Here is a 144,179-nt window from a genome sequence, read left to right on the forward strand (position 1 = left end):
CACACGGTGGGCACTTAATAAAACCATTTATTTCATTAAATAAATGAAATAAACCAGCCCCAGACTTACTTTTCAAAAAATTTTAAGTTATTTTTGAGAAAGAAAGGGCGCGCACAAGCTGTGGAGGGGCAGAGAGAGAGTGAGAGAGAGAGAGAGAGAGAGAAAGAGAGAGAGAGAGAATCCCAAGCAGGCTCCGCCATGTCAGCACAGAGCCTTATTTGGGGCTCAGTCTCACAAACAAGGAGATAATGACCCGAGTGGAAATCAAGAGACACTTTAACGGACTCAGCCACCCAGGTGCCCCCCAGCCCCAGTTTTAGAAGGAAAGGGAGAATCAACTCTAATGTTATTCTTGTAATAGGCACCCATTCTGAAAGTCACAATTTAATTGGAAACAAAAAGAAAGCTCATGATTATAGAGCACTTTTAATCCTTAAAACAAAGCCATTGTTTGTGCATGAGGAAGGCAGGGTGTAGGGGTGAAGAAATTTATTCAATGTTTTTACAACCAAAAGGCAATGGGGTTGAGATTTGAACTGGGCAGCCAGGCTCCAGTACATCTCACAAACCACAACTCACTGTCTAGTGTCATCATACATGGTGGCCTTTGGTCATTATTACTGCTGGTGCGTTGGGGCTAAGACTGTTTCTTTGCCACCTGGAAAGGGTCTTGCCTGTGCCTAGATTAGGTGTGGAAGAACCAGGGGGAAGGTGGGCTTCCTATCAACTGCTCCCTGCCTCAACACTTCTCAGCCAGCTCTGCAAGAAAATTCAACTTTTCCACAGAAGACCAGCTTTAAGACAAGGCAAGTGGTTCAAGAACCATCCTATTTCACTTTTTCTTCCTCAAATTACATGTGAGTTCTGTTACTAGAAACAAAAATGTGCTCTCCTAAATTTTCCACACAGGCCTCCAAGGAGTTGAAAAACAAAAATCATTTTCCAGTTTCTCTGGCTTCAAGCCTGATTCCAGGACGTGATCCAACACTAATCACCATCCAAATGCCTGTCAGCAAGACAGTCGCTATGTACTCTGGCATATAGTACTGAGGCAGTCTTGTGCAATGTTGTTAAAGCATTATGTTATAATTATACTCCGGCCTTGTTTCCTGCACATCTCGCAGATGCTTATCCACCAACGGGGTGTTAGCTGACAACCACTCTAAACAAGCCTGGACAAAAGAAATAATAGCGGTAACCCTGAGGAACTTCTGAAAGAATATGTAAGTAATGTTCCAGGATGTTCGGCCAGCTCAATAGTCTCTTACAGGCAAGTCACATGTCACACAGCATTTCTACCTTTGCCTATTCTGCCTTTGACTTCTCTGTGCCCTCTCCTGTCTCGGCCAGAACAATGTCACTTATCTCTTCCTCATCTTAAAACATGTCAACTTAAAACATGGAACACTGGGGGAAATTCTTACAACCCTTCAGCCTCAGAACCCAACATTGCTTAACCTCCCAGAGAAGCTAAAATGCTTTCAGGAGTGGCATACGCATGCTGTCTGTTAGAACTGCTAAAGGGGAGGGGGGGGGTACCGAGCAGCTGTTTTATTGCTCCTCCCCTGGGACGGGAGGAAAAGGGTTATGCCAGCGCCATAACACTCGTGGTCACCAACACTGCGGTGTTGCTCCAGACCCGAAGGAACTCTGGGGAAGTGTGCCCACTGATATCGAGGGAAGTGGTGAAGAGAAAGATCCTGAGGGAAGAATCTAGGTGGTGGTGGTGTGTGGCTTACATTCTTGTTCCTGTTTTAAGAGGTTTCCAAGCAGGTTTTAATTAACCTTCAGCTGAAACTTGCTAAACAGGTTTTGCAACCCAGGTTATTGTGCTAGTATTTTTCCGGGTGTATTGTCCTAGGTTCGAATTTCATGAAGTTTACTACTCTGACTACAACTGAATGGGAAAAAACACAGCGTACATTTTCAAACCTGGATATTTCCTGGTAAGGACTTGTAGGAAGTGATATCTTCATGGGATCTGGACCAAAAAAGGAAGTGAAAATTTTAAAGTCGACATTCACAAGTGATAAGAAAAAAAACAAAAAATGTGTAAGAATATGCCTTTCTTCAAATGAAATATACGCAATCTTTTGGTTCAAATGATAATTATTTGAGATTTAGCTTTTAAAACAAACCCGTAGATTTCATATACTCCACATGAGGCCGGAGGGATGGGAGGCTAGGGAGACAAGACAAGTTGACCAAAGTAGGGCCATTTTGGTTTTAGGCTGATGCTTAACCTAAAAGTCAGCAGGTCATGAAAAGACTCACAAGATCCGACTCATGGAAGACCACAAGACCCCACTCCTTGTGGCAGTAAAAGCACACAGGCTGGGCATGCTGCTGCTTCTTCTTCTTCTTCTTCTTCTTCTTCTTCTTCTTCTTTTTTTAAAGTAGGCTCCATGCCCAACATGGGGCTTGAATTCACAACCCCAACATCAAGAGTCACATGCTCTACAGACTGAGCCAGCCAGGTGCCCTAGGCTGGACATTCTTAAAATTACTCCCTATGCATAATTCCACAACCTTAAGACAATGGAGAAACTAACCACCCAATTGTAAGTGATAAACCCGAAGTTAAAGAGTAAGCCCGTCTCTCCATGGTTAGCTAACTTAAAAAAAATTAATAAAACCCCTTGGTAGAGGCAAAGGGGAGTCCTTTTCTCATCTGAGAGGAGAGACTGCTACTTTGTCTGTGAGGCAACCCCTTTCTTACTTCTATACTTTATAATTTGTCCCTTGCTCTAAATGGCTTGCTCTTGAATTCTTTCCAGGCAAAGCCAAGAACCCTCTTGGCGATGGGCCTGAAGTCCTCGGCATCACAACCCCTAAGAGACAAACTCAGAATAGTTTCTGTTTCTTTCTGGTCTGCATTTCAGAGACTAAAGTACCACATGATCTTTCTGCAACAATAACCACTGAATAATAATCACTCTGTCCTCAAAGAGCCACTGAGAAGAGTGGGCTTTGAGGAACCTTAGAAATCGTCAAAAGACATAGGATGCTGCCCCAGGGGCCTCCTTCCCAGAGCCCTTAGAGTAATCTCTTGACATTATCTCTGATAAATCACTCCCTATAGTCTTTTACACAAGCCTCTGCCTCAAGCACTGAGGAGTCATCTAGTTCAGGGCCTTCAAACAGAAACATTTGCTACTTGAGGTTTTTGAGAATTTTTCAGGAGACTGAGTTTTAGGAACTTGGTTTCCAAACCTCAAATTCCATATACTCTTTCTGGAAATAATCTCCTGACAATGCACCTGAGGTGAAGAGATCAGTTTTGGCTCCCCTTGCCTATCTCCAGTTCCATAATTGCCCTTCTCCCACTTGACAAAAAAAAAAAAAAAAAAAAAAAGGTGTATCCCTCATCTACCTTGTATCCTAGCACAGTGTGCTACCTTAAAGTCTAAAAACCGGGGCACCTGGGTGGCTCAGTCAGTTAAGCGGCCGACTTCGGCTCAGGTCATGATCTCGCGGTCAGTGAGTTCAAGCCCCGCGTCAGGCTCTGTGCTGACAGCTCAGAGCCCGGAGCCTGTTTCAGATTCTGTGTCTCCCTCTCTCTGACCCTCCCCCGTTCATGCTCTGTCTCTCTCTCTGTCTCAAAAATAAATGTTAAAAAAAGAAATTAAAAAAAAAATTAAGTCTAAAAACCTCTGGGCACCAAAGCAAAGAATAATTCAGCAATGTATAGCTCCAAAGGGAAGAGTTCCTTAAGAGTAATGCCAGTGTGGGGGAGGAAAAGTAATTTTCATTCTATCCTTCTAGGTTCTTGGCTGAGACTCCCTGGAATAAAAGATTAACAGGAGAAAAACAAACATTTTTAATAACATGTTTACCTCCTGTGTACATGGGAAAGCCCAAGATAAATGAGTAACTCCCCGAAATGACCACCTTAAACACCATCTCCAGCTAAAGACAAAAGAAAATGCTGGGGGAGGGCAGTTGTGGGAGACTATCAGGCCAAGCCTGGAAACAAAGGCATAGTTGTTAGGCAGGTTTCTCCCTGCCTTTCCCATTGATTAGAGTTCCTAGAGATTTATAGTCATCCTTCTCTTCATGGGAGAGAGAGAGAGAGAGACGCTCTTACAAATGGAGATTTCTGTTATACATGTAAATGTCTCTTGCAAAAGGTTAATTTCTAGTCGGTTTTCAGAGCTTCTCCTGTGTCTGATGTTTCTTAAAAAATAACCAGCTCAAGATAATCTTTGTCAAAGAGACATATTTTGGAGTGACGTAGTCTGCTCCCCTTCACCAGATTCTCAGATTGCTTAGGGGCACAAAACAAGTTTTCTTTCAAACTCCACAAAGAAAGAGTCCCCTAAGCAAGCCAATTCAAAGATTCTCTCTTGGTAGAGATGTCACTGTACAATACAGAAACTACTGGTTAAAGAGCATCAGAAGTCACTCAGCTAGTGGGTAACCACACATTCCATGAAGAGATTGCCCAAGGATTTTATCAGGATTGTTAATTACCACCCAGAAGAGACTGCAGATTACATCAGACATAAAAGACATAAAAGTTCTATCCCAGACCGGATTTAGGACAATTTTCTCAAGATCTAAAAAAAAATTTATAGGAATTGCAACTTATTTTATCCAGGTGACAAAATGCTTTATCTAATCATTAGAAGTGAGATAATATTTCATGTTTATTTCTCTTTTTAAATGTTTTTTTAATGTTCATTTATTGTTGAGAGACAGAGAGACACAGAGCATGAGCATGGGAGGGGAAGTGAGAGGGGGAGACACAGAATCTGAAGCAGACTCCAGGCTCTGAGCTGTCAGCACAGAGTCCGACCCGGGGCTCAAACCCACAAACCGCGAGATCATGACCTGAGCCGAAGTCAGAACTCAAGCGACTGAGCCACACAGGTGCCCCATTTCATGTTTATTTCAAGTGAAAAAATGAAGTGAGATTTTCTTTGAAGATTTGCATTCCCCTTCACCTAATTAACTCCTATTCCTCCTCAACTCTAGGCTTAAAATGTCACTGCCTCAGGGAAGCCCTCCCAGACCACACACCCACCTCTTATTATACATTCCTCTAACAACTCCTTACTTGCACTCTTCCCAGTTGTGTTTGTGCAACCCTTTAAGATCTGTCTCCTCTATTAGAGCACAAGCTGCACAAAGGCAAGAATCCTGTCAGTTACAGGGCCATCATTCCTTGGTGAGCAGGGAGAGGGCTAACATTTTGCACAATTCTTTAAAAGTTAGTTTCCCTAATAAGTTTGACAGTGAGGATTGGCTTTGCCATTAGGTTAACAGAGCGTCACTTTCCATTACTTGAATGAGCTAAATAAGCTGTGCCAAGATTGTGAAACAATAAAAATAGATTTAAAGTATGTGTGTAATGTATACTATATCAGAAATCATATTGTTTGCAATTGTTTAATCTATGTGCTTACAAACATAAGATGTCAATTTGAAATCTGCAAGGGAAAGTTTAAAAATTAAATTTTTAGAAGACCAAATATGCGAGGCGATACATAGTTGTTCAAAAATTATTTAAGGCATGCAAGGGCAGAAATGCTTGAACAAAACTGAAACAGTAGCATCACTGCATTAACGCAGGACTCCCATTTCTACCGTTCCTCGGTGGCTATCAGTCAGCATCTACTTGAATATATGTGATAATAGGGAAATGACCTACACGGTAGCTCAAAGGATTGCTGGAAAGCTCCATTTGTGAAAAACTTCAGCTAGCCTGGGGTCCAAAGCTGTCTCTTTGTTATTGTACTTGCCCAATGGTAGCCTTAATCCTGCCCACTGGAGCAGGCTTTTGATGATTCCAAGACAGATGCATCAGATATTCAGGCCTTCAATCATTCTTTATTAAATATAATTTCTAGGCAGGGGACCATCCGTCTTTGAAGATCTGGGTTTTCCTTTGCCTAATGAACTTTTCCTCTTCCTCGGCAGTCAGCTCAAATGTCATTTCCAGAACCTCCAAGCAATGTGTCCACTTTATACACAGGGAAAAGGAGAAGGCAGAGGGTAAAATACCCAGCCTGTCCTCCTATAGCTTGGCCTTCTTCTTCTTCTTCTTCTTCTTCTTCTTCTTCTTCTTCTTCTTCTTCTTCTTCTTCTTCTTCTTCTTCTTTTTAATTCTGAAGAAAACCATCGCTGAGCACTTCCACCTACTCTTCGTTTGCCAGGATGTGTCACATGGTAAACTTCAGCCGCCCAGGAGGCTGGAAATTCTAGCATTTTGCTCTCCAGTTACTCTTGTAGAAGAGTCATGGTTGTAAGATGAGCAGAGTGACAAAGCATATATTGCAAGAATTACAAGCTATAATTTTTAAAGTAATTTGAAAGACTGTAAGGTAAACTAAAAAATCAGCTAATAGGGGCACCTGGGTGGCTCAGTCGGTTAAGCATCTGACTTTGGCTCAGGTCATGATCTCACAGCTTGTGGGTTCAAGCCCTGGATAGGGCTGTGTGCTGGCAGCTCAGAGCCTGGAGCCGGCTTCTGATTCTGTGTCTCCCTCTCTCTCTGTCCCTCCGCTGCTCACATGCTCTCTCTCTCAAAAATAAACATTAAAAAAATTAATTTAAAAAATCAGCTAATAAAATAGTTATTTAAACAAAACAAACCTTTGTCCCCAGGTAAAGCTGTGCAACTTTCCTTCCTTTTTTTTTTTTTTTAAAGTTCATTCATTTTGAGAGAGAGAGAGAGAGACAGCACAAGTCGGGTAGGGGCAGAGAGAGAGAGGGGGAGAGAGAGAATCCCAAGCAGACTCCTCACTGTCAGTGCAGAGCCAGATGTGGGGCTCGAAGTCACGAACCATGAGATCATGACCTGAGCTGAAATCAAATTAGAGGCTTAATCGACTGAGCCACAAGGTGCCCCCTGTGCAACTTTCTAACTGGGTGAAAGCAAAAATATAAACAGGTCACCAAAAAATGCAAACTCTGAAAATAAAAAACAGTATGTATGGCCTGACACTGCTCTGTTCTTAAGATTTTCCAATGACTTCTCTCTCCACTTCCAACACCATTCACCTTATCCCCAAATGTTAAATGGTTGTGACTTTTGTGTTTTCTAATCAGCATGTAAGTCAGAAGTTCTTAAAATACATTTTAAGCTGTGGATCACACCAATACATGATTTTGTTTATAAAGCAATGTGATTTCTTTTAAAAGGCAACTTAATTTTAGAAACACACACAAATGTTCAGTTGATTACGCTTAAGACTATTTTCTTCTGATGCGTCAGCATGGTTTCTTCATCAAATTAGGTACTTTGTCTGCTTTGTAAAACACTGGCAGTTTCATTTCCTGTTAAGGAAACAGTATCTTCAGAACTCAGATAAATCTTTGCCTTTACAATTTGAGTACTGAAAATAAACAAAGAAAAATATAAAACACATTTATGTATATTTGGGTATGATAGGATAGCAAGAGTGTTCTCAGATTTACTTAAAGGCTTAGAAGGACATTATTGTGATTTTAAAAAATTACCTTTCAATATGAGTATTTATATATGGAAGATCTACTTCTGAAGCTATTCTGGCTGACGCTGTTGAGTTTGTGCCTAACTTCTTTCTTTTTAAAAAATTTAGAATCACATCATCATCATCTATACACTCCCACCTGGACTCTCAGAGTGAAGTCTGGGGTGGCTCCTGGGCCAGTATATGTTGCATACAACATCCTAAAAGCTTTTAAGAAAGTTCTTCATTATTAGTGTTTTGTTTTAGTAAGAGTCCAAAAGAGGACACGGTGAAAATCTACAGGATAAGTAAGACAAGGAGGAAGAGAAAACATTTCAAAATAGCATCACATGGGGCGCCTGGGTGGCTCAGTTGGTGAAGTGTCAGACTGTTGATTTCGGCTCAGGACATGATCTGACGTTTTGTGAGTTCGAGCCCCATGTCCCGCTTTGTGCTTACAGCTGGAGCCTGCTTGGGATTCTATCTCTCTACCCCTCCCCTTCTCTATCTCCCTCTCAAAATAAATAAACATTAAAAAAAAAGCATCACATGAGTTTGCAAGCTGGGAAAGAGCAAGGAAAAAGGGACTTGTGAGAAACCGTAGAGAAAATGTGCCGAGTGCCAGGGAGGAGAGACAAGCAACACAGTGAACATTTCCTATAGGGCTCAGTATGAGAGTGACCTTAATGTGGCACCTTGTAGACAGCGGAGGGGGACTACCTACAGAGTTGTTTGGTTTCTGGTGTTTTTATGGAACAATTCAGATTTTTGGTTTTCTGTCTAGAAAGCAAAATATCAGAATTCCAAACACCGTGGTCTGTGATGGCCACAGTCTTTGCCCAGTGCACTCGCCATTTCCCTTTTCTGGTTCCTTTGCAGAACTCCCCACCCCATCTTCTTGGCCCTGGTGTCCAGGTTAAGGTTTTCGGTCATGGAACCTGGCCGGGTAACCTCCTGCCAGGAACTGACTTGGGGCTGGGTACACTCAGGCTTCAAAGCTCCCACTGTTTCCAAGGAGTTCCCAACCTGGAGGCTGGAGCCTAGGGCTGTTAGCTGCCATCTTCCTTGCCTGGAGGGAGCACCTGCTGTATGCAGACAAGGCCCATGGGAATCACAGCCAATTGCTGAGCTAATAGGTTTGAGCTGTTCCTCCTTCCTGGAATTCCTCCTCCGTCTCTGTCCTTGAACTCCTGGCTCAAGCTCCACCCTAGCCCAGGAGAATGAACCACAGCCCATGCTTACAGACTGCCTCACATTATTTTTTTATTTTTTTTATGTTTATTTCTTTTGAGAGAGAGAAAGCACGAGCGGGGGAGGGGCCGAGAGAAGGGCAGAGAGAGAGACTCCCAAGCGAGCTCCATGCTGTGGGCCCAGAGCCCCAAATCTCACGAACCGTGAGATCACGACTTGAGCCACAGTCAAGAGTTGGACGCTCAACCGACTGAGCCACCCAGGCGACCCTGCTTCATATTGTCGAATGTATCATGTGGGGGTGGCTCTTCTCACCACCTAGGTAGATCCTAAAAGGCTCTGTAGGCGTCAGGTTATTGTTTTCTTCTGCCTCCTGTGTGCAGCAACAGGAGCCTGGCATGTAGTAGAGTGACAGGTAAGACTCCTTAAATTCAATTCTTTTCTTGTGACAGAAAATATACTAAAACCAGAATGGTTTTCTATCAAGTGATCGCATCAAGTGGCTGCGTAAGAAACATTTACTATGCATAACTAATATCATTTAATCTGCACAAGCAACTTGTGGGGTAGATGTTCATGACCTTGCAATTTTTAAAAAAAAATTTTTTTTTTCTGGGGCACCCTGGGTGGCGCAGTCGGTTAAGCGTCCGACTTCAGCCAGGTCACGATCTCGCCACCCAGGTGCCCCCATGACCTTGCAATTTTGAAGCTCTGAGTTATAAACTGCAATGAACACAAGTACCTCGGACTCCAAATTCTAAAAAAGGTACTGCCTTTGGGGCACCTGGGTGGCTCAGTTGGTTAAGTGTCTGACTATTGATCTCCGCTCAGGTCTTGATCTCAGGGTCATGAGTTCAAGCTCCGCGTTCTCCACGCTGGGTGTGGAGCCTACTTTAAAAAAAAACAAAAAAAAAAAAAAAGAAAGAAAGAAAATGTGCTGCCCATAATGCCTCCTCTTCACCCCCTCCCACCAACCAATAGGCGAACTTGCACCACATTATTATTCCCAGCATCTCCGGGGGGTACGGGACGTTCAAGGACAAGGCCTTACAAGCTGAGTAAACTGGGACAAATCATCTATTTTAAGTTTTGTCAGATACATTTCCCAAGCAACAAAATATGTGATTCAGCATAGAAAAAACTAACCATTCACTCAGATAACACATGTTTTTCAGAGAGCCTTTGGCCAACCTTAATAACTCTGCCCCCGCAGGAGAGGCCTCCGTTTGGCGAATGGAGGGAGGGAGGACTAGCTAGTTGTTGGCCTGGGACCTTCGAGAACCACAGCTGTGACCCTTAACAAGATAGCTGACCTGGGCCTTTCATCTGCTTTGATTTCATTTGTGTGTTTAATTCCAAAGTTGCAAATAACAGGAAACGAACCACAGTTTATCCAGTTAACATCAAAGGTAAGAGACCAGGAGGCCGACTGTGAAAAAGAATTAAAAGGGTAAAAAATCCAGTGAGTCACACCCATTCAGTACTCACTAGAATCACAAGCAGCACCATGTGTGGGACCCTCCAAGTGGACCCCCCAAACACAACAGAGCTGGAGCTCCTTGAAAAGTGCGAAGTTCCACACAAATGGGAGAAATAACACATACTCCATAGTTCGGGCAAATACTCATAAGATGGAAAAATGGTTTTGTAATGGAAATTAGTTTGGGGACGTACTGATTGGGCACGTATACGTTTCATCCATTTGTTATTTCTTGTACAGAGAACAGTCCTTGAGGGACCCAGCTGTTATATTTGAGACCATAAATGTCTCCGATTACGTGGCACTTCAACTTTGAAATAAGTTTGTGTGCTGTTCGTTAACAAAAATGGCAAATTTACAAATCATGCTGCTGGGGAGAAAGCAGTAGCAATCTGTTCTTTCTCTTTGGCACAACGGTTCTCAGCCTTGGGGAGCTTTCAAAACATACTGTTGCTTGGGTCCCACCCCCCACTCCACACCCGCCCCCAGCCCAGGATCTAAAATCACTGGTGTGAATACCCAAAAATTTTAAATTGCCCCAGGTGATTCAGATGTGTGGTTAAGGGCAAGAAGAACCACTGTCTCAGGGCTTCTTAAGAAGCAAGGCAGCTGCCCAGAGAAGGAAGGAAATTTCTGGAGGTAGGCAGAATCCACAGTCTTGATTCCATACCCTTTAGCTTAGCACCCTCCACTCCAGGAAGTGTCCTCAGAGTGTTTCTACTACAAGAAATCTGGGCTTCAAACAGCACCTCTTAACCTTCCTATTATTTCAGATGTTTGGGGGGAAAAACAGGTATAAAGGAAGACTTGCATGCTTACCAGCTGTCGCACTGGGTTTGCTCAACTCCACCACTCAGGCTGAGTTTGGACCAACAAAAATGTTCAAACTGAGACTTTTTGATATGATATGAGACCCTCTTAGAGTACATTTTAGTTGAAGTACAGTTGACATACACTATTATATTAGTTGCAGGTGTACAACATAGTGATTCCACAATCCTATACATTATGAAATGCGCACCATAAGTGTAATTGCCATCCGTCACCAAAGTTATTACAATATTATTGACTATATTCCTTTGCTGTACTTTTCATCCTCATGACTTTTTTGTAACTAGAAGTTTATCCTCTTTATCTCCTTCGCCTGTGTGTGTCCGTGTTTCAACAACAATCAGAGTAAATTGGTGGCCGTGTGTAGCACAGCAGCGCTGAACATCAAATTTATGGCTAGCACCTCTGACCAAATGTGCACATAACCTTAGACATAAAAATATTTATGTAGTGGTGCACATGCAAGGGCTTGGCTTTCTGTCCAGTTTTATTTTACCTAACACTGCAAGAGAACTAGGGGAAAAAACTGATCGCTAACTCTGCTGAGAATTCATCCGAGTAATGGAGAATGAGGTTTAATGAGACAAGGCTGAAAAAAGTATAAAGAAGTGAAAATCAGCTTGAAAATGAAGGCACTCCAGAGTCTGATTTCAAAATGAAAGGCTCACTGCTGTGACTTTGCTGTAACTTCATTTTGATAATTTCGATTTGATATAAATTTGGCTCCACTCTTTTTTTCTCAAGTGGCTGACAATAACATTGCTGTTTCCCTGATGTACATTTCTGAACCTGCGAAGAGATTAACATATCCATACCTCCGGGTTAAAACCGAAAGAGGAAAACAGTATGGAGGTTTCTCGAAAAAAAAAAAAAAGTAGAACTACCACATGATCCAGCAATCCCACTTCTGAGTATTTATCCAAAAGAACTCAAAGCAGGATCTTGAAGAGATGTGTGCACGCCTATGTTCACTGAAGCGTTATTCATAGTAACCAACACAGGGAAGCAACCCAAGTGTCGAGTGATGGATGAATGCACAACAAAATGTAGTAGATAATATACAATGGAATATTATTCAGCCTTAACAAATGAAGGACATCCTGGGCAGCTGGCTGTCTCAGTTGGTACAGCATGCGACTCTTGATCTCAGGGTTGTGAGTTCAAGCCCCACGTAGGGGGTGGAGCCTACTTAAAAAAAAAAAGACATCCTGTCATATACCAAAACATGAATAAACCGCATTATGCTAAGTGAAATAAGCCAGTTGCAAAAAGAAAAAAATACCGTATGATTTCATTTATGTGACGTATCTAAAATAGATCCATAGAAACAGAAAGTAGAAGGGTGGTTAGCAGGGGCTGGGGAGAGGAGAGAATGGGGAGTTGTCATTTACTGGGTTTCAGTTTCGGTTTTACAAGACGAAAAAGTTCTGGAGATCTTTTTCACAACGTGAATATATTTAATCCTACTGAAATGTACACTTAAAAATGGTAAAGATGGTAAATTTACATTTCGTGGGTTTTTTTTTTACCACACATTTTAAAAAAAATCTTGGTTTCAAGTATCAAAAATAGAATCCTGGCAACTTAAAGGAAGAACATTTTGGAAGACTGATCGCTCGTGGAACCTCTGGGAAGCCTGAAGATCCATAGTTAGCCTGTAAGAATGAGAAAGGCTGGGAATCCAGAAATTCAGTGTTCCCTTTAAGTTGGAGAGTTTTCTGCGTTCCCTTGACCAGGAAGCATCGATAATAAATCTCAGGTTTGTAAATATCATGAGAAAAAACATAAAAACAAAAAACTACAAAAGGAAGGCTGAGCTTAAGGAAGTTCAGGGTTTAAGCAGCAGGTGCGCTCTGTTCTAAATTAGGACAGGAACACTCACTCAGCTGCAGCCTCTGAAACAATGAAAGGCAGAGGACTCAACGGTACTGCTAAAAGACATTCCATTGTGATGTAAGTATTTTGATCTAAGTCTGAGTCTATTCTCCCTGCCTTAAAAAAAAAAAAATCTCTCTTTGGTGGGAACTAACAACACAATCTGATTCATATTGAAGTTTTTCCCAAAAGTCACACAAAGGGAAGTAATAGCACTGACTGTGAGAACTGAGGTGGAAATCAGATCTCAGCCCAACCAGAACGACCAATGGAGACAATAGACAATAAATGGGACTCTAACGAAATTCATTTCTCAGCTTAAGGCACTGGGCCCATGTTTCTCTTGCTCTATTCTTAGTGCTAAATCTAACTGTTTCCCTTCAAGGGAAACAGCTCTCTTCAGTTTGAAACAATAGATGTTCACACTGCATTCCCTATTTTCTGGGATCTCAGTGTTGCCTAAAATGTCATGACCAGCTTGCTTCCCCCGCGAGGTATGACCGAGACCTCCCCATCTGCAGGGAGTGGAGTCACGGCTGTTTTCAGAACATGGGTGTGCAGAGCCAGGCAAAACAGCCCAAATCTAAATGATTTTTTTTTTAACATTTATTTATTTTTGAGACAGAGAGAGAGACAGAGCATGAACGGGGGAGGGTCAGAGAGAGGGAGACACAGAATCCGAAACAGGCTCCAGGCTCTGAGCTGTCAGCACAGAGCCCGACACGGGGCTCGAACTCACGGACCGCGAGATCATGACCTGAGCCGAAGTCGGCCGCTCAACCGACTGAGCCACCCAGGTGCCCCAAAACAGCCCAAATGTCTACAGCAGGAGCAGTAGTGATAAAGGGAGGACGGGCTCAAAAGCTGTGCCTTACTCATCTTTTCATCTCCAGGGCTATGCTTGCCATTTACTGGCAAATGTTGTTGAATGAATAGCACACCTTTAGTATCTTTATATACAACACATCAAAAGGAGCTTAAAGTTTTTTTTTTAAATTTACATCCAAATTAGCATATGGTGCAACAATGATTTCAGGAGTAGATTCCTTAATGCCCCTTACCCATTGAGCCCATCCCCCCTCCCACACCCCCTCCAGCAACCCTCAGTTTGTTCTCCATATTTATGAGTCTCTTCTGTTTTGTCCCCCTCCCTGTTTTTATATTATTTTTGTTTCCCTTCCCTTATGTTCATCTGTTTTGTCTCTTAAAGTCTTCATGTGAGTGAAGTCATGTGATATTTGTCTTTCTCTGACTGGCTAATTTCACTTAGCAAAATACCCTCTAGTTCCATCCACGTAGTTGCAAATGAAAAGGAGCCTCAAGTTTTAAGGTTAAAGTGGTTCTTACATTACAACCCCTTAATAAATGCTAAAGGAACATGTGGTTCAGTGAACTGGATTTCCTAATGACCATGATAGGTCTAACTGCCTACCAAATGTCTATTCTCCAGTTCTCTCTCAAATTAAAAGAATCGCAGTTTCTCAGCTGGTATATTGTTTCCAAGCTAAAAAAACTACATTTGTCAGACTCCACTGTAGCAAGGTTAAGTAACAGTCCACGAGTAAGCTTAAGTAATGGGTGGAAGTTCTGGGAAGTCTTGAAAGGGCGGTGGCATGTGTGCTCTTTCTTCTTTTCTTCCATTCTGCGGCTTGGGAGTATGATGTGATGGCTGGAGTTCCAGCAGCCATATTAGATTATAAGGATGATGACCATATGCTAGGGATGGCGAAGTGGAGAGCACGGAGGGAGCGTGGGTCCCTTATGATCATGGAGCGTTCAAACCAGCCCTGGACTACAACCTTCTAAACTTCTTTTATTTGAGAAATAAACTTGTGTATTTTTAGCCCTTAGTTTTAAGGTCTCTATTACTCGCAGCTGAACCCAATCCTAACCGACACAGCTGTCAGAAAATACAGAATTAGGGGAAAGGTCTCAGAAATACACATCCCCTCTCCCCTTCTTCTCCTCAAGACATCACACTCGGTCTAGGGAGGGTACCAGTCTTCTACCTCATAAAGGCATCCCAGCTTAGGTTGTTTTTATGATATATCCCTATAAAACTGCAAAGGTGGTTTAACTTGCCTGGCAATCTCCCGACTTCTCTCCCCTGCCCCTAAAAGCCAGCACACTGCTGTGGCACTCACCAAAGACTCCCCTTGGCCTATCTACCTCCCTCACTCCTGACCCTTTCTACGCCTGCCTTCTTCACACAGCAAAATTATCCAGTGCCCCCTCACAATCTGATTAAACTGACAGTAAGAGAGTGACTGACTAATGGTCTTAATCAGAGAAGAGTAGGCGAGCACACATTGCATGAGGATGTAATTCAGGAAGTATTTGTGACAGGTGGGGGGCAGTAAGAGTGGAACAGGGTGGTAAAACAACTTGTCCAGGCCACACAGGCAGTGAGGCGCAGACCTGGGACATGAATGATCCAGGCCTTCTAGCTTCTGGCTCAGCGCTCTCTCCCTCAGGCCAAGGGGCCGTATACCTGGGGGGCTCTATTTGAGAACTGGTGTTGCCGAGTCCACGGGCACCATAAGGAGCGTGTGGCCGAGATGTGCGCCTTAGGAGCTCTGCCACGTTGGAGTCTGATGACAGAGCCGAAGCCACAGGACTGGGAAGCATGTGGGGAGGATCACGGGCTGAACTTTCAATGCAAAGGCTCTCAATGGCACATGATAGGAAAGGGAAGTGGCTCACAATGCATGCACTTGACCTCTTTTCCTATGTAGCTCTCGCACAGAAGTTTTCTGAGGAAGAGATGAAATTGTCTAGAAAGCATCTCTATCGCTTCTCCCAGGGCTGAGTTTGTGTAATGGGTCCCATGTAGTCTTGGTGATATTCAAAAATAACAGGTTATACAGAAATCTTTTTTTCCCAACGTGGTAAAGTTTACAGACCATAAAATTTACCATTTTAACCATACGGTTCACGGTCATTAAATACATTCACACTGTTGTGCAACCATCACCATCAACTACCCACAGCTCTTTTCATCTTCCCAAACTGAAACTCAATCCTCATTAAACACTAACCCCTCCTCTCCTCCCTGCTGGCCCCTGGCAACCACCTCTCTACTTTCTGCTTTCTATGAATCTGACCATTTGACTACTCTGCCTCATATAAGTAGACTCCTATAGTATTTGTCCTTTTGTGTCTGGCTTATTTTTCACATGGCATAATATCTTCAGGGTTCATCCGTGTTGTAGCATGCGTCAGAACTTGATTCCTTTATAAGGCTGAATAATGTTCCATTGTATGGATATATATAGGAATTGGGTTTTTTGTAAACGTTTATTTATTTTGAGAGAGAGTGGGCGGGGGGGGGTGCAGAGAGAAGGAGACAGAGAATCCCAAGCAGGCTCCAAGCTGTCAGCGCAGAGTCCAACACGGGGCTTGATCTCATGAACCGTGAGATCATGACCTGACCCGAAATCAAGAGTTGGACACTCAACAGACTGAGCCACCCAAGAGCCTCTAAGAATTGTTTTTTGTTAAATACACACACACACACACACACACATACATAAACACAACTACTAAATACATCTGATATTGTACAACGGGTCTGAATTTTGAGTCTCTGGTTCGTGCAGGGATCACATAAGGAACTGTTAGCCTTGCCACACATCAGGTGCCACTGAAGACAGAGAACACATGGGCCTGTTCTCCAAGACAGCTCAGAGCTGACCCAGGATGCAGACACGAGTGGCTTTCACATAACATGCTGAATCTTACGTCAAATAGGTGATGCAGATGAATTCTCTCCAGGAGGTGTCAGAATGACACAAAGGTTGACCATTTTTAAAAAGCGATTATATTTATTTTTCAGAGACAGAGTGTGCACAAGCAGGGGAGGGGCAGGGAACGAGGGGGACAGAGGATCTGAAGCAGGCTCCACGCTGACAGCAGCGAGCCCGATGGGGGCTCAAACCCACAAACAGTGAGATCATGACCCGAGCCGAAGTCAGACGCTCAACTGACTGAGCCACCAGGTGCCCCCACAAAGGTTGACCTTTGACAAAGCCTTTAAAAGCAATGAAGACAGGGGTATCTGGGCTGGTGACCTCAACGGCAGGGCGAAAACTCTCACAGGTGCGGGTATTCCAGTTGTGACGGCTCCACAATGAACGATCCCCAAAGTCGGTGGCATAAAAAAAAAAAAGCATTTATTACGCTTGTGGATTCAGTGAATCGTCACTTCCGGCATGGCACAACAGGGACAGGTCATCGTGTGACTCGGGAGACCCGAAGGCTGGCTCGGTCACGTCTGACATTTGATGCTGGCCGCTTGCCCAGGCCGCAGCTGCAACTGTCAGAGGAACACCTACTTGTGGCCTCTCCGGACAACCTGGGCTTCCTCGCAGCAGGGTGACTGGGTCCTGAGGGCCAGAGCGCAGCAGGGCCACCAGGTGGAAGGAAGCCACATCACCTTTTACGACCTGACCTCACAAGTCAAGCAGCCTTGCCTCTACTGCATCCACTTCGACAGGAGGAAGTCACTGAGGGCAGCCCACATTCAAAGGGAGGAGAATTAGACCCCACCTTTTGGCGGAGGGATGGAGGTTCCACAAGAACACGTGGGACCAGAAATACTGCCGTGGCCCTATTTGATCGAAGCAGGTTTGGCAGTACATGCCTGACGCCGGAGCCGCCTTGGCGCGTGGGGACTCCCTCTGGGACGATGGCTGGGTCCAGGAGTATAAACAGCTGCTGTAGGAGTGTAAAGAGTGGTAACCTTGGTAACCACTCCAGCGCTTGCAATGACGAATCTCTGTAGTGATCAGGTGATAAGAACCACACAGCTATCTTTCACTCAGAACTGATCAATTCAGACCTAAAGCCTTGGGGTTCAAACACTTGGGGTTCTTGAAAACAAGGATGAGGAGGGGAAGAAAGAGAGAGAGGGACAGGAGCACACAGTACTGGATTGCCTACTAATTTGGATATGTAAGTGTTTGAGCAATTAACTTGATTACAGGGAAGTGACAAAGAGGCCATACCTAATACAACTTCCGTATGCTAATTTGTGGGCCTGTCTGCCCCTCCACCAGATTGGAAGCCCTCTCGAGGGCAGAACTCTTTTTTTTTTAAATATATTTTTTTAATGTTTATTTATTTTTGAGAGACAGACAGACAGAGACAGCATGAGAGGGGAGGACAGAGAGGAAGACAGAGAATCCAAAGCAGGCTCCAGGCTCTGAGCTGTCAGCACAGAGCCCGACGTGGGGCTCGAACCCACAAACCGCGAGATCATGACCTGAGCCGAAGTCGGACACTCAACCGACCGAGCCACCCAGGTGCCCAAGGACAGGACTCTTCTTATCTGGTCTCACCAAAAGACTCAACAAGAAGCTTGGCCTTTGGAATCGCACCTTTGATTTAAATCTCAACTCGGCCACTTCCTAGTTGTGTGGCCTAAAATGTTATTTGATTGTGCGGGACTTGAGTGTCCTCATCTCAGAATTATTAAAAGGATTAAATAAGATTACTTTGCCCTGCACGTAGAAGGCATTCAATACACTTCCTTTCTTTTCCACTAAAAATGGTGAATGGCCAGGTACACTGGGACACCCCCCACCCCCGCCCCGCCCCGCCCCGCCTGCCCTTCCCCATTCAGCTTTTTAAGTTTCCAGAAGTCCTTCCTCTCTACCCACTCCTCCGATGCCAAAGGTTCCAGGGACTTTCCCTGAGCCCTGCAGGTCTGCTTTTCCCAGGGGCCAGCCCCAGGAGTTTCACTCCTTGCCTGTTCCCACCACAGTAGGAGGAGTTGGGGAGGCAGGAAGGGGTCAGAGACTTCAGGACAAAGAAAGAGGAGTTGGCATGCCCTGGGGGGCAGGGAGGAGGCCCAGTTACTAGAGCAAATTAAATCCTTTTCAGTCTTTGATGAAATAAATACTGGCTGCATCTCACTAGGACCCACAATTTATGTGAGACGCTGGGGCCAGAGCAGTGAGGAGGAAGGAGGTCTCTAATCTTTGCAGACTTCTGGAATTTGTATTAGTCATTAGTATATTGCACCTGGTGGGCGGGGGGGCGGGGGGGGGGGAGATGGTGCAGACAAAAGACAGACAAACAAAACATAATATAGTGAGAATGTAACAAACAAAAGAAAACTACGCTGGCAGATCAAAACCCACCCGAGCAAAGATGGAGACCCGGGTGACAAGGAGCTAGCCTTGCAAAGGCCCAAGGTTGCTTGCCTCCAGCACTACTGGATCATTCTCTGTGTGTGTGGGGGGGGAGGTTGGGGGGGCTGTTCTGTGCTTTGGAGGAAGTTTAGCAGCATTACTGGCCTCTCCCCAGAAGATGCCTCCAGCACTCATGCTCCCAAGTATAGACAACCAAAAATGCCTCCAGACTTCATCACTAAGTGTTGCCTGGGGGCAGAACCGCCTGATTTGATAACCTCTGGGCTAAGGCCTGGGCCTTCCTGGCAGAAGCAACAAGGCCCCCAGGCTGCCTGCCTTTGCCAGTTTCAGCTGTCCCTCCCCCTGGGGAGTCTGTCAACTGCAACAAGAGGCAGTAGATCTCAGAGGGGAAAGAGATAAACCAAGAAGCGAGGATGCTTTCCGGTCCAACACTTGGGCCGTTGGCTGCTCGCTTCCCCACTCACAGCCTGAACAGGCCAGACAGCCTCAGAATTCAGTTGGGTGGGCACCACTCCACTTCCCTGAAGACCACCCTGCTGTGCACCAAACTTAGAGAAGAGCCGGGCAGCCACATTCCTATCATTCAAGACCTGATTTTCAGTTGCTTTTAGTTGTTGCAGTTAATGAGAAAAAATACATGTGAACAGTTCTACCTCAAATTTTTATCCTCTAAACTCACCATCTCTAAATATCATCAGCTTCCTAGAACTAGGTTAATGAGATTAAAATTAGCCACAAAGAGGGGCACATGGGTGGCTTGGTCAGTTGAGCATCTGACTCTTGACTTTGGCTCAGGTCGTGATCTCACGGGTTCGTGGGTTCGAGCCCCGCATCGGGCTCCACCCTGACAGTGTGAAGCCTGGTTGGGAGTCTCTCTCTGCCCTCATCTCTCTCTCTCTCTCTCTCAAAATAAACTTAAAATAAGCCACAAAGAGAAACAACTGTGCCAATATCACGTGAACTCCCTAAGTATATTTTAAAGGCATTTTGAGAAATTCCCTCATCTTTGCAGAGACCATACAGCCCCGTATGGGACAGAACAGGACGTCAGGGCAGACAGAGTTGAGGTAATGGGTGCTGCTCTGCAACACAGGACACAAAGTCTTCTTTTTCCCCAATTTTTAAATTATGACAAATAATATGTAAAATTTACCCTCTTAACCATTTCCAACTGTACAGTTCAGTAGTGTTAAATATATTTACATTGCTATGCAAGAGATCTCCAGGACTTTTTCATTTTGCAAATCTGAAACTATACCCATGAAACAAGAACTCCCTTCCCTCCAGCTCCTGCCAACCATGCTTTCTATTTCGATGAATTTGACTACTTTACATAACCTGGTATCCATGGAAGCACACAGCACTTGTCTTTTCGTGACTGGCTTATTTCCCTGAGCATAATGTCCTCAAGGGGTTCATCCACGTTGCAGCGTGTGATGGGTTTCCTAACTTTTTTTTTTTTTTAAGTTTTGTTTGTTTTGGGTTTCCTTCCTTTCTCAAGCTGAGTAATCCACTGTATGGAGATCTCACATTTAGTTTATCCTTTCATCTGTCAATGGACGTTTGGGTTGCTTCTACTTCCTGGCTGCTACGAACATGGATGTTCCAGTACACATACAGTATTTATACCCTATTTGTTATACTAACATCCTCACTGAGATATAATTCACAAACCAATTCACCCATTGAAAGCATGTAATTCAATTGTTTTCCCTATATTCACAGAGCTGTGCAACCATCACAACTTTAGAACATTTTCATCAGCCCAAGGAGAAAACCATTAGCAGTCACACTCCCTCCAGGCTCGGCCCCCCGACGGCCGGTGTTATGTATCAACTTGGTTCTGCTGTGAAGATATTTCGTAGATGTGATTCAAGTCCATAATCAGCTGACTTTGATCGAAGTGGGCTCGGTCCAATTCGTTGAAAGGGGTGAGAGCAGAACTGAGGCTTCCCCTAAGAAATTCCACGTGTGGGCTGTGGCTCCAGCTCATGCCCGAGTCCCACCATGCCCTTCTTGATGACTCACCCTATGGATTTGGGACTTGTCTAGCTAACTCCGACAATCCCCTAAGCCAGTTCCTCGCAGGAAACTTTTCAGTATCTATCTCCTACGTGTTCTGCTTCCCTAGGTGAACCCTGATGGATACACTCCACTCCACTCCACTCCTACCCTCCAGAATGCTCAGCAACCACTAATCTACTTGCTCTATGTATTCACCTTTTCTGGACGTTTCAAATGTATGGAATCATACAATTTGTGGTCTTACAGTCTGTGACTGGCTTCTTCCACTTCGCATCATGTTTTCAGATGTAGCATATACTAGTACTTCATACCTTTTTATGGCTGAGTAATATTCCACTGTATGAAAATACATTTTGTTTATCCATTCATCTCTTGATAAGACGTTTAGTTGTTTCTCCTGTTGGGCAGATATAAATAATGATGCTATGAACATTTGTGTACAAGTTTTTATGTGGACCGTATTTTCATTTCTCTTGGGTATATACTGAGGAGTGGAATTTCTGAGTCATAGGAGAACTCTATGTTTAACATTGTGAAGAACCGCGGGACCATTTCCTCCACATCCTCATCAACACTTGTTATTGTCTTTCCTGTTATCGCCATCCCAGTAGACGTGAAGTGGTATCTCATTGTGGTTTTCGTTTGTACTGCTGTAATGCTAATGACATTGAAAATCTTTTCACGTTCTTTTATTGGCCACTTGCACATCTTCTTTGGGAATATGTCTGTTCAAATCCTTTGCCCACTTTTAATTGGGTTGGCTTTGTATTGTTGAGTTGTAAAGGTTCTTTCTATATATGTCTGGGTAGAGTCTCTTATCAGATATATGACTTGCAATTATTTCCTGCACTCAAAGGGTTGTCTCCTAATTTTCTTGATATTACTATTTATATATAGCACAAGAGTTTTTAAATTTTGAGGTAGTCTAATTGATCTGTTCTGCCCCTTTGTGCTTTTGGTGTTGTAACTAACAAACCATTGCCAAACCCAACGTCACGATTTACTCTTTTACCGAGATTTGCTGCTCTGTCGTCTTCTGAGAGTTCCAGTTTTAGTTCTTACATTTAGGTCCGTGATCCGACACAGTTTCCTAAAAGTCTTACCTATTTGGTCGTGCTTTCCCAGGAAAATATTTATGGCACCGTCAAAAGACAATTACACTGTTGTGTTTAAAACCAAATGTGCAATGTGTACTCCTCAGCATTCTAATCTAGGCTGAGAACAATATTTGAGATGAGCCAGTACTCTCTCTGTAGGACAAAGAAATGCTTTCATAAGTACGTCACTTTTCAATGGAGTGCAGTTTATGACCTATTTACTTATGAACCAGCCCAAACTGCCTGCCTCCATAGCGTGAGCGAAGGAAGAAAGACTCTATTGTAAGAATCAGAAAAAATCCAATCACTAATTTGGTCTAAACAAGGGAACTTAGAGCTTTCTGTGGCTTTCAAAAGCTACTTTCTCTTTGCTTGAAAAAGATGAATAAAAACTGTTTTTTAATGTCTTGTGACCTGGAAATATTTAATATAAATATAATAGTCCTTTTATTTATATTTTTCCTCTAAAGCTGAGGGGAAGATAGCATAACAGAGATGAAACAAATACCATCTCAACATGCTGTTTCAGGGGATACCCAAGATTACCTTTGGGGGTAATCACTACATTTGGAGTATGTACAAATTACTACATTTGGAGGTTCACTAAAATGACTCACAGGACTCAGCATATAGTTGTGATTAGGCTTACGTTTATTACAGCAAAGAGTACACAACAAGACCAGCAAGGGAAAAAGACACAGGCAGAGGTGGAGGACATCCATGCACAGGCTTCACGGGCTCTCTCCTTCCCTGCCTGGGAGGGGATACATTGAACACGTTCCTTTTCCCAGCAGAAAAAAATGCAGCCACACCTGTGTAAGTAATGCTTCTACCTAAGGAAGCCCATTAGACTCAGCACCCAACCTTTTTATTGGGGGCTGGTCATACAGACAGTCCTGGCCCAGCAACTACCAAAATTCCCAATTCCTAGAAGGACATCAGGTGTTTGTCATAAATCACATCATTTGCACAAACAATATACGTGTCAGGTCTGGTCCCCAGCTTTTTACCAGCCTTGGGAACTTATGAGAAACTGAGTTTCCTAAGTGCCAAGCATGTAAGCAGGCCTTTTTAAAGATGGCAGTCTTGTGCTTGCTATGTTAACTCTCTTCTTCACAGAGGCCAGGGCACTCATTCAAGCTCTAATTTAAAGTTTACTTAAAGAAACATTCGAATTGGTGTCTACTAATATTCAGGATTTATTATCATTTCAGTGAGTTGAAGTTTATCCTAAACATGAATTTTATTAAAAAAATTTTTTTTAATGTTTATTTATTTTTTGAGAGAGAGAGAGAGGCAGACTGTAAGTGGGGGAGGGGCAGAGAGAGAGGGAGAGAGAGAATCGGAAGCAGGCTCCAGGCTTTAAGCTGTCAGCACAGAGTCCGACACGGGGCTCGAACTCACGAACTGTGAGATTTTGACCTGAGCCGAAGTCAGACGCTCAACTGACTGAGCCACCCAGGTGCTCCCTTTTTTTTCTTAATTTTTTTATCTTATCCATGAATTAAAAAAAAAAAAGTAAGTATATGACTATAGTAAATACTGTATAGCGGCATGTTTAAGCTACTAACAGATTTTTAAAGGTCAGTAGCACACCTTATTATGCAGATAGGTATTAATTTTAAATAAAACATATCTATTCATTAAAGCAGGGCCTGAAGGATCTCATCTGGTACTACTCTAAGGCAGATGTTTAAATTCCTATTTGTACTTTAAAGTAATAGGATATTAAATCTGCAAAAACATTAAGAATGAGCTGGGGGGAGGGTGCCTGGGTGGCTCAGGCCATGATCTCACGGTTCACATACTTCTGCATGGAGCCTGCTTGGGATTCTCTCTCTCTCTCTCCCTCTCTCTCTCTCTCTCTCTCTCTGCTTCCTGCCCTCTGTCAAAATAAATAAACTTAAAAAAAAATAAAAGTAAAACCATCCATCCAAAACTAATGTCCCGTTTTAAGAAGCTTGTTTCCTCTGATTACTCTTCTTCCTTCTCTAAAAATGTTCGTGTACACAAAAAATGTAAAACCACTGCCTAGGTACAGTATGTTCACATTTTAGACAAATATCCTTGGGTGCTTTTTTGCATAAGATCAATATACGGAATTACTATCAGATAGTTAATCTGTACTTTTTTTTTTTAATTTTTTTTTAACATTTATTTTTGAGAGAGAGAGAGAGAGACAGAGCATGAACGGGGGAGGGTCAGAGAGAGGGAGACACAGAATCTGAAACAGGCTCCAGGCTCTGAGCTGTCAGCACAGAGCCCGACGCGGGGCTCGAACCCACGGACCGTGAGATCATGACCTGAGCCGAAGCCGGCCGCCTAACCGACTGAGCCACCCAGGCGCCCCAGTTAATCTGTACTTTAAAATGAGGCTGCCCTGGGGCACCTGGGTGGCTCAGTCGGTTGAGCGTCTGATTTTGGCTCTGGTCATGATCTCGCAGTTTGTGAGGGTTTGTGAGTTCGAGCCCCGCGTCGGGCTCTGTGCTGATAGCTCGGAGCCTGGAGCCTGCTTCGGATTCTGTGTCTCCTTCTCTCTCTGCCCCTCCTCCGCTTGTGCTCTCTGTCTCTCAAAAATGAATAATTGTAAAAAAAAAATTTTTTTAATGAGACTTCCCTATAATTATTCTGATTTGTTTAGTGTGCTTGTTTTGTCTTCATAAACTGTATTACTTCTCCCTGCACACTATAACACAATACCTAGACCATGCACTCAATGGCTGCTTAATTTATCCAAAGGGGAAGAGTCACAGAGACTGAAGCCTTTAGAGAGTACAGAGCTCAACTTCCTCTGTTTTTAGATCCGGAAGTCAGAAACAGAGGGACACACACTCTCGGACAAATCCAGTGCTTATGGGTTCCCTCAAAGGCTTGAATAAAACCAAATCATAATGCAATTTTGAACTTTAAAGAATACACTCAGCACACATTTTGCTATGATATGTCAGTACCTTAGGTCAGCACTGTGGGAACATGAAGAAAAGATACTTGTCTTGACCTCAGGGAGAGCAGTCTACTAGAGATCTAGTAGAACTGGTGTGAACTAACAAGGGCACAACATGCATGAGGACATATGAAATCTAGAAGGAGATCTGGGAGTTCAGAGAGAAAAGGTTTTCATGTCTGGAAATTTAGTTCTTTAGAAATGTAAGAGTGACGGTGAATTCAATAGGAGTAGAAACAACTTCAAAAGGTTTTGTCAATCTCAGAGCCTGCCTAGAAAGGAGTAACAAAAACAGAAGGTGTCCCAAAGGAAACACCGCAATCACACAAAGCCATCTATTACTAGTAGGTTAAGCATCTTTAGGTCAGTGGGGTCCACAGAGAGCCAGGAACACAAAGTGAGGAGCAGACATCACATTTGCCTGATAGGATAGAAAGGGGATGTAGAACGGAGGACACATCTGTCACCACCCTCACCAACATGAGGCAAGCGGGGTACACAAAACAGGGAAGGCCCCGGGGGCACTATGACCACCTCTGGTTCGAAAGAGCAGCAGGAAGTCTCACAGTACACTAAGTAGTCTGCTTTTCTTCACGGAAACAACATGACTTTGAATCCCAGGGAACATGCCCCCAAACATTCTTGAGTAGTGTTGTAATGGAGGGTTGCATGCCTGAAGAAGGATTCAGAAAATAAATCAGAGAGATATGACCCACAAAATGCCATAGATAAAAGTGACACCATAACCTTCTAAAAATTTTGAAAATGGAGAGAAGTGTATCATACTGCGTTCATTACAGGAAGGGCCCCACTGAACACGCAGAACCAAAGTTTACAAAGTAAATATGAGATCCTAATGTTAACTTCCTTGCTTTTCTTGGAATTCTTTTTAAAATATTTTTGTTGGGGTGCCTGGATGGCTCAGTTGGTTAAGCGTCCGACTTCAGCTCAGGTCATGATCTCGCAGTTTGTGAGTTCAAGCCCCACATCGGGCTCTGTGCTGACAGCTCAGAGCCTGGAGCCTGCTTCGGAATCTGCGACTCCCTCTCTCTCTGCCCCTCTCCTGCTCATGCTCATGCTCTGTCTCTCAAAAAACATATAAACGTCAAAAAATTTTTTAAAAAATATTTGTTACTTCTATTTGGGTCAATATTATACGGGCACAGAGTTTCAGGAGTCAAACGGTTCCACTAAGCATGTTGCAAAAACCAGGAGTCCCATTGTCTCTCTCTCCCTATCCTTTCGCTGTGTGCTAATGCCAACTTATAAATCCCTCTGTTCCAGCGAATAAAAATTAAAAATAAAATAAAATCCCTCTCTTACTGTCTTTCTGGGGTCTCAGGAGAAAGTCACATGTGGATTTAGACACTCATTAACTGAGGGCCATTTTCTCCTAATTTAGAAGAGATAGGGAAAATAAACCAGACAGCTGATACTGAAAAGCTGGTATTTTTCCTCTAGCGAACAAGGTGTTTAAAACCCGAGCGTTGCATCATCTAAACATTTGAAGGACTCGCTACGACTTCCCTTTCCAGTGTGGAGAGCCATCTCTGGATCCTATCTGTTTCTCCATCTCTGCCTTTACTCTGTTGTCCACCTGTCCTCTACACTCCCAAGACAAGCCAGCGCTGAAGGGAGAGTCTTCCAACGTGTACCTGAGAAGAGAGAGCTCCCAGCTCCGCAGATGCTGAGTCTGCAGACTATTTCACAGGTTGGGGGCCGCCAGGAGAAGAGTCACTTCCTTAGCTCTTCTTTTGCTTTCCAGAGTCAGAGCTAAAGTGTAACAACAAAGCTCTAGAATTGATTAACAAGACAAAGGCCCTTAAATGTGAACTACAGGTCACTCATTCAGCGCTGACAAAAGAACAAAACGTAAACCAGTGAAACACTTGCTCCACAGAGAAATTTCTTTAAAAAAATTTTTTTTTAACATTTATTTTTGAGAGACAGAGAAGAAGTGGGAGAGGGGCAGAGAGAGAGAGGGAGACACAGAATCCAAGGCAGGTTCCAGGCTCTGGGCTGTCAGCACAGAGACCAACATGAGGCTTGAACTCAGGAACTGTGAGATCAAGACCTGAGCTGAAGTCAGCCACTTAACTGACTGAGCCACCCAGATGCCCCCACCCAGAAATTTCTTTGGCTATCATTTGCTAAACATAAATAAGGCTGAACTTTGGTCATGTCTAGAGTCTGCCCTAACTGTACCTTTAGAACTATGTGCTTAGCCAATTGTGGACTTGAAATTTGAACCTATCAAAAGGGAAACAAAACATCAGACAGGAGGTGTCCAAGGTGAAAACCAAAACTGCAAGCAAGTTACATTCAGCTGGTGGTGAATGAAACCATTATTTCTCTTTTTAAAAATCATTTTATATTTTTTCCATCATGATAGGTGTATTCTTTAATCTCCATCTTCTGTTTCACCCATCCCTCCACACCCCCTCCCCTCTGGTAACTATCAGTTTGTTCTCTAGAGTTAAGAGTCTGTTTCTTGGTTTGTCTCTTTTTTCTGGCTCGATTGTTTTGTTTCTTAAATTCCACATGTGAATGAAATCATATGGTATTTGTCTGTCTTTCTCTGACTGATTTATTTCGCTTACCATAATACTCTTTAGCTCCATCCATGTTGTTGCAAATGGCAAGATTTCATTCTTTTTTGTGGCTGAATAATATTCCACTGAATATATATACCACATATTCTTTATTCATTCATTTACTGATGGACACTTGGGCTGCTTCCATACTGTGGCTATTGTAAATAATGCTGCTATAAACACAGGGGTGCATGTATCCCTCTGAATTAGTGTTTTTGTATTTTTGGGGTATACCCAGCAGTGTGATTACTGGATTGTAGGGTAGTTCTATTTTTATTTTTTTTTGAAGACACTCCATACTGTTTTCCACAGTAGGTGCACCAGTTTGCATTCCCCCCAACAGTGCATGAGGGTTCCCCTTTCTCAACATCCTCACCAAGACTTGTTGTTTCTTGTGTTGTCGTTGGTTTTAGCCATCCTGACAGGTATGAGGTGATATCTCACTGTGGTTTTGATTTGTATTCCCCTGATGATGAACATCTTTTCAGGTGTCTGTTAGCCATCTCTAGGTTTCTTTGGGAAAATGTCTGTTCATTTCTTCTGCCCATTTTTAAATTGGATTATTTCTTTTTGGGGTGTTGAGTTGTATCAGTTCTTTATATATTTTGGATACTGACCCTTTATAGGGTATGTCATTTGCAAATATCTTCTCCCATTCTGTATGTTGCCTTTTAGTTTTGTTGATTGCTTCCTTTGCTGTGCAGAAGCTTTTTATTCTTTTTTTAAAATATTTTTTAATCTTTACTTATTTTTGAGAGAGAAAGACAGAGAGAGAGCGAGCAGGGGAGGAACAGAGAGAGAGGGAGACACAGAATCCGAAGCAGGCTCCAGGCCCCGAGCTGTCAGCACAGAGCTGGACATGGGGCCCGAACTCAGGAATGGCAAGATCATGACCTAGGCCAAAGACAGACGCTTAACCGACTGAGCCACCCAGGCGCCCCTTGTTTTTCTTTTTTAAGACTGCTTTGGCCATTTGGGGTCTTTTGTGGCTCCATACAAATTTTAGGATTCTTTGTTCTAACTCTGTGAAAAATGCTGTTGGTATTTTGGTAGAGACTGCATTAAATGTGTAGATAGCTTTGGGTAGTGTAGACATGTTAACAATGTTTGTTCTTCTAACCCATGAGCATGGAATGTCTTTCCATTTCCTTGTGTCATCTTGAGTTTCTTTCATCGGTGTTTTATAGTTTTCAGAGTATAGGTCTTTGACCTGTTTTAAGTTTATTCCTAGACATTTTATTGTTTTTGGTGCAACTGTAAATGTTTTCTTAATTTCACTTTCTGCTGCTTCATTATTAGTGTACAGGAATGCAACAGATTTCTGTACGCTGATTTTGTACGTTGCGACTTTACCGAATTCATTTATCAGTTCTAGTAGTTTTTGGGTGGAGCCTTAAAGGTTTTCTATATATAGTATCATGTCTTCTGCAAAGAGTGAGAGTTTTACTTCTTCCTTACCAGTTTAGATTCCTCTTATTTCAAATATTTACCTTTAATTAAAATTAAGCTTTGGATGAGAATTTAGTCCCACAAATATATTGCTGGTCCCTCTGACAGAGGTTTTTGCATTAGACTGGATGGGTGCATTGGATTAAAAAGTGAAAACTTTTACACTCACATTAAATCATTCAGCTTATATAATAAGCATGAATACTATTGGAAACAAGGAAAAGCGTTTCTCTACACATCAAACCTTTCCCAGAAAATGAGTGCAAAGTGCATTAATGTAGGACAAGGAGGAAAACATAATCTGTCTCTTTTGGGCTGAAATTAAGGATTCTGAACTTTATCTTTAAACGAATAAAAATCAGTAGTACTCACTACATGGCCTAATTTTAACTGTCGGTTTGCTATTTAACCACAAGCAAGTCACACTATTCCATCTGTATATGTGAACACAAACATTTTACCTACAGTTTGAATTTCCTTTAGGCCATATGAATATAATGTCAATGATCAATTAGGCAAGTACTTCACATTACACAGGCCCCCTCTGGGCTGGGATCTGGCAGTGCACTTAACAATGAAAGCTGTTAACCCAGTGGCCCAGGCACCTGCTACTGCACTGCCAAGGTGGGAGGTCCCTCAGCTGGCCTTGGTTCTTCCATCTACTACTGTTTTGATTTTGTCCAAAGGGGTACCACAGGTGGTAAGACCGATGAAGGCATTCTTTACCACCTCTGCTCCCTTTCCCCCCATTGAAACCATTGCTTTGCAATCTTGATTTATGACAAAGCAATCTCTGTTAGGACTCCAGCTACCACATCCTCACAGAACAGACCACACCACATTTGTCTCTTCAGGGGAACTTAAATCACTCTGTACAGTAGAGAACATTCCCTCTAAAGTCTCTAACGCTATTCAAATAGAATTGTGCCGATTAAGTTGCAGCTAAACTGGATTGAGATTCATAGTGTTTTTTAAAAATTTATTTATTTATTTTGAGAGAGAGACAGACAGACAGACAGCGTGAGTCAGAGAAGGGCAGAGAGAGAGGGAGACGAGAGAATCCCAAGCAGGCTCCACACTGTCAGCTTGGAGCCCTATGTGGGGCTCGACCTCAAGAAAACGTGAGACCATGACCTGAGCCAAGACCGATGTAGCCACCCAGGCGCCCCTTGAGATTCATAGTTTTATCATAAGGGGAACCAGTCATAAGAAACAGAATAAAAAGTGTAAATGCAAGTAGAAAGCATTACCTCAGGACAGAGAAAACCAGAGTATAAACGTACTGAGATCAGGAATAAGCCAAGAAGACACAAACACACACTTTGAAAAGTATAAAGAGCTAGAGAAATGCAAGATCTTACAATACGCAAATTGTTTCTTCCCTACAGTTCAGGGTTCGTGGAAGGCATGAAAATATAAAAGGCAGATAGCACTGGATACAAATCACCCTGGAAGGAAAAGATCATAGCATAAAGGGCAACTGAGTTACCCTGGTTGGAAAGTCATGAGCTTGCTGTCGTAAATGCAGGCTACAAACTACTCGGAGCCGGCGCTGTGACCCCCCACGTCCATCTCCCATCTTGCAAGAGTTAAGAGGTTTCAAAGCAGTGTTTCAATATCAACTAAAGTGTTCAAAATCGGAAGTAATACCTTACAGTTAGGAGGCACTCAAATACCTTTTGATTAATGATCTGTAGAGCATGCTGTGTTGTGAGCCATTTCTTCATCTTCTCTAGATCAAGCAATCCTAAGAATGAGGAAACTTGTGGAGTCTCTGCTTTCTGGGGGTGATATAAGAAGCCAAGCCAATGGGAAAAGCCTGAAATAATAATGGTATATTTATGAGTTATTAAATTTAGGCACAGCTTTAATATATTTGGATGGCTGGCACAGTAACACAAAAGTATTTCGGCAAAAAAAGGAAATAAAGATTTCTGGGTCACTACAGGGATTATTCTAGGGACAAATATGCTTCAGCTCATTAGTCCGGTAACAATGCTGGCAACATTCCTGCCATTTTGGCTCCATCAAATGTATTTAATATTAACATGAGCACGTTTTGTTTCTGTAGTGCTATCTTACCAAATGCTGTCAAATTTGGACGGTCACCAATTAGGAATTAAATTGACACTACAAGAATACAAAGACAACTTTTCATTTCCAATCTGACTGAAATTTGGAAATTGTCAATTCTCTTTCACATGCTCTTCCCCTGCTGTCCCATCAGCACTGAAAATAGAGTTCAGTGAGCTGCGCAGGCAGGGGCTCCAAAAGTGAGTACAAGGCCTATATACACAGAACCCACACACGCAACCACATACCATTCCTCCACCGACAGAGGACAGAGCCCACTTCGTCACGCCTCTTGCGCTGACATTCAAGAAGTGGAAGATCTGGATAAGCTGGGAGGCAAAGGAACACAACAAGGGGTCACGGTTACTGCTTCCTTTGTATGTGTTCTAATTACTGTCATGCCAACTATTACTTACAGGTTTTGTTCTCATACTGGCCATCGGAGCATCGTCTCTCAGCTCTAGAGCCACCCTGCTCGACTCGACAGTTGCGGGGCTTGGACCGTGAAGATTGCCAGCTGGTACTGCTCTGAGAGGAATTAATGGTTTCCTTTTTTTTTTTAATTAAAAAAAATTTTTTTAATGTTTATTTATTTTTGAGAGAGAGAGAGAGAGAGAGAGAGAGAAAGAGAGAGAGAGAGTGAGTGTATGAGTTGGGGAGGGGCTGAGAGACAGGGAGACACAGAATCTGAAGCAGGCTCCAGCCTCTGAACTGTCAGGACAGGGCCCGATGCAGGGCTTGAACTCGGGAACGGTGAGATCATGACCTAGGCCAAAGTCAGACCCTTAACTGACTGAGCCACCCAGGCACCCAAGTTAATGGTTTTCTTAAACACACACACACACAGACCCCCATGTGCACACACACATGTATACTCAGAGAGACACGACACAACATGCATATACACCAATATACACCACGCATACCACACACATGGGCACCAGATAGGCTTGAACTGTCAATCAATAATATAAAAAAAAACGCAGAACAATTTTTTTAACTTGGAATTTTAATTATGTATATAAATAGCAACATGAGAGTGACGAGCTCTAAGGCTGGACATTATCTCTAGGTGAAAAGATTTCCAATTAGTCCACTTGGAGTATGGTATCACCCAAGATAACAAAGAAGTCTCGTTTAGTTTTTCCTGAAGAAGAAAGCCAATTTACTACATTCAGTACTGACTTCTCTGCCATTTTTTCTGTAGAAATACTGGTTTACCGCATGGAGTTTCCAATGTTTACCTATAACTAAAAGAAAAAGAATACCATAAGTAAACTGCTAAAAAAAAGAGAGAAACTCTAAAACTTTGCTTTTTGAAAATTCATTAGGTTTAAATTGAGAAGCCATATCAAATATTTACATTACTCATTACCATCATATGACCGCGAGGATCATAATGAGCCAGAGAAAACTATAATTATTTCCATTTTACAGATGCATAAGCTACAAATCAGAAAGGTTTTGTGTTTCTTCCAAACTACATTCAGATTCTCCACTGGCTGTGTACCTGAGCACAATGAAACAGATGGATGCATAAATGAATAAAGATTAAATGCCTAAGTGGTACAGCACACACATCTCTCCCCTTCTGAAAAACCAAACGATTACATTTCCACCCACGTGATGAAGGAGAGCATGATTCTATCACTGTTGGTCTGACGTATACCTTTCTTTACATCACCCCATTGTTCTCTTCTGGAGTGGAAGATACATCCTCCAAAGACACACCAAAGACCAAGCCAATTCTTCTCCAGATTGCTTCTTTTCCTAATATGTAATGAATCTACTTAGCAATTTTGGGTTTATAAATATTTTAGAGATATAAATATATCTTTTAGATATAAATATATCTTTTAATATAAAACCAAAAATTCTTAAGTTAAACATGTAACCCTCTAGCTTACCTTTTCTATCTCAGTTTATTCATGTGTTTTGGACTTGTCTAAGAATTCAATACATTTACTGCACTGTCAGAACTACAAACTGAGGTGCCTGGATGGCTCAGTCGGTTAAGCATCCGACTTCGACTCAGGTCATGATCTCAGTTTGTGAGTTTGAGAGCCCTGCGTCAGGCTTGGACTCTGGAGTAGGCTTTGGATTCTGTGTCTCCCTCTCTCTCAGGCCCTCCCCTGCTCGTGCTCTGTCTCTCTCTGTCTCTCTCTCAAAATTAGATAAACATTTTAAAAAATTAAAAAAAAAAGAACTACAAACTGGAAACAACCTATATTGATAAGGATTCAATAGGCCATGGTAGTCCATACTAGGAAATTAGTAAGCAGCTAAGAGGAGGAATGAGAAAGAAAGATCTCTAAGTACTAAGAAAAATATGTACATAATATATTAAGCAAAACAAGGCAAGTTATCTCATTTGTTCAACACAGCTAAACACAGCACTGTCTATGAAGTATTCTTACCAAAAGTCAATGTAAATCTGATTAAGCCTTCAGATCTATCGTTTTATGGGAAATGCAGAGAAGAGCAGAACCAACAGATAAACAGAACGACACTAAATGGATGCACTCAGCCACAGCCAGGATGTGGGATTCTCTAAAGGATAAATAGGTCTGTTTCTCAAAAAATTAATGGCAAGGGGAAAATGAAGGAGAAGGAACTATTATAGTTTAAAGGGGACTTCAGGGACCTATCAGTCAAATGTAATGGGGAAATGTTGTTTGGATCCTGATTCAAACCAAACAAATGCAAAAAAGATAATCGGAGAGATCTGCATACTACCTGAATATGAGATGATATTAACAAATTAGTGTTAATTTCTTTAGGTGTGATGATAAAATTGTGATGTGTTCCCTCATGGAGGTTTCAGTGTACTCGCAAAATAGTACAAGGAATATAAGCGCATTGTGTCAAAAAACCAAAAGCAGGTATGGATGTGCACACATCTACACACAGAGAAAAAAGTCTGGAATGGTATGCCAAACTATTAACAGAAATTATCTCTGGGAAAGGAACAGAGGTCAAGACAAAGTTTAAAAATATTTATCTAATTTCTTTACAACAAATATGCACCACTTTTATAATTGAAAACACCATCTCCAATAGAGATGTAAAAAAATAAAGAATGAAATCAAGGTTGTATGTGCAGTAAGCTGAACTATGGCCCAGAATATTTGGGAAAGATGAAATAGATATTTAGGTAGTTTCCCGGTATTTCAAGTCTCATTGTCCCTGCAGAGAAACATAATTGTATTCAATGTAAAGTCTCTGGAGGGCATAGGTGGCTTCCTGGCCATTCACACTCCAGTCTCTCTTCCAACGGCAGGTCCATCCGATGCACCTTCAGGGCCGCTCCCCAGAGAGGCTGACTCTAGGGTGGGGTGGGGCCTAGGCCTCTGCCTTTTAACAAGCTCCTGCAGTCATTTGTTCGTATAACAAAATTTGAGAAGTACGGCTTGGGGTTACTATATGAAGGACTGAGATGCGAAAGAGGATCTGGGTTTGTTCTTTGTGACCCCTAAGGCAGAATCAGGACCATTGCATAAGAGTTACAAAAGGACATATTTTTGCTTAGTATAACAAACAGCTTCCTAAAAATCAGAACTGTCCAAAGATGGCTGCCCTGAGGGATGAGCTGCCTATCAGTGGAGATGAAAAGTTAGAACACGCAGGGCTACAGGGTATTTATGCTTGAGGCTGGCTGGGGGGCCAGATGACTTCTCTCAAATTCTAAGATCTTATGACTCTCTGTGTCTCCAAAACTATGCAGACAGCTTGAGAAACAAAAACCTCAGGCTGAGGGCTTTTGTGGATTGTAAATAGCAGCCATGATTTATAATCAATGTAGCAGTGATTTTTTAAAAAAGATATAAAAGAAAATTCATATTCACTGCAGCCAGTTTTAAAATACAGAAAGTTAGGGGCACCTGGATGGCTCAGTTGGTTAAGTGCCGACTTTGGCTCAGGTCATAATCTCACGGTTTGTGGGTACTAGCCCAGCGTTGGGCTCTGTGCTGACAGCTCAGCAGATTCTGCGTCTCCCTCTCTGCTCCTCCCCAGCTTGTGCTCTGTCTCTCCCTCTCAAAAATAAATAAAAACATTAAAAAATTTTTTAAATATAGCAAGTTATATAGAAGAAAATCTACAGGGGTGCCTGGGTGGCTCAGTCAGTTGAGAGTCCAATTCTTTTTTTTTTTTAACGTTTATTTATTTTTGAGACAGAGAGAGACAGAGCATGAACGGGGGAGGGTCAGAGAGAGGGAGACACAGAATCCGAAACAGGCTCCAGGCTCTGAGCTGTCAGCACAGAGCCCAACACGGGGCTCGAACTCACGGACCGCGAGATCATGACCTGAGCCAAAGTCGGCTGCTTAACCGACTGAGCCACCCAGGTGCCCCAAGAGTCCAATTCTTGATACTGGCTCAGGTTGTGATCACTGATCTAGCAGTTGTGAGATGAGGCCCTGCCTTGGGCACCTTACTGAGCGTGGAGCCTGCTTGGGATTCTCTATTTCCCTCTCTCTCTCTGCCCCTTCCCTGCTCACACACTCTGTCTCAAAATAAATAAACTTAAAAAAAAAAAGAAGAAGAAAAGGTATAAAAAACATCCACAATTCTACTATCCCAAGATATATACTTAATTTTTTTGTTGTATTTCCTGGTCTTTATCCTTTCTAAAAGTGTATTATGCTATTTTTTTTCCATTTAACAAGTTTCCATGCAATTAAATATTACTGAAACATAACAACATTCCTCTTTATGGATATACCAGAATGAAGTCCCTTTTGTTTTTTAAAAAAAATTTTTTAACGTTTATTTATTTTTGAGAGAGAGAGAGACAGAGCGTGAGCAGGGGAGGGGCAGAGAGAGAGACACAGAATCCAAAGCAGGCTCCAGGCTCTGAGCTGTCAGCACAGAGCCCAACACGGGGCTTGAACTCACAAACTGTGAGATCATGACCTGAGCCGAAGTCGGATGCTTAACTGACTGAGCCACCCAGGCATCCCTGAAGTCACTTTTTATAGCTGAGTATTTAGACTATCTGCAAACTCAGTATGATCTTATCAGGAGATTGCAAGTGCTATCATATAATTTTTAATACATAAAAAAGTAATATTAATATAATTAATGTTCTGTACTTAGCTGGTACTCATGAGTAAATGCTGACCAAATGAATGAAAATAAACAGCGAATTGAGTATAAGACCAGAAGAAATCACACTGATTTTTCTGGCTTCATTTGGCATCCTAATTTTCTCCAGCTTCAGGTTACTCAATCTTTAAACAAAAAATAATTATACCTATGATTTCCCAATGGCACTTATAATATCTCTATATAATCTTGAGTTTCTCTACAACCGTCATGCATTCAACAAATGTTTATTTAATGACTATTATATGAATACAAGGGTGCCTACCATAGTAAAGTGTTATTTGAGAAAACATAAAGCTAAGAAATAATGGCACTTTTCAACTGTTTGAAATAGTTTTGTAGCCAAATACCAACTGTCAAGTTCTAGCTTGCCCAAAAACCCAGATACTTCTCAGGAATGAACACATAAGTGAAGGCACCAAAACCCACAATTAAAGACAGAAGAAAACAACACCCTGACCTTTATGTACCTATGTGAAGTTGAAACCGCTATAATTGATTACATTAAATTATGGACAAGTCATTTCAGCTGGTGCTAACAATGCTGAAAAGAACTACAGAGTTCCCTTGTTCTTTACCTGATTAAAATGGGCAGAGCCATGGAGCAGTCTACTTATTCCCAGGTGAATTCTTCACATTTCCTGGCTTATGAAACAAAAAATAAGAATATTAATACAGATTAAAAAGAAACAATGAAACATTTAAAACAAGAGTGGAATGTCTCAAAGTGCTCATCTTCAGTATCTGGCTGAATACAACATGAAATATTATTATAAGGCAACATGACCCATTTCTGAGTTAACTGAAGGAATTGCTAGGGCTCCCTGAGGGCCCTGCTGTAATAAATCACTATTAATCCTCAGCACAGAGAGTCAGCCAAACGGCTGATTCTATAAAATATCAAATCAAGAGTGAAACGAGTTCTTTACTACTTCATGCCACCATCATTGTTAAAGAATAAAATAAAATAAAATAAAATAAAATAAAATAAAATAAAATAAAATAAAATAAAATAAAATAAAGAATAAAGCTATTCTTCTCTGTGTATCATCCACCATAGGGGTCAAATCACACAACATGTTTACTGAGAAAGAGGTTATAATTGGACCACACCCATTCTGCCTGGCCACCATCTGGGAACGTATAATTAGGTCAAGTCAACCACCAGAAGTGATGGAGGAAAGTTTCTAGTAGGAAATGTTCATGTGCTAAATGTTTAAGGCTTTCCTTTCTTTCCTATATGTTTTCAACACTCTGTGAAAACATGTTAATAAGAACTGATGTCCATCAAGGAGCAGAGCTCTCTTGAGATGGCAACCTGAAGACAGCAGGCTACAGGTGAGGAGGCGATGGGGCTGGGGTTCTGTGGTCTAGACTTGGTGCAGATTCTGATGGTAGCCTTCTTGTAGTTAGCCAGGAGAAAGGAGGAACACAGACCTAACCCCGTCATTTCAGAGCATGGATTCTAGGCAACTCCAGGCTTACTGGAGTGGTTGAAAACTGGTCTCTAAGCACGGTGATCATACATCCTGGCTTGCCCAAGTCATACTAGTTTATACCCACTGTCCCAGCATAATTAACGGTACCCCCTTTCACTCTCAAGTGTATGATCCTGACTTGGATGATAAATTACACAGTTACCCTATATACAAATCACATCCACTTGACAATGGAGTTGTGGGAAACAAGGCCCTATGTATTGCTTGGTGGATCATCATACAAAAACCATGTCTACTTGTTGCTCCAAACAGAGCTCTATAGGACTCAGTACTGTGTACCTTACTCTATTCCTCAAGAGGCACGCTAACACACACACACACACACACACACACACACCCAGAGGCCTTCTTGCTGTTGCTCTTCCAATCTGCCAAGCTCTCTCCCAGGATAAGAACTTCATAAATGTATCCCTTGACCTAGACTGGTCTATCCCAATTTCTGCCTGGCTAAATGCTATTCATCCTTCAGATCAAGGCTTTCCCTTGTCACCTACCCTTCCATTTAGATGAGAACCTTTTATTCACATTCATAGCACCCATGTGCTTCCTAATTTGTATAATTCTTTCATTCATGTTTGAATCATTCACTAATATATAAGCTTCGTGGGGTCACAACATCCCTAGGACCTCCTAGCACACAGTATTCAAACATCTGTTGAATAAACAAATGAAATGCAGTAGAACCTAGCGATCTGATGAGGGTAAAAAAAAAAAAAAGTTTGGGTATGTAATTAATGAAGAACAAAAAGAGACTTAAAAAAAAGAGGCTTATGAAGCTAAGTACGATAACCATGTCCAGCAATTGGGTCTGTCATAAAAACCAAAGAGTTCTCTACCTAGTTAAATATATTTTAGGTCTGAATTACCTTAACCTAATGCTCGCCAAGTACTTGTAGTGATAGTTTTATACATTCTACTATCTATATTCACCAACATCTCAATCTCAAAAATCTAAGATGCTAAATACATAAGCTTTTTTATCTTTTGGACATTAAGAAAAGGAGCACATAAAATATTCTTCTAGTTGAGGAAAACAACTCTGTTGCTAGGAAATTTTTCTTGTTTGGTTACGTATCACTTACAGTGTAACAAAACATGACTAAAGAAATATTGAGGCCTTCCACCCTATCACAAATCAGACCTCTCTTGGCAGTAACTGCCATGATCTCAGAAAAAAACAACATGCTGACTTCAAAAGACAGATTGTGATTTAGCACAAGCCAGAAATTAAATTTGTTTTTGCATTTTCAGACAGCTGTATTTGAAATATTTTATAACTCATTCTCCTTATGAGTTAATTTTAATACCTATCAGGTTTCAATATTTTTTAAAGTAATTAATACATTTTATTTAAGACAACATATCTAAAATACTATCATTTCATCATATAATCAACACAAAAATGAGATAGTTTACGATCTTTTTATTTGTACCATGTCTTCTAAATTTGCTGTGAATTTCTATTCACAGCACACGCCTCAATTCAGACCAGCTATATTTCAAGTACTCAATAGCTAGTGGCTGCCATATTGGACAATATAGGGCTAGAGGAATAAACTAAATAGCACTGTGATGGTTAGTTTTATGTGTCAACTTGGCTAGGCTACAGAAGAAAATTTTCTTACCACATCCATGAACATGGATGTTAATTTCTATTAGCAAAATCAAAACATTTATTTTAATCAAAACATGCATTGCTAATTAGTATGCACTGCCATGTGAAAAGAGATTTCCAGATAAACCTCGAGGGTACAGCAGCCCACTGAAATGTCTGAGCCCCTCGTCAGTTGATTATTTTGATCAATTACTTAACTTCCCCAAATGCAGTTTCCTCATTTGTAAAATGGGGATAATAACAGAACCTGCCTCACAGACTCTTTGTGCACAAAGAGTTTAGTACCCAGGGCCAAGCTCACAGCAAGTGCTCAATAATCATTACCTATCCTATGTAAAAGGTCACTTAGAGGAAATAAAAGGTAAGGATAAATGACGTGTTAAAGACTCCAGTGACATTCCAGTTCACTGGATGTGGTACAGGCAAAATCATGCCTCCCCCAAACATGTCTGCATCCTAATCCTAGAAACTATGACTGCTACTTTCCACAGCAAAGGAGAATTAACATGGCATTGGGATTCAGGCTGCTAATCAGCTGACCTTTCAACGGGGAGATTATTTTGGATTATCACATGGGTTCCTATAGTCAAAGAAGGAGGCAGGAGACAGGGTCAGAGAAATGGAACGTGAAAAGGACTCAACTTGCAGTTGGTTGGCTTTGAAAATGGAGGAGGAGGGCTGTGAGCCACAGAAAGCTGCAGCCTCTAGAAGCTAGGAACAGCCCTCAGTTGGCAGCCAGCAAAACAGATCTTGATCCTACAACCCCAAGGAACTGAAGTGAATTCTGTCAACAATCTGAATGAAGGAGGAGATGGATTCTCCCCTGGAGCCGCCAGACTTCTGACCTATGGAGTCTAAGATAATGTAAATTTGTATTACTTTGAGAGCCAATTTGTGGTCATTGGTTGTGGCAGGAATAGGAAACCAAAACACTGGTGGGGGGGGGGTCTCTTGGTTAATGCACATAAGCCCAATGGTTCCATTTTCCATCAAGAGATACTATCTTCTCAAGCAGAAGCAAAAATGTGCAGTGTCACATGACATCTATCATGGCTAGCATGTGCTAGAGTTATTTGATGGGTTTCTGACATGGATAAATTCATTTAGTCCTCAAAATGGCACCATGAAATACTACTCCCATTTCCCAGAGTGCCGCAGCTATTTCCCAAGGTTCCAAGGGAACCTTGTAAGAGGCAGGGCGGGGCGGGGTGGGGCGGAGCCTGGAGCGCCTACTCCAGAGTCCACTCTCTTGGCCATCAGGCTATGCTGCATTCTGCCTTGTCCACCTTTCTGATACCAAAGTGTTACGCCTTTCAATAAAAGGAGATGCTCCCCACCACCCAGTATTTCCATCTTTTTATTTTGCTAAGTAATGAAGCTTAAAAAAAAAAAAAAATCAGTGCCTGGTACTTTTGTTTCTTAGAATTTTTAATAGCAAAAGCTAAAGAAGGCACAAAATCAGAACAAATTTAGCTTTATGGAAAACCCACCATATTGCCCTTATTTTTATTTGTATTTTATTGTGTTGAGGACACTTAACATGAGATTTACTCTCCTGACAAATTTTTAAGTGTCTGATACAGTACTGTTGACTATAAGCACTATGTTGTAGAGCAGATCCCTAGAACATATTCATCGTGGGTGACTGAGACGTTATAGCCGTTGAAGAGTAACCCCCCCATTTCCCTTCCCCCCCGGCCCCTGGCAACCACCATTCTGCTCTCTGGTCCGACGAGTCTATTTTAGATATTTCATATAAGTTGAATCATGCAGTATTTCTCCGTTAGTGATAGAAATATCCAAGAGGATCATTTTGAAACCACGTAACTTACTCAGAGCAAGACTTGAGTGTGCTTAGCAAGCTGAGGAATTTGGAATGGAGGAAGAGAAAGCAGGGCATATTTACTCAGGGTGGTGGCTGCTGCTTCCCTTTCATTTTCCTGCTGAGCCAGCAGGGGACTGAACACAACTATTAAAAGCCCAGCTTCAGAAGTTCTGCTCAGTTTTCACATTAGTAACAGGTTTATATTTCTTCATGTATTTTCCTGCCCTTTAACGAATTATGAAGATTTTACTTTTTAGTTATTGTTGGCCTTTAACAGTCATTCTACAATTCCTTCATAGTAACTTGTTACATCTTTTTAGAAACCTAGTGAAAACTAAACATGCCATTTGCCGAGACACACTGCTGTGTTTGACTAATTAGAGAAGAACTCCAAAAGGGCCATCTGTGGGCCTGGGGCCTTGCACCCACGACTGGCTTCCATCTCGGACACTCAGATGTTGGGCTGATACCAATCTGAAAGGGTTTCATATTAGCAATGGACAATCAGTAAATAGTTGCAGGCTTTTATTAAGCTCCTAGATTCAAAGAGTGAAAACCACAATGGAAAAAAAGTCAATAAAACCAACTATATTAAGAACTTCTGATGCTCAAAAGACACCTGAACTGAAAAGACAAGCCTCAAACTAGGAGAAGACATCTGCAAACATGTGACCAAAAACATTAGCATCTAGGAAAAAAATAAAGAACCCTTATAAATCATTAAGAAAGGAACAAATCAGTCATACAATAAATGGCCAAAAGACATGAGTAGGTGTTTCAAGAAGAAGAAACCAATAAACGTGAAAAGATGCTCAACCTCATTAGTGATCAAGGAAATGTACATTAAAACTACAATCAGAAATTCTGAGGAGTGCCTGGGTGGCTCAGTCAGCTAAGCGTCTGACTCCTGATTTCAGGTCAAGTCATGATCTCACGGTTCGGTTCATGAGTTCTAGCCTTGCGCCAGGCGCTGTGCTGACAGTGCAGCCTGTTTGGGATTCTCGGTCTCACGGTCTCTCTGCCCCTCCTGCACTCACTCTCTCTCAGAAATAAACAAACAATGGGCTAAATGGGAGATGGGTATCAAGAAGGGCACTTGTTGGGATGAGCACTGGGTGTTATATGTAAGTGATGAATCACTAAATTCTATCCCTGAAATCATTATTATGCTATACGTTAACGAACTTGGATTTAAATTTAAAAAAGGAAAAAAGAAATAAAATAAACAAACATTAAAAAAAAAGAAATTCTGAGATGATTTTGACATGCCGGATATCAAGGAAACCATCACAGACTACTTGGGGCTCATGTCAAAAACGCTCAAAGCCAACTTCTACTAGCCAGAGGGACGATTTGAATTTTAATAAGGAATAAGAATTACAAAACATTCAAATCAAAAATGTATAAAGCAATAAATTTATGATGATATTTAAAAAATTAACTGGTCACTGTATGTTAGCCAACTTGACAATAAATTATATTTAAAAAAAACCAACTAACTGGTGACCTTCTGAGGATGAGTGGGAACCAATTCATTATTTTGAAAATTGGAAACATAACAAAAAATGTTATGGAAGACAGGAAGCATTTGTCCTGTCTTTCCTATAACTGGGTAACTAAATGGCAGATGAGGGAAGTGGTTCTTTATTTAAATATTCCAGCTAATAAGTGAAAAATGACATGGCAGAGGTAGAATATAGCCATTTTCTAACCCCTGGTGAATCAAAGGGTCTCGGCATTGCTAACACCAAAATAGCAAAGCAAAAACTAGACTTATGTGCCTACGTAGACCTACAGCCTTGCCAACAGGTTCAAACACGAACCTCATCAAGCAATCATCTGGATCCAGCTGCCAATCTGCAGGAAATGCAGAGAAGACAGGTACATGGTCAACTGCACCTTATGTGTGACATCAGCAAAGCTTAAACCAATGGAAACTCTCTAGGTCCAATATGCCAAGTTCTTTTAAGTTTACTTATTTTAGACAGAGAGAGAGAGAGAGAGAGAGAGAGAGAAAGTGGGGGAGGGACACAGAGAGAGAGGGAGAGAGAATCCCAAGCAGGCTCTCAACTGTTAACATCAGGCAGAGCCTGATGTGGGGCTCAAACCCATGAACCGTGAGATCAGGACCTAAGCCAAAGTCATATGCTTAACCAACAAAGCCACTCAGGCACCCCCTGCCAGGTTCTTTTAATAGATACGTTGTAAGGAAAATAAAAAGGTGGAAGGGGAACTTGTAGATTTAAAGTGATTTAAAAAGAGGGGGGGGAAAAGACTTAAAAGGGTTTATATAAAGTCAGAAACACTAACAGGCAAAACTAAAGTGACAAGGTGATAAAACCACAAAGGAAGATAAGGAAGTTATTACTCTAAAAGGGTACTAGGTAATTTTGGATGGAGGGAGAGGACTGTAACTGGAGTGGGCTACATGGAGGGGGTTCTGGGGTGGTTGGTAAAGTTCTTTTTTTTGTTTGTTTGTTTTTACATGATGGTCACAAGGGTGTTTGCCTTATACTAACTCACTAAGCTGTAAGAAATGAATTGAGCACCTTGAATCTGGCGCCTTAGACCACTTGGCCATCCTGACATCCTATAAGAAATGAACTGAAAAGTTGTTGCAAGAACACACATTATTGGGGCAACCAGGGAAACCTGAATATGGACTGCATAACTAGGTAGTATTTATGTAAATATTTATGTACCTTTCCTCAGTGTGATAATGATATTGTGATTATATTAGTGAATGCTCATGTTATTTGGAAATACATGCTGAATTAGGCATGAGTGGCAAGTGCAATGATACCTACAGCCAACTCTCAAATAGTTCAGAAAAAGAAAATACAGGCATGTGTGAGTGCCTACACACATGCAAAGTAAGAGGCAAAGCAAATGTAGCAAAATGCTAATTGCTAAATCTAAACCAAGGGTAGAGTCATTGTATACTGTTTCTGCAAGTGTTCTGTAGTTTTCAAATTTTTTTAAATAAAATTGGAGAATAAAGCAACACACACACACACACACACACACACACACACACACCCCAGAGTGAAGAACTATTTTAAAGCTACCACAGTGGCAACCGCTTTGTAAGACTACTTGGTATCATCTAGTAAAATGGATGTGCAGACCCTATGAACCAAGAAAGCTCTGAATAAACCGTGACACATGTACAAAAATGTTCAGAGCTGTGTGTGCAACAATATACTGAAAATCACCAAACTAGTCATCAACATAGGTATTTTCCCCCAAAGGAATATTCTACAGCAATGAAAATGAATAAACTATAGCTATATATGGCCCGTATTAAGGGGACAAAACAAGTTACAAAAGAGTACATACAGTTAAGACTCCATCTAGATATACTCTTTATATTTATTTGTATGTATCTTTAATATCTTTATATTTTAAAGGCAAAAAACAGACAAGTTCAACTACAGTGTCTTATGAAAAACAGGGAATGAAAAACAAAATTCTGGAGAGTAGTTCGCTCTGGGGAGGCAGGGCAGGACATGGAGGGCATGGAGAACTTGGAAGACATGGGCAATTTCCTATCTCTTAAAAGGTAGATGGATGGTTGGTATATATGTGGTCATTATACTGTTGGATTTTAAACTCTGTGTGCATGTCTGTAAACAGAGTTTATTTATTTTTCCAAAGATTTTTTTTAAGGTAATCTCTATACCCAATGTGGTGCTTGAACTCACCACCCCGAGATCAAGAGTTGCATGCTCAAATGAGCCAGCCAGGTGTCCCTGTAAAGAGAGTTTAAAATCCAACAGATACTGTCTATCTCAAAAAAAAAAAAAAAAAGCCCAAAAACAAAAAACAACACCCTAGACCACACTAGGATGATAATATTATTTCTGGACACACCCGTCGTTTCTGCACAGTTCTGACAAAGAGTTTATTTTAGCTGAAGCAGATAAATTTCTCTTAACTGACCAAAGACAATGACAAAACTGAAAGACCACCTGATCTAAACTTTACTGGTCGAAGACCCAGTGCAAACACTTAGTATTAATTCCTAAAAGGCAAAAGGGATGTAAGAGAACAGAAAAATACCACAGACTTATTTAGGGTCTTTGAAGGTAAGACAGCTCCATGGCAAATAATATAATGGAGAACTGGGCCATCCATCATTAATACCACTGAAGATTGCAGGGCCCTGTTTGAAACACAATGTCCACAAATTTCTTTGACTAGTTGAGTACCACAAGCACATCAGATTCTGTCTCTATCTCTCTCTGCCCCTCCCCTGCTCTCACTGTGTTTCTCTCTCTCAAAAATAAAATAAAAACATAAAAAAAACCCCAAAAAGAATCACAAGCACGTACATTTGTGAGATCACCACAGGAATAACTAAGCACAACCATGCATAAGACTACATCTAATTGAGACTGCTAATTTCAAGCCTGACTTGAAAACCAATTTCCAAATAAGCTAAGGAATAAACAAACAAAAAACTCAATCATAAAGTGTGCCCCAGGTCCCTTCAAAGAGACAGTCCCTGAGCCCCAAAGGATTCCTCTTCCAGAGTAGCTTAAATCTTTGCTCTCAGCAATAAAACAAAAACGACCAAAAGCCACAAATCCAAGAAGGAGGGTGAAGAGCAATCAATGAAAAACAATGGCATTTCACTATCAAACAGTTCCCGAAATCTAAGTATATCAAATTTTGATTAGAGCCTTCTGTTCTTCATCTATAATTGGTGTTAAATGTTGAGTCAACATCAATTTTATTACCTTCTACTGAGAACAGACAACCATCAGGAAAATTAGGCTTTCAGAGTAAACAAATGCAAGAACATTACATTCTCAAGGACTCTGGAGAGGGCAAGGGCACAGAAGACCAGAGGTAAAAAGGCAGACCAGCCATGAGCTAATTACACATCTTTACTATCTCACTCCCCAAAGACTTGCATATAAATGTGAGTAGTGTTAACATCTAACGTTTTCAAATTACCATAAAATGCTGGCCTGTTTAACTTGCATTCTAGCCACAGTCCCGTTGTTTCTGCCCTGGGCTGGATTCTAGAGCAGAAAAAGCTCTTTCCAAGCTAGCGGCTCTGTGGGGATCCCCTCCTCGGCTTTCATATGCAGTGAGTCTGGGCTGCCAACGGGCACCTCAAGTGAGCACTCGGAGGCTCCCAGGAGACACGCCCCCCCCCCCACCCCGCAAATGGCTTCAGTTCACGTGTATCTGCGCTAACACCACAGTGACCACTTGGAACGGAGGATGAGTTTCATTTTCCACCTTTCTTTCTAGGGCTGTGTATAGCTTACCTGACATTCTATTTCCTTTCCCACATAAAACTCAGTGTGGACTTAAGGAATTCTTTAAACAGGAAAGCAAGCTTCCAAAAAAAATATCAGAGGAATGAAAACAAAACTAAGAGTGTTTATTCTTTAAAGGGAATTGCCAAACGGCACTTGATATTAATACAGAACTTCCTCGCCAAAGCTAGCTTGAACAGGCTCAATAGAGACTAATTCCTTTAGATACCACTAATACAAAAATAAGTCTTAAGATTTCATTGGAAGATGATTTATGTAAACAACGAGGAGGGCTTATAATTTATTCTATAATGTTACATCCAAGTTCCAGTTCAAAATTCTGGATTTCAATTTGGAGATAGTTCTTCATATTTTCAAAGAGTTTTTTTATTTGAGATGAGAGAAGTCAAAAAGAACATTCTTCAATCTATAATGTAGAAGGTATATTAACGTAAGAACCCTAGTTCTTCCTTCTTGCGCAATGCCTCCAAGTGCTTGGAGGAAACACCATGCTTTGTTCTATACCCGTTCTTCATTATCAGAGTAGAGTGTTCCAGCAAACATGGGCAACATTCAGTCAGCTATGTAGCTGCAAGAAGAGACAAAAGACGACACCTTACAATTACACAACCTCCTTCCTCTTCCGCTTATCCACCCATGAGTCAGCACAGAGAATTTGGTCTGTAGCTGGAGGCTGATCCCCACTACGCCACAGCTCATGCCCTGAACTGGGCCAAGAAGGCTAGGGGATGAAGGGATACAGTCCTGCTCAGGGAAAGGAGGGGGCCTAAAACAAGTGAAATAGCAAGAGGAGGAGCCTTGTTTGGTTAGTTGTTTTTGCCTGGGAGCACAGTATGTTCCCTTTGAATGCAGTTTTGATAAAACTTTCAGATAATACGCTACACTTTGAGCACATTATAAATATGATAGAGTGGAAATTATGATCTAAGACTGCAGTGGAATGCATTTTATGGTCACCACTTATTCAGCCCTGCTGATAATAGCCGGATGCACGGAGATTTTTATTGCTCTCTGACAGAGGCCACCAAAAGAGAATCTGAGCTAGAAGCAAAAGGAAAACAAACAGTAGAAGCAAGAGCAGGCACCAAGGTTATCAAGAATTTTACAAAACCCTAGAAAACCATATATTTACACCAAAAGGAAGATAATGAAAAAGATCTTTCTCACCTTTTGAAAGTTCTCCTTCCACAAATCTTCTACGACTATGTATCCTCGTAAACCCCAGTCATATAATTTCTCCCCACTGACCTTGAAACAAAATATAAAAGATCCATTGCTATTCCATACATGACTGGTTAGAACCAGAATCTTCCATTTTCCTTTTTACTCTTTTCAAAACAGCTGTATTTAAGCATATGACGACCCCAGAAATCTTTGGACATACACATTAAAACTGTGCAACATAAGCAAATAAAACGAGTAAGAATTGTAGCATAAGAAGAAAACATAGTTTGGTTGTGCAGTTATTGTTTAAAATAATTTGCCATAAATTACAGGTGTATAAGGACAAAAATGTAGGAGGTCAGCTGCTGGTATATGAAATTCCTAAAAGTGAGACACAGAAAGAAGGCTTCTGCCTATCTCATCTAGTGCATCATGGCCAACCAAGTCACAATGGCCCAGCTGAAAATCACTCATTCATTGTAGGGGCTGAGGTAAAAAATAGGTGAGCCCAAAGAAGATGTTCGTAGTTCTTCCAGGTCGCCTAAAACAAAAGGCTTCAAGTTTCTATAGGGATTTTGCCTCTTGATCCAAGATCCCTTCTACAACATCCTGAGAGGTAGGTCCCAGGGTCAGAAAATACTTTGGGGCCAAGGAACTCACTACTTAATATGATATTGTAATAGCATGGCACCACACTATCAGCGTGGAGTTCGACGTGGGGTTTGAACTCATGAACTGTGAGATCATGACCTGGGCCGAAACCGAGAGTCAGACACTCAAATGACTGAGACACTCAGATGCCCCTAGTATTGAGTTTTCTTTTTTGTTTTTAAATGTTTTTATTTATTTTTGAGAGACAGAGAGAGAGCATGAGCAGGGGAGGGGCAGAGAGAGAGAGAGGGAGACACAGAATCCGAAGCAGGCTCCAGGCTCTGAGCTGTCAGCACAGAGCCCGATGCGGGGCTCAAACCCACAAACCGTGAGATTATGACCTGAGCCTAAGTCAGAGGCTTAACCAACTGAGCCACCCAGGTGCCCCTAGTATTGAGTTTTCTTTAAAAAATGCTTCTAGTGGGGCACCTGGCTGGCTCAGTCAGTAGAAGGTATGACTCTTGACCTCAGGGTTGTGAGTTCGAGCCCTATGTGGGGTGTGGAGCCTACTTAAAAAATATGCTTCTAGGAATTTGCATTCATTGGTCCTATATATGACATATGATGTTGATTACTCTTCCACGTGAAATTTCTTCTTCAAATTTCTGAAAGCAGTTATTATTCTCTTTCTAATTGTTATAATCATTGATCTACGTATAGCATTTTAGTTTACAAGGTACTTTCACGTGAATTATCTCTATTCTAAATAATAACCCTGTGCAGTAAATAGGCAAAGATTTTAAGGAAATATTCAGAGGTCAAGTGACTTGTCTAACTAAGGTCACAGTGTTAGTAAATCCAGTGGTTTTACTAGCTAGTTTCTTATAACTTAGAGTCTTCTAGTTCTTCTAACTGTTCTTAAAATATATGATACTCTCAGACCCATCGAGCATTTACCATGTATATAACACAATTCTTGGTGTTTTAAATTTCTGAGAGGAAAACAAGATTTGCCATTTAAAAAGGGTTTTATTACAGTACTTCTACCCAAATGCTACTGAACAAAAAACGTGAGCAATTAAGTGGCTGGTCCAAGGTCAGGGTATTCATACACAAACTTTAAACTGTGAAAGCGGAATTAAATGACATTAAAACAGTTACAGAAGATCTCTTTCAATCACTGGTGTCTCTTTTTGTTTTATTATAGCCAAATATAAGTACAATTTACCATTTTAACCATTAAAAACCATCACTATTATCCATTTCCAGAACTTTCTCATCACCTCAAACAGATCATTAATGTTTTATATCTAGTGAAAATAAAGTCAATGGTTTTGTTCTGGCTTACTCTAAGCACAAAATAAAAGACAAAACTCCTTCCCACTGACTTTAAAAATAAATTAGAATACAACTCATATTTTCATTCCACTCTCTTGGCTGTGAATACAAAAGATCTTTTGCAACATATGCTGTGGCACCTAAGATAAAAAAGGCCTCTACTCAGGGGGAAGCCACATATGCTTCTCAACCAGCAGCCAAGCCTACTGTCCAGACCCTATCCATTTACTGTAGAAACCACAAGAGACTGAGATGATGTATGATTGTTTTTGTGACACAGGGCAGGCAGACATAATTCACTGTTCCTGAGCTGGAGCTGAAGCAGGCAGAGGGATGTTAACTGTCTGCCTCCAGGACTGCCATAAACAATGTCAAGCCCATGCTGTAACGATCTTACTGGGGGCACTTGGGTGGTGCAGGTCATGATCTCACAGTTCATGAGTTCAAGCCCCACATCGAGCTTGTTGCTGTCAGCACAGAGCCTGCTTTGGATCCTCTGTACCCCTCTCTCTGCCCCTCCCCGACGTGCACTCTCTCAAAAATAAAAACATTAAAAAAAAGAGAGATCTTATTGGCATCTGCTCCTAAAGCCACCAGTTTCTCATAGCCGGAGGCACTGGCCTCCCACCTACAATTGCAGCACAATCCAGGAATCCAGACTCAGTCCTGTCATGAAGCCTACTCCAGGACCTCAACGTCAGATCAGTCTGGCTCAGAGCCCCGAGAGCCCAAATGTAATGACCGTACTGCTGCTCCTCCTGGGACTAAGTCTCCACGTGATAGGGCACCTCTAGCAACTGGGTTCCCGTCTCCATATGCTGTCGAGGAGTTGAAAACCTACAGCCTGTCTTGTTCTTTCCAGTTTTCCAAGAGACTCTATGTCTAGAGTTCCACTAAGTCCAGACACTACCACCCTGAGGAAGTCCAGTCTACATCGGTGGTTCTCAAACATCTCGGACATTCAAATCCCCTGGAGGGCTTGCTAAGACACAGGTGGCTGGCCCTAACACTCAGAGTGTCTGAGTCAGTCTGTCAGGGTTGGGGCCAAGAATGTACATTTTTTTTTTAAGTTTATTTTGGAGAGAGAGAGAGAGCAAGTGTGGAAGGTGCAGAGAGAGAGGGAGACCGAGGATCCGAAGCAGGCACCATGCTGATAGCACAGAGCCCGATGCAGGGCCTGAACTCACAAACCATGAGATCATGACCTGACCCAAAGATGGACGTTTAACCAACTGGGCCACCCAGGTGCCCTGGGAATGTGTATTTCTAACGAGCCAGGTGATCCTGATGCTGATGGTCTAGGAATCACACTTTGCGAGTGGCTAGCCTAGCTGTTATAGACTGAATTGTGTCCCTGAAAATTCATGCTGAAGTCCTAACCCACAATGTGACTGTATGTGGAGACAGGGCCTGTAATTAAGGTTAAATGAGGTAATAAGAGTAGGGCTCTAATCCAATATGAATGGTGTTATTATAAGACACATTATAAGACACACTGTGAAATGGTGGCCATCTGCAAGCCAAGGAGAGAGGATCTAGGAGAAGCCAATCCTACCAACACCTTGATCTTGGACTTCCAGCCTCCAGAACAGTGAGAAAATAAATTTCTGTTGTTCATGCCCCTCAGTCTATGGTATGTTGTTACGGGACCTTGAGAAGACTAAAACGTAGCTTTACCCATCTCGCCTGCCACTCTGTTCTCCTACTTGACAGGATGCCACCAAGCTGAGGCCTGAAGGGAAAGAAAGAAGCAGCCAACTGAGGGCCCCGGGAAGGGCACTCCCAGCAGAAGGGACTGCCTTGCTTGAAGCCTCCAGCAAGGCAAGGGAGGCTGGCACCAGGACCAGGAAGAGGGTGCGGGGGGCCAGAGCACAGGCTTATGCCTGTAGCTCCAAGGAGGATAGGCTGTGACCAGACACATCCAAATGGAGAATGACCCATAACTATCAGCTTTGGAGTCTGAGTCTTTAGACTTCCATGTAACTATGCCAAGAAAAGTTATCCTCATTTTCTTTGACTAATATTCAAATGAGTGTGCATTCTCTGAACACTGACGTGATTGGAAGGAGGGCCAGAACTGAGGCATGTAGTGGAGAAAAACATTTAAATTGGTGGTAGTTCATCTATGTGTGCAAAGAAATTTTAGCCTACTGCTATAAAAGCTGCAAAATAAGAAAATTAAGCAATAAACCCAAACAGACATAAGCAAGAATAAAGCACACCCCAGCTTACTGGGCCTACTTACCTGGACAAACACGATGGCTTGTTGTGGATAATAAAGAGAGGCAGCTAATCCCATGAACCCAGGGGGATACACCAACTTCTTTATTTTTGAACCTATTAAATAAAAAGTTGTAGATACCATCAGACGAGTCATTATCCTTACCATCACAATTTGCCCTGGATATCTAACACTGAATATGACTTCTTTTCTTTGGTCCTACATTAACAGAGAATGTGCCCCAAAATGTCATATGCACTGGAGAGAACCACACATTTTCATAGCTCTACTGAGATAATAATTCACACAACTCACCCATTTAAAGTGTATATTCAATGGCTTCTGATGTATTCACAGAGGTGTGCAGCCCATCACTACAATCAATTCTAGAATATTTTCATCACCCCCAAAATAAACCCCATATCCATTAGCAGTCACTCTCCATATTCCCCCATTATCCCCATCCCTAGGGAAGCACTAATGTACTTTCTGTCTCTACATGTTTGCTTACTCTGGACATTTCACATAAATGCAGCTATAATATGTGGTCCTCTGTGAATGGCTTCCTTCATCTGCACAATGTTTTCAAGAAAACCACCGCTTCTAAGGAAGGAGAAACAAAGACTGATCTGAAAAGCAGCACACAGCACTTTGGTTTCTAAGGTTTATGTTCTTTTACAGTAAACTGGCTTCCTATTAAGTACCGAACACAAGTACTGCCTTCCTCTTCTTTCTAATGCTCCATGAAAGTAACAGTAAAAGAATAAAATACAGATAATAAATCCACAACAAAAAGGAAATGTGTGGAGGGGCCACTGGGAGATAAGAAGTGTCATCTAATTTTCCAGAAATGGTGGGTGAACAGAAGCAAGAGGACACAAGGCTGTGAAGTCCTGAGGAAGCGCTGCAGTGAAGGGAACAGAGTGTCCCCTGCAGCCCAGACATGGCAGGTCCTGTGAAGGATGGAGAAGGCAGCCAAGCATCAAGATGCGGGGGTGGGGGATCGGGAGAGATGGGGCAGGGAGATGGGGGGATTTCGGATGGACACAAAGGCGAGTCCTGTGCACAGCCTAGGTGACTCTCTCCTTCCTCTGTGCCATCTTAGTGCAAAAGTGCCTGTGGCCAGTCTAACCAGGCAGACTTTCACAAAGGTGGAGAAGTATCTCTAAAGGAATGCCATGAGTTTCCTGCTGAGAACAAAGATAGCTCGTGTGCGTGCACATGACAGTTTGTGCCCAAGAGTAGAGCCCTCCTCATGTGGGCCCTGGGTGGAGGCACCCTCCATAGAGAGGCAATTCCCTTCCAGCTCACCCTGAGGTAGAACTTCCTGGCCAGCAAGCCTCATCTATACACTAAAAGTTCTTGTTTTTATTTTTTACATTTTTAAAAATTTATTTTTGGAAGAGAGAGCGAGTGAGCACAAGTTGGGGAGGGGCAGAGAGAGAGGAAGACACAGAATCCAAAGCAGGCTCCAGGCTCCGAGCTGTCAGCACAGAGCCCGATGTGGGGCTTGAACTCACAAACCGCGAGATCATGACCTGAGCTGAAGTTGGACACTTAACCAACTGAGCCACCCAGGTACCCCTACACTAAAAGTTCTTAATAGCATTTCAATCACCTTGCTCTTAAACATGACTGTACAACCAAGGACCACCAGTCATTTGAGGAAAGCCTGCAACATAAAAGAGGAGATCAAGACAAGCAAGAAGGGGGAAAAAATGACCTGGTAGGAAACAAAAGAACTTAAAAACCAAGCTAAACGTGTTATTAAGTATCACTGAATGAATTTGATAAATTCAACAAGCTACTCCATTAAAAGAAAAAAGACTTCTATGAAAAAGGAACATTCAGAGAACAAGAAAGAAGTACTTGGAAATGACAAAAGTAAAAAAAAAATCAAAAGGAGTAAAATAAAACAATAAGATAATAAAAGAGATATTTAGGGTTGTTTAAACAGCTCCACTGCTAATTAATGAGTTCAGGGAGGAAAAAGAATAAGAGTAAAGAGAAACTAATTTTCAGACTTGCAAGGATTTGGAAAGTTTCCCTCCAACAAGGGCTTTTTTGAAAGTGACTTGACCACGTAGTTCAACAACATGGCAAAGAAAACCAAGGAGAAGATGACATGGAACCCAAAAAAAGGGGGTCAAATCAAGAAAGCAGGAAGCCACGTCCCAAGACCACAGCTGTGTTGAGCTTCAGTCCAGACTGCAAGAGGATGTATGAGAGAGGTCTTCAACTACCTCCATTTTGACCTTAGTCTGCACTTGCCTTTTTTTTTAAGATTTTGCTTTAAAGTTATCTCTACACCCAACTTGGGGCTTGAACTACAACCCTGAGATTAAGAGTCACATGCTCTACCAATGGAGCCAGCCAGGTGACCCTCAGCCTGCACTTTCTAATTGATTAAATTCCTCTTTCCAGCTTATCTCTTAATTCAGGCAAAAGACTCTGAGCAAAGCATCCTCTGATGGGAATATGGAAGCTACCCCCTTAAGCAATACGGACCCCCCTGAGCCAGCAAGACCCCATGTGACTGACCGCAAGACACCACCTTGACCCTTACTGACTACCTGCACTTATCCACCGACCTTTGCTCCACATTTCCCTTACATAAACCTGGAAGCATTTTCAGCACTTTGGAGACAGTGTCTGAGACACTAGTCTGCTATCTTTCCGGTGTCAGCCTCACTTAAATAAATTCCTTTGTTTCACCACCGCTCATCTCTCTGCCTATGGATTTTGTCAGTGGAGAGTAACTGAACCTGGTGTGTTTATGACCCCTGAAGACAGGCACTCTTGCACCCTTGCGTCCCAGCTACGCGTAGAGCCCTGGGAAAAGGGGAACGGGCAGAATAGAAGCAGCATGCAGAACCGAGAGAAACCTGAGAATGAGGTTAAGAAAACTAGTGGAGAGTGAAACAGGAGAATTCTCTAGAAATGAACTTGGACCTAGAAAGTCTCTGCTGAGAGGCACAGGGTTTTTGACATGGGCCACGGATAGATGCAAGCACAATGTATGTTACTGACACTTATGCAGTAAGAATAATCTAAGTGTTGCTTATTGGTTTGAAACTTTAATTTTTTTTTACGTTTATTTATTACTGAGAGAGAGACACAGAGCATGAGCAGGGGAGGGACAGAGAGAGGGGGGGAGACACAGAATCCAAAGCAGGCTCCGGGCTCTGAGCTGTCAGCACAGAGCCCCCAACGCGGGGCTCGAACTCACAAACTGCCAGATCATAACCTGAGCTGAAGTTGGTTGCCCAACCAACTAAGCCACCCAGGCGCCCCTATTGGTTTGAAACTTTAAAAAGACATGTCTCGGGGCGCCTGGGTGGCGCAGTCGGTTAAGCGTCCGACTTCAGCCAGGTCACGATCTCGCGGTCCGGGAGTTCGAGCCCCGCGTCGGGCTCTGGGCTGATGGCTCGGAGCCTGGAGCCTGTTTCTGATTCTGTGTCTCCCTCTCTCTCTGCCCCTCCCCCGTTCATGCTCTGTCTCTCTCTGTCCCAAAAATAAATAAACGTTGAAAAAAAAAAAAAATTTAAAAAGACATGTCTCCAAAGATGGAACTAGGGTCACAGGAGACAAATGTTATTAATATAGACTCTTCTTGGATTGAAAGGACATAATAACTCTAGAAGAGAAAATGCTGTTATATCCCTGGTGTCCCACCTGTAAGCTCGAAGCTTTAAGTTCCTGAGCAGCTCACACAAATGGGGACCAGGTGAAGGGCAGCAAACCTGACATCCAGCCATTTTTCGGTCATCTAGGGAAAACTGGCACGTGGCAGCTCTTGAACCTCTAGCTCCTGATGGGAACCCACAATGAGCTGAGGGCCCCAGAAGTTCATGAAGGAAGCACGATCCCCTGCCTCTGCCCTCGTCTCCGTGCCCAGAGCTCCCAGGAGGCCAGTGGTGTGAGCTGTAACTATCAGCACTACCAGGGGAAAAGCAATGGCTGCCAAAGCCGAGGGTGCAGGGAGGAGCCACAGAAGGCAATGACAGTGGGCAATGACTGCCTGCCACCCGTGAGTGACCAGGCCAAGCCCACTTCCTCTGAATGATCAACCACTCACCTCTCTTCCGAGAGAGGTGCCTCTTGTCGCCGCCAGCCACGGCCATCCTCATCAGCTGAGGAGGACTACCTTAGCAGTTATGCTCAAGAAATCCTATGATATGACCCAGCAGTCCCTCTTCTGGGTATACACCTGAAGGAAATGAAATCAGGAGCCCAAAGAGGTATCTGGGCTCCCATGTTCACTGCAGCATTAGTCACAACAGCCAAGATGTGGAAACAATGTGTCAATGGAGGAGTAGGTAAAGAAACTGTGGTAACCATACGAATGGAATATTATTCAGCTTTAAAAAAAGAGACCCTGTCATTTGCAACAACATGGATGAACCTGGATGACATTATACTATGTGAAATAAACCAAAAAGAGAAAGAACAAAAACTGCATGATCTCACTGATATATGGAATCTTAAAATGTCAAATGCAGGGGCACCTGGGTGGCTCAGTTGGTTGAGCGTCCGACATCAGCTCAGGTCATGATCTCACAGTTTGTGAGCTTGAGCCCCACATGGGGCTTGCCGCTGTCAGCAAAAAGCCTGCTTCAGATCCTACGTTCCCCTCTCTGCTTGTCCCTCCCCGGTTCACACCCTCACTCTTAAAAATACATAAAACATTAAAAAAAATTTTTTTAAGTCAAATGCATCGAAGCAGACAGCAGAAGGGCGGCTACTAGGAGCAGAAAGGTGGAGGAAATGGGGAGATGTTGGTCACAGGGTACAAAGTTGCAGTTACGTAGAAAGAATAAGTCTAAAGAGTAATGTACAGCATAATGACTATAGTTAATAATATTGAACCTTGGAAATTAACTAACAGAGATTACAGGTGCTTTCATCTCAAGAAAAGGTAATTATGACAGAAGATATATTAATTAGCCTGAATGGAGTAATCATTTCACCATGTAAATTTATCAAAATGTCATGTTGTACACCTTGAACGTATATAATTTTTATCAAAAAATAAAATTTTTAAAGAGACAAAAAAAGAAAAGAAAAGAAAAGAAAACAAAAGAAAAGAAAAGAAAAGAAAAGAAAAGAAAAGAAAAGAAAAGAAATCCCACCAGGAGGGCTCTTCTGGGCCCACCCTGCTGCTGCCAGAATAGGGGACCATCTACCCGAGGGGCCCCAAACCACCGACCATCCACTAAACATACCTACCATCCCGCTCATCTTACTGAGTGACCACCTGATGCTGCTCACATCAGGCCCTTCTACCCCAGCACCCTGAGGAAAAGGCCCATTGTTGAGTACATGTGTGGGAATGTGTACGTGCACATGTACTTTTCTGAAAAAGAATTAGGGTGTTACATTATGTTAAACCTACTGAGCCCTCCCAGGAGAAGGAAAAGGAGAGAAGAACAAATAAACCAGCAAGCAAAAACAAAGGAATAGAACCCGCAGCAGTGGGTGCCCTTATGCTGCTGTTGTGCCCAGGAGAGTGTAGTCCGCAGTTCTCCTCGGGATGGTCATCCCAGTGGATGTGCAGGGGGATAAACGCTAGGGAGCACAGCAACACGCCCGGCGGAGGAGGCTTTATTTAGGGCCATGCTCTAACCATGCGGGGGGCGGGGGACTAATCTCACTTGATTCCACATTCCTGACTCCCTAACAGTAGCCAAGATTCCAGAACCCTGGCCTTGGGATCTTCATAATTTCCAAACACTGTCTAAATAAGACAGGAATGCTTTTTTGGACAGCTTTACAAAAAGGAGGGGAAAGAAGTTTGGGGGAAAAAAATTGGTTCAACTCTTTTTCAAGTCGATTAGTAAAAATGAACTCTAACTTTAGTTCTTACATATTCTGCACAAGATGGGAGGAAGGCATGGAAACTACAACAGGACTTCATTCCACAGGTTGTCTCTAGATTCTAAAATAACAGTCAAGGCATGTACAGAAAAACTTTTTAAATGGTTCTTTTTTCTTTAAGTGAGCTCCATGTCCAGCGCAGACCCAACATGGGGCTTGAACTCAGGACTGTGAGATCAAGACCTGAGCTGAGATCAAGATTTGGACACTTAACCGACTGAGCCGCCCAGATACCCCCAGAAAAGCTTTTTAAAATAGGAGGAATGGGTACCAAAGCAGGCACTGTAGTTAATCTTTTATGAGGGTCTGATCATAGGGTTCATAAACTCTCTATTTTGGAAATTCTGTAAAGTCTGAATTTTATAGTCAGTGAAACTTCAGTAGTTTATAACACATTCATCTCATTATAGTGAAGTACCTTATCATCCTTTATTTCCTATAAATGTTTTGCAATCCAGCAGTATGGTGTAGCGATATATTTCAGTTGACATTCGTTAGCTTTTATTTTTTTTTTTTAATTTTTTTTTTCAACGTTTTTATTTATTTTTGGGACAGAGAGAGACAGAGCATGAACGGGGGAGGGGCAGACAGAGAGGGAGACACAGAATCGGAAACAGGCTCCAGGCTCCGAGCCATCAGCCCAGAGCCTGACGCGGGGCTCAAACTCACGGACCGCGAGATCGTGACCTGGCTGAAGTCGGACGCTTAACCGACTGCGCCACCCAGGCGCCCCAACATTCGTTAGCTTTTAAATGTTTTTAAAGTTTTAAAACTTTTAATAGCATCACTGATAACCAAAACTATGATACATCAAGAAATTAACAAAATCACTGTTATATTTATACTGTGATTAATACCCATACCCAATAGTGAAATAAACAGAAACAGTTTCTCAGGTGTGACAGACTTCAGTTAACAAAAATTCACTCTTTGTGTAGCAAAGAAAGACAGTAATCTGATCAAGAAAATGTGCCTATAAGGGTGCCTGGGCGGCTCAGTCAGTTGAGCAGCTGACTTTGGCTCAGGTCATAATCTCACAGTTCATGGGTTCCAGCCCCGGGTTGGGCTCTGTGCTGACAGCTCAGAACCTGGATCCTGCTTCCAATTCTGTGTCTCCCTCTCTCTCTGCCCCTCTCCTGCTCACATTCTCTCTCTCTCTCTCTCTCTCTCAAAATTAAACATTAAAAAAATAAAAAGAATAAAAAGAAAATGTGCCTATAAAGGATAATGATATTCTTTTTTTAACCAAGAGTATATAATTTCTTCCATTTCATATTTTTATAATTTCCATATATGCTTAAAATCAAATATACTGGAGAAAATAACCATATCAATTATATATATATATTCAGGAACCAACTGAATTTTAAATTTACATATATATATATATATATATATATATATATATATATATTTCAGGAACCAACTCATTATTCTGACAACTGGCAAATGAAAAGAAAGAACCAAATGCCTCTTATCTATCCCTTATGAGCTGTTTAAAAAACACACACACAAAATTGCACCTACCTCTAGCCAAAAGAAGTCCAAGAATGCCAGCAAAACCAATAACACCAAGTCTTGGAAAAAATCCAGGAGGTGCATTTTGGAGATATTCATAGCTGTCTACAATAGAATCAGACCAGGAAACAGTTCCATAAATTGCCCATTAAAAAACAAAAAAATCTTACATATAACTAGTATATATAGTATCAAATGCTTCTCAAATAATGTGTTCTTTGCTTTATTTTAATATGCTTTTTTTTCAACACATTCTTTTTATGTGATATATAAACGTGATTTACTATTCACATGGCAAGTATTCAATTTTCAAACACTTCTGGTCTGATGACCTACTGACAATAAAGAAATGTCCAATTACCTTCATATCCCTGGATGTAACAGATTTGAATCAACTATTCACAAGGGAAGAAATACTAATACAGGGATTCCTTGTTGTCCAAACACAGAAACAGAATAGACTTGGACAGATCTGTCGCTATCTTGAAGCTTTGCTTCAAGTTCTCTAAAAGTCAGGAACCAAACACATGAGACTCTCAGGGACTAATGTCTCCTTTGCTATGTGAATTCATTATCTGAACTCAAGTATAGAATACATTTGGACAATGAAGGAAACTTGTAGTGCAAGTATACGTGGGAAATAGTCAATGGTGATAGAAGAAACGAACACAAATAAATGCAATATGTGAGCCTGTGTGTCAGGCCTCAACACGCCTTATGGCTTCATTTGAAATGATGCTTCCTCTCCTGTCCACTGAGCCAGTCTCACCAAATAAGAGCCATCTGTATTCCTAACCTCCTCAGAAAAGCCTTTCCTATTATACTTATCAGACCACGCCTCTCTCTCTCCTCTGATATCCCATCATAGTTTTTCTCTGTACCATCATCATTTGGTACGTAATCCTACGGCACCTTGTGTTTAATTATTCAGGGCTGTGTTTTAGGTCTCCTCAAGGAGAACGTATGCTACTGAATGGTGGATCGCTTAGACTTCTATGTTATATTCCCTCAGTCCTAATAGTGGATGTTCATCCCAGAGATATTTACTAAAAGCACTGCTACGTGTTGATGGATACTGAATTAGCAAATGGGTTTCAGAGAGGCTGTAACTTAAAAAGCCTTCATGTCTCTCTCTCAACCCCATCTAGAGCATTCCCTATCTGCTTCCAGTTTCCGGGACATGGAACACTGAGTCACTCCTCCAAGCCTTGATCATGCTGTGCCCTCTGTGCAGAATGCTACCCAAGTTCCACCCGCACATCTTGGTGTGGCTAACTCTATTCCAAGATTCATCTCAGAAATTCTTCCCTGACTCTTCCCATCCCTCCAATCTCTACCAAACTAGTCTCCTTCCTCTGCCCCTTCAACAGTGCTCTGTGACTGTCTCTGTATTTGTGCCAGTGGTGAGTAATTGATGATATGTGCCTCAGTGGCTGTGACCACTGTCTTAATTGGCCGTGATCTTCAATGCCTGCTGTGATGGTGACTTAGTAAATGTACACGGAACTGAACTAACCAGAATACTTGGTAATTTTCTCCCCCGAAAAAGAGCAGATACATGCCAGTTTTCCATTTCCTAGGTTATTTGGGAAATGCAGTGATCATTTTAAATACTACTCTACGGCTTGTGCTATTTGCATGGATTCCTGTCTGGCCTTTTATTTATTTTGCCTTTAACCTAGTTTTCACTTTCCATCTTTTTGTCTGGGTCATCTGAAGCAATGTTCTACTCCCCCTCCCTTTTTTTTTTTTTTTTTTTTTTGCCTACCAGCACGGAGTTTTCAATTTGAGATGTGCACACGGAGCAGTTGATAGAAGGGCACCCAGATGGCCTTGGTGAGCTGAGGTGAAGTGGGTAAATCACAAAGAAATGGAAAAGGAGATAAGCTAAGAGACTGCAGTGAAGCCACAGCCCAGCTTCTGGTAACATGTCTTGGCTGCGACTGCCGGGAAATGGACAGATCGCCTTGGCAGACGACAACACAACTCATAATGGAATGTTTCTTCTGAAGAGCTTTTGTAGTAACCAGTCCAAGAGAAGGAAAACAAGACTTACACTGCCAATAATGCCTACTGCTATGAGTCACTGGGAAGTGACAGGTAACAATGGAAAGATCTCCTCAATCACAGGAGTTCTTTAGTTTCTTCAGATTAAAAATGAAGATAAGAAAAGCACACAACTGTTAGGGTTATGAGGATTATACATTAATATTTTAAAGCACTTAGACTAGTTCCTGGCATGTAATAAAAACTAAATAAGTGTTTATAAAATTAATAAAATTAAGATGTCACTCATACATGATATTATTCATGGATGTTAGTAATCACATATCAGCACATCAACACTCTACAATGATCCTCTCAAGGAAATAAACCATATTCGTGCTTGTTTTATTCAGTCATAGAAACAAACACTTGTAAAAACATGAGTTTTTCTTTGCTGAGATGCCCAGTAAGGAGAATGAAATAAGATCAATGTCTATTAATTCACTGGTTTCTGATGGACACTAGTCAGAATATAGACTATGAACCTAGTTTATAAGTGTATGGCATAAGCTGATGTGAAAAACAATCAAGGACCATAAAAACCCAATGAAAAAATATAAGAACACTACTTATGCAATAAGGCCTTCCCTAGGCACACCAGTCTAGTTCCTTCTTGCCTCTAAAGTTCTGTAACATGTATTAACAGCCATACACATGAGCTAACCTGATTCTGAAAACCTACTGATGAGTCAGTGTGGGTTAGTGTGAGTTAGGGCATTGCACTTGGAAACAGATGTAAAGAAAAAGTAAAATCCAGTGTATCTGAACTTGTTAGCCCAACGATCCTTGAAGAGATCCTGAAGAGACTTCCCAAATGTTTATGGGACACTAGTTCTCCGAAATCTGATGAAAACAATAGATCTTCTTTCCAGAAAAATCCACATAGCTCTAACATTCTGCATACAACTTTAAGGAATTCCAGATCTCTTGGAGCCCATCCATTGGATCCCAGTTAAAAAGTCCAATGTTAATGAAGAAACTGATTATGCCTAATTAAAAATCTACTTACCTAACCCCCACTGAACCAAGCTCTGCATCTTGGGTTTAGTTTGTGAGTACATTTCCTAAAGAGGTGAAAAGAAAATGAGTGAGAAGGATATGCTGATTACAGAGAAGCAACAAATATAATCGTCTTTACTGAATAAATTCTCATGTTAATAACACTTTTTTTTTAAAGAGAAGCTTTCTTTTAAAAAAAAAAAAGGTTATTTACTTATTTTGAGAGAGAAAGAGAGAGAGTGAGCACAAGTAGGGGAGGAACAGAGAAAGAGGGTGAGAAAGAGAATCCCAAGCAGACTCTGCACTGTCAACATAGAGCCTGATGTGGGGCTTGAACCTACAAACTGCAAGATCATGACCTGAGCTGAAATCAAGAGTCAGACACTTATCTGACTGAGCCACCCTGCTGCCCCAATAACACTTTTTGAACAAAGGGATATAGTGTCCATCTGGGTATTTTAATGTTCTTTTTTTCTTTTGTAATTTCCCCTTCACCACAAATTGTTCAGAACAGTTTATTATTACCACAGGAAGGAGATTTCACGTAGAGTGATTTCAACAAACCCAACCTTTTTATTCTTCTATTACATTCTGACAGAACAGGCAAAAATCAATCCCCTTGATAATTAAAGTGGCAATTTTTTCCTGTGAGATTAAATTTGTCTTTCATATTAAGTCCATTTCCTGATATGCTATGATTTTAGAGTCTGTATGTGAAAACTGCCCATCTGGAGCAGGAATGACCAGTTTGAACAGGACAAGGGAGTCTGTATCCATGTTTTGAGAGACACCCCAATCCTGGAGTAAATGAAGTATTAACATTCTCTTAATAACAATGACAACAACAACAACAACAACAACAACAACAACAAGGCTTTGTACATGAACATCATATATCCTAAAGAAAACAAGGGACTAGCTAGAAGGTACCCCACCTTTAAGAAGTCTACAATAAAGACAGGAAAAGAGACACAGGGGTATCAGAAGGTATCAGAACCAGCTGCCACCTAGAAAAGGATTTGCTTTATTTAATTTGGTCCAAGTCAGAACAAGTTAACTTAAATACTATTAAATGCCCTTAAACAGCAAGTGATGAACCACTGAATTCTACTCCTGAAATCAATATTGCACTGTATGTTAACTAGCTGGAATTTAAATAAAAATTTGAAGAAAAATAAATAAAATATACTTACAGATTAGTAGGAAAATTAACAAAAAACAATAAATACTGAATTCAGAGGAGGACATAAAGAACATGAAAAAGTTGAATACTGCTTCATTAAAATCAATTCTTGGTATTTTATGCCCATAAAAAGAAAGAACAGCTATAGATACATATCCAGAGTGATGACCTATTTCTTTTGTTCACATAATCTTTTCACCATTAAGGAAAATTAAATTCGTTCTTAAATAAAGGGACTAGAAATTGTTGGGCTGAAAAAGGAGCCAGGAATTAGAAATATATTTATTGAATAAGGCTTCATTCTGTATAAAAATAAAGCTACTGTAATCACAAAACAGTCTTTTTATATAGAAGTCATGCAAACAAACATGTTGATAACTATTCTATCATCTAGAGAGGTATTTTGCTGCACTGAGCATCATGCACAGGTGAAAAAGTAAAAAACAAAAGGCAATCTTAAGTTGAAAGGTTAAGAGACAAAGTACTTTTATAACCAAAAAAAAAAAAGCATGAAATAAGAGTAGTCGTGTGGGGCGCCTGGGTGGCTCAGTCGGTTGAACGTCCAACCTCGGCTCAGGTCATGATCTCACAGTGTGAGTTCGAGCCCCGCATCGGGCTCTGTGCTGACAGCTCAGAGCCTGGAGCCTGCTTCGGATTCTGTGTCTCCCTCTCTCCCTCTGCCTCTCCCCTGTTCACGTTCTGTCTCTTCCTCTCTCTCTCTCTCTCTGTCAAAAATAAACATTAAAAAAAAAAGCTTAAAAAAAAGAGTAGTCATGTCTACATGATACAAAAATATTTGCACAAATTTGCTGACCTTATCTTAACCAGATGGTTTAAAAATCTTCTAGAACAAGAGAATAAAGTCTAAGCTTTTTACAACATGTTATGTAAAAGTCTTTAGATATTCATAACTCAATAATATGGTTATGATACTTAAGTATACTGGCTTAATTTATATTGGTGATAGAGTCTATGCTTACTATTTTCTTCTAAATTGGTGAAAAGAATTCAGCACTGGCACAGACAGTGGAATTACAAATTTTAAAACACGTTCTAGATGAAACTTCAGTTTGTAAATCTCAAGCAAAGTAAACCTAGACCATGTCACACACAACTAACACACTTTTTACTAATCCATTATCATTTCGAAATCCAGATCACGTATGACAAACACTTTAAGTATCAAAGCCCACAAAAGTGTTCTGTAGAGTGTAAACTTCCATTTCAGATGTTAAAAACTGCAAAAGTGCTTCCACGAACATAATAACAAGGGCCTGATCTAAAACCTGAGCAGTGACGGAAGCCAATCTGCATATGTAGCTCTTCGGTGGCTGGGGCAAACAGTTCAGTACTCAAATATGTAATCCCACACATTTTTGGTTACCTACCCTCTGATTATAGCATTGAAGATGCTGTGTAACCATTCCTGTTAAAATGGCACTCATTTGTAGAATCTCGAGGGGGAGAAAAACTTTCTAATTCTGATATAAATGTTGACACTCTATCCTTTTCCTTCTACTCGAGTTCCAGCCCCAAATCTCCCTCTGGTAGACAATGATGTTTTCATAGCTGCGACCAAGAAGATAGTTACCAGCCCACTCTCTAGCCAAGGTGCTACACCCTGCCCGGTAGGAGGGAAATCCTCTCTGCAGCTATGGCAACAGCTGCCACCAGGAAGCTAGGGCTCTCTGTCCCCCTCAGAGATGGCACTGGTGAACGCTGTCAGTGAGGCATCCTAAGTTAGAGTCCTCTATTGTGCCTTTTTCCGAAAACACGCAGACAATATAGAGATTTCACTACTGACTCTAAACAATAAAGCGTCACTCCACTTTCAGAACAGCTGTACCTGACACCAACTTGTGTATGGCTCGCAATAATGTCGGATATGTGAGATGCTTTCTTCAAGCTGGGTCCTTGGCTCATCCACATATTTAGATGGACTCTCGGGAACGGAGTAGAGTGAAAGCTGCATATATTAAAAAACAAAACAAATAGAAACAAAAAGGTATATACAGCCATGAGAGAATGTAATCAGTTGGCAAATCGGTAACCATCATATTCCTTTTTTTCTTTTTAAAAAAAATTTTTCTTAAGTTTATTTATTTATTTTGAGAGAGAGAGAGAGAGAGAGAGAGAGAATGAGCACAAGCGGAGTAGAAGCAGAGGAGAGACAGAGAATCTCAAGCAGACTCTTCACTGTCAGCACAGAACCCAACGTGGGGCTTGAACCCACAAACCTTGAGATCATGACCTGAGCTGAAATCAGGAGTCAGACACTTAACCAAATGAGCCACCCAGGTGCCCTGGTAAACATCATGTTTCTAATAATTCACAGACTGCAGTGGCTCTAAGGGTTACATGCGCCCTGAAACTTCCTTCAGAGGATCTTCGCACTTATGAGTAAGGACAAGGCCAAGAAGACAGGACTATGAGGTATCCCTACCTTCCTCCCATTCTAGCGGTGGCAGACAAAGCAACCCCCTTCATCCATTTTACATACTGGCATTTGGGATTTCACCTTAGGTTCAGTTTGGAAAAACAATTCTATTACTCTAACGTGGGGGGGGGGGCGCTTAAAAATTGAGTTCAAGTGATCAGTCTGGTGCTAATCTAAGCAGGACAGTAAGTTTCTTCCCCACCCAGAAAAGAAACTGTACACAGTCACTAATGGTTGCCTTCTTCACCCTCAAAAAATGCCAATGTTGCCAATGTCCCAAGGTCTGAGAAGAAGAGTGTAAAGGGCAAAAGATAAACTAATTAGCTTTAGGTAAATACCATTCAAGTAACCTGGCCCATGATTAGAGGTATATCTTTATGTGACTACACACTAAGTCAACAGAAACCAAATACCCAAAATAATCAGTGGGAAGTAAAGACAAAAAAGAATATAAACAATGGAGAGAAGATTTGTTTTATTTATCCAATATTTATTAAGCATTTATTTATGAGCCACTAATCTGGCCAAGAAGAAGAATGAACCCAGGTCTTTAATTTGTTAGAAAGGGAAAAATGCAAATGTTTTCTTGGCTTGCAAAGCAGTCTAGGATGAGGCAGATCACTTAGAGCCGAGTTGTGCTTACAATCTACTGGGACATAGCAGATTCCCCACAAAAAAAAAAAAAAAATAGGCAATATTCTTTAATTATGCCCTTAGCTAAGTACCATGAATTAAAGTTTATTTTTTGAAAAAGCTATACTTTAGTAGCTTCCCATGAAGAAAAGCTGTAAGGAAATATATTTCCTCCTTTTACATGTCCTCTGAACTGTCATATCTCCTGACAGACCATTTGCATACTTCCTATGGTAACTAAAGCAGATGTTCAAAATATATCACAACACGAATGGCATGTTACCTCATTAACCTTCACGGAAGTTTTGTGAGGTGAATCCTTTTTAGGTGATGCATAGACTTTGAAGGTGAGCAGACTCAGGCTGGCTGGCCCCACAGACCTCTGAATTACCTGAAACACAGAAGCAGTCTTAAGCCTTCTATCAATGCAACAAACTGAATGTGCATAACATGAGCATTTTTGTAAACTCAGCAACTTCTGCCCCTGGAAGGCTTATTGAGCTTTATGAGAAATAGACGTATTCCTGAAGTTTGATGGAAGTCAGAAACTAAAAATGTGCACTCATGGACTTCAAATTTTAGCTCACCTTTACCTTAATTTCCAAGACAGTATAGTTCCTAAGTTTTTCTACTTAGCCTGTCAAGTAAAATAAAAGACACACACACACACACACACACACACACACACACACACACACGTGCACTTTAAAAAATAACAGAGAGGGGCGCCTGGGTAGCTTAGCCAATTAAGTGTCCGACTTCAGCTCAGGTCATGGCTCACGGTTTGTGGGTTCAAGCCCCACATCGGGCTCTGTGCTGACAGCTTGGGGCCTGGAGCCTGCTTTGGATTCTGTGTCCCCCTCTCCCTCTGCCCCTCCCCCCCCTCAAAAAAAAAAAGAAACATAAAACATAAAAAAAATAACAGAGAAATGCTGTGGAATGAATTTAAAATTATAAAATAGTCTCTCTCTCTATTTCTCTCACATACACGTACCCTCCACCAACAACAATGAAAGAGGTTTCTAGATTTCTTTATTTGAGAGACAGACAGAGAGAGAGAGACAGAGAGAGAGAGAAAGAGAGTGAGCTGGGGGAGAGGGGCAGAGGGAGAGAGACAGAATCCCAAGCAGGTTCCATGCTCTGCATACAGCCAGACGTGGGGCTCCATCCCATGACCCTAGGGTCATGGCCTGAACTGAAATCAAGAGTTGGACACTCAACTGAGACACCCAGGCGTCCGAACAATGGAAGAGGTTTCCAATGATCTTACCTAGTGATTCATTGAGCACAGCAAAGATTATTTCTGTAATTCTAATAAGTAAACTTTGACAAGCTTTCCCTTTCCATTCCCATTCAGATTCTCCCCTGATCTCAGTTCCCCAACTCAGTATCTTTTTGCACCTTGCTCTCCCTCACTGGGTCACTCACACCCGGGGCTTCAACATGAAGCCAGTGACTCCCAGATTTGCAGTCCCAGCCCAGAGCTCCTTCCTGAGCTCCCAACCAGTTTATCCGATTATTCCTGGACATTTCTACTTTTTCACAAGCAAGTCCAAAATGGACTCGTCAGGATCTTGTCTGTGTCTCCAACTCCACACTTGGCCTGACGGGTGTCTGCTGTGGAATGAAGTCAGAAGAAGGCTTTTTTCCCCCAGTAATAAACCCCTACATTTACACAGCACTTGACTATCTAGCATCTTTATCCCAGACTTGCCCCCTTCTTCTCCTACTTCCTCTCAGGCATGGTGTCACCACCAAACCCGACCACCCGATTGGAAACTATGAGGTCATCTTCACTACCACCAGCCCATCCAATTGGTGATTAAGTCCTGTTCATTCTGACTATTAAACGATCTCAATTCACTCTCTCCACTTTATCCCCTCCGGTACAATCTTCCCTTGGGACCTCATTTTTTTTCTTGGATGGTTTTAGCTGCATTCTAACTACTCACCTAGCCCTCTGACGACTCAAACCACTACAATACACAAGGATGATCTTTGTAAACTACAAACTGATCATCTTCTACTCTTATTTGAGATCCTTTGTTATTTATTATCTAGGACTTCTTTGGGGCCAAACCAGGCCCATTATGATCCGATCCTAACAACCTTCTGTCACTTCATCTCTCTGCCACTCTGCCTTCTCCCGCAGCATACAAACTCCCTAGATTTCTCCCATGCTGTTGCCCAGCTTCCTGGGTTTAAACACACTGGTTGCTCTACCTGGAATGTCTTATATTTGCTTTGTCTTTCTGCACAACTGCCTAACAGCAGGGAGATACATAGCTTTTTTTCTTTCTTTTCCCCTTATTTATCCATTTATTTATGTCTACCAAGTTCTCCCTACTAGATTAGAAGCCCTTTCACTGTGGTGCTGTGTCTTACTCTGTCTCCCTAGTGCCCATGACTGTGCCTAGGACATAAGAAATGCTCAGTAACTGTTTACTGCCTGCATGAAAAGATGGAAGAGAGGTGGGAAAAAAAAGAGTGATTGACTTGTTCTCACTACATAGGCATGATTTAGCCACATGGAAATCATATTACTGAGATTTGCAGTGCCTGCAATGTGAAAGACTAGGCTATTCCATAATATTCACAAAACATGTGATGCTAAAAAAATAACAAAAATGTCTGTTGAAATGTATGCCTGGAGTTATACACAAAAAGGGAAATTCTCATATTTCAAAAGCAAATAAAGAGCTAAGCGCTATTGAAAAGAGTGATTATGGGGCGACTGAGTGGCTCAGTTGGTCGAGCACCCTACTCTTGATTTCGGCTGAGGTCATGATCCCAGGGTGGTGGGATCAAGCCCTGTGTCCGTGCTGTGTGTGGGGCCTGCTTGAGATTCATTCTCTGTCTCTCTCTCTCCCCCTCTGCCCCCTCCCCTGCTCGCACTCTCACTCTCTCCAAAATGAAATTTTAAAAAAATAATAAAAAAAGAACGGTTATGACTTTAACTGGTTTAAAAATAGTTAACATACCCTGAAGTAGTTAAGTATTCACCTTGAAAGGGCTTGATTTCAAGGCAATATTGCCACAAATTTCTTTTGCTTCCAGGGTAAAAGTCAGTGTGGTTGCTCCTGGCACCCCAGGAGAGTGCCTATTAGGCTGCTGATATCTGGAGGTGCCAACTCAGTGCTCTCTGCCCCCTGGGTCTGACAATGCTACTTTGAACTGGGGACTTTCCACTGAGCCAGCCAGCCCCACCCCGGACTTTGATTCCCTTCCTATCGGCAAGAGCTGGTGCCTCACCCTTTCCCACTGCCCATCCAGCACTGGGGCCTCCAAGCATTTGGGGTTCATACTGTCCTCTACCTTCATCTTTGTTTGATGTAATGCCTCACGTTGACCTTTTTAATTCTAAATTCCAGCTTTCAGTCCTTAATCCTAACTACCTCTCACATATTTCATTTTTCACCCCATGGCCTTCTGTTGTTTTAATTCAGGTCTCTACCTTTACGTTCTTAGTGATTATTATCACTCCCTTTCATCTTTTCAATCTCATCGTGTTTACTTTTTAACATTTTATTGGACTCTTGATTACTCTGACTTTATTTTTCTCTCTCATCCACTTTTCTAGTTTTAATATTAAGCAAAGACTGGCTCTTTATTGCTCAAGTTGCTTTCTTCCCCTTCTCCCATCAGTCTTCCGCCCCCTCCATAACCACCTTCACTCCCACCCATCCCACAGCAAGAACTGTGGACACAAGGGTGGAGCAACCAAGCAAGGCCCCTCCAGCAGCTGCTCTTTCAGTTTCCCCGAGGGTCTCAACAAATCAAACAAAGAAAAAACAAACCTCACCCCAGGAGACTTGGGAGATCTACAGATTAACACTCCCTAGGGCCACAATTCTCTTAGCAGAGAGCACATAATTTACTTCAGGGTTTCTCAATCTCAGCATTATTAACACTGGGGGCTAGATCATTCTTTGATGTGAGGGCTGTCCTGTGCACTATGGGCTTCTCAACATTCCTGGCCTTTACCTACCGGATGCCAATAGCACCCCTCCCAGTCATGACTCAAAAATGTCTCCAGACACTGCGAGAGACACCTGGGGGGCATCCCACCTCGCACCCCCCCCCACCACATTGAGAAGCACTGATGTGCTGGAACAAATATTATTTTCTGACATCTCTCACCATCCAGACTTCAAGAAAATCCGTGTGTTAAAAATCCAGGGCCTTGGGGGCACCTGGGTGGCTCAGTCAGTTAAGCGTCTGACTTGGGCTCAGGTCATGATCTCACGGTTTGTGGGTTCAAGCCTCCGTCGGGCTCTGTGCTCTCAGCTCAGAGCCTGGAGCCTGCTTCGGATTTCTGTGTCTCCCTCTCTCTGCCCCTCCCCCACTCACACTCTCTCAAAAATAAACATTAAAAAAACATTTTTTTTAAGCCAAGGCCTCAGATATAATACACAGTGATAGGTATCAGAATAGTCTTGCCTGGGAGGCGAAGCATGGGGAGGGGATGGACTTACTGAGAAGGGGTACAAAGGAACATTCTGGGATGACAGAAATGATCCATACCTTGACTGGGGTTTGGGTCACAAAAGGTATATATACATTTGTTAAAACTCAAATTACTGTAAGATCCGTACAACTTAACATCTGTGCATCTCACTATATGTAAACTGTATCTCAAAAACCCACGTGCACCCAAACCGCACCACGTTTGTGCCAAAATGAGGGGGAACTGTGGGCCAAGAGCGATTCCTAAGGAAATCTGACCATGTTAAGGAACCAGGTGCTAGTGACCTTTGTGACACAAACCCACCTAGGGAGCCTTGATAACAGGTGCACAGGCAGACGAGCCTGATGCTCCTGTTAGTGAGAGACTACCCCATCTTGCCTTGTCCAGACCAGATGTTATCACAAATGGGGATTCTGGAGGGGGGGCTGCCAGGTGGCTATCATAACTTGTTAGAGCTCATATTGAGTATTCAGGCCAACCCATTTGATGTAAGAATTTGAGAAGGGAAAGGCTGTTTCAGTGGGCAGAGATCACTCCAGGAAAGCATAAGAGCGAAAGAGGAGTCAAAGAAGAATCTTCTGTTCCCCAAGGGAGAAAAAGAACACTAATCTGGAAGTTAGGTGTCTTGAAGAAAGGTGTAATTAACTTCCAAGGTCTGGGTCATAATCACTAAAGCTCTGACTTTATCACCTTTTCTCCCACAGACACTACTGTTGGGTTGCCTCGTGTGAGACAGGAACACAAACGTATTCTCTCTCCATGACGGGTCTGGACCCATTATGGTACAACCAGACTGAAAATACCTCCTGAGAAGTGAGATCTTCCGTGGATCTTTTCTGACGAGGAGCTGGAACCTCTAGGCTGTGCCTACACCTGGCCTAAGCACCACTGTCCCAAGTGAGAGTCCTCGAGAATTTTGTTTGCAAGGTTCACTCTCTACTCAGGGCAGATAGCTTAGCTCAGAAAATGGGTACATATGCCCCTTCCAAGAGATCAGACATGCTCTAATTCAGATTAGATGACTTTGGCTTGATAGACTGAAGTCAAGCCCACTCTGTTAAGAGCTGCTTCTTCAATGAGTACTAAGCTAGAGCTACAGACTCACTAGATGCAATAGCTTCACTGCTTTAGATCCAACCTATCCTGTTAGATGGGGGTCTCAAAGTAAGGACTGCAATGTGTTGGCTTGTCTGAGGTTCTGAATACAGCTGTAAGAGACCTTCAGTCTTAGAGAAAACTAAAATTTGACTCAGATAAAGGTGAGCTAGTGACCCCTAGCTTTGCAAACCTCAGGGGGGTTTGGAGTTCCCTGGCTCGTGCGGCTAAACCTTCTTTCTTTCTGATTCTATTCCCCAGCAAGATATCTTTTTTAATTTTATTTATTTATTTATTTATTTATTTATTTATTTATTTATTTATAAAGTTTATTTATTTATTTTGAGAGAGGGAGAGCACATGAGGTAGGGAAAGGGAGAGGGGGTAGGGAGAGAATCCCAAGCAGGCTCCGCACTGTCAGCACAAAGCCCCGATGGAGGACTCAAACCCACAAACTGCCGACTGTCAAGAGTCGGACACTGAGCCACCCAGGTGCCCCTCCCCAGCAAGAGACCTTAAACTCTCCCTCATTAAGGTATATTCTCCAACTTAGACATTTGCGTTGTCTTTCAACATTTGGTTTTCCATAGCCCAGAGAGGGTTACTCATCAATGTAAACTGACCACTAGGATTGGCAGTTGGTTGGATGGGGCCCTAACAAAGAAGTGTTGTAAATGGGGTAGGGCCACCATTGCCTTACAGCCTTTCTGCTTCTTACTCTTTCCACTGAAGGTCATCAAAAACAGAGAGCAAAACAAACCTGGTTGTGGAAGCAGGGGTACATGAGCTCTAACGATTAGAGGAGCTCAACGACGATCTTATTTCAAAAACAAGTATTTATTGCATACCTACTCCATGTAGGCACAGTGCTAAATATGCCACAACACTTAAGCAGTCACGGTCCTTGCCTTACGGAGTTTCCGGGAAGGTAATGAGTTTACTCAAAAAGACTAGGGTCACAATTTTAAAAATAAATTACAAAACAAAACAAAAAAAACCCTCAGGCCTAAGATTGAGTTTATCCTTCAGCTACAGCAGCAAAGGAGATTCTTGGACACAGTCAACCAAAATATGAAACTGGTGAGGTCATAAACACTCAGCTCATAATGGATACCCAGAAAGCTAAACTGTCCTTGTTTTGCAAATAAAAGTGGACTACCCTGGACTCTGTAGCTCCAGGACCACTTTCTGATTGTGTCCCAGTAAAACTACCTTAAATTATTTTTTAACATTTTTAAATTTATTACTTTTGAGAAACAGAGAGAGACAGAGTGTGAGTGGGGAAGGGCAGAGAGAGAGGGAGACACAGAACCTGAAGTAGGCTCCAGGCTCTGAGCTGTCAGCACAGAGCCTGACGCAGGACTTGAACCCACAAACTGTGAGATCATGACCTGAGCCGAAGTCAGACACTTAACCGACCGAGCCACCCAGACGCCCCTAAAACTGCTTTAAAGACAAATAAAAACCTCAAGCTAAATAAGCCACTTTGAGAATTACTCAAGCGTGCTCATGAATGGTAGGGCTCACACCCTGACAACTTACTTTCTTTTTTTTTTTTTTTAAATTTTTTTTTTTCAACGTTTATTTATTTTTGGGACAGAGAGAGACAGAGCATGAACGGGGGAAGGGCAGAGAGAGAGGGAGACACAGAATCGGAAACAGGCTCCAGGCTCCGAGCCATCAGCCCAGAGCCTGACGCGGGGCGCTAACTCACGGACCGCGAGATCGTGACCTGGCTGAAGTCGGACGCTTAACCGACTGCGCCACCCAGGCGCCCCTTTCTTTTTAAACTTTATGGAGAATCCAGTATATAGTCTCTCCCATTTTTGAGAAGTGTGATCCTTTATTCTTCCCAAGTTACAGATCTATTATTTTATTAGGCTCTTCATTTAAAATATATACCAGTTTCCTTTTTTGATAAAATGTAAGCCTCGCTTTGCAGGCCTGTGTACACAAGAGACTTCAGAATCACTTGGGGAGTCTTTTTTAGGAGTATAGATTCCAACACATTCCCTCCCTGCCCTGCCCCCCACCCAGTGTCTGATTCAGTAAACCTCTGGGGGGCTGAAGAATCTATTCCCACAATCAGCCAAGTTTAGGAAATCAGTATTTCACAAGCAGATGCTTGGGGAACAGTTATTAAACTTAAGTTTGTATAAACACTCAAACATACTTACCTTTAAAAACATTTGAAAGAATTAAATGAAAACTGTCCTAAACATAAAAAGAAACAGTGACTGGCCACCTACTGGAGAAGTTATGGAATTTATTTACATTGAAGAAAATGTTTCCCATCTTAAACACCACACAACCAATACCCTCCACCCCTAATTCTCATTCTACCACCCATCCTTCTCTTTCTTCATTGACAAATTTACTTTAAAAACAGTCTATGGTTAGGAGGCAAAATAGTGGATACCACTGGGGTGCCTGGCTGGCCCAGTCAGAAGGGCATGCGACTCGATCTCAGGGTCATGAGTTCGAGCCCCAGTTGGATATAGAGATTACTTAAATAAGTAACTATTTTCAAAAAAAGAACAGTGGATACCCATAGCAAGATGGGGAGTGACCAGAAGGGCCATGAGGGCTTCTAGAGTACTAGGTATGCTAGTATGGTCAATTTGTAGAAATTCACTTGTGATCTGTGCACTTTTCTGTATGTAAGATTTCAATACAAAGTTAGAAAAATAGACTCTTACTTGCTTCCTCTACTCCATTCTCTCCTCCCTTTACTACTCAAGGTACCTGAAATTGTCCTTCCCAAGCCCACCAGTGGCCTCCCAGTTACAAAACTCCAATGGACATCTGGCATCCTGGATGCACCCCGAAACTGGTGACCACTCCATCATCTTCATACTCTGTTCCTTCAGTTGCCAGGATTCTAATGTAGCTCCATTGTACATGCTTTGTAGGACACCCCTTCCCTCTCCTTTTGGACCTTCTCTTCCTCTGCCCATTTCAAGGTTGGTCAGTCAGAGTAAAACCTTAACCCTCTCTCCTTCTCGCTCTAGAACAATTTCATTTAAATCTAAGTATTTAACTTCCACCCTACAGCTACTGAGGCCCAAATCTGTATTCCCAATCCCAGCCCCTCACTAAGCCTCAGGCGTGTGTGGGACTCCCCAAGAACATCTTCAGCAAGTGTTTCATTGCTACCTCATAATGAACTTCCTTTCTCCAAAATCCTGTTTTTTTCCGAGTTTCCCCACCTCATTTAATGGTCCTACAAGCCACACGAAGGATAACATCAAAGCAACTCTTTAATGAAACAATGAAAACAGACTTCAAAGACAGTAAGATGTGGTTGCTGCCTCCACAATCTAAAACAGTGGACAAATAATTATACCACTTGTGATGAGCATACTAACCGACAAAGGACAGGAGGAACACAGAGAAAAGAATAATGTACCACAACTGGAAATTCTGGAAAACCACTGCAGAGAGAAGGCAGCCTAAATAATCAGAAAATTTACACATTTCTTTCCTTCAGCAGCCACCCAACAGACTTAAGACTTACTGTGATTAGGACCAGCCTCTGTAAAAAGTAGTAACAAAAGAAATCAAAAGTTTGGAACCTGCGGATGATTTGACACACCACTATCTTTCCAGCTATACACATGAGTAGATATGATCTCTAAACAGAGCAAATACAGAACCATAAACCATGGCTGCTGCTTTAATAATATAAAAAATGTTCTATATCAAGAAGTTCCCCTTTAATATCAAAGTCAGATGTGGTTTTGATAACGTACTCAAAATAATTTGGCATCAAAAACTGCATAAATAGGGGTGACTGGAGTTCAGTCAGGTAAGCATCTGACTCTTGGTTTCGGCTCAGGTCATGATCTCACGGTTTGGGAGTTGGAGCCCCATGTCGGGCTCTGCGCTGGTGGCACAGAGCCTGCTTGGGATTCTCTCTCCTTCCCTCTCTGCCCCTCCCCTGCTCATGCTCTTTCTCTCTCTCAAAAATAAGTAAACTTTTAAAAACTGCATAAATAAACCCAGTGTTTTAATTATTACATTTTAGCTATTATATAACTCAGGGGTCATATAATGTGCAGCTGCTTTCAAAGTTATTACACAAGACCATTTTTATACCAGTCACTGTGGAAAATAAGTGCACGTGGGGACATTTTTACAGTAAATGTCATTTAAAATTAGATATTCTCCTATTTATAGGAAATGAGGCATAATTATGTATTTTTCCTCCAAATGTTACACCAGCTCTTTGATCTTCGATCAACCTTTTCTGCAAGAATTTCCATCTGAAAACATTTTTCATTAAAAACAAAATGCTTTTAATCTGATTCTTTTCAGTTGTTTCAGAGATAAAAATCTGAAGTGGATTTTTTAAAAAAGGCCTATGAAAACTAACAATACTTTTGAGGAAATTCTTGTTTCAAAAAAAAAAGGACATAAAATGAAAATAAATTATGTGAAAGAATTTAGGGTAAAACAAAATGATGAAAACAATCAACAATTTTGCCCAAATCAGGCTACATTGCTGCCCTTAGTAATGTGTTGTAAACTGAATTACAAATAAAGAGAAATTAAATGAGTCTTTATTCGTGAAATAAAAAAAAAATGCCTTCTTGCCGTAATGAGCATTCTATAGTACCTGCTTTTATATAGCAATCCTTTCTCATCTGAAAGGTCACACACAAACTGATAATAGAGGCTTTCTTTCTCTGAGAAGGGGGTTAGAAGAATACAGACAATGGGATCCTGAAATTTATCTTTACTGTTTTGACTTGAAAAGGAACAGTTGGGGCACCTGGATGGCTCAGTCGAGTGTCCGACTCTCGATTTCAGCTCAGGTCATGATCTCACGGGTTTGTGGTATCGATCCCTGTTTGCGCTCTGTACTGACAGCACGGAGCCTGCTTGGGATTCTCACTATTCCTCTCTTTCTGCCCCTCCTCTGCTCATGCTCTCTCTCTCTCAAAAATAAATAAATAAACTTTAGAAAACTGCATAAATAAACCTGATGTTTTAATTATTACACTTTTAGCTATTATAAGTTAGCGGTCATATAACCTATCCATTAAAATGTGCAACTGCTTCCAAAGTTATTACACAAGACCATTTTTATACCTGTCACCGTGGAAAATAAATGCATGTGGGGACATTTCCCATGCTGTCTCTCAAAATAAATAAACATCTTATTTAAAAAAAATTTTTAAGTTTATTTTGAGAAACAGAGCGCGCACACACAGGGTAGGCACAGAGAGAGAGAGAGATACAGAGAGGGAGAGAGACAGAGAGAGACAGAGACAGAGAGAGACTTCCAAGCAGGCTCCTCACTGACACAGTGCAGAGCCAGATGTGGTGCTCGAACTCACGAACAGTGAGATCATGACCTGAGCCAAAATCAAGCGTCAGATGCTTAAACAACTGAGGCACCCAGGCACTCCTAAATAAACATTTAAAAAAATAAATAAAAGGAACAGTTATTCAGTATTAACTTATACACTATTTTTAAAAAATAGGTATTTTCTCACCCCCTATCCCTTAGGATGGCCACTATCAAAAAACAAGAAAGCAGCAAATGTTGGCAAGGATATAGAGTCAATGGATCCCTTGTGCACTCTGGGCGTGACTGTAAAATGGTACAACCACTCAGGAAAACAGTGTGGAGGTTCCTCACAAAAATTAAAAATAGAGTTACCATATGATCCAGCAATTCCATGTCTGGATATTTAACCCAAAAAAGTGAAAGCAGGGTCTCGAGGGTATATTTGCACACTCGGCGTTCACAGCAGCATTATTCACAATAGCCAAAAAGTAGAAGCAACCCAACTGTCAAGGACATTATGCTAGATAAAATAAACCTGTCACCAAAGACAAATGTTGTATGATTCATTTATACGAGGTATCTAAAGTAGTCAAATTCACAGAAACAAAAAATGATGGTTACCAGGGGCTCGGGGAAGAGGAAATGGGGAATGGTTTAATGGATATATACTTTCAGTTTCCTAAGATAAAAAAGTTCCGGAGATTATTATGTATCCATGTGAATATATTTAGCACTGCTGAACTGTACAGTTAAAAATGGTTAGGATGGTAGGGTTTTTGTTATGTGTGGAGTTTCTTTTTTACCACAATACCAAAAAATGACAATAAAAAAACTGGTTAAGATGATAATAAATAAATAAATAAATAAATAAATAAATAAATAAATAAATCAGGAGCGCCTGGGTGGCTCAGTTTGGTTAAGGGTCCAACTTCGGCTCAGGTCATGACCTCACAGTTTGTAAGTTTGAGCCCTGCGTCAGGCTCTGTGCTGACAGTTCAGAGCCTGGAGCCTGCTTCAGATTCTGTGCCTCCCTCTCTCACTACCCCTCCCCCACTCTCTCTCTCTCTCTCTCTCTCTCTCTCTCTCTCTCAAAAATAAATACACATTAATTTTTTTTTAATTACAGAAAATCAACGCAGCCAGAAAGAAAATAAACAGTATGCCTCCTCAAAAAATGTTTTCTCTTCAAAGGAGTAACTCTGACAGGTCAAATAGTGAGTGAGAATTTAGTGCAACTATTTATATAAGAAATTAATAAAGGGAATTTACTTTTGATATATGATCATACGGCTTACACTTCTAAATGCTTTCAGATCAAATTTTGAGCCTGAAGGAAAAGCAGCCTCTGTATATGTGAAATAAAAGCGAGAGAAGGAGATTAGAAAATGGCACTGTTTAAAGGGGAAGAGGGATTTGTCAGTTTTTTGAAAATGTGAAACTGAGGGAATGTGTAAGTATGCCCAGAAACAGATCTGAAAAGATGTGAACAGTGGTTAGCTGTACAAGTGGTGGGATTAAGGGTGATTCTTCAGTATTTTCTATATTTCCTATAGTTTTCACAACATACATTGATTTATTTGGTATTATGCAAAGAACAAAAGTGGCTGTTCCTCAGTATATTCTAAAGAATTTGCCACAAAGGATGAAGGTAACTCCAAATGAAGAGGGACAAAAATATTTTGATCCATGAAGACATTTTTTTAATAAATCTATCGATCAGTGATGCCACGTTTTGGAAGAAATATATTGACAGGATAAATGAATCTGTCCTTCCAAAACAGCCACGTGGATGGGCATTTATTTGCATGTATAAATTTGGGAGCGTTTACACTTTCCCAACAACAGAAACCGCAATCATTTCAGTCTGTTTCATAGTAAACGGGTTAGGAAGCTAGTATTTTAAGAGTTCAGACTTGAACCTACAAAGAGAAAAACGGTTTTCCAACCATGACAAACACAGAACTATTTTATGAGAAACTCATTTCTGTAATTCTGTAGTAGAGTAACTGGTATCTCCCAGTTCTTCCTCATCCACTATAAACAAACTGTGATCTGAGGAGATAAGGCTGTCGTCTTCAAGATTAACATTATCTTGGCCTAACATAAAACCAACTTCTATTTTATCTCTGGAGGATAGAATTCACCACAAAATTAGGTCAGCAAAGCAACTATGTTTCATTGGCAACTGTTTCATATTCTACTCTTTAAAAATAGTTATCGGTTTTTGTTAAATTCATGCAAAAATAATAAACTTGTCTGATAAATAGGAAGGAAACCTCAAGGCCAATGAGTGAGATCACTGTTCCTTCAGGCAGGTTTTGAGTCATCTGGTTGGGCTGTACTGGTTTCACAGACTTAGAACACACATGACATGTAATCTACCACGTTTCAAATTTATCTTGAACTTCCTCATTCAGACAGAAATTTACCACTGCTTACCTAAACCCCCATAGATATTTTCTCCCTCTCTCTCTCTCTCTCTCTCTCTCTCTCGGAAGGCACCCCAAGATGAATCTTTTCAATCCCAAGTTAAAGGGATACAGGTAAGAAAAAAATCAGAGGGAACAATTTATTTCAAGAATTGTCTTTCAAACGCTTCTATGTTTTAAAGTAACTAAAAAAAAATCTACACTTTCTAAGAGGAAGGGCTATTCTGTCAAAGCAAAGTCTATCTAAACCCAGGTTTCATTTCCTCAGAAACCACTGTGCGCACGGGGGACACCGGAACCCACTGACGACAACTGCCTTCAACCTCATCTCATTTATTCACGGCATTTTCGTCCTTAAGGGAAAAACTGCAAAACTGTTTTATGGGGGAAAAAAAAAGCTGCTGTGTTAGGCTCTATTCAGCTGATGATAATCCGGATTCATAATGAAAATCTCTGCAAAAACACGGAACAAAAACAAGAAAAGTCAATATTTGGACTATACACAGCAACTTCTAACAGTGCTCCCCAACGAGGCAAGTCCACAAACAGACTCAGGGTCAATATTTGCCAAGTGAGGTAAGCCATCAACAGAGGATTCAGGAAGCTTGTTGGAGTCCTCGTATCATTTGGTGCTTACTTACTTGCCAGTTTAACCTGTGTCATAATACGACACATGAATCAGCACCTCTAAGGGGAGAGAAGATTCATCTCAGCAAGCACAAAGAAAAACATTCTGTTATTTCACAAGGACTGACGTCTGTGGGATGGGAGAGAAAAGAAAAAGAAACCTTTACTATTTTCATTTATCCTATTTAAAAAGACCGCTAAATGAATGAACAGACATATCTGAAAAAAGAAACCGATGGATATCCCTTCCCAACCAGAGCTATTAATACACACTTGTGAATCTATCTCTGGCTCCTCATTGTCACCCAACCAAACAAAGACATCCTTAAGTCGGAGCCAGTGTGGGCTTTGAATAAAACACACGGAGTTGCTTCAAAGAGTCAGAAAGAAGTAGGAAGACAAAGGGTGACTATTTAAAGTGCCTGTAAAACAATATTCAAAATACAACTGTATTATAATGCTATTATCATAAAAACTCAGCTTAATATTCAAAGTTAGAGTCTCTTAGCATGTCAAAAACTCTCCAACCCTTGCTCTAAATTCTTGCTTCTACAACTATTTTAGTATACAACGAACACAAGTTTTAAAACCCGCTACGTTAAGAAGTTGGCACTGTTTTCTAATAGAACTGGCATGAAGCCACGCACAAATTAGGAAAAACTCAAAGTAAAAAAACAAGTAACTTCCAAATTCTAAGACTGAACTTCAGACTGAAATGTCTTTCCCCCGAAAATATCTACATAAACCTTCATGTTGCATGCACGAACCATAAAATTCCACTTAAGCATTATTGGGGAAAATCAACTCTTTAATTCTTTCATTTCAAAAATCTTTTGGCACTTTCCTGTCATATTATAAATAAGTCAAGTGCCAAGTTTTGGAAACAGATACGTTTCTTTGCTATAGAGATGTCTTACGCATCTAATTACTTGCAGTAATTTTAAACGTACCATATAAACAAATATCAAAGTTCATTTCTTAGCTTCTAAAAAGTTCCAGTGTAGCCTAGAAAAGACATAGGTCTTGAGCAGGTATACATAGAGATCCTCGAATCATAAATGTCTACAAATATGCATAGGCCTCACGGGGTAATAAATTCATTTACCATAAATGTCTAGTCCATTATCTACTGTTCTCTCTCTGCTCCCCATTCTTTTAAGGTACAATTCATCTACTTCTTCCTTCTCCTCTTCCAGTGTTAGCTGCACACAGGGGGGCATTAGCATTTTAGAAGGAAGAGTGTTATAGTGTCCTGAGCAGAATTCAGTTCTAAATGAGAAGTGAATTTATCCAAGTTTCATCTACTTGTGACAGTCCTAAGTTCAGGATGCTAATCTGAAACTCTAGATCACTTCAGTAGACAGATGTGATACAGGAGGGGCTGAAAACAGCTTACGTTCATACAGTGCTTCATTTACCATTCTTGTCACATGTGATCTTATCTGAACCCCCAACAATCATGTGCAAAATGGAGGGGCATATTACTGTCCCTACAGTACCATGATAAGGGGACTCAGAAACTAAGAAACCTCATTCAAGTTGATTAGCCAGAAACCAGAAACAACGATAAATTAGAACCTGGGCCCGTGCTTTCTGACTGAATCAAGGGCTGGGTAGTTTTTCTTCTTTGTTATCTACCATGCGACATCTTTGAAGGGTAACAAACGGGAAAGAATCCAATTAATCTTGCACATAAATATGTATTTACATGAGTAAATATGTATGCATTATATATATATATATGTACACAGTAAATATATATGTGTGTATGTATAAATATATGTATTCACTATAATTTCTCAAAAAGACCTTTGGAGATGCTTAAATTGTAGGAGGGAATCTTTATTATCTTTCAAAATATGTGCCATTTAAAATAATATTCAACTAAAATAAAGTTGCAGCATTTCTTTTATAATCTACAGGTGATTTTCCTTTTCCATTTGGTAGTAGTATTCTCCCCTCAGTTTTTTTTTAATTTATTTATTTTTGAGAGAGTGGGGAGAGGGGCAGTGAGAGAAAGAGGGAAAGAATCCCAAGCAGACTCCGCACTGTGAGTGCAAAGCCCACTGTGTGGGCTGGGGGCTCGATCTCACAAAACATGAGATCCTGACCTGAGTGGAAATCAAGTCAGACGCTTAACCGAATGAACCACCCAGGTGCCCACTCCCCTCATTTTGTACTACTGATATACTATTCATGATAAGAAAACTAATTTCAGGGGCGCCTGGGTGGCGCAGTCGGTTAAGCGTCCGACTTCAGCCAGGTCACGATCTCGCGGTCCGGGAGTTCGAGCCCCGCGTCGGGCTCTGGGCTGATGGCTCAGAGCCTGGAGCCTGTTTCCGATTCTGTGTCTCCCTCTCTCTCTGCCCCTCCCCCGTTCATGCTCTGTCTCTCTCTGTCTCAAAAATAAATAAAAAAACGTTAAAAAAAATTTAAAAAAAAAAAGAAAACTAATTTCAGAAAATAAGATGGGCAATAGAGGCATTACATCAAGACCAAACAGCCACAAAGAGTATGTGAGGTAATAATAATGCCCTACAACTAAGGACACAGTCACCTCAGGCTGTTCTAAGCAGGGAGCTCTGAGGGCAGGTCACATTTTTGCCCTTCGGGAAGAAACTGCCACAGTTTTCAGGAGGCCAAATTCTCTCCCTCAAGGCGTCTGATGATTCCATCTCCAACCCTCGTCTCTCAACCAATGTCCATACCCTTGGATTCCATGTCAACTGGTCACTGCATAATAATGTCCACAGACACTTCAACGAGTCCAATCTCTTCAAAATCAAATGATCACCTCTCTCCCCCAAATCCACATCAGCCTTCTTCTACGTTCCCATCTCCCTGAATAGTTCTAACAGCCACTCAATTTTCCAAGCTAAAAGCCTGGGCAGCACCCTCAGATTCTCCTTTTCCCTCCTGTGCCACATCTAATCAACAACCAAAATTTGAAATTAAAAAATACTTTTGGAAAGCCCCAAGACTGTGCACCACCATAACACTACTGCAGCAGCCTCCTACAAGAAGCCAACTAAAAGTAACAGCTCACATTTATCAAGCCCTTACTTTATGCCAAGCACTGTGCTTGGGTCTGAGTTAACTTAATCCACACAAAAGTGTGAGGCTGGTGCTAGTCTTAGCCTTGTTTTTTACAGATGAGGAGACAGCTACAGAGAACTTGAGTATCTTTCTTGCCCATAGTTAACACGGGGAAACCTGTCTTAACACAATGCGGAACTTTTACTTCTGTGTCCTTGGTTTTCTGCTCTGCTGGGAAGGCCCTTCCAGTTGCGTCCCTCTGCCCAGCTCCAGAGGTCAGAACAAGCATGTACTCCTCTACAAAGTGTCCTGATGCCCCCTGCTGGTGCTCATTCCTCTAAGTTAGTAGCTGTCAAGGTTGGCTACTCACCCTACAAAGTAGGTGACGACATCCCAGTCCTAGAGATCCTGATGGCATTGGTCTGGCTGCAGCCCAGACAGCAGGACTTGCCCTCTAGATGATTCTAGTGTGTAGCCAAAGTTGTGATCCACTGCTCTATATCTCCCCCAACCCTTTTACATCAGAGCACTTACTACACGACATCAGAATGGGCAGTTTCTGAGCCACTAACCTTAGTTTCACTCACCTGTGGGGTTGGGGTGGGGATGGAGCTTTTTCAATCAGAGGTTCCAGGACCTCACTTAAAAAGTAAATCAGACCCTTGGCGCGCCTGGGTGGCTCAGTCAGTTAAGTGTCCGACTTCGGCTCAGGTCATGATCTCCCAGTTCTTGGGTTCAAGCGCTGCATCAGGGTCTGTGCTGACAGCTCAGAGCCTGGAGCCTGCTTCTGATTCTGTGTCTCCCCTTTTCTCTGCCCCTCTCCCGCTCGCATGCTCTCTCTCAAAAATAAATAAACATTAAAATTTTTTTTTTAAAAAAGGTAAATCAGACCCATGGACGCAGGGCCCTGTAAAATGTCTCTCAAATAATTCTTGTGTGCAGCCAAATCTGCAAATTGTCTCCTAGGTAAGAACTGGGAGTTTTCATTTGTACCCACCAGGGTGTAGCACGGTGCTCACCATAGCTGGACTATGATATACATTTGGGTAATGAATGAAATCTAGTAACACAAATCTGGGGATGGGGTGTATATATTCAATTCCAGCAGCAGCACCCAGAAAAACTGCTTCCTCGAATAGAACTGGGCAGCTTTTCAAACGTGTTTTTTAATCCACCAGTGCCCCCTACTGACCTGAAGATGGATAACTAAATCAAAACAATGGTTACAGTTCAAATATTTTAATTGTATGTGCGCATAACTAGTCTCTCACAAACACGCGCGCACACACACACACACACACACACAGAGTACTTTTTCCACCAACACCTATACTATCAATCCCTATTCCCTTCAGTCCTGGCTGACCCAAGCTGATAACTCTCAAACCCAGATCAATCCTGCCAGTTGCTAGTCTCCACTTCCAGGAAGCAATCATGATAGAGCTCACGAAAGCAGCTCTCAGCAGAGCAATCAAAGCCTCTTACTGATCTTTTTTGTTCCTTGGTCACTGCCTCTTCCAAATCCCACCATATTCATAAAACCACTCACCTTTGGAAAACACAAGAAACCATTCATCTATCAATCTGCCTCACTTTATGCTATTCAAAGTATGATGGGAGAGCAGCAGCATCTATACCATCCAGAAGTGTGTTAAAAAAGGGAGACTCTGAGGCCCCACACCAGATCTACCAAATCAGAGTTGCACGTACAAATTTTGAGAGGCACTGGTTCTCACCTTCCTCAACTACTAAACCTGACATCGCCATTTTATGACAACTATTTTTCTAAGTGACTGCTTTGCTATCTTGAAACAAAATTCATCACCCACTACATGCATAAGTCAAAAAAAAGAGAGGCCAGTATCCTGATTTGATGGTAACATAATGGAGAACAAAAGGAAAAGATTTATAATAGGAATTATATTTCAGTATATATATGCTCAACACAACTAAATTAAACATGTGCAGCACAATCCGAGTTCCCAAAATGTATCCCAATTGGGTGGTACTGTCCAGCTGAGAACCACTGGTCCACCATCACTCCCACCCTTTTCCTTCTACCTCATAGGAGGAAGGCAACATCTTTCCTCCTTTTTGAAGCTGAGGGATTCTGTCTTAGAAAAGCCTCCTCCCTGGGGTGCCTGGGTGGCTCAGTTAAGCGGTTAAGCGTCCAACTTCGGCTCAGGTCATGATCTTGCAGTTCGTGAATTCAAGCCCCCGTGTCAGGCTCTGTGCTGACAGCTCACAGTCTGGAGCCCACTTCAGATTCTGTGTCTCCCTCTCTCTCTGTCCTTCCCCCGCTCATGCTCTCTCTCTCTCTCTCTCAAAAATAAACACTAAAAATTTTTTTTTAGTTTATATATATATATATAAAAGAAAAGGCTCCTCCCTACATTCCTCCCTAAGGCCATAAACACTGTCAAATCTTGAATAGTGGAACAACCACAAAAACAACTCTATAATCTTGACCTAACAGGCCTCTCCAGTTACCTACCATATTCCTCTCTCCTTCCCTTAAAGGAGAAAATCAAACTTATCAACCCCACCACCAATGTGTCCATTTACTCATGTCTCAGTAACCAGCACACGTTAATATAGCTTTCACTTCTATCAGTAAACCCACATGTATAAAGGTCATGGAAGCTTTCCAAATTGCCCAAATTAATGAGCACTTCTCCAAATTCATCTAACTTATCTCTCTGTAACGGACATTGTTGACTGCACATCTGAATTCCATTCCCCACTGTGTTGACAAATTCATTTTTCTCCCCGGTGATTGAGATAAATTGACCCCATCCCCAGTTGATTTTGTTAGTCTCGGCCAATCAGAGCATGGCATTGCCCTGGCAATGGTTATCAGCTGAGGGGCAGACATGTGACCGAAGTTGGTCCAATCAGACTGAAGGAAGAGGGTAATCCAAGCGTGGGAGTTCTGTCCTCTCCCTTGCTCTAGTGAATGAGAAAACGTGTTACTACTGCCTGTTACACTGCAACCATAAGGGAAATCAATCTTACTATGAAAAGCCAAGAAAAGGACCAGGTCCTTGATGACATTGTTGACCCACTGGAGTCCACCCATCCTCTAGACTTTGTGAGAGAATTCTCCTTACTATTTAAGCAAGTGGGTTTTCCCAACTGAAAGCATCCTAACATAGTCTGTCCATGAAACTTTTTTCCCTTGATTTTCTAAACGTCACCCTTTTGTACACCTACTTACCAGATTTCTAGCCTCCCATCTTCCTCTGCCTATTCCTTACACTTAGGTGTCTGCCAAGGTTTGTTGTGACCTTTTCTACTCAAACTACATGTTTGACTAATTTAACCTGAGATATACTAGTACTTCCTACTTGGCTTTCAAACCTAAATGTAAATGTCTCTTCTGTGAAGCCTCCCCTGAAGTCCCCAGGGGTTCTATGCCCTTTTGTTGTGCCATACATCTCCTTGGCAGTCTGGTGAGCCCTATGGACCCCTACTCAAAATAATGCTTCTAACTGTATAAAATGCCAACTATACTTCAATAGTTAGAAAAACATTTTTAAAACTCAAAATCAGATATAGGAATATAGGCTTATTAGCTCATTAAATAAAAAGACTTAGCACTGAGTCTTATAACTACTGTAATATTGAAGTCATGATGATCACAAATGATACCTTGAGATCTGCAATAACTGTGCTATGAAAATGTCTATGATATGTATTGGTCCTGTGACTTCCACTGATGATGAGTATTGCTAATACTAGTGTGCTTTATTGCTGTACTAGCTTATTAAATTAATCGCTCCCAATGAACCACATCTCCTCATAGCCAGACTCTTGAGTAATGTCCCCATATTGACTCTGGGCTTGGCCATGTGACTTGTTTTGACATCAGCACATGTGATGCAAGCAGGTAAGTGTTTGCACAATCAGACTTGCCCTCTTAGGACCTAGTGACCATGTGAGGAAGCCCAAGGTAGGCACAATGGAGCCACCAAGCCCTCACACATGACAATAAGGCCACCTTACAGTCTAGCCACCAGCCGAATTCAGCCAATGGGGGATGCCAGCAGAACTGCCCAGGCAGACCCACTGACCGTGAGACATAACAAATCATTATACTTTTAAGGCACTGGTTTACATTGGCTTGTTACCTAACAAAAGCTAACTGATACAGTTACGTACACTTGTAAATGAAGGAAATGCTACATTTCAGTTGGCAATTGGTGAAAATGAAGTTTTTTCACATCAGGGTTTAAGGACTTCCCTGAATTCTATCTACAGACCCTCGGAGGGGCTGAAGACCACAGGTTAAGAACACCTGGTGCAGAGGGGAACCCCCGAGGCAAAGGAGATCCTGCTCTCCTTTCTACTACCACAGTACATGGTTGATACCCATATAAACGGATCACAGCACATCTTTTGTTGTTGCAACACTAAAACTGAGCTGAACTCCTTGCACACAATAGGTGTTCAACACAAATTTATCAAATGAATGTAAACTGCTTATGGGATCTGTCCCGTAACTAAACTGTGAGCTGCCTGAAAACAAACTAAAAGCAAACACTTAGATGGCACTTCTATAGGCCAAAGGCTCTTCCAAGTGCTTTAAACATACTTATTTACTCCTTATAACAACCCTATGAAGTATATGCTATTCCCCCAACTTTACAGACAGGAAAACAGGCACAGAAAGGTTAAGGGATGTGCCCAAGGTCACCCGGCTGGAAAGTGGCAATGCCAAGACTGGAAGGCTGAATCCATGTTCTGATTTTATAGCGTGTCCTAATGTGCCCTAAGCACATTGCAGGAGCACAATAAAACTTCTAAATGAGTAGTACAATTTTGAGATTTCATTAGCACTATTTTACAGGTGCTGTGCTTCTTGAAGACTCAATGTTGTACACTAACTTCTGGGAGCTTATGATTTGTTTTCACGATAGAAAACACCATTTATTTTTTTTTAAATAGAATGATGGCTTCAAGTTTAAAATGCAGATTTTTGAAACAAAGTCTTCACTCTGAAAGGCGATCTCTTTCAAAGGAAATGAACTCGTAAAATGTAAAAAATGGGGTCGACTTGTCTGTACCAAATAATGTTCACTTGAGAGGGGAACAAAGTTGCAGCTTACCACCCTTCCAGCCATTCCCACATTGCCATACCAGCTTCCCCAAATCCTGCAGCAGCTTCTCCGAAGGTGACCCTCCCCCATTCACACGTCAGGTTCTGAAACCTGATCCTGCCAGGCAACCAAAGCCGAACCCTGCAGTGCCCTGAGCTGGCCTCTCCTTACACACGAACCCGAGGGCACCATCGGGGGTGTGTGTGATTATTTTGGGGGGGACTTTAACTTTTCAAAGTGTTTTATTCACGAGAGCAAGACCCACAGGGCCCACCCACCCATCCCGGGATCTCACGCCTCCGCCCAGCAACCTTTCGCTCCTAGGTGACCGGTGAAAGAACAGCTGGGTCGGGACGCAGCTGGCCCAGAGGCGAGAAAAGCCTCAGGGCGAGCCGGGCCTGGCCCCCGGAGAGGCCCACGAGAGCGCGGGCAGGGCTCCACAAGGCCGGGAGGGGGCGGTGACAGTTGTGACCCGGCTCCACGCTCTCACCTTGAACATGTTGCTGGCAGAGGTGGCTCCCGCGGGGTCACCCCGGCCTCGGCCCCGCCCACTACAGAGAGGTCGCTACGGCGGCCGGGTAGGGCCCTGATTCCTCTGACCGCAAGCGGGCCGCGGTTCGGGTGACTGCCGTACAGCCAATTCGATCCCGCGAAGGCTTAGTTCGGAAGCCTGGTCTGGTAGCGGCGTCGCCGAGCTGCAGCGCGTCGCTCCTCAGACTGCCTGGGAACGCAAGCCCCGCCTCCAGGAGGCTCCGCCCCTGCGCCAGCCGTTGCTAGGCGGCAGGAAAGCGCCAGCTCCGTGTGGGCGACACGCGGGGGCGCGAGGAGGGAGGTGCCGGGCACCGCGCCGCGCTGGGAATTGGCCTTCGCTGCCGCTATTGGGCGCCCAGCTACTTGGGCTGGGAATCCTCTGCTCCGAGGACGCCGGGCGGGGGCGCTCGACGGGTATCGAGCTGCTTCGAAAGTCTCATGGCCGGAAGTCGCCGACCTCTGGGGCCTGGATTTATCTCACAAAAGGTTTTCAGATTTTTTTTTTTTTTACCGTGGGGTGGAAGTTCCTAAGGTTTTAAATTTAATATAATTTGCCATGTCCTTTACTCTCGAAAGGCCCTGACTTTTTTCCCTTTAAAATACTTAAGCGTATACCCGTCCCTGGGAATCACATGTCCCTTCATACTACTAGAAATAGGTAATAATGAGAATACTTATCTTATTAACAAGAATAGCAGAAACTAACGTAGTGTTTGCTATGTGCTCAGCTCTAATCTAAGCTCCTTACACATATTCATCTAATCTTTCCAACAACCCAGGTAGATGAGTATGATTATTAGTCCCAGTTTAGTAGATTAGGAAACCGAGGCACAGAGAAGTAATTTGTACAAGGCCACACCGAAAAAGCGGGAACCCGGGATCCAAACCTAGGTAGTCTGCCTTTAAAACCTGTGATCTCGCCTAAATAATTGTTATAGTGTCTCATAATGAGGGTTTCATATTTCAATCTGTATTATGCTTCCTCACCCCATAGAAAGTGTAAATTCATCCAGGCAGGCATCTGGAAGATTTTTGTGGTTTGTGTGGTGGCATGTCGCTGCCTTCCAGCCCAAGACCAAAGACAAGTGTTCAACCACTTGTAGTTGTACAAATTGAGTATATCTCTGATTGCTTCGAGGAAAACTCACAACTTGGCACAACGGGGCATGTCACTAAGGGGGTGCTAGAAAGATGTATAATAAGATTTGGGCTTTGGTTGGGTCATGTGGGAGCGAATTCAAGGAAGCCCGGCTTTGCTCTGGTTTGGGTGTTGTTAGGAAGCCAGGGTAACACCAAAGCCCAGCTGTGAGTGTCAGGACAACTCCCAGATGTTATGGGCTGATTTTCTCTTGATCCAGACATTTGTATATTCCAAGCCATCCCCATCCATATCCCCAAGGACAAACATTGAAAAGACTCTGAAGGCTCTGTATCAGTAATGGAATGTCACGTGTATATAAAAGTGTGAAGTATAGTGATAAATTAGGGTAAGAGTTCTTAATTCAGGGGGTGTATGAACTTAGATGGGGAAAAAATTACAACTTTATTTTCACTCATCTGTAGCTGAACTTTAGCATTTCTTTCAATTATAGTGTAGGCAGTAAAGCACAGTAGTATCAGCAGTACTGGCGACTTTCTCCCCAGTAGAAAGCACAGATATTTTCATATAATGGTACAGTCGTAGCAGACATCTTGACATAGCATTTCTGCTCATTACCTCTTGACGAGTACAGTAGTTTTGAGAACTCTCATTTAATGCATAAACAGGACAAATTCCTATAGTTTTGATTTTGAAAATGTTTTCACAGTGATTTCAATATAATTGTGGAGTCCTTTGTGGTCGTACGTGTTTTATGTTATGAATTTATAAAACATAATTCTTAGGGGTGCTTGGGTGGCTTAGTCAGTTAAGCAACTGACTCTTGATTTCACCTCAGGTCATAATTTCATGGCTCGTGAGTTCAAGCCCCATGCACGGAGACTGCTAGGGATTCTCTCTCTCTCTCTCTCTCTCTCTCTCTTTCTGCTCCTCCTCCACGTGTGCACACACACACTCTCTCTCTCAAAACAAATAAACTTAAAAAAAATAACATAATTCTTAGAAGGAGTCTGTCCAGGGGCGACTGGTTGGCACAGTCAGTTAAGCATCTGACTCTTGATTTTGACTCAGGTCATGATGTCAGAGTCATGGGATGGAGCCTGCTTGAAATTCTCTCTCTCTCCCTCTGCCCCTCTCCCCAACTCATGCTCTGTCTCTCTCTCTACAAAAAAAAAAAAAAAAAAAAAAAAGTCTGTCCATACGGGTCCATGGCACCAGAGGAAAGGATAAAGAGTCCCTGCTTTAGTAGAAGAGTCTAAGCAGTGACTTTGAATTTCGGAACTGCATTCAAATTGGAGTAATGTGTCAAAGGATGGAAAACCAAAGGTGGAATCATTTAGTATACACCCTCTCACTTTACCATGGAGGGAGCTCAGCTACGGAGAGGTTAAGGAACTTGCCCAAAGTCTCACTGCTATTTCATGATAAAACCAGGACAGAAAGTTCTCAGGCAAGCATGTAAAAACCCTGCACTCTCGGTAGGCACAGAAGATTCCATAGTTAGCAAGATGCCTCCGGCCCTCAACAAGCTTATTGGGGTGACCGCCAAGAAAACAAATTATGATGCAATATGAGAAGTACTGTAAAAGAAAAACGTGTATGGTATTATGGGACCTTGGAGACAGGGTGAGCAGTTGTATGAAAAAGAGAGGGTGGAAAACTTCAGAGAGGAGGCATCAATTAGCTGGCGTCTTGGAGCCTGAGTTGATGTTTGCTGGTGGTGGAGACGTCACAGCAGGGAGAGGAAATGGCATGATCAGTGGTACAGCTGTATAAAACATTGACTAATTTTGGGGACAAGTTCTTGTTCTCACAGTCTAGAGAGGAATGCTGATGAAAGTTGGTATTTTGATGTTTGAGAGATTGGACACTAGATAGAAAAGTCTGGAACACCATTCTAAGGAGTGTGGACTTCAGTGTGGAGGAAATGAAGTGTCCCTGAAAGATTTTAAGTTAGGGAGTGAGAAGGCTAGATTATTGCTCTACAGGATTAACTCAGCTGCAGTGTGGAGGAACCCAGAAGGACACACAGACTGGAGACTGAAGGCCAGTTAGAAGGCTATGGATAGATCCACTTGTCTTTTCCATATACCTCAGAATATTTTTAGTACATAAAGCATGCAAACTGTAAGCAACATTAAGATCCATGTTGCCTTCCTTTGTAAAGGGTTCTGTTATTAGCCCAACAACCATATGGCAGTTCAGTTTTGTCCCAACAGTGCAATAATATAGATTATGACCTCAAATGCCGAATCTGTGTACTTTCAGAGTACTTCGTCAGGAAGATGAAGCACTGGAAGTGCTTCTCAAAGGCATCAGTTACTGATGTTCTGAAACCAGATAAGCCATGCTCAGGAAAAGACCACAAAGTGCATTTGTCAAATACTGTAAAGGGAACGGCAGTACAACAGTAAGTAGCTGTCTTTCGCCCTTTATCATTTTCCACCACGGGTCAGTTTCCATACGGTATTTACCCAGCTAACATCAAACACTTCTTGTTTTATAAATTAGAGGGGTTTTTTTGTCTGTTTTAAAATTACTTTTGAATTGAATAGTAATTATAATAATTATGGTATTTCATAATTTGCAAAGCATGCTAACACACATTTCTTTGATCCTGACAACTGTGAAGCAGTCTTATTATTACATTTTATAAGTGAGGAAGCAGCCACTGGGAGAAGGTAAGTGATTTGCATAAGGTTAACTAGCTAATGAATGGCATCAGCTAGGATTTAAAGCTTTGTTTCCATACTCCAGGCCTTTTCAACTCTGCGTCTTGTAGTCTGCATTCGCCAGCTAATGGTGACTTTATATAAGAGTACTTACTTGGGGCGCCTGGGTGGCTCAGTTGGTTACCCGGCTGACTTCGGCTCGGGTCATGATCTCGCGGTTCGTGAGTTCAAGCCCCACGTCGGGCTCTGTGCTGACAGCTCAGAGCCTGGAGTCTGTTTCAGATTCTGTGTCTCCCTCTCTCTGACCCTCCCCCGTTCATGCTCTGTCTCTCTCTGTCTCAAAAATAAATAAACGTTAAAAAAAAAAAAGAGTACTTACTTCTCTTTACATGAAGCCTTGTGAGGGGTAATGATGGGATGGGGGGGGTGGAGGTTGGGAAAGGGTGGTCCCTACAATTCGCTAGTGCTGACACATGATCAAAAGTAAAATAATTCTTTTACCTGACCTGACGGGGTGAGCCTGGTTCAAGCAAAGATCAAAGAAGGGAGTTTCTCTTTTTGGGGCATGGTTGTCTGTTCCCAGAAGAAAATTGGACCTACCGTAACTTTGAGTATTCTGCATGCTATTTTCATTGACTTGGACTAGTCGGACAGTGTTTTAAAGAACTAAGTGTAATGGAATCATTTTAGGTCACGGATGTTTCAAGAAAGCAGATTTGTCCCTTCATACGTTTTTATTTATAATATATATACTTTTGCTGATACAGTTTTAGCTGGGACTTTTTTTTTATCTCAAGGGAAATATTCTCAAATATTTTATATCCTCATTCTGACTGGATTCTGCAAATGACCAGTTCCAATTACCACATCGAAATGTTCCGCATAGGTCAGTCTTAGGGTGGGGGATGGGATGGTACAGGGGGAAGAAGCAGAAATTGAGAGTTCCCCAAGATTTTAGGAAAATGGAAACTACTTCACTCATCTTAACCTCTTTTTGTTCCCTCTCAGAACTAATAAAGATATTTCAGCCCAAAGGATACAGAGAGCTTGGTTATCTCATATGGACAAAACAATATTTCAACTCCTAAAGCACACGATTCGTGCAGCAGTATGTATTTTGCTTTTTGTTTTCTCTGGAAGATTTAATTACTTACAAGCTAAAAGGTGTGTGAAGTAAAGATAGAACATGTAACCTTTTTTTGATGTCCTATTTGAACCTAATAATAACGCATGCGGTTCTAGGATTGCCCTAAATGAATATTTCTGGATTTATTTGTAAATGACGTGCCTATTATTTCCTTTTCTGAAACCAAAATAAGATCTTTTAAAAATTTCGATTTCTTATTTGAAGATGTGGGCCAGTGATCATCAACAAGAAAAATCTCTGAATTAAAAGTGCCCTTACCTTCCAGCCAGCAATCTCACTTCTAGGAATGCATTCTACAACACATGTACAGTTTCATCGCAGTATTGTTTGTAACAGCAAAGAAAGTAAACCATAGAGTGTTCACCTATGGGATGCTAGTTAAATAAGCCTTGGTGCTTTCATAGTGTTAAACCTCGCAGCCTCGCATGTGATTCTGCAATACAAACAAAGGCAGCTAAGATAGCTCATTAGTGAAAAAAGGCAAGTGCAGGGCAGTGTGAGTAATATGGTCCTATTTAAGTACAAAACAGAAACGAAAGCAAAAACAAAAACACCCCAAAGGTGGGCATGCCCCACCTCCACTCTCCAAAAGAACAACTCTGGCAACGCCAGCGGAGTATTAAGCTTTCCTTCATACAGTACCAAGTATTCTAAGCATATCACCCCTGATTACAGTAGTCTGTAATTAGTGATAGTCACATTAAGGGAGTTTTAGCAGCTCTGAGCAGCTTGTACACTTCTTCACCATCTGAGCCACAGACCCATTTCTGATGCCAGTAAGCAGAATACCTCAGGGAAAACCCACTCAGGTAAGTGGGTGCCGGTTCAGGTCTATTACCCGTTCATTGTCTTCATGTATGGCACTGGCATTTAATTATCATAATACTGGTTTTGGTATAACTTTAGATGCTTAGGGTAACAGAAAAAAGGAAATTAATTAATTCTTTTTTTAAAAAATCTGTTGTCCTGACACTTCAAGATCCTACCTTACATTAATAATGATTTGTCATTATAAAAGGCCTTTGGTGTACTTTTTTATGTGATTGTCATAGGCATAAAGGTTGGCCGGGTCATATGGGGGCAGGGGGTGGGGGCTTTAGAGTCAAAGAGATCTATGTTTGCTTCCTGGCTTGTCCATTTATTACCCGCGTGCCTTTGAATAAATTACAGACGCCCCCAGAGTTTCAGCCTGCTCATTGGAAAGCTGAGAACAATAATGTTTGAATAATATTGCTGAGGTGTAAAGATTAAATGAGGTTATGTATATAAGGCGTTAACAGAGCATGTGGTATATAAAAGGTGCTTAAAAGCTAGTGACATTACAGTTATTTTCCTCATTTTACAGTGATTCATTCAATATCAAATATTTGTTAACCACCTGCTGTATTCCAAGGACTGTATTAAATGCTAAGAACACATGATAGAGTAAAAAGACAGTATCCCATACCTTCACGCCCCTTACAGTCTAGTGGAAGACACAGATTAGTTTATAGTTAATTAGAGTACATTGTGAAAAGTGTTGTCAGAGGGAAAGAACAGTGCCTGGGATCTCAAGGAGGGACACCTACTCAAACTTGGAGGCTAAAAGGATGAAGTAACTGACTCAAGGCTACACAGGTAATAAACGGAGGAGCCAAGACTAGAACCTGGGTCTTTAGAACATCAAGTCTGATGTACTGTTCACTTCACCATGCCACCTCTGTTATTTTCAGTAAATTACGTCTGGGCAGGGTACCATTTTCCATTGATAGCATCATCATCTATTTCAGGAACTTCGTGTGACACATCAAATACTGAAGGAAGTGAGCCCCTTAGAGGCTGAGCTTGTGAAAGATCCTAGCATGAAGTGTAAAGTTAGATTCAGGTAATATTTCTATACTGATTTATTTCAAGAAGCACTTAGTTAAAACGAAGAAAACTTAGAAATTTATTTTCTTTTTTTTTTTCAACGTTTATTTATTTTTGGGACAGAGAGACAGAGCATGAATGGGGGGGGGCAGAGAGAGAGGGAGACACAGAATCGGAAACAGGCTCCAGGCTCTGAGCCATCAGCCCAGAGCCTGACGCGGGGCTCGAACTCACGGACCGCGAGATCGTGACCTGGCTGAAGTTGGACGCTTAACCGACTGCGCCACCCAGGCGCCCCTAGAAATTTATTTTCTTAAGTCCTCATAAGTTCTCAGGGTATAATTACAGAGTAAATGTGTTCTTCTTATTTTCATTTATTATGTGGAGAAACAGAGACATGACTCTTGGGCCACAAGTTGCCTTGAGAGTGGCTCCTTTTCCATGATGTGTCCAATCTGACACACGAATGAGAATAGTTGTGAGCCCACATACCAAAGTGTGACTCTTTCACCTCTGTAATCCATTTTGTTACCTGTTACGGAGGAGAAGTAACTCAGCCCCAAGCCTGATGCCAGATGACTAATTTTGGGTCTTTATTTCAGATTTAGTGGTGAAACATTTCCACCTGTCATCGTATTTAAAATTTTTCTTCATACCGAAGGACATGGTTACAACTATTTCAGTGGAAAAAAATTCTTAAAGCCATCGAGTGAGGTGATGTTTCTTTCACAATGTACATTTTATGTTGCTTTAGCTTCTTAACATCTATGTAGTATCTAAATTGCACTTGAAATATACAGACTAAGTTATTTCACCATTAAACAGCCCAGCAGGCGGGTAATATTTTTTTAAGCATTATGTTTCAAGAGTGTCTCTGTTTATCAGCTAAAAATATTTGGAATGAATTCCTTATATAAGGCTCTAAAAATACTCATCACTTTTCTTTGTATTAAAATTTTGGGGGCGCCTACGTGGCTCAGTCACTTAAGCGTCTGACTTCAGCTCAGGTCATGATCTCACGGTTCATGGGTTCGAGCCCTGCAATGCCCTGAGTTCTGGGTATATATACCAGTATATACACAGTAATTCTATCTACAGCATAGGAATCATCTGAGAATCTTGTTAAAATGTAGTTTCTGAGGTGCCTGGGTGGCTCAGTTGGTTAAGCGTCTGACTTCAGCTCAGGTCATGATTTCGCAGTTTGTGAGTTTGAGCCCCGCATCAGGCTCTCTGCTGTCAGCACAGAGCCTGCTTTGAGTCCCCTGTCCCCCTCGTTCTCCACCTCTCCCCCACTTCTTCTCTCCCCCCCCCCAAATAAATAAATAAACTTAAAAAATGTAATTTCTGATTCATTAGCTCTGGGACAGGATGTGTGATTCTGCATTTCTAACCAGTTCCTAGGTGCTGCCACTACTGCTGGCCCACGGACCCTACTTTTAATAACAAGGATCTGCAGTGTAGGTTTTGCTCCTTTGGCCTTTATACACGGCAATGATTGAGGAAAACATGTGCATTCTTAGCCTTTTATAAACCGTACATCAAAGGTTATTTCCCTGTAGCCTTCTGGAAATAGTTTACATGAAAAGTAAGGTCCATCTGAAATCATCAGTAATGGAATGTGTTCAGGATAGAAGACCATACAGCCTGGGAGTTTTCTTTTTTTTTTTTTTAAATATATTTATGCATTTATTTTGAGGAAGGGGGGGGCAGAGAGGGAGAGAGAGAATCCCAAGCAGGCTCTGCACTGTCAACATAGAGCCGTATGCGGGCCTCAAACCCACAAACTGTGAGATCATGACCTGAGCCGAAATCAAGAGTGAAACGCTCAACCAACTGAGCCACCCAGGTGCCCCTGGGAGTTTTTGATCAGATTCAGGATGTACGGCATTTATTCTCTGAAGAATATTAGAAAATAAAAAGAGACTGCTTTTCTCTGTGTTCTCAGGCAATATCAGAGAAAATTTAATTCAGTTTCAGAATGTATCAAATGGACTGTGTGCTTTCATATGGAATATGGTGTTCTGGAAACAATATTTGTTCATTTATATAGAATAACTTCAAATGCAAAAGTTGATATTTATCCTACATCTTGAGGAATAAAGTCGTGTTACGTTTATATACAGAATGAGCTTGTCGTTGTTCCTATAAAATATCATCAATTCTTGGTTTTTAGAGGTTACATAATGAGACTTTTCCAGGAACTGAAATTCTCTTGGATCTGCCCTTGGTGGCTCCTACTGTCCACAAGCTGGAGCAAATGAAAAACGTAGAGGTCGTGACTGGAAAGCACTGTGTGTATATTAAAACTCATTAAAATGCTGTATAATAAATTCAATTTTATTTAAATTACAAAGTAACTGTTGGGAAAAAAAGGAAATAGCACAGAGTTTTTTAAAAAGAAAACCACCTCATGCCTTTTCTCTCTGTGCTGTGACTTTCACTTTCCTGGGGTGATCACTGTTAATAGTTTACTGTGTCTCCTTCTTTTGTTCCATAAAAAATACTCACACAAATATATTTTAAAAAATTTTTGATCTTATTATAAAAATGTGATAGCACTATTTAGTTTGAGTTTTTCACTAAATATTCTAAGGGGATTTAAATGATCAGAACACAAGAGAACAGTTTAGAATTCCTTTTTCCCTTTAGTTCAACTTTGTAAACAAACTCTGCTAACACTTGGATACATGGTTGATAGAAAACCTGTAGAAGTAGAATTTTTCTCACTATAAGTCTACTCAGGTCCTTTGTAGAAATTGTGTGTTTAGCAAACTGATCCAACTTTTCTAAGTTCACTTTCTCTTGTTTTAAAGATTTTATTTTATTATTATTATTTTTTAAATGTTTATTTATTTTTGAGAGAGAGGGAGAGAGCGGGGGAGGGGCAGAGAGAGAGGGAGACACAGAATCCAAAGCAGGCTCTGGGCTCTGAGCTCTCAGCACAGAGCCTGATGCAGGGCTCGAACTCACTCACCGTGAGATCATGACCTGAGCCCAAGTCAGATACTCAAATGACTGAGCCACCCAGGTGCCCCTTAAGATTTTATTTTGGAGTAATCTCTATACCCAACATGGGGTTCGAACCCATGACCCCAAGATCAAGAGTCACATGCTCTACCAACTCAGCCAGCCAGGTGCCCCCACTTACTTCTTAATATGAAATAAACAAGTCAGTTTTAGTTCAGACGTGTAATCTAAGTTCACTTATGAAGAAGGGGAGTTTCACAGAGTTTTGTTATTGTTCTGTCTTTTCCTTAGTTGTTATTTCCATTTCTAGTTTCATTTCCTTACCATTTCCCGATGGTATTTCTCATGTATTCACACACACACACACACACACACACACACACACACACACGTAAAAACAAGTGAAAGGATGTAGAATAGCCTAAACCACTTTAGAGGACAAAGATTTACATTAGCTGATTTCAAGATTTAAAAAGCTAAAATGATCCTGACAGTGTCGTGATGGCCTAAAGAGACACATAGATCAATGAGATAGGATAGAGAATTCAGAAATACACCCGCTCATAGATGATCAATTGATTTTCATCAAAGGTGCCAAGTCAGTTCAAATGGTGCTAGAACAATCAGATAGCCACGTGTACCAAAAAGAGATCTCATTTCAGTTACCTACTTCGATGATCTATTTTCAGAGCAATGCTTATTTTCAGAGGGTTGTCACTATAGTTCATCCTCCCAACTATATTTAGAATATTCTAAAGCCTTGTTACTCAGAGTGTGATCTACAGACCCGCAGCACTGGCATCCCCTGGAACTTATTAGCAATGCAGAATGTCAGCCCCCACCCCAGACCCACTGAATCAACACCTGGATTTTAACAAGACCCCCCCCCCAGATGACCCTACGTACAATGGAGTTTGACAAGCACTAAAGTTGCCCGCTGCACACACCATGGCCTAGAATGCCTCTGAGTAATTGCCTGTTCTCACACATTAATATCCAGCAACCATTAGTTTCAACTGAAGATCCCTGTTCTTTTTGGGGATTGGGCATTTAGGTAAAAAGGAAAAACATTATTATTAACATTAGCTGCCCTTATTGAGCACTATCAAGTACTATGTTAAACATTTCGTGTGCATTATCATTGCATTCTCATAAACTCTAGAATGTACAGCCTGTTGTCATCCTCAGTTTTAAAAGACTAAGTAACTTGCCAAAGTTCCCACATCTAGAAAGCGAAGGAACCGTTATCAAGACCCAGTAATCCTGACTCCAGAGCCTGCGTTCTTAACCAATCTTGAGTCAGGAGGCCTGCTAAATGTGTTCTCTTCCACGGCCCCCTGATAACTCTGGTGAGGTGCATGTTACTCCCATTCTGACTGCAAGGAAGCTGGAACTTGGAGGGGCTTGTCAGGGGCAGAGCTGAGGCTTGCATGCTCTCAGTCTGTCCGCTGCCCTGTGCGCACTGTGAGGTTGAAACAACACCAGCGGTTGTGGTGGTTTTATTAATTCTGAGCCTGTATATCACTGTACTGCTCCAAACCAGAAACACGGTTCCTGTGCAGGGATGCCAGCTTTTGCTAGTTTCGAGAGTGTCAATTTCCAGGCGGGCGGGGAAGTGACTTCAGATAGCAGAGTAACTTGACAAGCGCAGGTGTGGATCTGGGCCAGCGGCAGGGCTGTGGGGGCTTCTGAGCCACAGTGATGCCAGGTATCAGGGGAGGTGTCACATTTAGAGATGCCCCTCTTGGGCCTTTTGAGTCACCCACTAAGAATGGAACCTGCCTCTTGAATTCTAGTCTGATTGGCTGCTGTCCTGGGCTTCTTGCCCAGTTTCCGCCCTTCCCCTTCACCTGGGTCTGGGCTCTTCTCTCCCATCCCTTCCTACCCAGAAGTACTTTCCCGAATCTGGCCTTACGCGGCAGATGCCTGAGAAAGAACATCCTGGCCGTCGGAGGGCAAACTTTTTTCAAACCCCTGTCGCAAGTGGGCAGCGAGCCTGCCCTGCGCTGCCAGGCATAGGGTGTTTTTGGCTGGATACTGGGCTGGGCCCGCCACAGCTGAGCCACACAGCTGAGGCGCTGTGCAAATAAGGAAACCAGGGCTGGGAGGGATTGTGGGTGGTGGCTGAGTGGAGTAGAGTGGGGAAGAACTGACAAGAAATACCCTTACCAAATAACTTGAGCTAAAGTAAAATATAGTTATATCTAAAGAAATCCTCAGAGTAGAAATTATATGGCTTTCAGACTTGTTCACTGTACAATATTTGCTTTTACCTCTAGTATCGTTGTGAGGATGGTTAATGAGAACCCACAGGAAATTAATTGCAAGAAAGCATAATGGAGATACGTGCCAATACTGCCTTCTCTTTAGAGGCATAGTGTATAAAGAAACTAATGAAATGGAAAACAAAGATGATCTGCCTAAAGGAAGGTTCCATCACATAAGCTGTTTCTGTCCCTTGCAGGTAGCGCATTAGGAATAAAACTACAACCATTTGAATATTCTTTCCTTTTCCATATGTGTCTGTGTTTTAAGCTTTGGAATTAGAAAAACTTAAAAAGCAATATTCTTAATAACAAAAGTGAAAATTGAAATGGGAAATACATTCAGGCTCATTGTTACATTGTATGTTAAGTAAAAAAGAAAAGAGATTCCAAATTTCGATCTCGTCTCAGCCAGCCTCCTATCAGCCTTATAACACGGAGTTCCCATGCTTTCACAAATACACATTCTGAGATACAAGGGAAAAGAGAGACTAATCTGGAATCTAAAGATATTTGGATTTTCATCTACACCAGTCTCCCTTCTCATAAGCATATGCTTTGTGGCCAGAAGCACAGATATGTAATATAAATATGTGTTAGAATAGTCAGCACATACTTATGGGGGGTGGGAACAAGGGTGGGGAGTACTTAAGTCTCTACTCACAGTCTATGTATAGCGCTTAGCAAAGGATGGGTGTATGTGGAAGGGTACGGTGCAAATAGGGCCGGATGGGATCTGGTCCTCCGCACTTACTGTCATTCCTGTACCTCTGCCCTCTCAGGTGCTTTCCTTGAGTATAAAATGCTGACACTTCGGACCGAAAAAAAACTGCTTTGCTACTCTCTGGCCCCTGAGAATGAAGTGTGAAACAGAGGGAAGTCTAAGCAATCTGAAACGTCCCTGTTTCCATTTGGGGGTGAGGGATTAGCTAACACATGAAAGAGAGGCACCCGGTGACACCTTTCAGAGCAGTTCCCAGGGCGACCTATGTAACAACCAAGGACGTTTTCTTTGCCCTGACAGCATGAGTGACGTTAGAGATTTGTTTTGTTTTGTTTTGTTTTTTTTTAAGGGAAAAGAATGGGGTTTTTTTGAGGGGGGAAAACAGATTAAAAAAAAAACATGTTTCTCTGAGAATTGTAAACTCATTACTGCTCCACCTACATTTTAAAACTATGTAGACATGGTTATGGAAACAAATTTTAAGTGGTTTAAAAATTCCTATACAGTCTTTTCTTTGTAAATACAGTATTTTTATTGACCAGCAAGCTGCCAGAAGGAAGGAACAACATTTGATGTGTTTGTCAGAAACAACATGTGAATCGTGCACTGGTAATTACTGCTATTATACTACTGTTTTAAAAGTCTATTTTCTATTCTCTTTATAGGCAGTGGCCGATGCTTGCAAAATAATGGGGAAAAGGAGATTTTGTCATCAAGTTATGGAAGAGGAACGTTTTTTCCAGAAGTTCAAAATAACTGATGAAATTGATATTGTCACCCTGCAAGATTACATGCAAGTAAGGAATTGAGATTTAGATATTAGAAACAACAATTAAAAAAAGCCTCTGGCCTTGTACTCCAAGAAGAAAGGATCATACATGTTTTTCACTGTAACAAGATACACACAATGTAAAATTTACCATTTTATCATTTTATTGTTGATTTATTTTGAAAGAGAGAGCGAGCACGTGTGAGTGAGCGAGGGCAGTTGGGGCAGGGAGAGAGAGAGAATTGCAAGCAGGTTCCACACTGTCATTGCAGAGCCCGACGTGGGGCTTGAACTCACAAACTGTGAGATCATGACCTGAGCCAAAATCAAGAGTGCTTAACCAACTGAGCCACCCAGGCACCCCCAAAATTTACCATTTTAAATGGTACAATTCACTGGCATTAAGTGCATTCATGATGTTGTGCAAACACCACCCCCATCTAGTTCCAGAGCCTTTTTGTCACCCCAAAGGGAAAGTTCGTATCTATTAAGCTGTCACTCCCCATTCTTCCATCATTCCAGCCCTTATCAACCACGGATCTGCTTTCTGTCTCCCTGTCTCTGCTTTACCTATTCTGGGTAGTTTCTGTTAATGGAATCGTATAATATTTGGCTTTTTACATTTGGGGAGTGATAGCTACTGAATGTGGCCTTTCTTTTGGGGGTGATGGAAATGTTTTGTGGTTAGATAGTAGTGATACAATGTTTATTTAGACTGAATTGTATACTTTAAAATGGTTAAAATGGTGAATTTTAGATTACGTGAATTTTATCTCAGTAAAAAAGTCAAAAACTCAAATACATGGTGCTAAAATAGTGCAAGATGGAGATTTGGCCTGGTAATGAAGGGTCCGATTATTGTTTGGATGCTGTGTGCTTCTAGTAACAGAATGTTCCCAGCCACAAGAGGCTTAGACAACAAAGGACGTTTATTGTCCCATGTCCAAAGTGCACAGGTAGGTGGGTCCTGGGCTAGCTAATGCAGCAGCCCCAGGACGTCAGGGCTCTGGGTCAGCTCATTCCAGTGCTCTTCTCTTCCTTCACATGGTAACAAGATGCCTATCACGTTCTCAGCCTCCTTCAAAGGCAGGAACAAGGGGACTCCTAAGCGTAATTCTCCTTTTTCTCTCAAGAAGAAAAATCTTTGCCAGAAGCCCCCAGCAGACTTCCCCTCGGGTTCCTTTGGTCAGAACTGGATCACATGCTCCCCCTAAACTAATCACGGATAAAGGGACGTGGGACCGTTTTCCATGATTGACTTAGAACAATCATGGTTCATATGCTGGGGCCCTCCTTCCTGGAACATATTACTGTTCCATACTTGGAAAAAAAAAAAAACAGGGCTCTGGAGGCAAGGGAGAAGTGGGAAATGCTTGACGGGCAGGCAATCAACAATGTGTCACAGCCTCAGTCTGGGGCTGAGCAGGTGCTGCGCCCCAGGCAGAGACTCTGTGGCAGGAAGAAACGCAGGGCCTGAAAGCAGGTCTGTGGGGCTGGAGAAGAAAGAGCAGAGGGTTTGGCATGTCGGTGGCCCGGAGGGCTGGTAAGAGAGCTTCAGGCAGGCCTTTGGACCATAGTGAGGTGTTTTTCTTTTCTTTCATCCTGTGTCCAACTAGAAGCTGGTACAGTGTGTTAAGAAATGAGGTAATCTAATCGAGTAAGTGAAGAGACCCATGTGGCTGCAGTGTAGAGGATGGATTTGAGGACAGACAGCAAGAGCTTTCTCCTAGTTTGGATGCTTCTGCTGTACTTCAGGAGAGATGGTGGTCTCTTGGCCATGAGGCTAGAGACACAAGAGATAGTTAGAGAATAAAATGAGTGGAGCCTTGGTGACAGGGAGGCAAGCTAAGGGAAGGTGTCCGGCACGGCTCCTCGGTTTCTGGTTTGCATAACAGGTTGGACAGCAGTGCTAAATCAGTGAACGTAAACTAGATACCTAAATAATAATAATAGCAAACGCTACTGTAATACCAACTCCTTTTGTTCTCATAACAATCCTAAGAGGTAGGTACTATTATTACCGCCATTTTACAAGTCCTAAAGAAACAAGGGATCCCAAAATTCTGGCTCATAATAATAACTATTCGCTCACTTGTGTCAGTGTGACACATGAAATTACTGCCGTGCCTTAGAGACTCCCAGTTGTGTTTTCTTTCCTTTAGAGCCTTAACCTGGAAAATGAGAGAATTGAACCGGGAAATAAGTAGCGCTTGGGGATGCCGACTGTCTTTGCTAAGGACATGGGTCACGTACTTGCAGACTGTGGCTAAGCCAAGGATTGGTGTCATAGAAAGAAGTCCCCAGATAGACATATTGGGAGAGAGAGACATGATGATTGCTGACATTTATTGAGCCCTTTATGGACACAGCACTGTTTTTAGCTCTTCATTTGCCTATTATCTCCTTCAATCTTCAAATTTGTGAATTATGTGACCCTTTAACAGATGAGAAACATGGAGTTTAACAAGATTTTTAAAAACCTGCCCAAGGTCACATAGCTAAGTTTAGAGCAGGTCATTGATGGTTCTGAGGTGTCTACCCATTTTACTGCTCCACTCTCAGCAAGTAAAACAGTGCTCACTTCACACGGTAGTGCGGGGCTCTAAAAATGACCATGCACGGGTGCCTGGCTGGTTGGTTGGTGGAGCATGCAACTCTTAATCTCGGGGTTGTATGTTCGAGTCCCACATCGGGTGTAGAAATTTCTTAATAATAAAATCTTTAAAAAAAAAAAAGATCGTGCAAGCTGAAACTGTGCAAAGCAAATTTAATAATCAATGGGAAAAATCATGATTGTGCCATGCCTTTAAAAAAAATCTTGTCAATGGGCCACCCGGGTGACTCAGTTGGTTAAGCGTCTGACTTCGGCTCAGGTCATGATCTCACAGTATGTGGGTTTGAGCCCCTCATCGGGCTCTGTTGACAGCTCGGAGCCTGGAGCCTGCTTCAGATTCTGTGTCTCCCTCTCTCTCTGCCCCTCCCCTGCTGTTGCTGTCTCTCTCTCTCTCTCAAAAATAAACATTAAAAAATTTTTTTTTAATCTTATCAAAACATTAAAAACTCTCTTGCTATCTGTTATATAGGAAAATGGAAAAAAAGCAAAACATTTATCACCCTATAATTTTAAACATTAGGAACATTGAGGATCAAGAGTGTTTCATTTCTTTGTAAAAAACATATAAACTGTAAATATACTAAAAACCATTGCATTATATACTTTAAATAGGTGAATTGTATGGGATGTGAATCCCAATAAAGCTTTAAAAAACAGTTTATCAGGAGTGGTTTCAACTGTACTTGCCTCTTCTTCTCGTGTAACTTACAATACGTAGTGAGCATCTTTTCTATGCCTTGGTGAATTGTCCTACTCCTTCCTAAGTTTAGATTACCTACCAACATTTTATCCTTTGCACTTTATTTTTAAAAATTTTTATGTTTGTTTCTTTATTTTGAGAAAGAGAGAGAGCGGGGTAGGGGTAGAGAGAAAGAATCCCAAGCAGGCTCCACACTGTTAGCGCAGAACCTGGCGTGGGGCTCGATCACGACCTGAGCTGCAATCAAGAGTCAGACGCTCAACCGACTGAGCCACCCAGGTGCCCCTGTCCTTTGCACTTTAAAAAAATTTTTTTTAACATTTATTCATTTTTGAGAGACACAGAGAGACAGAGCGTGAATGGGGGAAGGGCAGAGAGAGAGGGAGACACAGAATCTGAAGCAGGCTCCAGGCTCTGAGCGGTCAGCACAGAGCCCGGCGTGGGGCACGAACCCATGAACCATGAGATCATGACCTGAGCTGAAGTCAAGGACGCCTAACCGACTGAGCCACCCGGGCACCCCTATGCTTTAAATGTTGTGAAATCTCAGAGTTCTTGTAATGTGAAGTATCTTTTTTGTCAGCGTCACTTCCTCTGGGCCAGCTTCATCCTTGTTGTCACAACCACTTTCCTCATTTATGCTGGTAAATTCACCTTCACCAAGTTCCTCTAGCTGCCCAGCCACAAGCTCTTGAATGACGGCAATGTCAGTATCCCCTTGGTCACCTATTTCTTGTAGAACTCCATTTACATTTCCAACATTATCACTTTGTGTTTCTCTGTTGGCCTGTTCTTTTGATTATCTTTTATTTTTGTGTTATTATATATATATTTTTTGGTAAATGTCACATGGGTTTATCACCGGGAGACAAAGAGGTGATACAACTACATACTTTGCTGTCTCTGTGTGAACTGAACAAAACAGATCCTCAGTGACCAATCAGTGACACATTTTGGAAGAAGCGACCTGATTTGTCACTAATCACTACACACATCTGTTATTTATGTAGTGACCTATGGACTGAAGAGCTCTCACCAAAGTTTGCATTTTATACAATTACTAACTTACACTATGGAAACTGAAATTGAAAGTGTTGTTGGAGGACTGGGCTTATTCAATCAAATGGTAGTAATTAAAATTTGTACCTGCCTAAATAATCAAAAGAAAGACTGCTTGTGTGTGTGTGTGTGTGTGTGTGTGTGTGTGTGAGAGAGAGAGAGAGAGAGAGAGAGAGAGCGCGAGAGATACCCTAAATGCCTAGCTGATATTCTATTTCCCAGCATTGTAGATCCTCTGGCCCTATTCCATTTATTTCCTTATTTATTTTTTTGTTTAAAGTTTTTTTTTTAAGTTTTAAATTTATTTTTGAGAAGAGTGTGGGTACACAAGTTGGGGAGGGACAGAGAGAGAGGGGGACAGAGGATCTGAAGCAGGCTCCACTGACAGCAGAGAGTCTGATGCGGGGCTCGAACCCACGAACCGCGAGATCATGACTTGAGCCAAAGTTGGACACCTAACCGACTGAGCCACCTGGGCTCCCCTGGCCCTATCCCTATTTTTCTTTCTTTCTTTCTTTCTTTCTTTCTTTCTTTCTTTCTTTCTTTCTTTCTTTCTTTTCACAGAAAAGTACCCTTTTATTGAGAGGTAAGACTAGTGTATTTACAATATTCCATTGTTAGATCTTATAAAATGACTCTGAGACTTTTTAAAGCAGCAGTATTCCAGAAATTACAATTTATAAGGGGAAAAGAAAAACATTGCAAGAATGTTTGTGTTACAGAAAATACATTTGAACAGTGCCAGGTACACTTAAGGCTAGGTAGTATTAGACCTTTTCCTCCATCTGTATAGCAATAATCAAAGTACATTTTTGTCACAAAGAAGGCTCATTTTGGAAAGGAAGAAACAATACAATGTACAGTGATTTCTGTCAGAAGACTAATATGTTTAAAAATAGAGCCTCATCAGTGGTTCTGAATAAGAAATAGCGCTGCCAAGCAGTCCCAAACTCAAATTTGAGATTAACTGTTGGCTCTTTGAAAACTGAAAACTGCTCCAGCCCCTCAATCTTACTAAGGACTGGGAAATTATCAAATCCTTTACACAACTTCTAATAATGCTTATGAAATAAGATTTTGAAAAAGTTATCTGTTACGGTGCAAAGAACATTTTGGTAGAAATTCATGTCTACAAAGGAGCTAAATAATACAAATGTTCATTACATTAACAGATACTGTTCTTGTTCTAAAAAGGTAGAATTATCTAGCCACTGAAAATAGTATGGATCAGTCAAAAATATGTAGAAGAGTCCTACAGGGCAACTTGTATAAGTCGATCCCCAAAATATGTATATATCTGACACTCTCCAAATGAGGATATTACTTTTTTGAAGAACATTAGACACAACACTAGGTCTTTTATTATTCCATGAACTATTGAGGTAGGAGTCTCATTTTGTCAGTATCATCTAGTTTCACTGATTATGTCATAAGTCAAATGCCAGTACCAAAAGACAGTAATCCACAAGACTGAACTATTAAACTGTGGACCAAGTCTTTCCTTCTTTTGACAAGCAGAAATGGGAGTTCTTTGTGCATTGTGCATACAAAAATAATGCAATCTATGATATATTTTGTAGACATGTTTGTAAATAAAAATCACAGATTTAAATTATAATTTTGCGCATTAAAAAGCTTTGCAACTGTTAAAAAAAAAAAGGTAAATAGTGCAGTCATTAGTGGTAAAACAAATAGTACTATGGCTGTTGAAATGTGTTCTTACATCTACCAGAAAAGTTGCCAGCTTGGAAAACTACCAAGAAACAACTACTGTTTCTTACTGCCAGTCAAGCATCAATAGTAGAAAAAACAACACATTTTTTTAGTGTCATGTTTTTAAGAAACTATAGCCCATTTAATTACTGTAAACTAACTTTAGCATGTGAATTCAGATATTTTCTCCATGAACTCAAGACAAAGCATCTTATGAAGCATTCATCATGTGTATTGATTTTTATGTTATGAAAAGGCTAAAAATAAAGGAAAACTCGGCCTTACATGAAAAGCCCTTAACAAATACCTATAAGTTTAACCTTTTAACATATTACATCTTAAAGTAAACATTACCAATAGTTATTTGATTTATGAAAAGCAAAATAGTAAAACCACTGCTAAAATAAAAGAAAGAAAGAAAGAAAGAAAGAAAGAAAGAAAGAAAGAAAGACACCATGACATGGAAAAATCCATTAGGTTTGCATCATTTAGTATCTTAAATAAAAGACTATTCAATGTAACAGACTACTTCATGGTCAAGAACTCTTTTTGTTAGATGCTTACATATAATGTAAGATACAGATAATCAGGTCAGACTCTCAAGACACATGAGTAGTTCTGAGTGTTCGTTTATGAAGAATAAATGACCTTTGTGTATTCCAACAGTGAATATCTAGTTCAGATTTTCATCTGGCTTTAAAATATTAGGAATCAGAAGAACCACCAATGTTTTATTTTAGCCATACGTTTATATATAAAAAAAAGGTGATTCATCCATCAAAACTAGGTTTTCCTTGGGTTTAATACATTAAAATGACATAATCCAAGCTAACTCATGCATCACTTTCAGAGACACAGTGCAACTAGAAGTATTTTTGCCATTCCAGTGGATATTTCTAAAAAGCAAATGCCTATGCGTGTTCCTGCACCCTCAAAATAAAAAGGAAAGAAACAGGCACTGCAGTTCTCTAAGGACGGCTGTGTTTCACACATTGTGGATAAACAATAAAAATCGCCTTCAAGAGTTTCAATAAGTATTGTAACATAGATTTCATCTCCTTTAGTTTGCTTGCTGACTTCTCAGATCACTTGATTAGAAGCCTTTTCTCAGTTCTTCTTTGTTAACTGCTATTGGTACTTTGTAGACTGTACGTTTTAAACTTCTGTAAAGAACATTACAAGCTATTTCATGTCATTTCATTTTGTGCTGAATATTCCTCAAAGGATTTATAAATAATACAATATTTTAAATGAGTCTTCAGTTCACTTGTTGTTATACCATATTGTTGCTACCAACTTTATCTACAAATGATCTAATTCCAGGTAAATTCAAAAGGGATCCAAGGACTGGCACTCTTCTAATAAAGCCAGTGACCACAGGAAAGAAGCCCATTTCCAATAGCCAGTAGTGCTTTGTCAAAAAAGAGAATCATGGGGCGCCTGGGTGGCTCAGTCGGTTGGGCGTCTGACTTCGGCTCAGGTCATGATCTCGAGGTCTATGAGTTCAAACCCCGCGTCAGGCTCCGTGCTGACAGCTCAGAGCCTGGAGCCTGCTTCTGCTTCTGTGTCTCCCTCTCTCTCTGCGCCTAACCCACTCGCATTCTGTCTCTGTCTCTCTCAAAAATAAATAAACATTAAAAAAATTTAAAAAAAAAAGAGGATCATTCCAAAGAACAGGAAAAACACTCCAAATCTTGTTAATCCCATGCCAACGTTCTGGGTGTCCGTTAGGGAGATCATGGCTGCTGTGGTAAGGGCAGTGGCTAGAGCATCTCCCCTATTTTTATTTCTTAAATGAACATTTTATAAGGTTGAATTGATTATATATATTTGAATTTTAACCTTCCTAATTTGATATTTTAAATTCAAAAAATAAATAGCAGTGGGATTTCTACGAATACTATAAATGAAAATAGTGCAATTTGCCCCTTAGTACCAGAGATGAACTCATTATTTCTGAAAAGGCTTATGCAAATGTCCTCTCAACCTAAGCATGTTAGGAACAAGTACCACCAGGTATGCAGATCATATATTTGCCATTAAAATGTTTATGCATTAAATAAAGATTTAGTGAATGTGGTACTGTGTACATGATACTGCGTGACAAGAACCCTGCGCACTTCCGGTGGGGAGCTAAGTACACAGATAACTAAAACATCAAGTAGTCGGTAAGAAGCCATAGAAGAACGTTGCTGATAAAGTTCAGAGATGGGATCAGGGAATGCTTTTTGATGAAGTGACATTGGACACGTGAACCTTGAGAAATGTGTCTAAAAACATTCTAGAGTACCCACAACCAATCATTCTTACCTGTTGTTTCCATATAGTACTCCAGTCTTCTGGATGAGACTCCTGCATCCTATGGTGGCAGAAATAACTACTGGCGAAAATTAAACCTCAAAAACATCCCCAGGACGATGATAATATATGACATAGTTCATTATGCAGAGTCTGGAATAATCTCACACCGTCTACAAAAAGAAATGAAGTATCTGTTACAGAAGCCACGAACGGAAGAGATGCGTAAGCACCAGCTACGGATTGTTTCTGAAGCTAGGTAAAAGTGACATTTTACCTGGGTTGCGATACTAGGGGCATTTCTGAAAATGTTCACTTTCTGCCAAATAGCTCATGAAAGATAATAATAGGGCATATGGGAAAAACAGGGTTGGGGCAGATTGCTCCAAACTTCTGCATCTTTGTAAACAGAACACTAACAAAAAGGACAATTGGAACCTGGGGAGATAACTTGCACCAGCAGACAGGCAGCTCAGGATGGCTGGAGGCCAGCACAGAAAATATAAAACATGTAGAACGATCGAGTGGAAATTCTGGCATCTCTTTAATGAGAGCAGGTAGTGGGCACGGTGCTAGCGCAGATGGAAGTATGGCCTTGGGCTAGTGTGGTTGCCTTGTAAGCGGACACGAGAGGCCGGGCAACCTGCCAATAACCGAAACCCCCTCAAGGTGGGGAGTATGGTGGAGCGCCGTAAGGGTGGATCGTGGGCTGAGGGGTGCCACTCTGGGGAGAGAGCCCTAGATGCAGGTGCTAATTCTCGTTTTCATAAATACAGCCAAAAGGGCTCCCGTTGCCTGTGGCACACAGGGCTGAGGACCTTCTTTCCTTTTCTGCCGAAGGTTATAATTCTCCTCTTGCTATCCCGGCTCTCCTTGCTGAGGACAAATTGCATATAAATTACAGTGACATTATTCCCTTCTTTAGCAATAACATGTGAGCCAATTCACATTATAGAAACTCATGTTGTAGCAAAATAGACTGTATTATGATCTGAAACAGTATGGACAGAATACGACTGCTCTCATTATATTCCTTTTTTCTTTCCATTACAAGTTTCACCTAGCCCATCTTATTTACAAGTGAAGAGCTTTCTTTCTTGAGAAAAAGAAAGAGGTAATCAGATTGAAGAGGATGTATTGGTAGTCAATTTCCACAGAGTCATACTTGAAAGGAAAAAAATACTCGGTTAGTACATGAAGAAGACACTGGTGACCCAGCATCAGGCAAATGCGCTGGATTTTTTCAGGGCTAGAGATGAGTGGTGCTGCCCCAATAATATAATTTAGCCCATATATTTTATGATCAAGGGTATACATTTGCCAGACAGATGGCCTGGTGTAGGGGGCAGTCTGTCATCATGAAATAGACTTTCTCTAACTCATCCATATAAGCACTGAATATAGAACTTAACCCTATTACCACCAAGGCCAAATAAATGATGTAATTTTCTCTGCCACCATGTATAACCGTCGGCTCCTTGCTATTTGAACCCTTGCCATTGATTGTCTAAGATGAGTCACTGGAAGAGCCAAATTAAGTAGCCAAATTCTAAATCAATTAAAGAGGTAAAAGTATTTTCTTACAGGTTTCTATGAATGCAGTATTAGTTTGGGATCTCCTGGGAAATCAAAGATTTGAGTATGAGTAGTTTATCTGGGAGGTGATCCCCAGAACCATCCATGGAAGGGAAACAGGGAGGGGCAGGCTGCCGAAACAGTGTGTGTCAGCAAACAGGTTATCTCTGCGGGTAAGTGGAGTTTAATCCCTCCCGGGAATGTCCAAGCCATTGTAGAACACGTGACTCAACTTATCCTGCGGGGGCAAGGGAGCTGGGATATGTATACGCCAATGTGCAGCAGTCATTGGCTAAGGACTGCTTAGGAGGTGAGGTAGTAATTCTCGGGCACTTTCTCCACACATGGGCTCCTGTTTTCGCAAGCAAGCCCTCGGGCTGAGTGAGGCCAATGCTGTCAGTTGGAAGCTGGGCCTATGTGCTTTGCAGTGGTAAGGCGTAGGGCGTGGCACCACCTGTATCTGATCCCAGCACTGATAAAAACAGCTTGTTTTCGGCCATTATGAAATTTACCCGTTTTTTGGTGTTAGTATATGGTATGTTAAAAAAGATTCAAGTGGCTACTACATGGTATTTTCCAGGAAAACGGATTTTAGATTGATACCATGTTTTATCATTTTCACCGTCATTGTGGTCCACGTCCTCATATGTACACCTTCATAGGTGACAGATAAGGAACTGTGCTGTGGAATTTAAGCAGAAATGATAACTTTGGCCTAAAAAATTACATGCAGTACTGCTGCAAAAACTGAGGTCTATGATACATTTGCTGGAAGATGCTTTAAAAAAAATAGGGAACTTGCTTTACATTTAAATGTTATTTTGTGCATTTTTTTCTGTCTATAATACAAATCTTTTCTAGATGCCCTTCATCCTTTCCAACTATCCAACCTTTGTATGGGCCCTACCAACAGCAGAGTCAAATTCAACATCTGGGTCGTCGATCTAAGCGAGCTCAAATGAAAGTTGAAAAAATGAAAAAAGCTTACAAGATGGCTAAAGAAAAAAATGCTTCTGTGGGGACTGTAAGTTGAACCTGTACTGAATTCATTGTTTTGTACACTATTCAAACTGTAAGTAATTCTACTTCTATAAGTAGAATTTTCCTTATCTCCAAGGTGAAGGTTGAAATGCCTTTGGTATCTACTTAGATAGTCTAAAGCTATGTTCCTCTTGGTGCCCCATGTTTTAAAAATTCTTCCACAATAGAGCTAACCTGATAAATATTGGCTGTTTGGGCTCCGCATCAGTATGAGGTGGTGAATGACAACAGCAGCAATGAAAAACTGTCGTCTCTGTACGTTGACGCTGTCAATTCAGCACGATGCTAATGGTGATTTTGTCAAAACAAAATCCATTTCTATCTAAACTTACAAAAGCGGTATGTGTAAAGTCGCCCTCAGTATATTCCTACATTGTAGGAATATTGACAACCAGTACGTATTGATGTGTTACTTTGTAATTCTTAAAGAATCTGCTCTAAGTTTTTTACGAGGAGGCTAAGTATAAACAGTCACTATAAAAACAAAGTAGTAAAAACCAGTTTTTTTCCGTCTTTTATTTATAATTCTACCTAGGAACCACAGACAGATACATCACATACAAAGCAAAAAAAGACAGTCATCTTCTCCTCCCCATCTTCTGACATCATGAAAGTTGAACCCATGTCAGATGAGGAATTGAAAAAAGAAGAAAAGGAATTATTTGCCTGGTGTCAAGGCTTGTGTATTAATAGTTCTCCATCATATTAATGCACAGCTAACTGATAGAAACCCAAATCATTTAACAATGTGCTTGTCTTGCTAATATGAGTATTAAAGGACAATGAAATGTCCACAAGCCCTCAGGATGCTCTCTTAACCAAATAAATGTGTGACCGATTCTTAAGCCCTTTTTGTATTACTAGAAGTACAAATATTTTTTACTGACAAAGTTTTAATCTGAATAAATTATTTCTAGTAGATGCCCTCGAACTAGCTGTATACAGTTTGAGTCAAGAAATGATGTGCAAATTAGTCCCTGGAATTTTTATTCAATTTTGATTTTCCTTCATTTTTGAAAAGCATCTGAACAGGTCATGCTTAGCATAAATATCAGAATTCACAGAAGAAAAGTTTGCTCTTGAGTCAGCTTCCAGTTCCTTTTTTTTTTAAACTGGCATGTTGTCTTCACAGAGCACCTTGTGATAGACCTATTCTAAATTATAATAAAAATAATAATGAATTTTTTGCTACAGTAGGCATGACATAGCATACCTAATCATTATCCAGGATCCTAAGGACCTGGGGCAGAATGTTGTGCATGCTTTCAACTTGTATGTGAATATTTTTCAAATATTAAAATTTTTTTGAGGAATATTCATCAATTTCCTTTTGAATTGATAATTTTATTCCTGATATAGTATAAATTATTGATACTTCTTGTGATCTAGGCTATTGGATTATATCAAACCTTACCAGCAGCTATGATAATTAAACAAAGTGTATTCTTTATTGAACTATAAAAATACAATTTTTTATTTGGTTTACAATTTAAAATGTGAAGATCGACTGCTGATTTAACTCAGGCAAAGCAGCCTATAAATGGATCTCATTTGCTTTTAAAACATCCTCTCTTTTTAAAAAAATTTTTAAATGTTTATTCTTGAGACAGAGACAGAGACAGAGCATGAGCGTGGGAGGGACAGAGGGAGAGGGAGACACAGAATCCAAAGCAGGCTCCAGGCTCCGAGCTGTCAGCACAGAGCCCGATGGGGAGCTCGAACTCACAAACTGCGAGATCATGACCTGAGCCGAAGTCAGATGCTTAACGGAATGAACTACCCAGGTGCCCCATAAACATTCTCTCTCTCTTTTTTTAAATGTTCATTTATTTATTTTGAGAGAGAGAGCACGAGATGAGGATCGGCAGAGAGAGAGAATACCAAGCAGGCTCCGTGCTGTCAGCACAAAGCCTGATGTGGGGCTCGAAGTCACAAACCGTAAGATCATGATCTGAGCCAAAATCAAGAGTCGGACGCCTAACGGACTAAGCCATCCAGGTACCCCTGTTAAAACGTTCTCTTCAATGATAAGGAATATTGGAGTAAATGCATATGATTCCCACTAGAATATATTTAATATAAACATGTACTCTTCACTATAATATATTATCATTTGATATCCAAAATTAGGATGGACAATCCCCTTGTTTTCAGACCTTGTACTGGACACTGGTTGAATAGAAAACACGTATTTGTCCTCATGAGTCATATGTACTGTCATTCATTAAATTGGGAGGCAGTCCCTCATTCAATCAAATGTATATCCGGTTCAGTCTATCCATAGTATGTGTAACAACAAAACTAAGGAAGATTGGAGATAACAAGATGAAAGAAGAAGACAAAGGAAGGACAGAGTCTTTACATTTCAGGGCACCCACTTCTCATATTTCATTGGCTCTGACTTTGTCCCACTGCAATGCCTCGCTACAAGGGAGACTGGGAAATGTACACTTGTTTGGGGCAGATATGTACCCAACTAAAATTCTATTGTTATGAAAGAAAAGGAGAATGGATATTAAGGCATAAGTAGCATCAGCTGCCAGACAGAGATCATGTCTTCTATTGATTATCTTAACTCACATTGAACAGTGTAACCACATCACAAAAAATCTTTTTAAAGGTAGAATTACACATGATCTCATCACTATAACAACTGTTTTCATTTGCTTTTATCTTTCTAATCTGAATACACACATATTTGGGGGCACCTGGGTGGCTCAGTAGATTAAGTGTGTGACTCTTGGTTTCAGCTCAGGTCATGATCTCACAGTTTGTGGGTTCGAGCTACACATAGGGCTCTGTGCTGGTGGTGAGGAGCCTGCTTGGGACTCTCTCTCTCACTCTCTCTCTCTTTCTCAAAATAAATGAATAACTTAAAAAATAAATACACACATATGTTCACATGGTGGTAATCATAAGTAACTTACAGATTTAAAAATTTTACTTAATATTATATCTAAACATAGTGCATTTAAAAAATAATTTTTAATGGCCACATGGTAGCCCATTGGGTTGATGTGGCATAATGTACTTAACCATACCCATATCATTGGATATTTCAGTGATTCTAATTTTTCACTGTTGTTGGTGATTAACACTAGAGTGAACATGTTCATACAATCTTTTTACTTTTGGTTATCTTTCTGTTACTTATTTTTAACCTAATTGCCCTGTAATCAGAGAACATGATTTGATACCAATTCTGGGAAACTTACTGACTTTATAGCCAAGTACATGGTCAGTTTTCATTCATGTTTCTTGCACTCTTAAGAAAAAAGTGCAGGGGCTCCTGGGTGGCTCCGTCGGTTGAGCATCTGACTGCGGCTCAGGTCATGATCTCGCGGTCCGGGAGTTCGAGCCCCGCGTCGGGCTCTGTGCTGACAGCTCAGAGCTGGAGCCTGCTTCGGATTCTGTGTCTCCCCGTCTCTCGGCCCCTCCCCTGCTCATGCTCTGTCTCTCTGTGTCTGTCAATAATAAATATATGTTTAAAAAATTTTAAAAGGGGCGCCTGGGTGGCGCAGTCGGTTAAGCGTCCGACTTCGCCAGGTCACGATCTCGCGGTCCGTGAGTTCGAGCCCCGCGTCGGGCTCTGGGCTGATGGCTCAGAGCCTGGAGCCTGTTTCCGCTTCTGTGTCTCCCTCTCTCTCTGCCCCTCCCCCGTTCATGCTCTGTCTCTCTCTGTCCCAAAAATAAATAAACGTTGAAAAAAAAATTTTTTTTTAAAATTTTTTAAAAAGTGCACATTTTCTGTAGTTGGATACAAGTTTCTATTTGTGTCCTTTTGGTTGAGCTTGTTAGTTGTATTATTTACATTTTCTATATACTACTAATTTTTGGTCTGCATGACAACAATTAGTGAGCAAGGTATATATAGTGTTTTCTCCTCATAATTCTGTCAATTTCTGCTTTATGTTACTTAAAGATATCATCGGATACATCTATAATTTCAGAATGAGTGTCTCTTCCTGGCAAGTTGAACATTATCTTTATGTAGTTACTATCTTTATTCCTAATAACACATTTGCTTTGAGGACAATTTTGCCCAATATGGACAGTCACCCCAGCTTTCTTCTGCTTAGTGTCTACCTGGAATATCATTTTCCATCTTTTTGTATTTTCAACCATTTTATGTGTCAGGGCCTGGCTAGACGCTCACCAATTCCATTTCTTCTTCCTGGGAAAACACAGGACCACATTGCCCAGCTCTCTGCAGTTATGTTGGGACCACTGAGGCATGTGAGCAGAAGAGATCTATGCCACTTCTAGGCTTGGCCCCTAAAATGTCATGCATAGACTTATATGTGCTCCCTCATATAAGGCAAGGCAAAGGCAAAGAACTCCAAGATGGCAGAACTAGGATCAACAGATCCCAGATTCCTATGTCACTGATTGAAGGAATGACAGCCAGAGCAGCAGCCTGGCCTAATGAACTATGATGTGAGCAAAAATGAAACCTTGTTGTGTTAAGCCCCAGAGATCTTAGGGGTTGTTTATTCCAGCAGGTAATATTAATTAAAAAAAATGTTTTTAGGGGCCCCTGGGTGGCTCAGTTGGTTAAGCGTCCGACTTCACCTCCGGTCGTGATTTCACAGTTCGTGGGTTCGAGCCTGGCGTTGGGCTCTGTGCTGACAGCTCAGAGCCTGGAGCCTGCTTCAGATTCTGCGTCTCCCTCTCTCTCTGCCCCTCCCCTGCTCATGCTCTCTCTCTCTTTCTCTGTCTCAAAAAAAATAAAGACACATTAAAAACATTTTAATTTTTTAAGAGTTTATTTATGTATTTTGAGAGTGACAGGGACAGCGTGAGCTGGGGAGGGGCAGAGAAAAAAATCCCAAGCAGGCTCTGCACTGCCGGTGCAGAGCCCGATGACGGGCTTGATCTCACAATCTGTGAGGTCATGACCTGAGCCGAAACCAAGAGTCGGACACTTACCCGACTGGGCCACCCAGGTGCCCCATTAATTATTTCTGATATACCAATGTCTTTGTATTTTAAGTTCTCTAGGATATAGCAAATATCTGGATTGTTTTGTTTTGTTTCATTTTAGTCCAATCTGAGGATATCTTTCTTTTCAGTGGTGAGTTTAGATCATTTACACTTTTTTGTGGTTTTAATTAATTGTCGGTATGTGGAATTCTGTTTGCCAATTTACTTTGTAATCTCTATCCTGCTTTTTCTATATCTTCCCCCCCTTCTTGTTTTCTCTTAGATTATTCTTTTGATTCCACATTTCCCCTCTATTGTTTTGGAAGTTAGACACTCTTTTTCTCTTGTTAGTGATTATTGTTAAATTTCAGTATGTGTACTGAAAATCTAAGTCAACAGCTCCGCCCTCCGTCCCAAACTATCCAGGGGCCTTAGGATGGCTAATCACCATCCTTTTGTCTTAAAAGTTATTGTTACTCAATATTTTAGCACCATCTTATTAACTTCCAAATCAGACATTATCGTTGTTGTACAAATCTCAGACTTTCCTCCTGGGATCGTGTTTTTCTTTATCCTAATGTATACTTTTAAAAGTTCCCTTAATGAGCCTCTTTTGGTGATAACTCTCAGGTTTGGGTTTTCTGAAAAATGCCTTCATTTCACCCTATTCTTAAATACATAATTTAAGTAGGTATCAAATTCTACCTAGACAATGGTTTTCTCTCAGCAAACCAGTCTAGTTGTTGCTGCCAGACTAGTTATTGTTCCTTTTAGATGATCTCTCCTTTCTCTCTGACAAGCTTAAAAATTTTCTGTTTGTACCTTGTGCTCTTCAGTTATGCCGCAGATTGATTCTTCTGCATTCTCTCTCTTCTACCTCCATTTTGTCTTACTTTACTGTCCTTTGAGACAGAGGTCCTTTATGCAGAAGTGTCCATTCCAATTCACTACCTTCCCCGAGTCCAGCATCTTGTCTCCCACACACATGAGGTCATTAAAACCCAAGACTTTAGGTTCCTGAGAGTGGCGAATGTGTTTGTGGTCATCAGTCATGACCACAGTTAGTTTGGAGCTCCCTCTGTTTTTTTTCACTCCTGAGGATTTTCCTTCTTACAAGCCCAACAATACATGTTAAAAGATGTTTTTTCTGGGGGCTCCTGGGTAGCTCGGTCGGTTAAGCATCTGACTTTGGCTCAAGTCCTCGTCTCACAGTTCAGGAGTTTGAGCCCCGTGTCGGGCTCTGTGCTGGCAGCTTGGAGCCTGGAGACTGCTTTGGATTCTGTGTCTCCGTCTCTCTCTACCCCTCCTCTGCTCGTGCTCTGTCTTTCAAAAATAAATAAACATTAAAAAAGAAAAGTTGACCTTTAAAAAAAAAGATGGGTTTTTTTTTCTGTATTTTTTTTTTTTACTTTCTATGGTTTTTGCGGTGGAATGGTTCAGAATATTTAGTCCACCATTTTCTCATTAGTGAAAGTCCACATCGTCGCTTCATTCTGTTGAATTCTATCCTCAGGATAAAATCTTGAGAGTGGCACTACTTACCGCATCAGAGATTTTAAACATTCTTATAGCTGTTCATACGCATTGTTGGATGGCTTTCCAGCCATTCTCTTTGTGAGTGGTGACCACTATATTTGTTTGTTTATCCACTTCACGGAGGCAGAGTGGTATCAAAGAAGATGGGCTTTAAATCAACCAAATTTGGCTCTCCCTCTCCTCATCCCATCTTTATCTATCCATCCACTAGTCACACGTATAGAGATTAGAGAAATTCTTTCCTTAAAAGTTTTGTTGTGGTTTGAGATGCGAGAGAATTACGAAAGAAGGCATCATTTGAGAAGGAGAGAATGAAGATGCGTGTAGAAGAACTTCTGGTTAATAATGCTGGCTTTACTATCTATCTCAGTTTCAGCTCCACCCTCAAACCCCAATAAAATAACAGTAAAGAGATTTTTTAAGGAGTAAACCTTCAATAATAATAGAAGAGCGACAAAATTTTGTCGGTTGGAAAACTTACAAGTGGTAGTTGACATAGCAGGCCTGAGAAACTATATCTTAAACTGACCTTGAGGAAAGCTAAGAAACAAAGCACTTTATACCATGGGACCCCCCACAAGACTCAGGAATTGGCAGTAACAAACTAGTTACCTTTGGAAGTGAAGGGAGAAGGAAAAGGATTTGGCTGAAAATCTGTGTAAGCAATTAGAACTCCAAGTCCCTGTTATGGGTTGAAATGTGTCCCGTCCTCTCCCCCAGAAAAGATATTTTGAAGTCCTAACCCTCATTACCTCAGAATGTGACCTTACGTGGAAAGAGAGGTGTAGCAGATGTCATTAGTGAAGATGAGGTCATACTACAGTAGGGTGGGCCCCTCATCCATTAGGACTGGTGTCTTCAACAGAATCAGTTAAAGTAGGAATTGAAATGGTTGCCTCTAAGGATCAGGAAATGGTGGAAAGAGAGGCAGAGTCTAGTAGATTTTACAATTATCATTGTAGAGCTGTTTGACATTTAAAACTCTCTGCAAGTATGCATTTGATTTTAAAAACCAAAAAAAAAAAAAAAAATTTAACACAAGAAAGCAGAATTGTTGGGACGAAGACATGAGTGTGCCAGAGTAGGTCATGCTTAGCTGGCTCAAGCTGGTTGTGAAACTTCTGGAAATTTCATAAGCCACTTGTTAAATACAGCCATTATTAAAAATGACATTGTATAAACTTACAATGAAGTAAACTATCGTATTAAAGGCACAGTTAGTTATTCAAAACTCATCACTTCCTAATTATTTTACTACATTTTACTATGACCCTCTAATCTCAATGTCGTTTGTATGTATTGCATCTGTCTGGTAGAATAGCGTGCTATTGGACATCTCTTCTCCCTTCTGTGTTGTGCTCTCATGTTGGCTGCTGATTTCTTAAACTTTTTAGTTAAGTATAACACATTTGTAGGAAACCGTATAAAACAAATACACAGTTTCATGAATTACTATAAGGCAACAGAACTTTGTAAGTGCCATCCATGTCGGCAAAAGCACCATGGCTGACCACCCCAGCAGCTCCCCACTTGCTCCCCATCTCCTGCGAGTAGTCACAATTCTGACTTTGATGGTAATCATGTCATTGCTTTATAGTTTCATCACGTAAACATACATCCACAAATGACAGACACTACGCTTTTGTTTCGCCTATTATTTTTATATGGCTTTTACCTCTTTTTAATCTGTGGGTCCCCCATCCACCTCTTTTCCCCCCTTACAGTTTATTGACAAACTGGATTGTTTATCTGTAGCATCTCCCATGATCTGAATTTTGCTGATTGAATTCTTATGGGATAGCTTAACATGTTCTTCTGCCCTCTGTGTTTCCGGTGACTTGGTAGGTGTATCTAGACACTTGCTCTTTATTATTAACAACAATGACAACCAAAATACTAATTCAGCAACTATGTACTGAACATTTATTAAATGTCTGAATGGGGCACTATGAAAATATTTTTATTTTTTAAGTAATTTTTTTTTTATTTTTTTTTTCAACGTTTATTTTTGGGACAGAGAGAGACAGAGCATGAACGGGGGAGGGGCAGAGAGAGAGGGAGACACAGAATCGGAAACAGGCTCCAGGCTCTGAGCCATCAGCCCAGAGCCCGACGCGGGGCTCGAACTCACGGACCGCGAGATCGTGACCTGGCTGAAGTCGGACACTTAACCGACTGCGCCACCCAGGCGCCCCTTAAGTAATTTTTTAAAGACTTTCATTATTTCAGGCAACTGACAGAATCTTCTTGAGGGACAAATTGTTACAATTCGCGCTGCAACGTTAGCTTGGTTGCCAACTCAGAAGGCATCTCCAAAAGCGGTAGGCCTTATGTGCAAAACATATATTAGCTAACAAAGGGAATCTTGGTAATAGTATAGAATTCATGCAGCAATGCCTCCCCGAAGAAATTATTAACTGTTGAACCGCTTGTACAGAAACCTCTGTCTGTTTTCAAGGCTGATTTTAGCGCTGGTACATTTACCAGGCACTGCTGCCGATGATTGCAAATTTCATAGGAACTATTTGTAGGGACTCAGCAATAAAGGATTTTTAAAAAGAAAAGGAGGAGGGGCACCTGGGTGGCTCAGTTGGTTCAGTGTCCAACTTCGGCTCAGATCATGATGTCACAGTTCGTGGTTTCAAGCCCCACGTAGGGCTCTGTGCTGACAGCCTGGAGCCTGCTTCAGATTCTGTGTCTCCTTCTCCCTCTGTTCCTCCCCCGCTCACACTCTGTCTCTCTCTCAAAAATAAATAAAGATTTTTTTTTAATTACAAAAAAAGAAGAGGAGGAAATTTCATTACATATTTCTAATCAGAATCTTAAGTTTAAAAAAGGACACCGAATAATAAGATTTTATAACTTGCTGCTCTCTACAACTTTTTCCTATGATAAAGCAATAGTAGTCTCTTTAACTAATGCTAATTACTTCTAGAATAATACAACTTGAAGAAACATTGATTTGCTTAAAATCAAACATCAAGGCTTCCTGCTTATGAACAGTACTTGAGTAAAGTATTTTAACTGTAGTTTAATTTAAAATAGATTTCTGGCTTATTTTCATAGTTTCCTAGTGAGTATCTTATATATACATATACATATACGTATACATATACATATACATATATAATGTTTATAAAATTAATGAAGCTTTAGGAACACAAGCTTATTTCACTTGTACTATTAAATCTTTGCTTGCAAATAAGATAAGATGTTCAGATTTGTGGACCAAGAAGATAGGAAAGAGTGAAGATTGCCCAAAACCTCAAATTTTTCAACCCTACTCTATCATTTTACAGTATTATCTTCAGCTATGATTCATAGAAATGACATTAAGTTTAAAATATTCATGTGTATCATTTTTTAAAGTTCTCCAAGAGGAAGTCATTTCCTTCTGTATTTTTGGAAAAGTGAATATTCATTTCTGCCTCATAATATTAAATTATGACAATCCTTGGCATGCAAATTAACCTGTCAAATTATATTCTCCAAAATTCTCTAACACGTGCAAAGATATGCAAACTTCTGAAAGTGAAAATACTGAGATATGATAGTTATGGACCAGACTGAAAAAATAAATGGCACAAATTACACCATTCCATCATGGAATATTAAGAAAGAATCAAACACAACCTGAGCTTATTTGGGATCAATAATTATTACGGGTTTCTATAAATAAAAGGCCTCCAGTGTTCAAAGATGTTGGATCAGCATTTCCGGAAGTCCATGACTAGTGCCATGATCCTATCTGTCCCGGTGAGGTTTATTATGACATCATCTCTGGAGAAACTTTAAATATTAATCCTTAGGTTATTCTCAGCATGCAATCCATTACTTTTTTTTTCTCATTGAGAATGCTTTCTCATTTAGCACAAGTAAGTTAATGTAATTCTTGTAACATACTAAAGACAGTAGGATCAGAGCATAATAATCAGGTTATATCAGTTTCAAGTAAGAAAAAATGCTCTATGCAGAGACCATGCATCGCCAGTCTCTTGCCCAATTATTTCTGAAAGCATGGCATCAAATGAATATTATTTTTGACAAAAATGTTAGGGTGTCACTCCTAGGAATATATCTCTACATCTTCAACAGTTTCGGAATAAGTGAAATCATGGTGCTCATATTTTCCTCCTAAAAAAATACAGCTCTTCCCCTGGAAGGTAATTTTTCTGTCTCCAAAATGCGATTCCCCTACCCAGCTGGGGCAGGTGCTGTAGACATGCTGCCCATGTCCCTCTGCCTTTACTACTTTGGTACACACAGCCTAACTGCCAGCTTACCAGCCCCTGGCTGCCTTTCTTTTCTTATTCATAAAATTCTGTATACATATTTAATGGCCTCGCTCTTAAGTTTAAACCTGGGAAATTGTGATTTTGTAAATTGTCAGCATAGACAGCCACAAAAAGTAGACAAGAGTGGATTGAAAGACAAATGCAAAACCTGGAAAAGAAATAAATATTGGGAGCAACGGTAAAACTGGTGTGGTTGGTGGTAAGCAGACCAACATTTGTTCAGGGCATTTTCCCACTGGAGCCCACTGCTTCTGGGTTTTACGCAGCAAGCCACAAAGTGCCAATTTATACCCCTCCAGAGGGGCTCTCCCTCAGTGCTTGAAATGAGTCGGTGTGTAAATATCCCAGCTCTTTCTGTCTTCGGTGGAGTAACTGAGGTGTGTGTGTGTGTGTGTGTGTGTGTGTGTGTGTGTGATACTGGTTCTCAGAACCTCCCCAGCACATTAAATTCTAGTCACCCTTAGTGGTAACAAACTTAATGCATACTATTGGCTGTCTTGTCTTCCTTGTCTTACTTCTCTAGTAACTTCCTCATTCTCCTACTGAGATTTTCGTTTGTGTGTTTTTGTATCTTCCAAATAAACTACTTGCACTGGAATCCTTAGAGTCAGCTTCTGGGGAAAACGGACCTAAGGCTCACCAGCCATTACTGCTTTGGCTCATTCTTTCCTCAGTATTTGAATTCAGTTGTCATTTCCTGAGTTTATAAGGCAGTGAAGAGAGCAAATGTCAACTTAGGAAATGACTCTTCAGCTCCTTCTGACCATCCTATCTTCTTTTTTCTCTGTGTCAAAAATAGTCACTTTAATTCCTTTGCTAATCCTCCAAGGTATAGATATCTACAATTGAATTTGGCTACCTAGAGAGAAAAAAAATGGAGTCTCTGGTGTCTCTATAGTCATATCAAGGTCGCAATCAGCACTTGGTGGTTTCACAAGTGTCCTCCAGATTTAAAATTCTATGAGTCTTAGCACCAATTCTATAGCAACTATTCTTGAAAATTGAAAAGGAGGGAATACTTCCCAACTCATCTCGAGGACAATAGAGTACCCAAACCAGACAAAAGCAGTACAAAAAAGAAAACTACAGAACAGTATCACTCATGAACTTAGACACAAAAATCTTCAAAAAAAATTAGCAAATCAAATCCAGCCATGTATAAAAAGAAGAATACACCATGACCAAGTAGAGTTTATGTAAAGGTTCGGTGTTCACAAATCAATTAGTGTAATCTATCATATCAACATGCTAAAGTAGAATAATTACATGATGATATAATTGATGCAGAGAAAGCATTTAACAAAATTAAACACTCATTCATAATAAACACACTGAGCAGATTAGGAAATAGGGGAACTTCCTCAATTTCATAAAGAGCATTCTAAAAAAACCCAATTCTATAGCTAACCTCATACTTAATGGTAAAAGACTTTCCTCTTAAGATCAGGAATATGGCAAGAATGTCTACTTTCACCATTTTTTAAAAATGTTTATTCACTTTGGAGAGACGGGGGAGTGGAGGGGCAGCGAGAGAGGGGGAGACACAGAATCCAAAGCAGGCTCCAGGCTCTGAGCTGTCAGCACAGAGCCTGATGCGGGGCTGGAACTCATGAACCATGAGATCGTGACCTGAGCTGAAGTCAGACGCTCAACCGACTGAGCCAGCCAGGTGCCCCTAACCACTCTTTTTTTTTTTTAAACAGTTTTTATTTATATTCCGGTTAGTTAACATACAGTGTAGTTAGTTTCAGGTGTACAATACAGTGATTCAACATTTCCAGACATTCAAGTGCCCTCCTTAATGCCCATCAGCCATTTATCCCATCCCCTGACCTGTCTTCCCTTGGTAACCATCAGTTTGTTCTCTATAGTTAAGAGCCTGTTTCTTGGTTTGCTTCTCTCTCTGTTTTTTTCCCCTTTGCTCATTTGTTTCTTTTTTTTAAGTTTATTTATTTATTTTGAGAGAGAGAGAACAAGAGCAGGGAAAGGGCAGAGAGAGAGGGAGAGACAGAGAATCCCAAGCAGGCTCCACACTGTCAGCACAGAGCCCGATGCGAGACTGAAACTCATGGACTGTGAGATCGTGACCTGAGCCAAAGTCAGGTGCTTAAATGACTGAGCCACCCTGGTGCCTCTGTTTGTTTTGTTTCTTAAATTCCACATGTGAGTGAAATCATATGATATTCATCTTTCTCTGAATGACTTATTTCACTTAGCAATATACTCTGTAGCTCCATCCATGTCATTGCAAATGACAAGATTTCGTTCTTTTCTATGGCTGAATAATATTTCATTGTGTGTGTATGTGTGTGCGCATATATATATATATATATATGTATATGTATATATACCACATCTTCCTTATCCACTTATCAATTAATGGACACTTAAGTTGCTTCCATATCTTGGCTGTTGTAAATAAAGCTGCTATAAACATAGGGGTGCATGTGTCCCTTTAAATTAGTGTTTTTGTATTCTTTGGGTTAATACCCGGCATTGCAATTGCTGGATCATAGGATAGTTCTATTTTTAACTTTTTAGGAGCCTCCATACTGTTTTCCACAGTGGCTGCACCAGTTTGCATTTACTCAAGCGTTCCTTTTTCTCCACATCTTTGCCATCACCTGGTGTTTCTTGTGTTATTGATTTTAGCCATTCTGGCAGGTGTAAGTGATTCTCATTGTGGTTTTGATATGCACTTCCCTGATGGTAAGTGAGGTTGAGCATCTTTTCATGCGTCTGTTAGCCATCCTATTCATGTCTTCTGCCCATTTTTTAAATTGATTATTTGTTTTTTGGGTGTCGAGTTGTATAAGTTCTCTATACATTTGGGATACTAACCACTCATCAGACACATCATTTGCAAATAATCTTCTCCCATTCCATAGATGCCTTTAGGTTTGTTGATTGTTTCCTTTGCTGTGCAGAAGCTTTTTACTTTGATGTAGTCCCAATGGTTTATTTTTGCTTTTGTTTCCCTTGCCTCAGGAGACATATCTAGAAAAATGTTGCTACAGCTGATGTCAGAGAAGTTGCTGCCTGTGTTCTCCTCCAGGATTTTTGTAGTTTCAGGTCTCACATTTAGGTCTTTCATCTATTTTGAATCTATTTTTGTGAATGGTGTAAAAAAGTGGTCCAGTTTCTTTCTTTTGCATGTTGCTGTTCAGTTTTCCCAACACCATTTGTTGAATACACTGTCCTTTTTCCATTGGATACTCTTTCTTCCTTTGTCAAAGATTAATTGACTATATAATTGTGGGCTTTCCATTCTGTCCTTTTGATCTATGTGTCTATTTTTGTGCCAGTACCATGCTGGTTTATTTTATTTTATTTTATTTTATTTTATTTTATTTATTTTTTTTGAGAGAGGGAGAGAGAATGGGGGAGGGAGAGAGAGAGAGAGAGAGAGAGAGAGAGAGAGAGAGAGAGAGAATCCCAAGCAGGCTCCACGCTGTCAGCATGGAGCACATGTGGGGCTTGATCCCATGGACCATGAGATCACGACTTGAGCTGAAATCAAGAGTCAGACGTTTCACTGACTGGGCCTCCCAGGCCCCCCAGTACCATACTGTTTTGATAATTACAGCTTTGTAATATGACTTGAAGTTCAGAATTGTGACACCTCTAGCTTTGCTTTTCTTTTGCAAGATTGTTATGTCTGTTTGGAGTCTTTTGGTTCCATACGCATTTTAGAATTATTTGTTCTACTTCTGTGAAAAATGCTGTTGTTATTTTGATAGAGATTGCATTAAATGCGTCAATTGCTTTGGGTATTGTTCTTCCAACCCATGAACATGAAATATTTTACCATTTCTTTGTGTCCTCTTCAATTTCTTTCATCAGTGTTTTATGGTTTTCAGAGTCCAGGTCTCTCATCCCTTTGGTTAGGCTTATTCCCAGGTATCTTAGTATTGTTGGTGAAATTGTGCATGGGATTGTTTTTCTTAATTTCTCTTGCCACTGCTTCATTATTGGTGTACAGAAATGCAACAGATTTCGGTACAGTGATTTTATATCCTGCGACTTGACTGAACTTATCAGTTCTAGCAGTTGTTTTTATGCACTCTTTAGGGTTTTCTATATATAGTATCATGTCATCTACAAATAGCGAAAGTTTTACTTCTTCCTTACTGATTTGGATGCCTTTTGTTTCTTTTTGTTGTCTGATTGCTGTGGCTGGGACTTCCAGCACTATGTTGAATAGAAGTAGTGAGAGTAGACATCCTTGTCTTATTCCTGACCTTAGGGGAAAAGCTCTCAGTTTTTCCCCATTAAGGATGGGTTCGCTGTGGGTTTTCATGGATGGCCTTTATTATGTTGAGGTATGTTCCCTCTAAACCTACTTTGCTGAGGGTTTTTATCATGAATGGATCACTTTCACTATTCTTATTAAGCATAGTACTGGGAGTCCCAGCCAGTGCTTTACTGAAAAAAAAGAAAGGGAAAGAAATAAGATCAAAAAGAAAGATTGAAACTGGGCTGTTTTGAGATGGCATTATTGTCTACATATACAATCCGAAGGACTCTTACACAACACTTGTACTAATGAGTTCAGCGAGGCTGCAGAGTACAAGACAGACAAAAATCCATCTATTCTTTTTAAAAAAAATCCATCTATTCCTGTAAACTAGCAATAAACATGTGCAAACTGAGAATTAAAACAGGGGTACCTGAGTGGCTCAGTCAGTTGGGTGTCTGACTCTTGATTTCAGCTTGGATCGTGATCTCAAGGTTCATGGGTTCGATGGCACAAAAACAGACACATAGACCAATGGAATAGAATAGAAACCCCAGAACTAGACCCACAAATGTATGGCCAACTCATCTTTGACAAAGCAGGAGAGAACATCCAATGGAAAAAAGACAGCCTTTTTAACAAATGGTGCTGGGAGAACTGGACAGCAACATGCAGAAGGTTGAAACTAGACCACTTTCTGACACCATTCACAAAAATAAACTCAAAATGGATAAAGGACCTGAATGTGAGACAGGAAACCATCAAAACCCTAGAGGAGAAAGCAGGAAAAGACCTCTCCGACCTCAGCCACAGCAATTTCTTACTTGACACATCCCCAAAGGCAAGGGAATTAAAAGCAAAAATGAATTACTGGGACCTTATGAAGATAAAAAGCTTCTGCACAGCAAAGGAAACAACCAACAAAACTAAAAGGCAACCAACGGAATGGGAAAAGATATTTGCAAATGACATACCGGACAAAGGGCTAGTCTCCAAAATCTACAAAGAGCTCACCAAACTCCACACCCGAAAAACAAATAACCCAGTGAAGAAATGGGCAGAAAACATGAATAGACACTTCTCTAAAGAAGACATCCGGATGGCCAACAGGCACATGAAAAGATGCTCAACATCGCTCCTCATCAGGGAAATACAAATCAAAACCACACTCAGATATCACCTCACGCCAGTCAGAGTGGCCAAAATGAACACATCAGGAGACTATAGATGCTGGAGAGGATGTGGAGAAACGGGAACCCTCTTGCACTGTTGGTGGGAATGCAAATTGGTGCAGCCACTCTGGAAAGCAGTGTGGAGGTTCCTCAGAAAATTAAAAATAGACCTACCCTATGACCCAGCAATAGCACTGCTAGGAATTTACCCAAGGGATACAGGAGTACTGATGCATAGGGGCACCTGTACCCCAATGTTTCTAGCAGCACTCTCAACAATAGCCAAATGATGGGAAGAGCCTAAATGTCCGTCAACTGATGAATGGATAAAGAAATTGTGGTTTATATACACAATGGAGTACTACGTGGCAATGAGAAAGAACAAAATCTGGCCCTTTGTAGCAACGTGGATGGAACTGGAGAGTGTGATGCTAAGTGAAATAAGCCATACAGAGACAGACAGATACCATATGTTTTCACTCTTATGTGGATCCTGAGAAACTTAACAGGAACCCATGGAGGAGGGGAAGGAAAAAAAAAAAAGAGGTTAGAGTGGGAGAGAGCCAAAGCATAAGAGACTGTTAAAAACTGAGAACAGGGGCGCCTGGGTGGCGCAGTCGGTTAAGCGTCCGACTTCAGCCAGGTCACGATCTCCCGGTCCGTGAGTTCGAGCCCTGCGTCGGGCTCTGCGCTGATGGCTCAGAGCCTGGAGCCTGTTTCCGATTCTGTGTCTCCCTCTCTCTCTGCCCCTCGCCCGTTCATGCTCTGTCTCTCTCTGTCCCAAAAATAAATAAACGTTGAAAAAAAAATTTTTTTTAAAAATAAAAAAAAAATAAAAACTGAGAACAAACTGAGGGTTGATGGGGGGTGGGAGGGAGGGGAGGGTGGGTGATGGGTATTGAGGAGGGCACCTTTTGGGATGAGCACTGGGTGTTGTATGGAAACCAATTTGACAATAAATTTCATATATTGAAAAAAATAAAAAATAAAAATAAAAAATAAAAAAAACTGAGAACAAACTGAGGGTTGGTGGGGGGTGGGAGGGAGGGGAAAGTGGGTGCTGGGCATGGAGGAGGGCACCTTTTGGGATGAGCACTGGGTGTTGTATGGAAACCAATTTGACAATAAATTTCATATATTGAAAAATAATAATAAAAAAAGGTCCATGGGTTCGAGCCCCGCATCAGGTCCCTTGCTGATGGTGCAGAGCCTGCTTGCGATTTTCTCTCTCTCCTTCTCTCTGTCCCTTCCCCACTCGTTTTCTCTCTCTCTCTCTCTTTCTCTCAAAATAAATATATATTGTTTAAAATCACGACCCCCTCAAAAAAAAAAAAGAACACCCAAACTAGGTAGGAATCTAAAAAAGAAAAAAAAAAAACATGTAAAGGATCTGTATGCTGAAAGGTTTTAAATGTTGCTGAAACCAAAGATTTAAATAAATGTAGCGACATACCGTATTCATGAATTGGCAGACAATATAGTAAGATGTCGGTTCTCTCCCAACTGATACACAGGTCTAACACAATTCCTATCAAAATCCCAGCAAGACTTTTTAATAGATATAGACCAGCTCACTCTAAAAGTTATGCGGAAAGGCAAAGGAACTTGAATAGCTAAAACAATTTTGAAAAAAAGAGAAAGTGGGAGCAATCGCTCTATCAGATGTTGATACGCTCTATAGCCACAGTACTCACGACAGTGTGATGTTGGTGGAGGAGAGACACATAAATCCGTGGAACAGAATAGAACCCAGAAATAGACCGAAAAAATCCACCAAATTGGTTTTTGACAAACAGGAATAAGCAATTCAATGGAGGAAGAATAGTCTTCAACAAATGGTGCTTAAACAACTGGACATCCATAATGGGGGTGGGGAAGAACATTAACTTGGACCTCACACCAGTGTTTCTCTTATTTGGAGCTTGTCTCATTCTCGTTAATTTTTCATATGCCATTAATAGTGCTTCCAGTAATCTTTTAAGAAGGGACATGACTCCTTAAATATCCAAAAATGTTTGCCTTTGCCCATGAAGAAGAGCTGGAACAGGGGCTGACTTACAGAGTCACATTACTTTTTTTTTTTTTTTAATTTTTTTTTTCAACGTTTTTATTTTTTATTTTTGGGACAGACAGAGACAGAGCATGAACGGGGGAGGGGCAGAGAGAGAGGGAGACACAGAATCGAAACAGGCTCCAGGCTCCGAGCCATCCGCCCAGAGCCTGACGCGGGGCTCGAACTCACGGACCGCGAGATCGTGACCTGGCTGAAGTCGGACGCTTAACCGACTGCGCCACCCAGGCGCCCCAACATTACTTTTTTGACAAAACTCCATGTTTTCTCTCCTTTGGTTTCAGACTTGAAGATCCATCCTGGTGAAATTAATAATACTTAATAGTATTTTGGTCAGACTGAGATGAGAGATCAACGATGATAACGGACAAAGCAGTATTGAAAGGACTTTTTAAATTTAAGTTTTATGTTTTCTCACCTTTTATTTATTTCCTCCCTGACTTTACTAAAACGGTTCACATTTTAGCCAAATGTTGAAGGGCAGTGACTGAAGAAATTTAATTCTGTGAGTAAAAGGTGAATAGTTTTCAAAGAGGAGAAACATAACAGCCTTTTAATCCCTATTTTTCTGCTTCTGATAACTAATAAATGGTGGGTGCCTAGTCAAGCATGACTGTGATTACAATCTTCACACAGAAAATTGGGCCAGGGAAAAATATTCTCAATACATAATACACAATATACAAATTTTAATTTAAAAAATTCAACTGCTTTGTTGAAGTGTAATGGACATACAGTAAATTGCATGTAGTGAAAGGACACAATTCGGTAAGTTTCAAACATACGTGCATAGCCATAAAACGATCACCACAATCAAAATAGTGAACATATCCTCCAGCATCCACGTAAGTGTCCTTGTGCTCCTTTAGTCCCTCCCTTCTGCCTTTCCCAGCCCCCACCACTACTCAGCCTCTCATGTGCTTTCTGTCAGTATAAATGAGTTTGCATTTTCTAGAGTTCTGTATAAATGGAATCAAATAGCAAGTGCTCTTTTTTGGTCTGGCTTCTTTCACTCAACAGAACTTTGAGATTCATCTTGTCGTTGCACGTATCAATGGTTCATCTGAGTAGTATTCCATTGTTTGGATAGACCACATTTTATTTATCTGTTCATCAGCTGATGGACTTTTGGATAGTTTTTACTTTTTGACTCTAAGGAGTAATGCTGCTATGAATATTTGTGTCCAACCTTAACTCCCTACCTCTGGAAACCACTGATCTCTCTTGTCTTTATAGTTTTGCCTTTTTCCAGAATGCCATGTAAATAGAATCACACAGTCTGCAGCTTTCTGAGCCTTGCTTCTTTCCCTTACCATAACGTATTTGACGTTCTTCCACATTGTTGCATGCTTCAGTAACTCATTCCTTTTTAATGATGAATATTATTCCATCTTACTGATGTACCACAGTGTGTGTACCCACTCACTCGTTGAAAGATATCTGGGTTGTATCCAGTTTTTTACTATTCTGAATAAAGCTCCCATACACATTAGCGTGCGGCCTTTTGCCTAAACACGTTTTCATTTCTCTTGGATAAATAGGAGTGGGATTGCTGAGTGGTGTGGCAAGTTGTATTAGTTTCCTATTGCTGCTACAACACATTACCACAAACTTAGTGGCTTCGAGCAACACAAATTTATTCTCTTACAGTTCTGGAGGTCAGAAGTCCAGCATGGAATCTTAAGTGGCTAAAATCAAGGTGTCATTAGGGCTGATTCCTTCAGGGCTCTGCACGAAGACTCCTTTCCCTTGCCTTTTTCAGCTTCTAGTGGCCACTTGCATTTCTTTTTTAGGTGGAATACAGGAGGATGAATGGAGACCCTTCTATCTTCACAGCTTATCACTCCAATCTCTGCTTCCATCATCACGTCACTTCCTCTTACTCTGACTCCTTGTATCCCTCTTATAAGAACCATTGTGATTACATCAGTCCCACCAGATGATCCAAGATAATCTCCTGGGTTCAGTATCCTTAACTGAATCACACCCGCAGCTTGTTCTTTTTACCATATAAAGGGACTTTAACAAATGCCAGGGATTAGATGTGGGTATATCTGGGGGGCTATGATTTAGCCTATGTGTGTTTAACTTTGTAAGAAATTGCCCAGCTGGTTTCCAAAGGGGCTGTAACATTTTGCATTTCCCATCAGCAACATATGAAAGTTCTAGTTGCCCTACATCCTTGCTTTGCCCTTGATATTATCAGTTTTTTAATCTTAGCCATTATAGAGGGAATGGGGTGGTGTTTCATTATAGTTTTAATTTCCGTTTCCCTAATGACTAATGATGTCAAGCAACTTTCCTGGTATTTTTTGTCATCCATACATCTTATTTAGTGAAGTTATCTCTTACAACTTTTTAAATGTTTATTTATTTATTTTGAGAGAGAGGGAGAGAGCTTGTGTGCATACGCAAGAGCGCAAGTGGTGGAGGGGAACAGAGAAAGGGAGAGAGAGAGAATCCCAAGGAGGCTCTGCACTGACAGTGAAGAGCCCCACTCAGGGCTGGATCCCACAAACCCGTGAGATCATGAGCTGAGCCAAAATCCAGAGTCCGATGCTTAACTGACTGAGCCACCCAGGCGCCCCTGTTACAATTTGTTTTTTTACTGTTTTTCAGTTGGGTTGTTTGGGTTCATATTATTGAGTTTTGAGAGTTCATCATGTATTCTGCTTACAATATTTTTATCAGATATGTGTTTTGCAAAGATTTTTCTCAGGCTGTGATTTGCCTTTTACCTTTTCTTATTTTTTCTTTTCCTTTTCTTAATAACTGTTTTTGCAAGAGCAAAATTTTGATGAAGCCCTATTTATCAGTTTTTCATGGACTGTCCTTATAGTGTCAGAGATGACATCTTTGTCCAACCCAAGTCACAAAGATTTTCTTCTGTGTTTTCTTGTAAAAGTTTTATTGTCTTACATATCACATAAAGGGTTAGTATCCAAAATTTATAAAGAACTTACCACACTCAACACCCAAAAAAACATATCATCCAGTGAAGAAATGGGCAAAAGACATGAATAGACACTTTTCCAAAGAAGACATCCAGATGGCCAAAAGACACATGAAAAAATGCTCAACATCACTCACTATCAGAGAAATACGAATTAAAACCACAATGAGAATACCACCTCCCACCTGTCAGAATGGCTAACATGAACAACTCAGGCAACAACAGATGTTGGTGAGGATGTGAGAAAGAGGATCTCTTTTGCATTGTTGGTGGCAATGAAAGCTGGTGCAGCCACTCTGGAAAACAGTATGGAGGTTCCTCAAAAAATTAAAAATAGAACTACCCTACGACCAATTGCTCTACTACGTATTTGTCCAAAGGATACAGGAGTGCTGTTTTGAAGGGGCACATGCACCTTGATGTTTATAGCAGCACTATCAACAATAGCCAAAGTATGGAAAGAGCCCAAATGTCCATCAGTGGATGAATGGATAAAGAAGATGTGACATATATACACAGTGGACTATTACTCAGCAATCAAAAAAAAAAATGAAATCTTGCCATTTGCAATGACATGGATGGAACTAGAGGGTATTAAGCTAAGCGAAATTAGAGAAAGACAAATATCATATGACTTCAGTCATACGAGGACTTTAAGATACAAAACAGATGAACATAAGGGAAGAGAAGCAAGAATAACGTAAAAACAGGGAGGGGGACAAAACAGAAGAGACTCTTAAATACAGAAAACAAACAGGGTTGCTGGAGGGGGTGTGGGAGGGGGGTGGGCTAAATGGGTAAGGGACATTAAGGAATCTACTCCTGAAATCATTGTTGCACCATATGCTAACCAACTTGGATGTAAATAAATAAATAATAAATACAATAAGTAAATAAGTAAATAAATAAATAAGTACGTAAATAAAAGTTTTATCGTCTTGGGTTTTACATGTAGGTCTGTGATCTATACTTAGTTCATCTGTGCACGTGATGTGAGGTGCCAAGTGAAGTTCTCGTTTGTTTGTTTTGCATATGAAAGTCCAGTGGTTCCAACAACATCTGTTGAAGACATTATCTTTCTAGAAATTGCACCTTCACATTGGTCAAAAATCAGTTTGGCCATATATGTGTGTGTTTATTTCTGGACTCTCTGTTTTATTCCACATCCCCATGGGTCTACCTTTACCACACTGTCTTGATTACTCCCGCTTTATATCACAGCTTGAAATCAGCCACTGTGAGTCTTCCAACTTTGTTCTTTCCAAAACTGTTCTCACTCTTCTAGTTCCTTTGCTTTACCATATAAAGCTTAGAGGCAGCTTCACAATTTCTACAAAAAGTCTTTCTGGGATGGAATCTACCTATCAATTTGGGAAGAATTGACAGTGTGTTATCTGTTATTGCATAACAAACGAGCCCCGAAGTAAGCAGTCTACAACAGAAAATATTTATGATCTCACAGATTCTGTGGGTCAGGAATCTGGAAGCAGCTTAGCTGGGTGCCTCTGCCTTAAGGCCTTTCACAACGTTGTGATCAAGTTGCCAGCCAGGGCCGAGGTGAAGGCTCAACTAGGGGAAGTTCTGCTTCCAAACTCACTCACATGGTTGTTGGGAAGATTCAGTTCCTTGAAGGCTATTGACTGGAATCCTACCTCAGTTCCTTGACCTGTGGGCCTCTCTGTAGAGCAGAGCAGCTAGCCTTCTTCAGAGCAAGAGAGTGAGAGAGTGCTCAAGACCAAAGCCATAGACCCTTTACAATCTCATTTAGGAAACAACATCATTTTTGCCAACTTTTTTTTTTAGTAGAAGTGCATGACTAGATATAGCTTACCTTCCAGGGAAGGGAGTTGTGCAAGGGCATGAATGCCAGAAGGTAGGGACCTTTACGGGCCATCTTTTAAAAAGATTTTTTTTAATGTTTATTTATTTTTGAGAGTGAGAGAGAGAGCGCACCAGTGGAGGAGGGGGGGACGGTGGTGGGTACAGAGAGAGAGGGAGACACAGAATCCAAGCAGGCTCCAGGATCTGAGCTGTCAGCACAGAGCCCAACGTGGGGCTCAAACCCATGAACCGTGAGATCATGACCTGAGCCAAAGTCAGACGCTTAACCGACCGAGCCACCCAGGCACCCCCCATTATGGGCCATCTCAAAGGCTGCCTACCACAGACATTCTAACAATGAGTCTTACAATGTATGAAGACATTATTTGTCTAGGTCTTCTTTGATTTTTTTCATTGATGTTTTGAAATTTCAGCATACATATCTTGCACGTATTTTGTAAGAATGTGACCTGAGGGGGCGCCTGGGTAGCTGTGTCGGTTAAGCGTCCAGCTCTTGATTTCTGCTCAGGTCATGATCTCACAGTTTGTGTGATTGAGCCCCGGATTGGGCTCTATGCTGACAGCGTGGAGCCTGGTTTGGATTCTCTCCCTCCCTCTCTGTGTCCCTCCCCCGCTCATGTGCTCGGACATGCTCTCTCTCTTTTTCTCTCAAAATAAATAAACATTAAAAAGAATCATACCTAAGGATTTCATGTTTCTGGTACTTTTGTAACTAGCACTATTTAAAATTTTTATGTTATGTTATGTTGTTATTTTTGAGAGAGAGAGAGAGAGAGTGCTAGAGTGGGGAGGGGCAGAGAGATAGGGGGACTGAGGATTTAAAATGGGCTCTATGCAGACAGCAGAGAGCCTGACGCAGGGCTTGAACTCATGAACCCTGAGATCAGGGCCCAAGCCAAAAGCAGACACTTAACTGACTGAGCCACCCAGGTGCCCCACACTATTTAAAATTTTGAATTTCAAATAATTTCAAATTGTTAATTGCTAGCATACAGAAATGCAGTTGATTTTTGTATACAAAAATGACCTCATGTCCTATGGCCTTGGTAAAGCCATTTTTTAGTTCTAGTAGTTTTTTGGTAAACTCCTTGGATTTTTCTACATAGGCAAGTTGTTTGTCAATAGAAAGTTTCATTTCTTTTCTGATATGTGTGCCTTTTCTTTTTCTTGCCTTTTTTTAGTAGCTAGGACTCCCGGTCCAATGTCGAATATTGTTCACTGTTCCTTCTTATGTCTCAGGTGTTCTTCCCAGAATCATTTTTATCCTTCTGGAAGATGGGGCGCCTGGGTGGCTCAGTTGCTTGAGCGTCTGACTCTTAGTTTTGGCTCAGGTCATGCTCTCACAGTCGTGGAATCGAGCCCTGCGACGGGCTCTGAGCTGGGGTTGGAGCCTGCTTAAGAGTCTCTCTCTCACTCTCTCTGTCCCCCATCCCGGTACGTGCTCTTTCTAAAATAAAAAGTTCTTTTAATGACATCTTTTTGTGTCTGAAAATACCTTTAGTTCACCCTCACTCATAAGAGTTTATTTGCTGGGTTTAGCATTCTAGCTTGATACTCCTCTTGCCACTTCAAAGATACCATTCCTTTGTCTCCCGGCTACTGTTACTGGAAAGTCTTCTGTTTGTCTTTGTTATCCTGCAGGCTTATTAGGATGTACTTAAATATGGGTTTATTTTAATTACCCTCCTTGGAATTCTTGGGTTTCTACATCTGAAGATTGGTGTCTTTCATAATTTTTGAAACCTTATCCCTTTGTATGTTGCCTTTTCCTCGATTATTGTTTTTCTCTCCTTCTAGAACTCTACTTGGAACATACATTGAACCTTATCTATACTCTATTTCTCTTCACTCCTAATACTGTTTTCTATCATTCTGACTTTTTGCCCTGTATTGGTAATTTATTTAGATCGATCTTCTAATTCTTTAGTTTTCCTTTTAGTCCTGTCTGCTACTTATAGCATCCTTTGAGTTTCTACCTTAAATTATTACTTTTATCGTATAAACTCCTATTAGATGTTCTTTCAAATCTGTCCAGTGTTCATACTCCCTGCATCCTTATTCTAGCAACCCTATCTTTAATCCCTTATACACAATTAACGTCGTTGTTTTATACTCTGTATTTAAATATCCCACTGTCTATGGTTTGGTGTTTGTGTCTGCGTGCCTGATTCTGTTTGATGTTTGATGCTGATGTTTGATGTTTATGCAGACCCTTGGGGGTTTAGTGATTTTTTTTAAATTCTGAGTTTGTAACTTTATGGTAATTCTTTGAGGTCTGTAAATGCATTCCTCCAAAGAAAAATTTCTGTTTTCTTCTGGCAGTTTTCTATGGGTACTACCAAGGTCCACTTTGAACTCTGCTTTTGGCACAGGGTTCATTTTGGGTCACAGAGATTCCGGTTTGGACCTGGCCCACACCTGTGGCAACTTGCTTGTATTTGGATGTTCCCATAGACTTCGCTTCTTACGGCTCTGTCTGCAGGGTGGGCTTTTTCCAGTTGAACTTCTTGAGGCTGGTGCTCTTGGGCTCTCCTGCCTTTATGAGAGGGTCTCCAAGCTGACCTCTCACACTGCTTGGGCTCTGTGATTTGTCGACTATCCCCCACAGTGATAGCTTGTCAGAACCTGGCTCTAGACTACCACGAATCAGCAGATGCTTCCAGAGAAAATATGATCTGTAGGTCTTGTGGATTTGTGCTTTCCTATCATTTCTGCCCCACCCCCCTCCCAGGAATTCCTTTACTTTCCCACCACTACTCTACAGACTGAAATATTAAAACTCCTTTCTTTGGCATTTACTGTTTTCTGAACTAGAAGGAAGTTTCTCCAAACATCTAGCCAGCATATTGTTGCAAACACAAGTCCTACTGTTAAAATATTAGTGTTTTCCTTTGCAGAAAAGTTTCCTATGCAGATGTATGATTTGTATAATAAAAAAACACCATGCATAGTGCTTTCTAACCTGTTGTCATTTAGCAACATATTTTGAACAACTGTTTATGTAAATAAATGTGTCACTGATGCTCTGGGTGCAGGAAACAGACTCTGAGACAGAGACTTGAGTGCAGGAAGTTTATTAAGGAGTATTTTTAAGATCAACGCCACCAGGGAAGGAGTTAAGTCGGTTCGGGGGGACGTTAGGCAATGATGCAGTTATCAGTCCCAAGGCTTCAGCTCTGAATCTGGAAGGGGCCCTGCAGCCTTATCCCAAACTGGAGAAAGAAGGCTGGGCCTTCTTACTCCTGTGTAGTTTGATGTGGGTTGTCCCTGGGAAGGCAAGGCAGCCAACTTCTACTGCATGCAATTCCTAGAGACACCAGACAGATGACGATTGTCAGCCTGCAGCACTCTCAGAATCTGGAAGTCCCCAAGGGGGATCTGGGGAAGAACATCATAATGTCCACCCCAGCGAGGGACACTTGGGGCTCCAAATAACAGAAAATCCAACCAACTCTTGCTTAACAAATAGCTACTTAATCTCACTTAATATAAAGTCTGCAGTAGATGATTTTTGGCATCAACATCATCTTTCTCTTTCATTAGGAAAGCAAAAAAAAAAAAACTTTCTCAAAGCCCGTAGTAGACTTCTCCTTACATTTCATTGACCAGAAACGTATCACATGGTCACTGCCAGGTAAGAGGGAAGCTGGGAAGGTGGGGACTGAATTTTCATGATTTTGTGCCTGGAGCAGTGAACATTGCTCCCGTGAATAGTATCTGGGTTCTGTTAGTATAGAAAAGATACAAAGGAATTTACACATGCATCTAACATAGTCTGCCACAAATAGACCCCTACAAAATTATTTTGAATGATATATGGATATAACTTACCGAAGCAGGCCCATTTTTCTGGAGGTTTTGATCGTTGCCGATATTCTGCTATTATCCACTGCGCTGTGATAAACATCCAAGTGTGCCCATATCCTCAATTATTTGCTCAGGATGAAATGCCAAATATGTGACTTCTGGGTCAAGAGAATGTACCTTTTTAAGATACAGATTACCATGACATACCAGGGAAAGTTCTACTAATGTATGTTTCCAGGAGCAGTGATTGAAGAGGCCTAGTTCCCCTAGATCCTTGCTGACCCTCGATATCAACATTCTTATTAATTTCCATCAGACTTGCATTCTTTGAAAAGTACCTGGTTTTAATCAGCATTTTGATTACTTTGTACTCATCACATTTATTCATTTTTTGAATTATGGCCCAAAAATAGGGTTTGTATGGTTTCAGCATGTTGCAAATTATTGAGATACATTTAGTGTTTTGCTACTGTGCTGTAAAGGTTAATCACAGCAGTTCTGTAATTAACCTGAGCTGTTTGCTTAAATTAAAGCTCCTGCTTGACACGACTCCTGGTCAAAGCACGAAACAATGATGTAGAGTGTCTCTGTAACCATGAGTCCAAAGAGTTTCAGAGCAGTCTGACACAGCTCGTCGGCATTGTTTATTAATAACAATGAGATTGAAGACTTGCACCTGGTCTTGGAGTGATCCTCCCCAGCCCCCACCCCAGGGCTCTGCTCGTTCTGCAGCCAGAATGTGCCTCGGTGACCAGCATAGAATACACAACGTCAGCAGATACTTCATTTTAGTCTGCCTGGGTCTGAAGGGTTCTGTGCACACGTCAGTGGTTCCCAATCCAGGAGACATCTGGCCTGGCCCTTACAGAAAGGGGACGTTAGGAACCTGCACCTGGCTGCGGCAGACCCCTACTGTGAGCCATAGGCTGTGATGTATATCCTGACGTTCAGGCTTTTGCCATAGCATGTCTTTTCCCTGTAATAAACTGTACCTTTGTAGGCTTTGTCATTTTGGGACCTGCGCGTATTCTTCAGCAGTTGAACCCCGGTTAAGTGCCACTATTAGTGCACATATATATTCAAGTTTTGTAAGTGTCCCATGGGCACTAGGAAAAAAGTCATATTGTCTAGTACATATACATGTCTTTTTTCCAGGAAGCTTTTAGATAAGACATTGATTTTTATCAGTAAGTGAGTGAATCTCTGTCCTTCATATTTTGATTGTATACATTTCATGCCATTTTGCTTAGTTTTTTGTCTCAAATTCTACTAATTTAAGTATGTTGATCCTTTGTTTTCCTTTATTTGTGTCTGCTTCTCGTATTTTTTCCCATTCTCTTACACTGATCTTTTTTGTGCAGTTGTGTGATTTTTTTAAATGAACATAGAACTGATTTTTAAAAATCCAGTGTGGGAAATTTTATTTTTAAATATAAAAGTAGGTTCCATTGATATTTATCATTATAATGAATATATTTAGTATATTACGTTTCATCTTCTTCTATGCTGTTTTTAAATGCTTCTTTGTCATTTCCTTTGTTTTATGATTTGTTTCTCTCTCATGAGTATTTTCTTTGTTTTTATCTACTTCATTGCTTTGGAGGGCACATACACTCCTTTTAGGACTGGTAGGTATGGGCTTTAAGCATTCTGTGGGTCTGGGGAAGAACACATACAAGATGTTTTGATGGCAATAAATCTGTCAGAGACACGAAGACATGGCAAAAGGGCTCAAAGTACCCCCCGCCCAGTTGGGATAATTAGAGCATCAGTAAACATAATTGCAGTGGTTTGAAACACATGACATAAGGGTAAATCTGTGAGTCCATATTACCAAAAAAAAAAAAAAAAAAAAAAAAACCCTTACCATCTACCCTTAAAAAAAGACAAAAACTTTATTGTTTTCCTTTAGAGGAGTTTATGGCACCAGCTGTATTTGGAAAACTGCTAAATAAAATATTGACATGGGACAACAGTTTGAAAAAGCATTCTGTGGCCTATATTTCTTAAATTATCAGTATTTTTTAAGCGAAATGGCAGTGTGTGCTCGGGGGATGAGTAGAGGAGGAGGGAGAGGGAAAGAGAATCTTAAGCAGGCTCCACACCCAGCACAGAGGTCCACATCACCCCCGTGACATCATGACCTGAACCGAAATGACGACTTGGACGTTTAACTGACTGAGCCCCCCAGGTGCCCCAAAATGGTCATCTTTTCATTCCTCCTGATTTGGCCAAGTTGAGCTCACTCTTACTCTCCTCCCTCTTGTCTTTGTTACTAAAATGTTAGATTTTGATACAGAGTAATCATTTAGACTTTTAAAAACTGTCATTTTCACACAATTTTCTCAGTTTTGAACTATTTTTTAATCTCTTGTTATTATGGTGTGTATTAAATTTTTTCAGGAAGTGGGTGTTGATGATACACATTTGAACCCTGGCAGTAGGGAAAAGCAGTTCATAGCAGGGGCGCAGACGCCCCGACTGCCTGGGCCCCATCCTGGCTCTTAGATAAGTTACCTAAACTCTCAGCTCTCTCCTCTGTAAAATGACGGGGGTTGGTGGAGTGAATGAGTCAATATATACAAAGCACTTAGAAGAGTGCCTGCCAGCGTGTGCTTAGTATTTGCCAGCCATTACTGCGAAAGACCATTTGGCCGCGCGTAGGAATCCTCCGGTATAACCCTGTTCTCTAAAACCCTAGCTGTTGGTCCATTTTCTGCCGAAGACTGATGTTGCAGAGAAGCCTGACATCAAACTGACTTTGTTGCCTTCTAGCCTAGCGGTGGAGAGCTCTGGATGTGTGACTCTGGGCAAGTTACTTGACCTCTGCAGTCCTTGCCCCCATCGTGTGTAAAGCGGGGCAAGTCCTAGCTAGGCCTCCCCGCCTTGGGCCCTTTGCACTTGCTGGCCAAGCCATCCTTCCTCCCTTCCATCCATCGGCTCGTCTTCCCTCACTCCGACCTTTTCGTTCTGCCAGGGCTTCTACCGTAGGGGCCTCAGCCTCTGGCCAGTCATCTCACTCCGGCCTCTCGGCCTCCGCCACCGACCCGAGGGCACGCACGCGGCAGAGAGACAACCGACCGAGCGGTTCCGCGGCGAGACCGGAAGACACTCTCTTTCGTCCAGGGTGACTGGGCCGCGGGGAGCCCAGAGGCGCCCGTCTGCTCCGGCAAGGGCTGGAGGCCAGCGGAGGCGGCTGGAGCGCACAGGGCTCCCGCCAGACTCGCTCAGGGTTCCCGAGGCCAGTCGACGTCAAGGCGGGCACCGCGCGCGGCTTGGTTGGAAGCCGTGAGGTTTAGGGGAGAGAATTCAGTAGAGCCGCGAGTAGCGTGCAGAACACGGGCTGAGCCCTCAGCGAACGACGGTTTCCTCCCGCCTCAGTGGTTGTGGGGCTTTTTGTAGTTCCAAGTTGTGGTTACAGATTGTTGCCAACTGTGTCTGTGCGTGGGTAGGTGATTTTCCCCGAAGTGCGGGGAGCTCTTTCAGTCTGCACAGAGAGAGAGAGAGAGAGAGAGAGAGAGAGATCTTCCCCAAGCTTAGGAAAACCTTGGTTCCCCGACGAGCTTTCGTTACTGCGTCTCTTGGCTAGGAGCGGTGAGCACCTGTCTGTGGGCGATGGTCTGTGTTCCCCGTCTCTACCATCTCTCCCCACCTCCGAACGTTGAGTTCCCGGGGGCGGGGACGTGGGTGCCGGTATTGATCTCCGGAGGGCTTCCTCCCAGCCTCCTGGGCCCTGAGGCCCTGGAAGGGCCTACAAGGGACCGGCCGCCCCCGGC

The 144,179-nt window shown here is 41.4% G+C and overlaps 2 protein-coding genes across 3 annotated transcripts; one reads left to right on the forward strand and one right to left on the reverse strand.

Moving 5' to 3' along the window:
• Positions 1 to 32,141: 32,141 nt before the first annotated feature.
• APOO (apolipoprotein O) lies at positions 32,142 to 89,239 on the reverse strand. 2 transcript variants are annotated; one of them, XM_047076011.1, is made up of 9 exons: positions 89,037 to 89,239; positions 66,780 to 66,887; positions 65,273 to 65,392; positions 62,254 to 62,308; positions 59,208 to 59,303; positions 51,828 to 51,919; positions 47,657 to 47,737; positions 36,835 to 36,901; positions 32,142 to 32,400 (listed from the first exon to the last, which is right to left on the reverse strand). In XM_047076011.1, the coding sequence occupies exons 1-8, from the start codon at positions 89,043 to 89,045 to the stop codon at positions 36,866 to 36,868; spliced, it is 597 nt and encodes a 198-aa protein (XP_046931967.1). In that variant the 5' UTR covers positions 89,046 to 89,239; the 3' UTR covers positions 32,142 to 32,400; positions 36,835 to 36,865. The 2 variants fall into 2 exon arrangements, with proteins under 2 accessions (XP_046931967.1, XP_046931968.1); XM_047076012.1 differs by lacking the exons at positions 32,142 to 32,400; positions 36,835 to 36,901 and adding an exon at positions 46,573 to 47,057.
• A 3,214-nt stretch (positions 89,240 to 92,453) lies between these two features.
• On the forward strand, positions 92,454 to 114,276 carry CUNHXorf58 (chromosome unknown CXorf58 homolog). The gene is made up of 8 exons (XM_047076399.1): positions 92,454 to 92,586; positions 93,857 to 93,956; positions 95,765 to 95,859; positions 96,446 to 96,557; positions 102,464 to 102,595; positions 110,981 to 111,210; positions 113,388 to 113,550; positions 114,103 to 114,276. Exons 1-8 carry the CDS (start codon positions 92,462 to 92,464, stop codon positions 114,274 to 114,276), a joined length of 1,131 nt encoding a protein of 376 aa, XP_046932355.1. The 5' UTR covers positions 92,454 to 92,461.
• Positions 114,277 to 144,179: the final 29,903 nt, after the last annotated feature.

The sequence above is a fragment of the Lynx rufus genome, unplaced genomic scaffold (genome assembly GCF_022079265.1).
Source record: "Lynx rufus isolate CCGP_SWC_20201006 ecotype Redwood Valley unplaced genomic scaffold, mLynRuf1.p SCAF_14, whole genome shotgun sequence".
Taxonomy (NCBI): Eukaryota; Metazoa; Chordata; class Mammalia; order Carnivora; family Felidae; genus Lynx; species Lynx rufus.

Coding starts and splice junctions, on each gene's coding strand:
- CUNHXorf58 (XM_047076399.1), top strand. CDS start 92,462: ATGAAGCACTGGAAGTGCTTCTCAAAGGCATCAGTTACTGATGTTCTG. Junction 92,587..93,856: donor AAGGGAACGGCAGTACAACA/GTAAGTAGCTGT, acceptor GTTCCCTCTCAG/AACTAATAAAGATATTTCAG. Junction 96,558..102,463: donor TCTTAAAGCCATCGAGTGAG/GTGATGTTTCTT, acceptor TTCTCTTTATAG/GCAGTGGCCGATGCTTGCAA.
- APOO (XM_047076011.1), bottom strand. Junction 59,304..62,253: donor CTTGGTTCAGTGGGGGTTAG/GTAAGTAGATTT, acceptor ATTCTATTGTAG/ACAGCTATGAATATCTCCAA. Junction 47,738..51,827: donor AAGCCATCGTGTTTGTCCAG/GTAAGTAGGCCC, acceptor TTTTGTTTCAAG/GTCAGTGGGGAGAAATTATA.